At 40.0% G+C, this 121,896-nt stretch overlaps 3 protein-coding genes and 1 long non-coding RNA gene across 9 annotated transcripts; 2 read left to right on the top strand and 2 right to left on the bottom strand.

Moving 5' to 3' along the window:
- Positions 1 to 1,783: 1,783 nt before the first annotated feature.
- On the bottom strand, positions 1,784 to 45,445 carry NVL (nuclear VCP like). Its single transcript, XM_056357603.1, has 23 exons — positions 45,053 to 45,445; positions 43,418 to 43,491; positions 42,204 to 42,256; positions 42,019 to 42,115; positions 40,444 to 40,498; positions 39,652 to 39,918; positions 37,991 to 38,117; positions 37,623 to 37,699; positions 37,208 to 37,342; positions 35,487 to 35,588; positions 33,420 to 33,537; positions 32,817 to 32,961; positions 30,734 to 30,998; positions 28,210 to 28,428; positions 27,503 to 27,607; positions 26,650 to 26,712; positions 25,144 to 25,263; positions 23,244 to 23,343; positions 14,041 to 14,147; positions 9,779 to 9,855; positions 8,256 to 8,344; positions 3,733 to 3,803; positions 1,784 to 2,043 (listed from the first exon to the last, which is right to left on the bottom strand). The coding sequence occupies exons 1-23, from the start codon at positions 45,443 to 45,445 to the stop codon at positions 1,999 to 2,001; spliced, it is 2,904 nt and encodes a 967-aa protein (XP_056213578.1). The 3' UTR covers positions 1,784 to 1,998.
- LOC130157709 (uncharacterized) lies at positions 9,862 to 13,697 on the top strand. The gene is made up of 2 exons (XR_008824979.1): positions 9,862 to 12,802; positions 13,461 to 13,697. It is a non-coding gene; the product is annotated as an uncharacterized LOC130157709 (long non-coding RNA).
- CNIH4 (cornichon family AMPA receptor auxiliary protein 4) lies at positions 45,445 to 55,226 on the top strand. Of its 4 annotated transcripts, none has more exons than XR_008824978.1 (6): positions 45,445 to 45,579; positions 46,938 to 47,006; positions 48,039 to 48,151; positions 49,728 to 49,868; positions 51,216 to 51,547; positions 53,236 to 55,226. XR_008824978.1 is itself a non-coding variant. In XM_056357614.1 (6 exons), the coding sequence occupies exons 1-5, from the start codon at positions 45,511 to 45,513 to the stop codon at positions 51,256 to 51,258; spliced, it is 435 nt and encodes a 144-aa protein (XP_056213589.1). In that variant the 5' UTR covers positions 45,445 to 45,510; the 3' UTR covers positions 51,259 to 51,300; positions 51,408 to 55,226. The 4 variants fall into 4 exon arrangements, 3 of the variants coding, with proteins under 3 accessions (XP_056213589.1, XP_056213588.1, XP_056213590.1); XM_056357614.1 differs by having other exon boundaries at positions 51,216 to 51,300; positions 51,408 to 55,226; XM_056357613.1 differs by having other exon boundaries at positions 51,216 to 55,226.
- A 1,379-nt stretch (positions 55,227 to 56,605) lies between these two features.
- WDR26 (WD repeat domain 26) lies at positions 56,606 to 87,969 on the bottom strand. Of its 3 annotated transcripts, XM_056357607.1 has the most exons (15): positions 87,183 to 87,969; positions 85,518 to 85,617; positions 85,342 to 85,398; positions 78,612 to 78,748; positions 77,927 to 78,024; positions 76,979 to 77,135; positions 75,270 to 75,326; positions 72,181 to 72,319; positions 68,059 to 68,199; positions 66,582 to 66,701; positions 65,663 to 65,808; positions 65,071 to 65,149; positions 64,359 to 64,488; positions 61,399 to 61,584; positions 56,606 to 59,874 (listed from the first exon to the last, which is right to left on the bottom strand). In XM_056357607.1, the coding sequence occupies exons 1-15, from the start codon at positions 87,533 to 87,535 to the stop codon at positions 59,849 to 59,851; spliced, it is 1,926 nt and encodes a 641-aa protein (XP_056213582.1). In that variant the 5' UTR covers positions 87,536 to 87,969; the 3' UTR covers positions 56,606 to 59,848. The 3 variants fall into 3 exon arrangements, with proteins under 3 accessions (XP_056213582.1, XP_056213584.1, XP_056213583.1); XM_056357609.1 differs by lacking the exon at positions 75,270 to 75,326; XM_056357608.1 differs by lacking the exons at positions 56,606 to 59,874; positions 61,399 to 61,584 and adding an exon at positions 63,228 to 63,560 and having other exon boundaries at positions 87,183 to 87,668.
- Between the last annotated feature and the right edge of the window lie 33,927 nt (positions 87,970 to 121,896).

The following is a 121,896-nucleotide window of genomic DNA, read 5'->3' as shown; positions in this document are numbered from 1 at the left end:
TCAAGTGAATTGACTGTATTGCACTAAGTTCACAGCTTGCTTTCACATAGTTGCAGCTTCCTATAAAGAAAAAAGCTTTTTACTTAAGGTGGTAAAAAAACCCTGTGAAGGTGTAGACTTGGAGCTAAAACAGGATGAAGTTTGTGTAATGTAGGTAGTTCTTGTACAACTCCATACATAACATCTAGGCATGATTTTATGTTAAAATTAGTCACTTCACTGATATGTACTAACTGTACTGCCTTACAGTAACGAACATTCACAAGTGAAACTAAGATAAAATCATGATCCTTCATCTTGGATTTCTGGGAATCACGGTAATTGCTGAAGCTCCCAAGCATGATTTATAATTACAAGCAGACACATCATCTTCTGCTTCATGTGCAGGGACTTTGTTAGTCATATGGGCCACAACTTGAGTCACTCCAGTCTCGGACTTCCCTAGAAGAGGGAGGGAATATCATACCATGTTGTGCAAAAATCACAGTGGTAAGTAACGTGCTGCTACAAGTGTCAGTATTTTTAAAACAAGTCTGTGGTGATTAGTTATTTGTCTTAGCCTTCCCCATCCAGCTTTGGGAAAAATATGGATGATCTTTTGTCTGATTCTTCTCTGAATTGCCATCTAAGATGCAAGGCACTAATCCCTCTCAAGGTGAGGTCAGCCTTAAAGTTGGATCTGGCTGCTTGTGGTTACATCTAGCAAAGCATGGCCATTTGTTTAAATTAATTGGGATTTGAGCTGGAGACTAAATGATCTCTTCCCTCTTAAACAGTTATGTAGGGGGATGCCTACACAGTAAGTGTTGCTTACAAAAACTATTTTACTGTTTTGACATGGAAATTTCATTAATTTTTAAAGTTTAGTGTTATTAAACTTAAGACTTCAAAAGTTGCTAGCAGAATTAATCCATTTCCTTTTCTGATCTCCTTGAATGATGGTTGTAGTGCTTTTAGGAAGAACAAAACATGATCAAAGAGAAAAACTGACACTTATAATTTAGAAGTTTTGCAGAATGGTGGTGGTAAAATTAAAAAGCTATGAGGACTTGTAGGCTTCAGAAATTAGTTGCTTAGTATCTGTCACACTTCAGTGTTCTGTCTTACTTCCCAGTCTGCTGATACTGGAAGTTATCTGAGTTATGACCCTCTTTCTAAGATAAAATTTCTTGTAGTTAAGAAAACTACCAACCCTCTTGGCCTTAAAACAGTATTACTTTCCTTCCTCCAGAGGATGTCAAAACACTTGTTAAGAAATTCCAATCTGTAACAGAACTTCTTCTTGTTGCAGATTTGTCCATTAAAAAAACTAAGAGTTATGTAATAGGTGGCTTCCAGTGTTTCTTAGGTGGCTGTTAAATCATAGTATCACAGTACTTCTCAGATTTCCAAACTTTACTCTCTTGTAGATAACTTCGAGACAGCCTGCCATCTGTGGATAATTTCCTTTGATAAGGTGAAGGGAAGCTGTTAGAAGCTCTGAGAACCTGTGCTGGCACAATCATAATGTGTTACTATATTTGGAAAAGGCATGAGTAAGGGTATGGTAACATACAGTGCAGCACTTCCGCAGCCTGCTTTCACAGCTTTGTTCTCCCAGGGATTCTGTCAGTGTCCTCGTTCTTGAAAACATAGCTGTCTTCACCCATAAATGAAAATGGCTATTTCAGCAGTGTAGACACTCTGAAGGGTAAGCCTCTCTGCCTCCAAGGGTACCAAATATGTCAGAAAGGTATGGGCTCTTTAGCACTGAAAGCATTTATGTAAAAAATGTAAGTGGTGATAAGCAGGAAGTGTTGTATCTTTTATTTAGGAAATTGTTAACTTAAGGATGGTTTAGAGCAGTAGGTTATGATGACCTTTTTTTCAGGTACAGTTTAAAAAGTTGAAAGACTTTGGTATGGCTTCTTTCCAACCTGTCTCTTGAAATCAGGCACAGATATTACAAAACGTTCCACCAATGCAGAGTAAGTCTCTTTTGGGAATTGTCCAAGTGTATCACCTGCACAGTGACTGATGCAGTTCTTCATACATTATTTGATCCTAGCAGTGCCAAGAGGAAAAAATACTTCAGAATGGTTAAAATCATGCAAAGTATAAAAGTGACTTTATATGTATTATTAACAAAGTGAAACAAACCAGCTGTATCGGCCACTAGCTGTATTGTCAAACATTTACAAATAAGAACTTCAATATGGCAAAACCCCACTACCCTGGTTCGTAAATGAAGTTCTCCAGCACCAAGGATACCTAATCAACAGAAACCTTTGCCAGAGTTCTTACTATTGCCATGCTAGGTTTGGATTACAGCTTCACTAAGTAGTACTGCCCTCTTTACCAGGAGAGCTGCTGAACTGACACTTTACTCCCCCATCTAGTTCTGCCAAAATGAAAAGAGAATATCTTCTTTTGCTAGTCTAACTTAACTATTCCTTAATTCTTTTCACTAGTCATTCAGAAAGACAGTTTTGAGGAAGAGAATACTTATGAGATGTTAACTTCTGCTGAAGTAACTGGCTTCCAAAGGTGATACCTATCCACAGCCTTAACAGCAACTTACTTTGGTTTGTCTCAAGTCAACCAAATTAAATCAAAAACAAGTTAATGAAACAGCAGATGTGCATGGCAGGGAAAAGTTAGAAGGACAAACTCAAGTGAGATGCAGCTTTGTTTGTTTGTTTGTTTCTGGTATCCATAGGAAGGTGTATAGAGAATTTTTGTCAGATTTAATTTAGCAGATAGGAAGTAGCATCTGGAAATGGGAGATTATTATCTTGTACTCCAAAAGATAGTTCAAAATACCTAACTGCCAATTCTTCAGACTGATATAACTGAAAGAGGGCTCTGAGATGTGATATTTAAGCTGCCTCTCAGATGCAGAATGATATTTCTGGTTGATTTTTACCAGTGATTGCTATGTTAGAGGAGATGTTTTAAGTTTTTATTGCTGTTGCTTCTGAATACTTTGCTTAGTGATTAGCAAAAGGAGAAGGAAATGACAACCAGCACCACCTTTAAAGCATCTTGGAGCCAAAGATCACTCTTAAATTTCAGAAAAGGTCACTGACCATCAACATACAATAGTAATGAAAGGAAATAGTTAAACAGTTAACTTCTCAATTATGGTAATTAAGATTATTAAACAGTTTTCCTTTCAGTCATTAAAAAGAACAGGTCATAAGGAAACCTTTAAAACAAACTTCCTTGACAAATGCAAATAATAAGACTGATAAGCAACAGCCTAGATAAGTGTGTTTTATGTCCCATCTCAAAATCATGTCTCTGGCATATTAACAGAAATGGTTGAAGAGAAATCTCTGGTTGTCACATCCATCTCTGGGTGGGTGCACTCTAAAGGCCTTACTTCTAACTTAAAATTCCAAAGACCTAAGAGGCTGGGGCCAGCTCAATAACTAACCTGGGAATGTCAATGAGAAATCCAAGGTGCCATACTAAAAGATAACCTTGATAGCATGGTAATAAATCTACATGCAATGCATCATCTGCAGCTGAGAAGGGAGACTTTAATTTCTGAGCTAGTGGAAAAAAAAAACAAACCACCCACCAACAAACCAACCACACATCAGGCTTGTTTAATGCAGAGACAGGTACTGTCAATTTGAAATATGTGCAAGTACACTGCAAGCTTAACTATTCCCACCAGTCTCCAGCACAAAGATATTATCCTTTCCAGGGGAGTAATAAGCCTTACATACTTGAAGCTTGTCTTACCTTTTTGGATACTGAAGATTTCACTTTCCTAAAAGCATCTTCAAAGTGTTTACGGGAAATCTTGATTTCTCCTTAAAGGAAAAAGCAAAATAAATTGCTAAAATTGCAGGCAAGTAACAATCACGTAACTGTTGCACTTGAAGGCAGCGTTCATGAAGCCTAACTGCACATGCTAGTCAGCTGGATGACATCTAATTCAGTAGTTATGAACACCTGAACTCATATTTTATGTAGCTTCCTGTCTTTGATTTTAGACAAGATCTTAATCCCTCTATCTCTTGTACTTTACGCCAAAGAATACTCACTTGTTTCAGAAAGGTATTTTAGGTATTATTATTTCTATCTGCAGATTGAGAATGAAATTCTCAAAGATGCTGAATTAACTGGATTTGATGTAAGCCAAAGTTAGAATTAAAGTCCTTTAACCCTTCTGGAAGTGAATGCCTTGAATTCTGCTGCCTCCAGTTCTGGGCTTTTTTTTCTATATGTATTTAATATTAAGCATCCCTACAGGGTCTTATTTAGTAAGCACCTAGAAAACTTTTTGTTATCATTCTAATTCTACAGGATGCTCAACTCCTAAACCATTGACTTCATATCATTGCCTCATCTGGCGTTACCCAGAAGTGCTGAAAGCTTTTATTTTTACAGCCTCCTGTGTTTAAGTTTATGCAAATTGCCCTTGACCTCAATGCAGCTATCCACAGTAATTATTCCTAATCATAACCTTTTGAAGAGGGTTGGTTTTTTTTTTAGTTTGCTAAAATGTAAAAGAAATCATGGTTTCATCTGCTTTCACAAGCAAGTGCCTTATTTTATCTAGACTTAAGAATCCCAAGATACCACTACTATACAGATGCATTACAATGCTAACAGTATGCACAGGTATCAGATGACAGAGGTATGTAAAGTATGTCTTTAGAATCTGTTTGGTACATTGTTAATGTATTTCATTAAGACACTTTTTACTTCCACAGGTATGTACTGCTACCTTTGCAAACATTTTTGTGATGTGAAATGGGATGTGCCAACATGGAAAAAACTGTTAAAGATTCCTCATTAATATATCTGATGTCTCAGTTTAACAAAAATCTTCTGCTGATACAGCAAAAAACTATGCAGCAGATGGAAGGCACTAACTTAAAGCATTACAGCAAGTAGTCATAATTGTAGAATACTTGCTTTAAAAGTAAAGGTCAAGTTTTACTGAACTAAACAAAGAGCAGCAAGGTTCTATATGTCAGTTCTCTGAAGCTCTTATATAAGATTCTCATTAGCACATTAAGTTATACCAATATAAATGAAGATTTAAAACTAAAACATCAGCATTTTAACTTATTTCCCCAAGGAAACACTACTTATATTAAGAAATGTCTTTCACAGGAGCCAAATTACTTTGAGTCATCAAAACACCACAAAATGAAGCTATGAGAATTTTGCTTTCCCTTTTGTTTACTGTTAACTTTTAAATCAAATTCTGAAACAGTATATAGCCTCAGAGCTATAGGGAGAGAGGAAAGGGAAAGGAGAAACCAGCATTCATCAACTAGGAAGATCAGTATTATTGAGGACATGGTTATCAGAAAAAGTAAAGGTGAAAAAGTATGATGCTAATGCAAGAGTATTAGCTATGGCTAAGTATAAGTGCACTTCTACCTACTGTTAGTAGTTTAACTCTCATTGGAAGTCATAAATCTCATTGGAAGTCAAGGCTGCTTCACGCTTACTGCATGATAAAAGTGGGCACAATGCTTCCTCCTGTGGATAATTTAGCTGTCAATCTATACCGTGGCTACTTGTACTAACACAGTCTGCCTTGATTTCTGAAGACAAAACCATTTAGTCAGAATAAGTAGGAATGAATATTTTATTGTTTAAAACAATTAGTATTGATAGATTAATGATTAAGTATATCATCAGGTATAATCTTTTCAAAATAAGACTAAGTACTTAAAACACCAAATATGAGATTTTCTATTTACATAGATGAGTGAAGGATGGCTGGTTCTCTTTACTATTAATTTGAAAGTATCAAACAAGGACCAGATCTTGCTTTTCAAATTCAACAGCAGACATACAAAACTTTTAATTAAAATCTCACTTGTTAAACTACACTTGCTATAGGGAGTCTCAAACTCTTTGCTTAAGGTCAGCTTTATAGATGATGCAGGTGATATGGAGTCACTTTTTGTATATGTTTTTTTAAAAGACAACAAGGGACATCTGGGATAAGGCCATAGTTTAGAAGGTCAGGGAATTCTCTGTGTTTGTCTTTGCAGCTGAAAGTATCAAGAGATTCTCATGCCCTATACATCCTTTGTAACTAGATCTATTTGAAATAAATATAAAATATTAAATTACAATAGGTCAGTTAGGACGTTAACAGTAAGTCACCAGGACCAGATAGTGTTCACCCAAAGGTTTTAAAGGAACTTGTCTACAGAACTGCATCATGTAACTTGTTACAGCCACCAGAGGACTGGTAAACCCCAGAGAATTATAGGAAAGATTGTTCAGTGGACTGAAAGCTGATTAAAGTATATGAAATAAAGCTTAAGGCTTAATGGTCACTTTTCAGGATAGGGAACAGGCAGCAGTAGGGTCTTCCTCTGGCATTGATGCTGAAACCGGTTTTATGCAGCATCCTCATGGGTGGAGCCAAAAGTGGAAACTCCAAGTTTGCATGGGATATTGAACTCTACTGGGAAGTCAAATGCTGGGCCAATGATGGGGAACACCACAGAACTAAAACTCTGCCCTATCATTGTTAGAATTCCCCCCTTCTTCCCCCAGACAAGTTACAGTATCTAGCAACTCCCAGCCTACAGTGACTAACATTATCAGCTCTCCTAGGGCTGTTCAAGTTGAAAGTAGAGAAATATCACAAAAAGTATCCCTTTCCATTTCACTATAAAAAAGTCCCTTCAAGCAAACCACTGCCACGTGTTAAGAAAACCCCCTAGCCCTGAATTTACTCCAGAGGGGAAATATCAGGTATAATAAGGAAGTTGCAACAGTTTCCTATGGAATTAACTGCGCTGGTCTCAGCCCAGTGGCTCCAACCTACTGACTGATGAGGGGACACAGCACCCCTCTACAGTCACTTAAAGAGTATGGGAAGGGAGTCAGTCGTGCATGTCTTTGGTAACAACTAAAGGAAGATGCTCCCCAGCCTGCGTACACACAGAAGAACAAGGTCTCACATCAGAAGCCACCTCACACACTTTCATAGCAGCCAGGGCTGACGTCTTGGAAACCCAAACCCAGGGACATCTCAAACAAGTAGCTGCTATAAACAGGCAGATCAACCTATGCATGTATTATGGACCTGCTGGCTGCCAACCTGTCCATACATTAAGTGCTCAGGCTGCAATCCTAAATGCAAAGGCTGAATTAAAGTGATGAACATCTCTGAAATAAAGCCTGCTTTATTCTGGATGATTACAAAACCAAACAGGATAAATTCAGAAATTTCCATCTCAAATCAAGAGCTTTTTCCATCTACAGCAAGCAAAATGGGTAACTTGAGTCAAACTGAACATTTTTGTAGTTTGTTTCTGCCACGTTCCACCGTAAGTGAACATGCTAGTTCCCTCAACACAAGAAATACATTCTCCTCTGTTAACCTAGTATTAAAAACCAGGTAAGACTGGATGTGTACTAGATCAAAAAGAATGATTCAAAGCCATTAAAATTCCAGCGTGCTTCCAAGGTCATAATCTGAAAAGTCCCAATTCCATCTTAGCTTTGTGTTTTGACTTCAGGGTAAATAACAAAAAAATTACTGGAAAAAATCTAGATACACAGACGTTTTATATAAAAGAGTTTCAATTTCCAATTATATTTTCCTATCTGCACAGAAAAACTAATAACTAAAACCAGAAAAACACAACTGAAAACAAAAGTGCAGAAGAGATTGAAAGGTTAGGCATTGTACTTTAAATAATTTATAGCTCCCTGTTAAAAGTCCTGGCAAGAGCCATTGATGAGCTAAACACCAAAGATCAAAAAAGTGGTACTCACATTTTCGTAGCGCCGTTACTACTAGATGCATGTATTCAGTTACACAACACAATTGCGTGCTAAAGGTACGTGATCAGTATGTGTGCAGTTAATTGCAGGTTTGAGTACAGTTGTAAGTAGTACAATTAGTCCTCGACCGTGATGTGGAAATTTGGCAGAGACTTATTCAGTCTAGTATCTAAATTGTCAGTTTGTACTACCATTTAACATAAACTTTCCTTTAAGGTTACAAGGTTCAATTCTTTTAGAAAAAAATTCTATGCTGAACCTCTAGCATAATGTTTTCCTGTACTCTCCCCTACATCTACTTCAAAGATGCTTATGTGTTCTTGAAACAAATCTGACTTAAATTTTATTTGGCTCAGAAGTCAAACATTTATGTAAAGCATGCACACCTTTATGCTTGGCTTGAACTACCTTAAATACTTTATATTTCATTTATATGAACATAGAAATATATGGACATTCTCACTGTTAACATTTTTGTAAAGCTTTCTTACCTTTCTTGCTTTGAGTATTCTGCTGTGCCATTTCCTGTCTCAAGGCACAAATCGAAGCCTCTCGCACTAGAGCAGAAAGGTCTGCCCCTCTACGGATACAAACAGAATAGGTTATTTTAGGATAAATTTCTCTCATGTTTTGCTGATGGCATATAGAAAGGTAAGACACTACAAATCAAATGACACTAAGAGTAGTTGTGCTGTTGTAAAAAATCATCTTAAGAACATTGGAAAAAGGTCCAAGGACTACCCAGTGCTGCAACCTTCATTATGGAGTGACATCTTCCAGATCTTAGCCACAGATTAAGATGAAATAAATGAGAAGCAAGGGAAGAGGCAAAACCCATACCTAGCATCCTTAAAAATGCCAAAGGATTAATATTCTGCCACTTCATGAGAACATAGTAATTTTATTTTTTTTAAGTTGCATGAAAGATTAAAATCAAATCACCTGTTACTAGAAAAGGGAGTTGCCTTGCTCAAAGTTGCATCAACAGTCGACATGCTCTTAAAATAACAGTATCCACAAAAAATGGTCACATCTGTCTTTCTAAATACCTGTTTCCAGTTTCCAGCTCTTGAACTTTTCACAAGCCTTTAAACTGGTGCAAGTCATTGAACCAAAGAAAAATTTCACAATTAACTCCCCATGCTTCATTTCGGGCTGCTAAGGGTACTGCTGTATGTAAAAAAAAAAAAACCCAAACCAAACCAACAAACAAACCCCAAAATACAAATCCAAACACAACAAAAAACCAGAAACAAAACAAAACCCAAAAAACACATGCACCACAAAATCAAGACAGTGAGTGAAAGGGGCAAAGAAAAGTACCCATCTTTCCCAAGTATGAAAAAATGACAAACTAAAAATCACTACTGGGGACAGCCTCCATTTCTAAGATTCAAACGCAATATTGTGCCAAACAGCATGTCATAAACCTTATCTTTTATGAACTCCAGAAAATCATTTAACTATCATTTAATAGATTAAAGCTGTTTGAAGTTTTGTAGAATGCAACTGAAAATTATTCTGACAGACATGGCTATCAAGCTTTCCTAAAAAACCCCCACACCTTGTTATTCCCAAAGCACAAGTCAAACTAGGCTCTCATTACTTTGTCAAACACATTGCTTTCAACTGTGTGACAGAACAAGTTTGTTATGGTTGTTTAACCAATTTGCTTTCATCATCATTGTATATGGGTCCACAATTTAGAGGGCTCTTTTATCCTCAGATTATGCAAGAATTACAAAACAAAACCAAGGAAAACCAAGAGGTCTCTACTGATCTGTAATTACAACACGAAGAAGACTCTTCCAGATGAAAAAAAGACTAGCGTGCATACCTTCCTATCGACTCCTTGAAAAAAGCACACAAGACAAATAGTGTAAGTGAAAAGGCATATAAACCCTGAAAGTCAAGAGATCCTCTTAGTAACAACAATACAGCACACGTTATCATGCATCAGAAGACTGTTGGCACTGCACATTAAATACTAAGGTCAAAACCAGAAACCACTCACGTATAACAATCACAATGTTGACTGTAAGCAATTTCTTTGAGGTTTACATCAGTATCCAGTGGAGGCCGGGTACCATCCTAAAGGAGTTGAGAGAATATAAAGAAGAAGATAAGAAAACTTCTTTTAAACACATGCAATCCCCAAAGTTATTGTTTCATCAATCAGGAATCATATAGGGGTCTGACAAATTCCCTGAAATATCCACAAATACTAACAATTTTAATCTCAAACTGAGAAAAAGGACAATCAACCTTAGAAACATGTAGTTAGGAAATAAGTAATGCTAAATTTTAACTTAGGCACAAACAGATTAGATTGTCTCTAAGAAAATGACAGCCAGCCTGTCACAGGGCAATGCAACACTGAATGTTCCATACGTGGACATGCCTTAAGTAGCTGGTTATATCAACAGCATTGTTCAGCTGAACTTCCTTTAGTTTTACCCGTGTTGAAATCAAATAGCTAAGCAATAAGCATGTAGATTTATTCTTATCACCTTTAAGACTGAGTTAATTGTATACCTTTTAGGTTCTAGATGTACATTTTGAAACTTAAGTTTTCCATTCTAGATTTCATAAAAGTTTACACATACTGTAGAAATTCCTGTGGACTTTTTGATACTACTCTTCCATATTTTTGTTTCCTCCACAAAGGTCCCACCAGTGGGATTATTTTTGCATTTCCAACAGCAAAAAATATTCAACGACATTATAAATTATATTTGAAACTAGCCAACAGAATTTTCAAACACTGTAAACGTGGAAATCTCCCTATTACCCTTAGGCAACAATAAAGTAGCATCACAGTAGTACACAGATTCTAGATGTTTATAGTATGAAACAAAACCTGAGTTTAGACAGGAAAGGACACTTTTTGATACATTTTTGATGAGTTTCTGGCAGAAACTCAATGGACAGAAATGCAGAAATTCATACAATTCTTTTCCAACTTCTTCAGGTGAACTAATATACCACATATCTACAATATCTTCAAGAGAAATAAAATGTATAGTAACCAGCAAGTTAAAAACCTTGAATACTTAACAGACAGTAGAATAATCATGGACTAGGCGGAGTAAGGGTACAATCTTGAATGAATCATTGCTAGAATACCAGTTAGAAAAAGGAAACTAGACCCAAACCAAAACAACAAAATGCCAAAGGAACAGCCTGATTTTGAAACATCTTGAAAGGAGACTTTAACCTGGAAACAAGGAAGCCTCATACAATTTCATATGGGATACTTTAGTAACTGTTGTACCAGACTGTAAGCCAGAGAGATAGTTTCTCTGCTAAAACCAGATCTTTTGAGTAGCAACATAACGGTGGGTGTTTTGTCCGTCGTTTGATCTGCCTGCTCTGGAGACAAGCTCAGCAGTAAGTGCACCAGAGAAGCTTGATACAGCTTGCAAGAATGTAAGTACACTAGTAACTTAAACCTGTGAAGACATGTTTCTCTTGCATAATTAATATGCAATTTGAAAATGACTGATTTCTACAAGTTAACTGAAATAAAACTTTCACAACAAAGCTTCAACCTACATTAGGCTGTTTGTCTTCCTTTCAAACTATTCCTTGCCTTAACTTCCTTTTCAGCTCCTCATGCTGCCTTTGTAAGCATCCATGTTTTCCCTCAGCAATGATTCTCAGCTTCCACATCCCGTGCAGGGATTTCGGGGAATGCATACCATCACCCAGAAGATACTCACATCAGCACCAAACATTTTGCTTTATCTAGCCCTGAGCACATAAATTTAAGCAAGTGCTCCTGTACTCAGATTTTTCAAATTTCTCTACCTAGAATGCATGGATGAAATAAACAAAACCTAAGGTATTTCAATTAATTTTACACATTTTCTTCTCTCCATATTCCATGTTCTTCTTGCAGAGTACTCCTCTACATTTTTAAAGAAAATAACCACCTATTTCTTGTTCTTAATGCTAGAAATACAAGTATTTGCCTAGCTTTACAAGAACTCCGGTAACTGCAGTAGTAAAGTAAGAACAGCACCAGCCTCATGGAATGAACACGGAAGTGCTCAAGGAAAAGACTAATTCAGAGAGCGTTCATATCTCATTTCTGCTAGCCACTTAATTAATAGCTGAGAAAAAACCAACCTCCATTAAAGACTTAGCACCTCGTTCACTACGAAGATTTATATCAAAAATATCAAGACTAGTATGAAGTAAGTACACATGGAAGTACCTGGCATGCCAAAAATAACAGGGCCTGATAACGAAAGACAGGATCCACAGGAAGCAAGCTGGTAAACACTTTGCAACACACTGCTTGTATCACAAGGCGGCCCACAATCGAGTAAGGCCACAGCAAAGATGGTTTGTCAGCAGAAAACAAATATGCTCTGACAACAGGGTAATGACAAGGTGACCACATCTCATGTGCCACTCCTCTTGGTGTTATCCCAACAGGAAGACAGACTGTAGCCACAAAAATTCCCAGAAGGAGGGAGCAAAGACACTTTTCAGCAACCTCGCCCCAGACTGATGGCAGCTGAAGTAAGCACGATTTTGAACGGTCTGATTCTTAAAGGCAATCTAGAAAACACTTCTAACCACCAGTCTGTCATTGCCGATCAAGCAGAGGCCAAAAGATGAAGACTCAACACTGCGTTCCTTATCCTCGGTGTTGCACACAAGTGATCCTGGCCCTGCCACCTGGATACGTGCATCTTAGTGACTCATACATGGCTGTGACAGTGTGAGCAAGTGAAAACTGTGACCGAGTGAGAGAAATCAGTTTTAATACCACCTTCCCCTCCCATGAAGTCTTGCACTAAGCTCTGCTGCACTATTTTCCTAAACCACTAATTCCAGCAAGAGCACTTCAGACAGTTACAAATCTCCAGAGGTTCTCCAAGAAGAATTTGGGAGAGCAAGACTCAACACCTGTATGTTGAAAACCAGGCCAGATGGGAACCCTGTACCAGAATCCTTCTACTGTGTTTAGGCAGCCTAGTGACTGATCCTCACTACCCACTTCCTCCAGAAGAACAAGATTGCTTGTGTAAGTCAGCACAATCATATAAGCCCAATTTTTAAAGAACACTTTGAGTTATCTTAAAGTTGGTAAAATAAAAAACATAATTCCTTAAAGTACATTTGAAAAATGATTCACGGATGTTACACACAAATTCCCTCTAGGTCTTTTAGAAGGCAACCATCTTTAAGAACAGTGTTGTAAAAAGTTTTAACTGAAAAAATTTATAAAACTTAGCAATAGTAAACCGATATACTGCTAATAGCAGATGGAGGCATACTTATTTTCTTCCCTTCCATGAAGTAATGCACAGAACAAATGAAGGGAAGTCTAACATCCTGAATTAGTAATGAGAATCTGACTTTTGAACAATCGTTTTGGCAGGAACGAACATGCTTGAATGAGTTCTCACTTTCTGAATTCCCCTATGGGATTAACTATTGCCTACACCACGACTTTATGCTTACGCAAGTCAGAATTATCTTTTTTAACAAGTTTGCTAAGTAATTTTTACCACACTTTTCATAACACGGTGCTCTTTTCTCTACAGTGAAGAGGTTGTCTCCTTAGCAGCTCAAAAAAATATTCTGGTAGAACACTTGCTCTTAACAATCAACATTGATCTACTGGAAAAAGTAGGAAACATCTGAGTAATTCATAATGCCTTGTATGATCTTTTTTTAAGGCCTTGACTACTGCTGTACCATACTTGGAGAAATACTCAAGTGGATTTCTATAACCCAAATCTCTGAAGTGGCGGAGTGTGCCAATTAACCACATGGAGGACCCATGAAGGCCAGTATTTTACATTTTTACATTTACTTTGACCTACAGCCTATATCATCACAAGATTCCTTTAATCCTAAAGGCAATTAAGTGTCACAATTACTGTTGAGCAAATACAGCTGGAGCTTGCAAATCATTCTCATGAATGTGTGGATCACCCCCTCCCCCCAAAGGCTTACAAAACACTTCTAGACCCATTACTCACACAGATAGGAATCTTTCAATTAAATCTGTTCAAACTGTGACTATAAAGGCAGCAGCTTTTATGTTTAACAGGTTTGCTTTCCTCAGGATTTATCAAGCCCTTGCAGTCTCACAGAAAATTTAACAGCAGATGTGGCTGACGGTTTATTTTTATGACCTCATGTAATATCTGAAAGTGTTTAATGATTCAGGATCCTGCAATTCTCTTTAAAATTTAATTTGTCTTAAATCATTCCACCAAGCTTCAAGATACGGATTTATTTCCAAATACTCACTTTGGTGATGGTCTTTAAAATAGCAAGTCGATCTTCAGGTGGTGGCAAACCCACATAGAGTGTTTTATCCAGTCTACCAGGACGCAGGATAGCTGGGTCGATTATATCTTAGGAAGAGAAAAAAAAGTTATCCTTTTATGAGGTACACCCTTAGGAAAGTGTACACATGAGAAGGAATACATGCATACTTATACCAAGATTCAAAGAAGCATTTCTGCCACAATGTGAAGGTCTGAGCATTAAAATAGCTGACTGAAATTGTTTCATCTCGGTCAAGCAGCAGCCTCTATTACCCAGTACAGCTAAGCTGCCTCATCAATACCCGTCTCGCCTCTTCACAAATGAAGACAACTCGATCTTTGGCAATACAGTGCTAGACCATTTTTTCCTCTGTTACTGTGCTGGGTTGACCTTGGCTGGACACCAGGTGCCACCAGCCATTCTATCACTCCCCTTCTCAGCAGAACAGGGCAGGAGAAAATAAGATGGAAAAAACCCTTGTGAGTCAAGATAAAGGCAGTTTAATAAATAAACAGCAAAAGTCATGCACGCGGAAGCGAAGGAAAACAAAAGATATTATTCTCTACTTCCCATCAGCAGGCGACATTTGGCCGCTTCCTGGGAAGTGGGGCTTCAGTACATATAGTGGTTGCTCCGGAAGACAAATAACATAAATAACGAATGCCTCCCCTTCCTCCTCCTTCTCTTAGCTTTTTCATCTGAGCAGAGTCATATGGTATGGAATATCCCTTTGGTCAGTTTGGGTCAGCTGCCCTGGCTGCCCCCTTCCAAGGTCTTACCCACCCCCAGCCTACTGATGGGGGGGGAGAGGTCGGAGAGGCAGCCCTGATGCTGTGGGGCACTGCTCAGCAGTAGTTAAAACACTGGTGTGTCATCACCAGCTTTCTACTACCAATACAAGCACAACACTACGAGGGCTGCTGTGGGGCTCGGCCAGACCCAACACACGTACCTAGTAGCATGGTCAAGTGGAGGATTCCGCATGAACTCATAACAAGGGGAAAAAATGCTTCCAGTTTGTTCTGTTAGAAGGACCTCTACCCATATTAACCCTGCCAATCTGCCCGAAAGGCACAGTGATAATTTAAGAATAACAAGTACACAGGGTCAGTCATAAGCATCCATATGTAACCTTAATATTACTAGTCATTTGCATTTCTACTACATATTAATTCTCTAAATGGTGAAATAGGAAACGCATGAAAACACAAAATAGAGCTGCAAAGTACAGAATTTCTTCATCAGGAAGAACTACAGACTTCAAATGTCACTATGTGTGAAGAAGTAAAAAAAAACAAAAAATCATCACATTTCTAGAAAACCATTTAAAGCTTGAATGTAATAGAAATGTCTAGCAGCCTTTTAGCACCACAGGTTTCAATACTGACCTTCCACAAACAGTAAGTCGGGATATAAATATTAAGGACTATGGTACAACAAGATACACAAACCTGGGAAAGGCCTCAATTCCCATCTTGTATTGCAGCACAAACTGCTGGATGATGTTTCTAAATGCTTCTTGATGCCTCATTTCCCCATCTACCAAAACCGATGACAGTACTACTTGCTCTATTTCACTAAGCAATTCCTGAGTCACCATCCCTGGACATAGTGTAGATGTGGCACTTGCGGACATGGTTTAGTGATGGACTTGGCAGTGCCAGGTTGACGGTTGGACTTCATGATCTTAAAGGTCGTTGCTAACCTAAATGACTCTAAGATGTTCATATTACTGTAATATGCAGGATAACAAAGTCACAAAAGCACCCACAGAAGACACAAAGAAAACTGTACTTTTAGAATAACAGACTTTTAAAAAGTTTCTTAAGTTATTTAGATGTGGTAGGTAGCTATTGCAAGAACCTTATCCAAAAGTAACAGTTGAAAGGCACACCTAAGTCTTATGGTGGCAGTTATCAAGGACTCTAAATGAAGCTTCCAAGACCCATAACATCCTCTTGACAAAATGTAGCTAAAAAACTACATGCATTGATGTATATGAAAGGTGATGAACTGGGAAAAGTTAAGCTGCTAATATTTACTGTACCAACATTTTAAAAAAAGAAACACCACCCAAATCCCAAAACAGTAGCATGGAAGCACAGCTATTCCTTCTTTGCAAATGAAAAAAGTTTGCTTAACTCTGTCAAGACTCCAGCTACCTGACCCTACCAAAAAGTGAATCAAGATGACGTTGTGAAGATGCGCATGGTTTTGTTCAAGTTACTCTCTCGCCTACAAAAAGCAGAATGACATGCAGACATTAAAAATTGCTCCACTATCTTTTTCTTGGACAAAAGCAATTCTTTCCTCTGCAAGATACAGTGGTTGTGGACAGTGGTGCCTATGTAGGCAAAAATCTGCTGTTGCAAATGCAATGAGAAGATTGAGAAAAAAAGAACTTGATGCATTAATTTAATCCAGACCAGATGAAAGAAGTGTTAAACAGAATCCCTGCCATGGCAGGCCCAGACATCTTTCTTATATGTCTGTTCACACTGCTATATGATACTTTATCTTACTTTTGGCACAAGTGCACTTTCCTGTTTTTGGGTTTCTGTGGATGGAAGTCTTGCCACATTATTAAGCTTAGATGACAAAGTTTGCTCAATAGATCAGTTACAAGTATCAAAACAAACACACTCCATAGTGATTGTGTTACAGCGCCAAGTACTTGATACTTCCCCATCCTAAAGTTTCAAAGGCTCTTTAAAAATACTAAACCTGATATGGGAAATACTGTTTCCATTTTGCATGCTGAGAACAGGGCACTTCCCACGCTATTTCATCCAACGGTAAGAAGTTAGCAATATGGTCTAAAGATGCATTCATCCATTTGTATGCAAATGATCACACTGCCTGCATTCAGAGTTACCACAACTCATACTTAATCAACAGCAGTAATGGTGGTTTACAATGAGAGGACCACACCAAAGTATAAAACACAGGTCTATGCTCACTGTCTCCTTACGAGTCACTTCACTCTGCTGGTTTAAAGCTGGGCCCAAAGTTCTTGAAAATTCAAGTCACAACACAGAAAATGAGTATTTACTCATTGGTCAAACTCATTGCCCTGGTTTTGGCTGGAATACAGTTAATGTTCTTCCTAGTAGCTGGAACAGTGCTGTGTTTTGGATTTAGTATGAGAACGATACTGACAACACACTGTTTTTAATTGTTGCTAAACAGTGTTTATACTAAGTCAAGAACTTTTCAGTTCATGCCCTGCCAGTGATAAGGCTGGAGGGGCACAAGAAGCTGGGAGGGGACAGAGCAGGACAGTTGACCCAAAAACTGGGCAGAGGGATATTCCATACCATATGACATCATGCTCAGTGTATAAACTGGGGGGAGTTGGCCGGGGCAGGGGTGAGGAACAAATCACTGCTCGGGGACTGGCTGGGGCATCGATCAGCAAGTGGTGAGCAATTGCACTGTGCACCACCTGCTTTGTTTTCCCTGCCCCTCCCCCTTGAGTTTTATTTCTCTGTTGACTCCCTTTTCATTACTATTATTATTATTATCAGTAGTATTATATTTTACTTTATTTCAATTATTAAACTGTTCTTATCTCAGCCCCCAGGTTTTACCTTTTTCTCATTCTCCTACCCATCCCACTGGGGGCAGGCAGTGAGCAAGTGGCTGCGTGGTACTTAATTGCCAGCTGGGGTTGAACCACAACACTCACTCACTCGATACACTTCATAGCTCTTTAAAAGAATTAATAATGCTCCCCTTTTAGGAATTTCAAAATATTCCAATTTGATACATCAAATACAATGTTCTCTCCATATCCATTACCTCAAAACTCATCTAAACAGAGTCAAATAATTTTAGATACATTTAACATTTTAATGAAATTATGATAGTTACCATAGATATCTCTTTCAAAGCCTATTATTATCCCTCAAGTTTGAAAGTGAAACTTGGAAACATGGTAACACACAGCACTTCTTTTCCAAGCAGCTCTCTCACAGAGACAATATACTTCTATTAAGATAAATGTTTGGTTAAAATTCTTCTGCCTTGGTTTTCCGATGTAGTCAATGGTGTTGAGTGTGTTGTTAGAAGACAGCAGTACCGTTTTCCAAATAATATGGCAAAATTACATATGACAACAGAGCATATCCACTCCTTGTTTTGTTTTTAAAACAGACACTGGCCTCTAGACTATTATGGAATATTTCACTTTGCTACACTGCTCTCCAAACTACTGCAAAATTTTATCCTCTTCATTAAATTATATTGAAAGCTTCTTTGTACGAATTCCCGTAATGTGACATTCTATTATCCTATAATAAAATCTGTCAGCCTCACTCTCATTTCCAGTTAATCTTATCTCAACTGTACAAGAGTCGTCAATGTTTACAAAAGTTGAGTGCATCCAGCAACAACGCCTATTGTGCTTAGTCTACCAAACTTCTCCTATACTCACTACAGCTTTTTAAATTATATAAATATATACAAGATCCAGGTCCTCACATTTGTGACGTTCTGGAACATAGTCTCAGAAAACCTTTTAGGGCTTCTGAGCCTCCAGATGAACACCACAGTTAACAGCTCAGCTCCTACACAACAAACTAACTCTACTAAAGTTACTGTGAAAGATACGTAACATTCAAGGGCTGGTGAAATGCAGAAATACAGTCTGTGTGAATCAGAGTTATCACGAATGAAATTGTTCCGTGCCTTACATATTAGATGCTTTTCTTAGATTTTATCTTGCCTTTAATTCAGCAACATGTATAAACAGGTATAAATAAAACAAACAAAAAACCCAAACCAAAACTTTAACTATTGTCAGAGACTGAAGATTATTTTTTTACTGTGTTTCAAAACATGTGGTTCAGGTGAATAGCTCTAAAAAGCTAACAAACTTGCTAAAGAAAAACAGAACTCACTGAAACTAGGATCATGTTCCAAGATAACAGTAGAAGGGGAATTTTGCAAGAATTAATTCAAAAAGCAAAAGACCATGAATAAAAGCAAAGTCATCATCACCATTTATGTCAGGCTTAAATCACTATCAGTTTGTAGTGTTTCCCTCATTTCCTTAGATCCTGTGGTGAATGCTACTGCTGCCTTGGTCAGCATTTCTCTAAAGTTTATAAATGTTCAAAGCCTGGGGAGGTAAGGAAAGAGCAGAAAGCAGCAGTATGCAATACTGCAACTCACACTGGTAACTAAAAAACTGCAGGAAATTACAGACCTTAGTTAACAGTAGTGCTTGATGGTTTTGCAAGTATTTAATCTTGGATTTGGGGAAGGAAGTAAACTGAAAAAGAATATAATTATTCTGACCCATAAAGATTATAACAGGACATGACATTTCTGCCTCTTTTTTTGCTCTCTGTTTTTAATGACATTGTCTGAAGAACATTAAGCTTTTAAAACACTCAAAGTTTGACATTGGTTCTCCATTTAGGTGGAAAGTGATTGAGTTGGGAATACTGCATCCCTGCTAATTTAGCAGCAGTCAAGAAAAATCTACAGAGGACTTTCAAAGTCACTGATTAAGCACAAAAACCATTCAAACATTCTGCTTTTAAGGACAGATCAAAGGCTTATTTCAGCACTGCCATAAAAAGAATTACCACTTGCAGACCATATACAATAAATAAAGAAACCCATCTATTGTGCCTGCCCTCCTGACAAAAACGGGAATTAGAGTGTTCATTACAACAAATGAATTTGGCAGTCTTCAGCCACGGGGTATATAAAACACCACCATTTCACAATAATATCTTGTCACAGGTGCCAACATCTGATTGGACCAACCATGCAAGGAACATACACCTTGATGCCAAAACTGGTTGAATCAATGCTACCCTACTGCTGCTACTATTATCTTTTATAATAGTAGTATTTTTATGAGAGTAGACTCTTCCTTTGGCATGATGGTATCTGAGACTACAATACCCACAACATACATGTCATGAGTAATACCAGCAACCAACCACAAAAGCTACCATGCACGCAACCGCTCTAAAAAAGAAGCATCTTGAAAAATTTTTCCCTCCCATTAAATTATACTAATGTGGATTAAAAAAAGATGAGTTCTCACACTTCACAATACTAGCCCAGTGGAAGACTTCAGGAAGTTCTCCTGAGACACATATATTATTTAGATTTATATCACACAACCCCCCAGCACCTCTATTCAAACAAAACTATGACAGAAAAATCTTTCAGACAAATGTCAGACTTACAAGCAAAAGAGCTTTTCAGGTGCCACAACTTTTATTGTTTGCAGGGATCATTTAAATATACTAGCCAGTATAAAGTATGGCTCTCCTCCAGGTCTTTTCTTGGACATTTTGTTCCCAGGGCAGTAAGAGTGCTTTACTGGCATTGACTTGACTGTTCTCTACCTGCAGTGTGTTCCTCTAAAGTACCCAGACCACACTAGCAAAATCTAATTTGGTGAATGTTGCCTCTTCCTAAGGCCCACAAGCAGTGAATAAACTACACCAGAGGAAAAAAAAAAAAAAATCAGTTTCCCCAATTTAACCACAACTTCAGTAAAAGCTGTTCTGATAAAAGCCGCATCAATTGGAAACTATGTTTCTTCACACTGAAAAAGGCAGGTATCACAGCAAAAGTTTGTAGTCTAAACCTATTCAGGTCGCTATTCACACACAGAGCTAAAATCCTTCTGAAGCAAGAGATCCATCCTAGACCAAGTGCATAGGTAACTGCCTCATCTAGCAAAAGCTGGATGTGCCAAGCTTTGCCTGATATTTCAGAAAAAAAATATTTTATTGTGTTGGCAAAACAACTCCTTTATCAAGATACAATTAATTTCCACTTACAGAATTTGCAGATACATTCATACCATTCAATCTGATGATTACATTTGTTACCCCTGCCTTTGCATTTTCCTTACATTTGGCATTTTTACCTCAAATTCACTTTTTTCATTAATGTCACTGCCTAGTTGTCATCAATACACTGCTTGAATTCATGCCTTACAAATTTCCCAGCTTCCCTCAAGTATTAGTTCAACCCTCATTTGTAAGTAACGATTCCAGTATAGTAAAACAGAACCTCTACCACCACAGCTGAACAAGGCAACAGTGACAACAACAACAAAAAAACAACAAAAAAAGAATCTCCAAACCATTACAGAAGTACTTTATAGCAACATAACGGTAAAACTGCATCTAGTATAAGGCTTATAAGGGGATGGATTAACAATTGCACTGATGTCTATTTCATACATGCATGAAAACGAGATCCATAAGCAAGTGCTGAATCAGTGTAAACCTAAACCCAGCAAAGCTTGGAATTAGGACAAACCTGCTGCACACAAGTATTGATATCTCGATATTAACATGTGAGCAACGTTTACTCTAAGCTGGCCCTTGTAAAGCTACTGATCTGCTTGCACTCAGCTGCCTCTAGGAGAGGAGCCACTAGCTCAGAATAGTGCCCTGTACACACGCTGGCCCTAAAAGCATTCACCCCGTGTACCTGTGGTACGCCTGAGATGGCACTGCGGGAAGTCATGCTGCATCTTTCCTCAACTTCAAAGTGTTGGAATTTACAATGCAAGCTACCAGTCAGAGATCATGACAAGTTTACTGTCATCAGCAATTAGATACGAAGCCCTTGAGAAACACTAATAAGGCTGCTTCATATAAATACTTGCACTAGCATAACTAATTTAGCGGGAGATCTTTTTCCTAAGGCAACTTGATGACACCAGTAGTAACACCCTTGGTACATTCAACTGTATCTATATATAGATGTGCTACATTGTATAACCTTATTCTCTTTTCCACATTGGATTAGATAGGTCACAATCATCCAGCTCATACCAGGAAAGCTTCCCACTTTGATTCAAAGAATTTCTACAAGCAGATATAGATTTAAGCATCTACTGCTCATACTTCACCATGCAGAAAGCTTGATAGTCTGTCATGGTGCAAAAATTTCAAGAAACAGGAAAATTTTCCTCAAAATCTTTGAATTTTTTGACTGTTGGAAAAAACCAAAACCACTTCATAGTCACCTATTTTATGTGATTTCAGACCAAATTTTCCTTTATCTGTAGGACCCAAGCAATCTGTCAAATATCTTAACATGCTCATCTTCTAACTTAAATCCAAAGTAGCTATGCTACTACTTTTCCCTGTTAAGCCATTTCTCATCAAAATCCTACACTTAAAACAGGCAGGTATGAAACAACTAACTGTGTCTTGTCATTAGCAGTAATTTGCCAAATACGTGCTTTAGGCACAAAGGATCTTTCAAAAACCCTGGTACTTATACCAGCATGGTTTTACCAAGATAGACTAGTAACTCTGTATTTAATTTCACTTGCAATATTCAGAAAAATGCTCATAACCAAGGAAGTGCAACATTTCCATGCATATGTTTCTTTCTATGTTGACGACAAATTTCTTCACTTGTAACTCTCAGTATCTAGGTGGAGTTCAAATCCAGGAAGAGACAAGTTTCTTGCTGTGTATAAAACAAGATTTCTCCATAATACAAAAGAGGCAGAAAGTTGGTTGTAAAACATATGACGTTTGTAAAGTAGATGTCAGTGTTCAGCTTATTAATTAAGATGCTGTAGGCATTGCAAAATCTACTAAAAAAGGAAGAGCTAGCAAGGGAGCACTGACAGCTGTCAATATCAAAGCATGACAGAACAAGAGGGAACAGCAGAATAACTTCAAGCTGAGGGAATGAGTTTGGAACACGAAGCCCAGGAAGCAGAAGATTAGCAAATGGGAAAACATGATTTAATGTGAAACAGATGCCTCAAGGGGAAAAAAAAATTAAAAAGAACAGAAAACCGTCAGGCTGTTTTGGATAGAAAGTTAATTTAAGCATCAAAAAGTCTATATAAATTATGTTTTAGTTATCTTTCATTCTTTTGTGTTCCAAGGAGATAACCCAAAGTCCAATTCAGTCAAAGGTCTTTCAAAGCATTTTACAGCACGGTATCAGGTGCTAATTAAGACATATTTTAAAGAGGTTGCTTCACCTCACCCTGTCACAAGAATGTGGAACAGACTAATTGATCAGAAAAGATTTGGATTTGAGGAAACACTGTTGTTCTAAGTACAGAACAATGTTAGTCATAGAATTCAAATAGGTAAGAACACATGATTTCATTAGAAGACAACCAAAGGATGCCTGATTTCTCTTGTTTATGATTTTTGGGTCCTTACCTGGTCTGTTTGTGGCAGCCATAATGAAAACCTGCTGACGATTCTCCAGACCATCCATCTCTGTGAGTAACTGGTTAACTACTCGGACACTGGCTCCTGACTTTAAAAGGAAACATAGGTCAACAAAATTGAGGAAACAGTGGGAACGTGAATATTTCAAAGCAAAAGAAACCTAAGATCTACTAGCTCCCTGCCCTGAAATACTACCCAAAGGAAAACTTTCTTTTCACACTTGCAATGTAGCTGCATTCTGGATTTCTACTACCATATTCTTAGCATGTTTCTACCCCACATTCATGCTACCTATACACTTGCCAAACATTTTAAACATGCGGCAAACCTTTTCTTTCCCATTAAAACTGAAGGACTCCAAGAAGCACATACAGATATTTATACTAATCACTCTCACATCTACCTCAACAAGAGCACCCAAAACTTCTCAATATTCAGGCTTTGGAGGCGGGGAGGTATTCAAATTTTTAAACCTCTGAAACAACAGTTTCAGCAGGTGAGCTACTCAGAGTTAAATGTTAACTCCATAGTAGTGACATCTTATTACCAAAATCAGCAGCTTAATCTGAATTTCATTCTAGAGCTGGGGAGACAGACAGAGAGAAAGTACAGGAGCTTAAGAACAAGAGTTATGCAGTAAAACTACTTGACGATTTTGAACAATGTTGTTCTTACTGTTTTATATTAAACAGACAAAAATACTAATCCACCCATGGATAATTAGACTACGCTGTGAAAATGCACATAGGCCTCGAAGAGCCAACGGAAACGCCGAACACCCCTGAGTTTCAATTACGAATCCCAAGGATTGTCACCAGTATCACAGCCTGCTCCGTGCAGAGCAGGGGCAGGCACCTGGGCACCAAGTTGCTGCCTGCTGCTGCCGCCACAGAAGCGAAACAGCGAGGCCAAAGTACACTTCTTTCCCCTCCTGGGCTACTATCTCTGCCTGCTGTGGTGCCTAGGACTGGACACCTTCTTTTATGGCTCTGTGGGAACCGCCACCTCAGGACATTCAAAAAGTCAAGTTGGAACTTTTCAGATTGATCAACTGTTCCTGATTTATACCTTGTCTTCTGTATTTGCCTATTTTACTTCCTATGAAAGATAGGCAAACTGCCTCTCTCCTATGAACTGGAACTACAACGGTCCTTCTGTTAAAGTCAGTGATGGCAGTATCTGGACAGTACTGTACTCAACTTGTCTGTTAAAAAGGCATCTTTTCTTTCAGCCATCAACATACATGTACCAGTACAGTATCACAAAGCAGATACTTCCTCTGCATAAAAACCAGAGCAGCTTTCCCTTCAACACACTAACAATTTGTGCTAATACTGCCCCCCAAATGTAGAACTTAATCCTAGGTATAGGTAGTTCCTGTTCCAAAACAACAAGAACAACAAAAATCAAGACAGAGTAGAAAGATAGAAAACTTCACAGGTGGAACAGCTTTGAAGTCCAATGCATTCCACTTACGGGTCCTGCTTCAAATACTTTCATAACCCAGGTCACACTGTTCAAATAAATACATACTTCAGGCAAGCATTATACTTGTATACAGGTGTCAGTATTTGGCCATAAATTAAGCATAATATCAAATTGCACTTTATCTTTTCCTATGGCTTCACACAGCCAAGTTGGTAGTTGGTGGATAATGCACAATCTCTGGATATTTTTTCTATATATGCACTCTAAAAAAAAAAAAAAAAAAGTATTAAGCTTTACAAAATTTGACCAATATGTTTTTCCTCAAATATGAGAAAGCCTATCAGACAGTTTTTCTTGGGAGGTACTGAACATAGTACCTTTCAGGTACTTCTATTGCTAGCACAATTCCGCAAAATCTGCCACTGAAATTATTTATGGAAATATTTTAAGACAGACTCACTTCACGGTCAGACCTCCTAGGGCACAAAGCATCAACTTCATCAAAAAATATAACACAAGGGGCTGAATTCCTGGCACGCTGGAATACCTGACGTACAGCACGTTCACTTTCACCAACATACTAAAACAAATGACAAATCACAGTGAAATAATGTAAGACATGAAGAATTTGCTTGGAAAAAAAATAAAAATCACAGTTTCAAACGCTGTTTGAGGTGCTTTGCAAGGGAGAACTGCAATCTGCTAACTAGTTCACTTCTGGTAACAGTCTGTTATCTCTGTTTCCTTACTGATCAAGATTTACAAGACAACAAGTAGTTGTCATTAGCTCACTTTTGACAGTCTGCAGTACATTCAGTGTTTAATATTAATTCTTACTTTCTGGGGAGTAAATCTAACTTGCCGTCATTCCACTGATGAGAATTAACGAATACAATCTCCATTAAGGACCCTGTTGTTCTTCAACTGTTCATAAATTAACCTAGTGAGCAACCTGAACACAATGAACATCTGAAGTTCATGTAGTAGCTGCCTGAAGACAGGGGGGTTGGCAGTAGGGAACGGAAAAGTAAACCAGAATTTCACTTTGAATTGTGGGGGCAGGGGTTGCCAAGTTGTGAATACCAACACTTCATTTTTTCCAAACAAACATGTTTTGATATAATTTATGTCTTAAAACTGTCTTTGAATCCCAGCCAGACATTTTTCTTTTTACTCCACAAGGAAGTAGGGCACCGCATTAACTTAAGAGTTATATTGCCTGCCCGTATCAGTACTTGAAGTACACATTAAAAAATGTTCGGGAAAAGAATAATCAAATCCAGTATTTTGGTTTTAGCTTCTACTTTATTGATAAACAGGTAACTGCCACGGTCTTCCAAGACGTGAGCTGCAGCTGCCTGGCTCACTTCAACACATTCTCTTAACTCTGAAAGTTATATCACAACAGTACTAAGTTCAAAGCTTCAAAAACTCAGACTACAGCACTTTTATCTGTTAACATTTAAAATATTTAAAAATCACTGATTAACTAAAAAAGGAAAACAGAACACATTGCTTTCCAAGGTTTCAAACTTCCATTAAGAAGCTAAAATGATTGGCAAAACACATTTCTGAACTTTAAAATTGAAAATTTTACTTTGCTTAGTGAAAGTTGCTTATTTGCAGCTACTGATCACAAATTCTTCTCGCTGCAGATTTGGATTTTTGGGTTTTTTTCCTGTTCTACATAAAAGCAATGACCCATGTAGCTGCTCATTTAGAAATCCTACTTCAGTCAAGAAGGCTCCATCTGCCAGGTAATTTTAAACCAAGATACAGGCTTAAAAGTACCCAGATAGTTTTCCTTTTCACATGAAAAACTTCACTGCTAAACACTTTAAGCAGAGATTAAATGAGGCAACTTCAGTTGCACCAGTATCAGTTGCATAATTACCAGGAATTTTGCTTGCCCCATGCTTTGGACAAGAATTCCATAAATAACAAAAGCACAATGCTTACTGCATACCATATTTAGCAGTTCAGGACCCTTCACAGATATGAAGTTCAATCCAGACTCATTTGCCACGGCCTATCAAAAAGGCAAAGACAGATGTATATATAAAACACATTTTTCATCTTTTTTTTGGCTCCATCTATGGCACGTTAAACAAACTTAAGGGAAGGAACATAGTTATCAACTGTTTTTAAAATACAGAAAACAGTACACAAAGTATAATTACATGCCATTAAGAGTGGGAGGGGGCGGGAAAATTAAAAAGGTGTTCTATCTTTTTAATGAGGCACTGCTCCAGATTCACACCCCGCCCTCCTCCCCCATATTAGCTGAAGAATTCTCAATAATTAGTGGGAGTTAAAGAGATATTCAAGTACATAAGAGCATTCAAAGACAAAGATGAGTGACAATCTGGAAACTTGCATGATTATGTGCATTTGTATGGGACATGAGAACCGAAATGCTTGAGGAGAAGGAAGACAAAAATATTTTCAGTAAAATATAATAAATAAAAATGCATAAATATAATAGAGAGGAGTAGACTACTTCCAAATATATAATTTACACTAAAATATTCCATAGAAGTGATTATCTAATATATTTTCTTCCCATCTTTGCTATTTTCTACTTAATCAACTTCATTCTTTCAAGTCTGGCAGTAATTCCCTCTCAGTTCACACAAAACTGTAACTGTAACAAGAAAATTAAGCAATTTTAGCACAGAGGCCCAAATTTAATTTTCTGATGAGAAGCGGTGCAAAAGCCCAACTTCTGGCAGTATCATCCAGACTCAGTCACTCCTACAAAAACATCCACTTCAAGAAGATTCTTCAGTATTATTAAACATGTTTAGAAAATGTATTACCTTGGCTAACAGTGTTTTGCCACACCCAGGAGGCCCTGCAAGCAGCACACCAGCTGGAGTAGTCAGGCCCAGAGCTTTAAACTGCTCTGGGTTTCGCACAGGTGCCTATAAAAGAAATTGTCGTAGTTATCTGTCACAAAAAGCTAAAATGAAATTTTTCATTTCAGTTACAGCTGGACGAAAACAGCAGGTTCTTTATTCCAATTCTTTATAGCCAAAAAGAATAAACAGTCAGTCGGCATCTTATTATCTTGCGCTACTAAGTACCCCAACATGGGAGAAGTATCATTATTCACCCAAGTTCTCATCCTAAGGTGTTAGTGTCAAGCACCCCTCTGACTGGCAGTAAGGCTGCTAACCTTCCAGTCTCCAATTCTTTGTGTGGCAGTTGCCTAACTATTGGTTACAGAACTTTTAGAATACCTAACATTCAGCCATTACGAATAATCTGAAAACTGAAAGTGTGAATACAATAAATGAAATATTAAATACATGCACCAGACTTGTAACAAAGCTGAAAACAAATTATAGAAGTCTAACTATTTTAAATGAAGAGGTTGCAAAATCCCGAGTTTCTAGCACGTTAGAAGTCACGGGCAGCATATTATACCTTAAATAAATATTAAAAACCAAACAAGCATAGTTTTATTTCTGCCATAGAGGGAAGTGCAAAAAAAATATCTTTGAAAGTAAAAGTCAAGACATACCAATATTGCCATAGTCAGCTCCTCCCGAACATCCTCCAGGGCTCCGATATCTGCCCATGTCACATCAGGAATTGTGACAAAGCCTTCTCTCTTGGCAGAGGGTTGCACTGATGACAGTGCAACAATAAAATCATTCATCTCAATGCAGAGCTTCTGCAGCTGCTCCTCAGGCAAGGGGTCTTGCTTCTTCAGCAAATCCAAAAGTCTCTGCAATTCATCCTTAGGGTACATGGAAAGGGAGAGCAAAAGATTATACACTGGATTACATTGTAGGAACCATTTTTTAAAGGGCTTTTTCACAGCAATACTTTCTTCAACTGTAATATTAATTACCATAAAACAAATCATTACGTACAATACACATAAAATATGTAAAATAACATTAAAAATTAACATTAATGGTAAAATTGTTCCAGGAAAGCACTATGCGCATTTAACACTTGTGAAAGCACCGAGCTGACATACTACAGTCTTGATTTAGAAACTACAGAAACAGAGCTAGCAGCTAGCGCACAAGGATTGTGATCAAATTCTTCCTACTGCTTCTTCCACACTGATTACAAGAAAGTTCTTTCCACGCTGAAGTTTACAGAATACCTATTAATTATATGTATTGGTTCTGTTTAATAAGAAACTGCTCTCAAGAGAAATTGAACAATCCTGCTGAACAGCACAATTTCAACAATTTGTGCAATATTCAATTACATATAAACCTCAAGCTCTTAACACACACTTTAAGATTATACACTTTATGTAACATAACCTGATTTCAAGTCACTAATTCATTTCCTCGGGCTGATTAGACCCAGTTTTGTAACCAGACCCTGACAAAGTTCAGGCAAACAGAGCAGAGACACAGGGCAATGCTTTTCAACACTGTCCCATCTTGCAGATCTCAGCGCTCCAGGCAGGTACCTTCCAACCTCCCCAATCAACTCCTGACTGGGGGAACTATCTGAGAAAATACTTGATCAAAGAACTTTATGCCTTCACAAGATAAATACATCCCAGTTCTAATACAGAAAGGCAGTATCAAAGCAAATTGATACTGCACTACAAGTAAAACTATATCAGGATTTTCATTTAAAAAAAAAATAGAGGGAAGAAAAAAAAAATTTGTAAAAACTCACGTTAAGCTTTCACATTTTTCCTACTGCAGTATATGGGAAAAGTATCACTTCCTATTTGTTGCAACTGTGATAGCTCTACAACTGCCCACAAAGAAACAGAAGTGTTTGTAGTGCCTGATAATCCTTTTAAGCCCTCCCTCCTCTTCTTAACAGAACCATTAAGAGAAACTCTGAAATAGCCAGGACCACTGGGTTTGTTTACTTGAATTGTGTAAATGATTCTTAAAGGCTTTGTATGTTTATAATATAACGGTTTTCATGACAATACCCTGTATTAGACTATGTCAACCTCCTGCCAGCTATCAAAATACGGCTCTGTTAGGATTAGACTTCCTCATTCTCAATAACCCCTTTGATCAGGGTGATGTTGATAAAAGCGGCAACTACCTGCCCCTCCCCGAGTTCTTTTGGCTGCATCAGGCCCCAGGAAACACTGGGAGGTATGCAGTATGATTATTACTCTAATACAAAGTCTTACTACAGCTTTTTACACTGGATTTTGTTAATTACAGTACAAGTTTTCTTCTGACAGTCCTTCTAAAACTGGAAGCCGAGTACAACATGGATTTAAAACCACTTTGTTTTACTTCTCCAAACAAATCTTTAGCGAGCCTATAGGTAATGAAGGCACATACACACTCCGAATTTTGAGAAGCAGGGCCAAGAATTTCTACATAACATGTTTAATTCACTGATCACAGCATGTTACTTGGGCCACGGAGCAATTCTGGCACTGGAAATGCTGGTTTCTACAACAGAGTTCCAGCTGTACTGCACATTAACACATCCTTTCCCTGCAGCCCAAGTGACATTGCTAACCCAACTTTTCTACTGGATATATACCTCTTCCTCAAACTTGCTACAGGTACTAGACACCACAAGTGATTTACCCCAAGTAATCACACAGCTGGAGGGAAAATGTGGATTGCATAAATACTTTTAGACTTTGGCTAACTGTAAGCATACCAGGCCCAGGAAGAGCTCCAGGCATCATAATAGATATTTCATTGAGGGCACAGCAAACAGCTTGGTAAAAACTCAATGCAATAATACAATATCAAGTCTGATATTCTTAAAATTCTCTTACGGTCAATACACTTTTGAAGAAGATACAGCCACTATTTTAATCTCTGATCTGCCAGAGAAAGACCACAACACAAACAAGAATGACAAAAAACCCCAGACCTTGTATAAAATATTAACATGATTTTTAGAAGATGTGGATTTTGGGAGCTGCTTACTCAGACACATTATATGTATCATTAGGAGTTAAGCTTCTGGCTTAATTTAGTATTAAGTTGACCATCGAAAGGATTTATGAGCAATGACTTTCGCAACTGTAAAATGGCTCAGTTCTTAAGATCTCAGAGGCACATGCTTCAGGGAACAAATACCTTAGGAAGAAGTTCTAGTTGTCTGGTTTCCTCTTCCACCAGGATGTCTGTTCCCATGCCTTCTTCAGCTGTGTTTCCTCCAGCGTGTATGAGTTTTCTCTTCCGCTTCTCAGTTTTTATCAGGACCCTGTTCACTGTGCACATAGCTGCCTCGCGACAAAGTGCCATCAGATCAGCACCCACGTAACCCGGAGTCAGCCGTGCTAAATGATGAAATTCAAAGGACTCTGGGAGCTTAAGTTTTCGACACAAAGTCTTAAGAATTCTAATCAAGTAGGGAGGAAAAGAACAATAAAATAAAGATGAAGCTGTGGCTTTTTTCATTTTCACATGAAAAACAACAGATCACATAAGATCATTAACGTACTTTCTAGTTCCAATGAAAACTAGTTTAAATTATTTCCAGATCAAGTGATGTAACTACAGAAGAGTTATGAAAACAATGAGTTATTAACTACTAAAAACTCTGAAATTATAATACATTCATCTGTTTGCCTTCTCCACCAACAAATTCCATCATCTTTATTACCAGTATTAGCTTGGTTCTCAAGAATTTTTCAACCTGTCTGATAACAGCTGTAGCTAATCCGCTGACTTAAAGTGTAAAAAGTTAAGAACTGTAAATGGCTCATTCCAAACTTGTGTCCTACATATATTATCGTCCTTCATGTGCTTCATATACGCACAACAGAACACCTTAAGTAAAGCAAGGTCTCCAGGTACACCTCCTCATCTACTCCACCCCGCTAAAGTTGTACAACCACAACTAACAGTTCATGTCTTCAGCAAGACTGATTTACTACGTAATAAAACAACATGCTATTAGGACTACTGTTTCTACATGACCCTTCTATTAAAAAGGACACATCACCAGCGCCAAAAAAGAGAAGGAGGCAGGGGGGGATAATTTTAAAAAGAAAATAAAATCAACAGTCCCTGTAAGCCTACACCTCCAGGAACACAAACAACTGTACAGAACAGCAATATGAACAAATGTGACTACACTCTAACTTGTGAACAATCTCTACACACTACGATGGCTTTCCCTTTCACAACTCCTATCTTTTGAGGACAGTGCTATTTCTGGGAATATCCTATTTTATACATGAACCTAAGAAGTATCACAGAATGAGAACTCTCACCAGTCAACTCCATAGTTCTACCTTGCATCATTTCCCACAGCCAAGAGGAACATAATTACTACAGGGCTGTAGGTCTAGAGAGGAAGGAAGTTTTTGTTTTTTTTTTTTTTTAAAAAAAAAAAAAAAGAGCAAAGCGGGGGCATGGCCAGAAGAGGGGTTGGGGAAGAGGGCAGAATAATGGCAAGTAGTGCTGACAACACAAAGCGAGCAATACTGCAAGCAGAATAGTTCGCTTTTTCAATCTAGAAATAAGATCAGTTGAGCCAGAATGAACTTATCCTTTAACCTTTCTTTCCTTCCTGTAACAAGATAAGCCACAGCTGTTTTCACAATTCCCTTCCTGTGTTTTCTGCTGTTGTGGAAATGAGTAGCAGTTCCTCTTTAATTAAAAAAGCAAAAACATTTTTTTTTTTATTCTAGCCTGATCTTTGGACTAAAAAGGGCCAGTTACACAAAACAGGATGACCACAGCTCAGCTTAATGCCTGGACTGGTGTATTTCCACAAGGAATGGAATGGAAGAATCTAGGCCTGTTGCTTAAGCTATGTGCTTCAGAGGACTAACAAACAGGCTGCACTTAATTTATGTTCCTAATTTAATAGCCACATAGGGAGCACCAAAGACAGAATGTTAAGTTCCTGAAAAACAGGAAAAAATATATTTAATTCCACCATCCGTACTGCTCAGTCACTCATTAACGTAATGCTAAAAGCAGATCTGCACACAAGAAAGGAAACCACTCCAAAGGCAGACACTGCTACAAAGACAGAGAGTAGATGCACACTAAATGTTTTCTGCACTTTTCAGTGCTCATCCATAGGTGTGTACAGGCACAAATAGGACTAAACACAGTGAAGTACTTTTCCTTAATTTGTATGTTAAGTTGCACATTATTTCCTTATTTATTAATCAAACAGAAGCTTGAACTTTAGAACACCTACTTTTCTCTTGCTGCTTCATCTGGGATCCCTAGACAAATTTCTCGATCAAATCTCCCAGCTCGCCTCAGTGCAGGGTCCAGTGAGTCAGGTCTGTTAGTTGCCCCGATAACAAGGACCTGGGTAGTGGCAGCCACATTATTCAAGTCTAAAGGAAGGAAGGAAGTGAGTTAGTATTCATACTCACCACCTCAACTTTGTTCTGGTATCTATGGGACTGTCTCTGCAGCACACGGTAATAGAGCAGCAGAGAAACTAACCAACAGTCATACTAAACTGCTGTTCATTCTCATCTCTATTACGTAGAATTTGCACTTTGCACAATCAAGCAAAAATAAGCATTTCAGATTATGTTTGACAAGTTCTCCTGTCATATCTTTTATACAACATACAGGCTTATACACAGCTGTCCAGACCACTATGAAAATAACGTAGTAACATCCCCTCACATTTATTAGAATCTTCCCACCGCCCCCAGGTAAACTGTGCCAAAGTACGAAAAATTATTACCACTATATCCACTAAAGTAACCACTACTGAAGGAAAACAAACAGTGAGCCTGATAATTAGGAAGTTTAGCTTAGTACAGATGTTCCTGAAACTGACCATCCATACAAGCTAGGAACTGAGCAACAATTCTCCGCTCCATGTCCTTCGATGCAACTTCTCTTTTTGGGGTGATTGCATCAATTTCGTCAATGAAAAGGACACATGGTGCACTGGACTAGGAACAAGAAATATTAATAATTACAAAATTATACTGACAGAGTGTATTACGAGAGAGAAAGAAATTTTTCAGATTTTCTGTTATATAATTATCACTGTAAGTCTGCTGCACAATCAACCTGACCTGAACAATTCTGTTGTTCTTACTATCTGGAGAGCCACCAGACGATGAAACTGTGCTAAGCCGAGGCTATGATATAACTAAGGCATGAGATTCAAAATGTCTCTATGTATTGATAAAAATTTAAATGTACCTCTATGTTGCATTATGTTTTCCACAAATATTTTACTGTGACTGCCTAGTTGCTTAAGTCCAAAAAAAAAAAAACCAACCCCCAAAAAAAAAAACCAACCCAAACACACAAGAAATGTCTGGCTTGGGTTTTTTGTGGTTTTTTTTTTGTTGTTGTTTTTTGGGTGGTTTTTTTTTGTGACATTAGAGCTGTGGAATTTCAAGAGCTAGTATTACTGACACACATAATGAAACAAAAGGAGCAGTAAGTGGTCACGAAAAATGATCTGCCAACTTCAAGATTACTACAGAGCCTGACCATGTTCAAAGAGAAAAAACGAGCAATGAGCAACTCCTGCAACTGATCTGAAACTGTGTACCTCAGTTCATAAAAAGCAAATACTAATACAGGATAAAAATTACTGTAACTAATAGAATAGTTTACCGACATAAAATTATTAATATTCTCAAAAAGCACTAGCAGTGCAAAGGAATACTTCTGGAAAACACTAGAATAATCTTCAAAAAAGGTCCCATATTAAAAAAAATAAACGCTATTTTAAAACCCATGCACTGTGTTATCAGGTAGCAACTGCGCCATCTAGTGGTCGTTCACTTTTCTACTATCTGACAGGGAAAAAATGCAACTATAAAGGTTCTACAGCACATGCATAATGTGGAGCTACGTCTTTTTTTTTTTTTTTCCTGCACAAAAATTAGTACAAAAGCTACTGAAGTGAATGTGAGGGACTATACGAAAGGCAACAGATCTTTTTAAATATATTTTATGCAATACATTTAATTCCTTCAAAAACAACTTTTGTAGCAACCTCCTTTCAATCACTACACATACAAAAGATACACAGTTTCTACAGACTCTGTGCGACCACCTGCTTAATTTTATTCTAAAAAACATCTTAACAAGGCTTTCTAAAAATTCAAATGTAGCATGAACTGGAAACATAATAATTTAACAGCTTCACAATCAACCTTTTTGCCCTGTTTAGCATTCTTTTTTACAGCAACATACTCTAAACACCTATATGCAGTTGTGGGGGAGAGTAGAAAATAAGCTGGAAAACCAGATCATTCTCAGCAGTTAGGAACAGAATACTGTCCTCATGGAATAAAACATTAGCCACACACTAAAGAAAAAAAATATCTACATTTGTTAAATTAAAGTTATATCAACCTGTCTGGTTCTCTTTGCTTCTCACCAAGTCTGGAAGTTGCACTACAGCAGGACTTCAACTGTAACTTGACTACTGCTCTTAGAAAAGTTGTCTCAAATTTCTTACTTTACACCTAAACCCCCAAAGTCTTAAGTATCTCACACCGACTCAAACTTCATGCCATACAAGAACAGCAAAGAAACCTTGTAACAAAAAAATCACAGTGAACTGCTCTTACAGCTTTTTTATTTTTATATATCGAGCCAAGCAGCTCCACATGGGTAAATAATTTATGTTGCTCTCTTTACATGGATATGATGAACTATCTTTTGTCAAGATTTCAGAAGAGTAATCCTTGTGCTCTGTGACAACACTTAGTACAATGGAATTCTGGTCACAGAAGGGAAGACACTGGCTTGTGTGCAGCAGTATAAAGATTCACTCACTAATATTCGCTCAAATTCAAACCACAGCAACAAAGTATGAATTTTTACAAAGAAAAGGACAAATAATTCACAGTGTTATTTCCAATGGGAGTCTCACCACAGCCTGCTCAAACAACTCTCTCAGTTTCTGCTCAGATTCCCCTGATACTCCAGACACCATCTCTGTTGCTGCCACTTTCAGCATTGGGAGCTCAAGTTCCTGAGAGACAGAAAGAACATTGTATGATACATCCAGAGGTTAGAAATGTTAGCTGTCCTAGAAGGCAAGTTTTATCAATACAAATCTTCTACACTCAAAGATGATATAATCAAGACTAAATGTAAAGAGCTTTTAAAAAAAGATGACTAGCAACTTCAAATTTAAAATCAGTCTGAGCCATTTGGCCAAGTGAACAAACAGAAATGGATACACAAAAAACCTGAACAGGTTTCCCTAATTCAGTTAAAAAGCAACTGTACTGCTCCTTGGTCCCCAATCCAATCCCCCACAATGCATAGATGTCAGTTCATGCTTCTGCTCCCTCCTTGTGAAGATTGCTTATTTCCACCTGTAACAAAACATTGCTTAGAAGCGTGGAAGAGATCCCCACCAGGTTTGGTTCCTTTAGTCTTGCTCCAGAAACATCTGAGCAGAACTGTACAATAAGATACTTGCAAAGCTCACACTCAAGGTTTTCTGCTATTAAAAATAAATCAATAAAATTGTAACTTCGATAGACTGTAGCACAGGTAGTTGCAGACTACTTCAAGCTCTCTGAACTACATATTAAAAAAAATAATCCTAATTTATACAATTCAAGGCCACCAGAAGAAAGACTACCTGGGGCTCTGAGGAGGTAATTTGCCTTAAATAGCACTATTGAAAAATCTCTTCTTTAAGAAAAAATACTTAAGAAGTAGTCATTAAATTGATCTCATGCCTGAAAATTTTTCACTTGTGTCATGTTTATTGTGTCATGTATTTAGTAGCCTTCCAGGATACAAATACCCACTGAAGTATTAAATATCACAGATTCATTCAATGGGTACCTTTTTACAGTAAGGCATAAAAAAAGAAAAAACCCAAATTGTTTTAATTAAAACATTTGAAACAATGTCAGAAAAGTCTAACCAACGTTTTAGGAATCAGTATTTTCTTTCAAAGATAAAATATGCACTACATGTTCATAATTTACACGTATCTACATTTAAGGTTATAATCTGTGATGGTTAAGGAAAAACCGTATTAAAGAAAAATGTCCATCGTTATTATCACTGAATAGTCCTGAATAGCCTCTAGGTGTCTATCCAAAACAGACACGTAGCAGCACAGCAGCCTCACCACGCACCAAACTATCAACACCAATAGTGACACACATCCTCTGAAATAGGCAAGGCAATATCCAGTTTTCAAATTCAGAAATCACTGTTTAATGGACATCACTCAACAGGATCAATGTAATCCCTCAAAAGATGGTAAGGTTGAGTCCAGGCTTACAATAAAACACTATGGTAAAGTTAACCAAAAGTATCTTCCATTTATAGCCTTCTCAACATCCATGCCTACGCTGCTATCCTGGGAATACCTCAAAACAATTAATTCAAACACAAAACCCTGTCACTATGTCTCCGTCCCTTCTTCATATATGAGGTTCTATCAAGTACAGATTTAGATAGAATTTAAACAAAGGAAGTGAAGATGAATATATTTTCAACTAAAACAGGAAGGAGAGAAAAGAGATAACAGAAGAAAGATCTAATAAATCATGAAGGATTTCCCCCCCCCCCTCTAAATATAATTCAGAAAAGGAAGAAACTGTAAATTTAAAGCTATCTCACCCCAGCAATTGCCTGTGCAAGTAGTGTCTTTCCGCATCCTGGTGGTCCATGTAAAAGAAAACCGCGAGGTGGAACCACACCTAAGTGGTTATAGACTTCGGGATGACGGACATGAATGAGCATCTTGCATATTTCCTGTTAAGAACAACAGAGACCTCCATTTAAATTGCAGAAATTAGTATTACAGATTACTAACATTAGAGACAGAGCAAAATAAAGCAAGTTCTGGTTATTGATGTTAATTTCAGTCACTGCTTTCTAATCAAGGGGGGGCAAATAACACACCACCTTCGCTGCTGTTGGTATAAGAAGCTATTCTCAGAGCCATGCAGATAAATTCTGCCAGGCTTTGACATTTTTCATATGGTATTTTATTCAGTGCATTCTGTACCCCACAAATAAAATTTTAACTAACCTTTAAAGTTTCATCATTGCCTCCTACATCTTCAAACTTCACTGAAGGCTGGTAAAGATCTGGTCCCTTACTTCTAACTGTGAAGAAGGAAAAGTCATGCAAATTTAGACATGGCATAACAGTAGTTGCTAACACCAAACAAAAAAAGTACTCAGCATAAACAATTAGCTAAGTACATGAAGTAGTATTAGTTTTGGTAGTAGACAGGACTAGAATATTTTTTTAGTACAACATTAAGGGTCAGTTTCCAAAATGAAATTAATTCTCAAGGTCACTTCTCTGCACCACAGAAAACACTTCTCTGGTAATGGATTCCATGGTGAAATATCATCTCTGTTTGGAGCAGCACGCTGGAAGTAACATCTCACCTTTCTGTTTAAGTAAGATGGAATCAATTTCTCCATCTACATCTGGAAATTCTTCTTTTTTTCTTTTTGTTCTCTTACCCTTTGTCTTCTTTCTTTCACTCTCCAAGACAGAAAATTCAGTTGATTTCTAGGGCATAAACCCAAATTGTATACATAAAACTTAAGTCAGTAGTGAATTTCTGCAAATACTTAAAAGAACAAAGTGTGTTAAGTGTCTGTGATGCTTAAACTTAGACATATTATATGAATAAAGACAAGTAAGGCAGGAATTTAACCCCTTCTCTTTGTAGATTTTTATTTTTTTTTTTACTTAGGACCTGCCTTTTTTTTTTTTTTTAAAAAAGGTTTAATTACACCAGTCACTTTTTTTGCTAAGAATACCTATAAGCAAAAAAACCCCAAACAACACCACCCCTCAAAAATTCAAACCACTAACCAAAATCAGACATCAGTTATGTGTGTACCATACAGCTATCCACTTTGGGGTTGAATAAAAATATGAATGTATTTAGTTCAATGGAAACATTTTTTATTACTAGTAGATCATAAGTGGCTACAAGAAAATACTATTCAGTGCTGACAGAACTTGACTGCATGTAAGAAAAGGACTAATAAAGGAGAAAAGAAATAAAAGGAGGTTTAATGATGAAAGTTGGGGGTTTGGGGTTTTTTTTAGAATACAGTATTGCAAACATTTTACAATTTTAAGATCTCCCTTTTATTTAATTTCTTTATATAAGAGGATGCAGTACTACTAAGATAAAGAATGATTTGTCAAATCTGCCTATTCAGTAAGCATTTTGTGTAATTAGAAAAGCAGATGCAAATGTGCTTCTTCCTTCACATAAAAAAAGGAGCATCCGGCCAAAACACCTGGTCAGCCAAGCAACATGTTATCTCCCACACATAAACTGAAAGCTCTCAATAGCTAAACAAAATTTTTTTCCAAATAAAACCCAACAAAATTAGGGCAGGAGGAGGGGATCATAAAGTAGGCAATACGTCTGGACAGGGAGTGGGACCTATTTTTCCTGCTTTATAAATCAATGCAATTTCCTTTCAACTTCCCCAACTCTTGTCCATACAGAAAACTTCAGCCTTCCCCAGGCTCACTAAGACTTAACCACTGATTAAGGGAGACCACACGCTATGGCTACAGCAAGCCACACGCTTCCTGACTAGTTAGGCTGGTCACTGGCAAATGGAATAAGTAAGAGGTGAGCTCCACCTACCTTTCTCTCAGAATGGGCACTAATCTGGGTCTCCCTAATATGAAGCACTAAATTTTCCTCAGAAAACGTGGGAGAAATTAATAATTTTGTGACTTTTTACCTCCCGTACAACATGCTTGAAATGGGCCAGAAGGTTCAATCACTTCTGACACGGCAGAACAATGGGCTAAGCCCTGCCTCCTTCAGAAACCAAGCTAAAAACAAGTACTCCGCTGGGCTTAAGTCAATCTTTCCTTTCTACTTAACATTTGCTATCTTTAAATGAAGCATGCACATTTGTAATAAAAATTATAACATTTGAAAAATCCAGAGAGAAAGACAGACAACCCTTTTGGTCTTAGTATTACCCTTCAAAAGCCTGTCAAATTACACAGGAAATTATATTCACACTTGCTACTTAAATCACACTGGGTTTGTAAAACACAATACCTCAGAAATCAATCTCTTTTCATCTCCTACTCCATCTTCAGAAAGTTCAATGAAAAAGTCTTTTCCAGACGGAGTTTTATCAATGAACCAGCCACCTTCAGAGATGCAGGTTTCAGCTCTTGTTCCTGGTGAGAGGGTGCTTGTTTGAGGTGCTCTTCGCCCAGGAGGAGGGGGTTCCACTGCTTCATTTTTTGGAGTGGTTGGAACAGAATCAGGATTTCCCTTCTTGTATAAGCTCAGCAGGGAACTGTTCAAGTGATTTGTAGACTGCAGATTCATGTATTTTAAAAGAAAATATACAGGTAGTAACTTGGATTATTTATACTAAGAGGCCAATGAAAACTATTTCATAAAAATCATTTAGCATTATCCCTGCTGGAAAAAGCAGTCATACATTTTCCAACCCACTCCTCTGCACATCAAATGACTGCATATAAAACTAAATCTGCTGGTTGAAGGGGCAGCAGCCTTCGCATTTCACCCTGAAATGACCCCTGTTAATCCACAGGCACTTCTTGTAGTCAGAAATGTCAGTTCCTTCAATCGTTTCATTCATCTGATAGTCAAGTCCTTCAGGCTCCCCATGTGCTTTCCTCAAAAGTGATTCCCCACCACAGGTTCTTCCTTTTTTTCAGGAAATAGCCTCCTTCTAGCTCTAGAGTCTCCGTTGGTATTGCCAACTCTTGACTATACCTCAACTTCACCTCCACTTTTAAAGTCTCCAAGTGCATCGCAATTTGACAACACAGAATCACGTGTTACGCAAATACAAACAGTCAAAATACAACTTACTAGATCTTCTGGATAATCATCACAATCAGAGCCATCTGTGGAACTTCCTGTAGTCCTTTACATGGAAGGAAAATAAAAACCATTAATGTATCTGAGCAAAACTGCTCAGTGAGACACCCACAAGACAAAATAAATGCTATTTCCACAACATGGCTCCCCGCAACCATGATACGTAACCCAAGACTGAAGAAAAATTCCTGATGTGCATGCTCTGAATTTACTACTGTGAAGAGTTAAAAAATGCATCCTTTCTAAGTCTGGGGTAGGTTGGATCAACTTGGCAACCTGACTGAAAGGCAGTCCTAGAAAAATTATGTAGGATCAATCTGTTTCAGTTCACCAAGAGAACACACAATCACCAAGGCTGGCACAAGGGAAGTAGTAGCAAAACACTGCTGAACTAGACTAGCCCTTCTGACAACAATGTCCTAATTTCTAATGAGACCCTTAATATCTATCACAGGTTAGAAAAAACAGAATAGTCCATGAGACTGGACAGGGGTAGCCAGGAAATGAGCATGAGCCAGCAGCGTGCCCTGGTGGCCAAGGCGGCCAGTGGGATCCTGGGGTGCATTGGGAGCAGCGTGGCCAGCAGGGCGAGGGGGGTGACCCTCCCCCTCTACTCTGCCTGGCGAGGCCACACCTGCAGTGCTGTGCCCATTGCTGGGCTGCCCAGGTCAAGGGAGACGGGGAGCTACTGGAGAGGGTCCAGCGGGGGCTGTGAAGATGATGAGGGGGCTGGAGCATCTCCCTGCTGAGGAAAGGCTGAGAGCGCTGGGGCTGTTCGGCCTGGAGAAGGCTGAGGGGGATCTTATCACTGCATACAAATGTCTTCAGGGCGAGTGTCAAGGGGACGGGGCCAGGCTCTGTTCAGTGGTGCCCAGCGACAGGACAAGGGGCAACGGGCACAGACTGCAGCACAGGAGGTTCCTTCTGAATATTAGGAAGAACGTCTTTACCTTGAGGGTGGCAGAGCCCTGGGACAGGCTGCCCAGAGAGGCTGTGGGGTCTCCTTGTCTGGGGACATTCAAAACCCGCCTGGATGTGACTCTGTGCAACCTGCCTGAGGGGAACCTGCTTCAGCAGGGTTTGGACTCCAGATGATCTCCAGAGGTACCTTCCAACCCTGACCATTCTGGGATTCTGTGAAATCTTAATTCCAATCTCATACCCAGTATGATTTACTCTGAATATCCTGTCTTGTAGTCTTGTCTCTCAGATTTAGCTAGTACCTCTCGCGCCCAAGAACAAAACTCAGGAACTGAATCACATAAGGGCTGGGGCCTTAGGTGGAAAACTATCAAGAAAGCCTCAAAGATATCCACTAATTCAGGGCTGTATGTTCCCCATAACAGAGAAAACAAGATCGGCTCTCATATCTGCTTGCCTTCAGTGAAAAAAAGTGTTTCCTCTAACAACATGTAACCTCTGATGGAGATAAGCGTATGGGAAATCAAGGATCTATCTGTAACCTTAAAACTACCAAAACTAATAATATGAAGACAGAAAGCTTTAAAGAAATTATAATACTAATGGTATTATTAAAAGCAATCTAATGGTAAAAATTCTTCTTACTCATTTTCCTCTTGTTGTCTTGCTCTTTTTGCCACATGTTCAGCTTCTAAGACTGCTAAATCTTCACGTTCTTTTTCATTACTGATTATTCCAAACACTGAAAGAAAAAGTTCAAACATGTTAAGAAAACAGCCAAAGCATAATCAAAGAATTTGGCATTTTGGATCTAACACTATCAAAACTACCTTTTTCAACTTGTATTCTAAAAGCGTTTCTTTTTCTTCGTCCATATTCCGCACTGAAAAACACAAAATAAAGAAGTTACACCAACGGCTTTTTACCTCAACATATTGTCATTCTCAGTGAAAAAAATTACAGTGTAAGTTGATACCAAGATTCTACGTAAGTTCTTATTAAAAACCAACTATGTGAAAATGTGATTGCTTTTTTGAAGCCCAGAATAGCTCAATTACTGGGATAAAACAAAACCACTAAACAACTGTACTGGTCTCTAAGGAGATGTTTAGTAAAAATTATAAAGGTCCCCTTTAACTGTACGGAGAAGCAGCAATGTACAAACAAGCACACTGGATTTTATTTCACAAGACTAGTGATTTTTTAATTCAAACAAGAACATATGGATACAGGACTAAAGCCTAGGAAGGACAGTCCCATGAGGAATAATTGTGCCGATTAATAATATTCACTATGAGAAAAATTTGATTCAATGGGCATCCTTAAATGCATTAAAAAAAAAATTAGCAACATTTTACCTTCACTTACTAAGGGTATATTTTATTTATTTGCTTTGATACAGTAGCTGACAGAGGAAAAACAAAACAAAAAACCAAGACCTATAAGCACCCATGCAAGGGTTTTAGCTCCTTTTCTCTAACGAGGCACAAATAAATAGAACATGCAAACACATGTGAATATATTCCTCCACCTTCGTTAACTCCCACACCAATGATATACTGAAACACAACCTTGCTCCCCCACCCTGAAAAGCATAACAGCCTAAAAATAATTAGGCAAGACCGACTGTCCTGCTGAACAACCGAGCAAGCTTTAGTCTTACTGAATCCTGCATCTCCTCCATCTGCTTGCACTGATGTGTTATATTCTCTCATATTTTAAGCTCACTGGAGTAAGGACCAACATGCTGTAATGCATCTGCAGCTGTTTAATTAAAACAAAAAAAAGCAACCCACAAAAAACAAACCGCAAGTAGATCTTGCAATGCTAATGTATTAACGAAATGAGTTACTAGATACATCAGCAAAGCACTGTAGTGGAAATGATCTTATTGTTTCAACTAACCTCAACAACTGGTAATGAAGTTGAGAGAAGAAAAGTAAAGAAAATTAGAATTGTGATTAAAAATACACAAATGCAAAATAACAAAATAATATAGTCCATATTTTGAATGTAGAATTTAAGAATACTAATCTTTGCTCACCTGTAGGTTTTCTGCAAATCAGATGCTAGAATTGCGATGTCAACATACTGGCCACATTTACTACTTGCAAGATACTGAAACGAAGAAGTTTAAGCAGTGAATAAAATCTTTGTCAACCACTTCACCAGAACAGCTAGATCAAATATGCCTATTTCAAACTCTACTCTTCTGAAAAGTCAAAATGAAAATCAGGAACAGCTTAGAACACGCTACACTATATTTCCCAATGAAAGAGGAAGCACTTGTTGTTAAGACACAGGTAACTTGCTCGCTACGTTTCCAGCTGAAGAGCAGCACACTGTGTTCTGGTGCTTCAGTGACTTCTGCTGGTGTAACTCCATTGTTTTTACTTAGAAAGAAACACGACTCTGTAACCCACGCACCATCTTACTATCAGTCTAAAGTTCTTACTTTCTCTCAGTTAACCTCCTTTTGGTTTAGATCCCCCCCTTAAAAATGAAACAAGCTACATCAATCAGTATGGATACTGTCATAAGAACTTCAATCTTTACAAGATGTTTCAAAGAATACTATTGAGAAGTATATAAATGAAAGTGAATTCTATCAAGCCTTTTTCTTCTTTTTTCCTTTTTTTTTTTTTCTGACAGCAGCTGATCCAACCCGTTTTCAAACAAGTATGAAAGCGTGAGAAGACATACTAAATTTCAGGTACAACTGTCCTCCATTTGCTTTCCTCCCCCACTCTGCAAATTAGCAGTGGGGAGTTTCATTATACTGATGGTGAATTCCTTCTTAAGATACAGAAAAAAAAAAGAGCATCTCCCTAAAAGATATGGTAACGTAAATATCACAGCAAGGACAATTTCTACATCTCACTTAAATTAATAGCTCTATTTAAAACAATTAAATTGCCTAAAACTGGAAGCATACTTTTTTTTTTTTAAATGTTACATTTCATGTCACCCACGGGCTGCTACCGACCTGCAGAGACTATCAAGCTTTTCCACTTCAGAACAGTCAAGACACATTCACTGAGACCTTGTAAATTAAAATAAGCAAATTCCCTCAAGCTGCCACTCACGTTTTAAGGAATTAGAAGTGGTGTCGCATATACGGACTGAGAAAAACGGTGTGTAGCTTGTGAAGTCACCACGAATTTTCCTAAGATCTGACACTGCACTACGCTGCCTGAAGGAATCACCGCTTTCCCTGCTCCACACACGTGCGATGGAAGTGATCCCATTTCGCCGTTTTTTAATGGTTTTATATAATCGATGTACACGTTTCTAAACGTAAACGCTGCCAATTTGCTTATATGTGCTCCGAGTGCTATTTTCTTTGAACAATTCTTTTCACATTTGAAATAGCAGCCAGGATCAGAAATACTGGAGGATAGAAGAAAGAAACAAAACAATACGAAACAACAGAAACTGAAAAAGAAAGAAAGAAAGAAAGAAAAAAAAAAAAAAAGAAAAAAAGACGTTTCCAAAGACCTTCCTGAAGCCTTTTTAAAATCCTGAACGACAAGCGGGGTTTCGGCGCTGGCAGCCGGGCCCTCCGCGCCGCTCTCGGTGGGCCGGGCCGGGCCGGGGGGAAGGCCGGCCACAGGGAGCCCCCCACCCCGCGGGACCGGGTGCCCCCGGCCAGTCCCCACCGCCAGCCCCCGCCGGGTACCTGCTTAACGCGCTGCTTCAGCCGCAGGTCCACGAAGTGCCCCGGCCGGCTCCGCATCGCCGCCCGCCGCCCGCCCGGGCCGAGGGCCTCCCGCGGGGCCAGGGCTGCCCCAGCGCCCCGCCTGCGCGGCGCGGCCGGGCGGGAATTGCGCGCAGGCAGCGCCGGGCACCCCCGCGCAGGGCCCCGCCGAAGCGCCCGCCCCGCCGGCCCGGCGGCGGGGTGCCCCGCTGCAGGCGCGCTCCCTCCGCCCGCCTCCGCTCCCTCGGGCCGCTGCCTGAGTGTCACGGCAGCCCCCGCCCCGGTGCGGGCGGCGGGAGGCGGCCGGCCCTCACGACGAGCGGGAGGCCCCCCCGCCGCGGCCGCCCGCCTGCGGAGGACTCCGTTTCCCAGCATGCTGCGCGGCGGGGCGGCCGGGGGGCAGGGCGTACGGCGGCCGGCAGGGCGGCGGCCGCGGCGGGATGGAGTCGGTGGTCTTCATCTTCTCGCTGATCGACTGCTGCGCCCTCATCTTCCTCTCCGTCTACTTTGTATCCTTCTCCTCCGGGGCCGGGAGGCGCCCGCGGTGGGTGCGGGTGGGGCTGCGGCCGCGCCCGGCGGGACCGCGGGGGGCCGGGCCCGCTGAGGCACCGCTGAGGGCGGGCGGGTCCGCGGCCGCCGGGCTGGCGGTGGGGAGGGGGGCGGAGAGGTGTGAGGGCCTGGGCCGGGCCCGCTGGCCGGGGAAGCAGCGCCCGGGGGGGTTGGGGCGGCGGGGGAGGCAGGGCTGGGTGCGGGTGCGTTCCTCCGAGCCTCGGGGGCCGCGGGTCCGGCGGGCGGGTGCGGCCGGGGCCGCGGGTGTAAGTACCGTGGCCTGGTGCTGGTGTCGGGCACGGGGTGTTGAAGCCCTCGGAAAGTGCACAGGCCTAAAAACCAAACGTCCCTGCGACAGATTTATTTGTAAGGATACCCCCTTGTAGATACGAGCTCAGCAGGGAGACTGGGAGTTCCTCGACAAACAATTTCAGATTTCTTTATTACAGGCTTGCCTGTAGTCTTTGCTGTCTGGTATTGTTAAAATGTAAAAGCACTAATTTGGCTTCCTTTTCTCTTTTATTCAGAAAAATAAGAATTGGCTCACATACTCCTTCAAATCCTGGTGCTGTTTCAGAATCTACCCGGTTCTAACATTAAAAAAACTACTGGAGCATTTGAAAGAAATTAATCCTAGAAGGACGGGTTCTTGAAAAAGTATTGAAAAAGACTACCTCTCTTTCTAAGGATAGGAAAAAAAATTGTGCTTTTACATTTTCTTAGGGAAAAGGAGCATCAACTTAGCGGTTCATAGCATGATGATGTGCACATGTGCATCCTAAGCCTTTTTTAAGAGGGCTTTTCTGTCTGAACTCTTTCAATTGCTGAAGGTTAATTTGATAGTGATGTTACCCTCTCATTTCCTAGCAAAGTATGATTTAATCCATTGTTGCTCTAAGTGTAAAAAAAGGAGATCCACTTCTTAAAACTGCACTATTTAGCTTTATTGTGAGGCAAATTGTAAAAAGGTTTCTTCCTTTTAAGTTCTGTTTTCAAGTGTTGTAGTAATTCTGATGCTAAAAATACTGAGTTTGCCTTCCTGGTCTGTTTTAAGTGTTGGACTGAACTTTAGCACTTGTGCAACATTTGCTGTTTGAAAAACATCATAAAATCACTTGGCCTGATGATAAAATGTGGCCTAACTTCCTACCTGAAGTAGGAATGAGTTGTAACAAATTGAAACGTGTCTTTGGCAGATCAGCTGTAGAACAAGACAGTCTATGCTGAGAGCAGAGTGCTGTCCCCAAGTTACTGGGTAAAAATAGATGCTTTGTATATTCTGAGTTGCCACACAATTTTTCCTTATCTTGGACTTCAGATAATTACACTATCAGATTTGGAATGTGACTACATTAATGCTAGATCATGCTGCTCAAAGCTCAATAAAGTAAATTATTCTTCTTTGCATTTAACGTGGTTTAAGAAAACAGTCCTCCATCTTAACATCACAAATAACGGGGGTGTAATGTATATCTGAAGAGCCTTGTTTGGCAATATTTTGCTTGTCTTTTTTGGATGCCCATCTTAGAGCAGATTCAGTCATGAAAAGCTGTTCTTCTGCCCCTTGGTGCTCTGAGATGGGCTGCTACTCTGAATTCCTGGGATTGATTAACTCCTCACAGAGCTTTAGAGTTCTGTGCTGTTGTTCTTGTAGGTGGGCCACACCGAGGATGTCTACTCATGACTGAACTCTTGGATCTTTATAGCAGCTTTCTCTGATGCTTCTGTTTAATCTCTAATCTCTCTCATACAGCATAGAGTTTTACTGTGATAAGGAAAAGCACCATTTTAACAAAATCTGCTTGAACCTAATTTTGTTTAATCAATGTGGCCTACCCACACGGGTGCTTAGTGTAATTTAAAGGTATTTTCTTTCTTAATGTAAGAGAGAATGCTACAGGATACTATCAAGCCAAAAATGTGTTATTGCCGGGGACTGACCTAATTTAACTATGCCAGGTCGTCATATTGATCAACTTTCTTATCTGTTCCAAGCCTGGGGGTGTTTGTGTGCCCTGTGTCTGTGCAGATTTTAATTACCTGCTTCTTGTATTCTTAAATCCACTGTTCTCTGCAGTGGTTTCAAATGAGCACTGTATATACATTCTTAACTCATTTTCTTAAGTGCTTGTGTAATATAGTTGTGTTCAAACAGCTGCTGTGCTAATCTCTAAATTTGTGTAATACTTGGATGAAGTACCTCTGTTATAATAGCTTAGGGCCTGATTTCTGGTGTACTTGCGTGGACTCTGTCTGAAGGTGTTAATTTCCCCACATTGTGATGAAATCACATGCTTCTGCCATGAATTTTCTGTCTTGAGTTTTACCTGATTAGAATCAGATGATAACTGCATATAGATCTCTTTTTCAGCAAGAAATTTACATTTGTGCATGTAACTCTCTTCTTCCCTTTTTACAGTGGGTGGTCCCTGAGGTGATTGGCCATGCTGTCGTAACTGTATTAATGCTTATTTCATTGCACTGGTTCATCTTTCTCCTTAATTTGCCAGTAGCGACATGGAATATATATAGGTAAGTGCAAAGGGTTTTGAGTGCTTTTTTCCCCACTGTCACTAGTTTAAACGTAGTATGAAGATACGTCATAATGAGATGTTTCAGTTGTGGCCTTGAGCTGCTAACAGTCTTCATGGATCTAACATAAATTGCTCCTCTCCTTGCAATTAAAACTACAAGAAACCAAACAGTGTAAAGGATATGAAACTTCTGGCCTTTCTTTGCATTCTCTCTGGTGCCCAGGAATCTTGATCTCAGAGTGAAGCCCAAGTTCATAGGAAATAATAGCGTGTTAATCTGGATTATGAAGTGGTACTGCGAATGTAGTTGTTAATGTTTTTCATACTGTGCCTACATGCCTATAGGCTATCGGCATAAAAATAGTTAGGTCAGCATGGCTGATGGTTGTAAAACCATCGGGCTGTGGTGTTATCCTCCGCACCCTCCTCTGTTTATTGTCTTGTCTCTCCCCCCATTTTACAAATCGCAAGTATTTCATGTGAACTATTTTTAATGGGACATAATTGTCTTTGTTATTAGTCACATACGCTGCGGTGCTTTTTAATGCCTCTGTTCCCTTCCTTCCCCTCCTATTAATGAACGTTGTAAGAGGTGGGGGAGTGCCTTTTGGTGTACAAGTGGTGCTATTCTTGGAGTATATAAAGAAAATCAGAAAGTGTTCTGTTGTGAGCCCTTGCTTTTGCTTCAGGTGTGAGATAAGTTACTTGTGTAGAAAGAGTATTATTCCAGGAAGGTAGAGCCTGTATGACATTCAGGTGAAATAATAATAATGTTCTGGGCTGAGCTTTGCTGGAGTGAGAACTTCATGCACTTGCATTTGCTCCCTTGAGGAAAGCTTATGACAAAAGAACACACTGCCTGTTGAATTTTCACAGGGCATAAACATTTGTTTTGCTGGTTTTAGTCGTCTTTTTGCTTACATTTCTCTTTGTTTCACTGAACCTTTGTTCTTACATGGGTTTGGGTGGTAGGACTTAACTTCATCAGTTCTGCCCAATCCCTTGTCCTGTCAGCCTCAGTCTCTCTGCTGATGATAATGCAGGATGGATGTGGCAAAGATGGGAATAGTACACAGGTCTTTTGCAATGTCTTAATGTGATCTCATTTTGTCCACTGGAGTTTGTGATTATGTATGTGGTAAACAAATCACTAATTCTTAGCTAAATTAATTCCTTTCTAGTCTCTTCATCTTTTCACTGGCAGTGGTCATTTCCTTCATAATACCACATAACCCCCAACAGCAATTACAGTGAACTGGGATGGGTTATTACCTGGAAACTCTCCCATTTATGCATGGGAAGCTGGGCTGATGTTTTTAGTACCTCTTGTCATCTTAGTCTTTGTGGGTTGCAGCGGCAGAGATACATGCAAAATCCTGAAACTGAAATAGAATTAAAATTAAGAGCTCCCTTATGCTGAATTGTGAAACAGTTCTTTAGATGAAAGTCCATTCTGTGCAAGCTCTCCTCCTCTGCTTCCCTTGACACTCCCTAATGTTTTGATGACTGTGCTTCTGGTGGTTTGTTGTTTTGTTTTGGTTTTGTTTTTGTTTTTTTTTTTCTTAAACTTTCAGGTACATTATGGTTCCAAGTGGAAACATGGGGGTATTTGATCCCACAGAGATCCATAACCGAGGACAACTGAAATCACACATGAAGGAAGCCATGATTAAACTAGGCTTTCATCTGCTGTGTTTCTTCATGTACCTTTACAGGTTAGTTTCAAAAATTGCTCCCAATGAACAAAGGAATTGTCTGCCACCTAGTCTTATCTCCTGTATTCTGCTAGTGTAATTGCTGGTACCTGTGTCTTATCTTTTTGCATCCTGCTAAGCCTCAATAATACATTTTGACAGCTATCCACAGGCTCATTACGTGCCTTTATTCTTTCTGATCAGACATTGTTTGGAAACTCAGACTACTCCTTAATTTCAAAATCACAATGAGTACAACAATATAGAGAGCTGCATGATTCAGCACCTACAGTAAGTGGCTTGTTTAGAAAGGAGATAATCTTGAGGACCAAGTTTATTTCACATGTTCCATTTTAGAAAATTAAGTTGATCTGGCTAAGTTACAAACGGATGAGTTCTGTGATGGGGCCACTTCCTACCAGATGGAAGAACTACTGTTCTTCTGCAGCATTACTTCTGCAGCCCTTGTTTTATAAGCAAAGCACATAGCATAGTTGCCTTGACTTTCTATTTCATAATCAAGTGCAGTTCTCATGAAAGTGACAGTTGTTCCTACTTGCACATGCTTCAGTAATCCACTGGTGTCGTGTTTTCTGTTTTGTCACAGTATGATTCTGGCTTTGATAAATGATTGAGAAGTTGAAAAAGAGCCATTAGCTGCCAAATTGGGTCATCACTCCAGTGACTGGTTGTGGAGCCACAGACACCTTCCGAACATACCTAGATCAGTGTCGTCATGCAGTATATTTTTCCTCTTTGAACAAGAAATATTTTTCTGTATTTTTAACATAAAATATTTTCAAAAGACATTGGATTTGTGTAGCAGTTGTTTTTATTCCTTTACAACCCAAACTGCTGAAGTTGCTGCTTCTGATGATTAAACCCTTGCTTATGGAGCTGATCGTGTAGGAATTAAATGGTGAGAAGGGAAACTCATTTCAGCAGCATGGGCTGGTAGTAGTGGTATTTCCGGAACAAATTTAAGTGCAGCTGTGATGTCTGCTGCTTACTGAAAGGTGTCAGGATGGGCCTCTGGCTGTCAAGCTGTCCTATGAGAGCCTAGTTTGAAGCAGCACTTGGAACATAGATTTCGAAGCACAGCTTGTGTCTTTGTGTCAGTGTTTTTCCAGCTAAAAAGCAATGGAATAAAAGTTATGCTTTTTTCCATTGCCATGCCTTCCTCCAGCACCCTATATGAAGTCTTGTGTTTAGATGGATTAAGGTCCCTTTGGTGAAAGTGACACTTGTGTGTTAGAGTGAAAGCCACGTAAGAAATATGATTAATACTTGCTTTCTCCCTTCAACTCCTCTTTTGTCATTGAAATATGTCATAGAGCTCCATTCAAAGTAAACATCATATTGCACTAGGGTTGGAGTTGGTCACAGAGCAGAAGACTATCTGCAGTCATGACTGTGAACCTGCGCTTTCTACATGCAATGAGATGAATCAAGAGTATGTCCGGCTTGGGGAGGCGGTCTGGTAAACCATAACCCCAGTTATCCCACCTTTGGTGTGACTCCGCTTCAAAGACAGCAGCAAACTAAGTTCTTTTTGTGCAGTTCTTGCATCAGTGAGAAGGATATAAACCTGAGTTTGTGCCCTCACCGTCCAATAACTGTCTTTAAATTTTTATGTGTGCATGGAAACAGGTTTTTTGAAACAAACACATCAAGTGAAACACTTCAAAAAGTATAGTTCTGTAAGTATTAACATTTATAAGCTTTTCCTTCTTAAGTACTTGTTCTTTGGTGTATAGCTGCAGTAAGCAGATTGTTTTCATGGCCAGCAGTGAGAAGACAACACTGAAGCTTGATTTCTCTACATACCTCCTGTTCAGTGTTTGTTCTAGAAAGTTTGGCTTTAAATTTATGATGGATGGAGTCCAAGTTCAGCTGTTGCAAAGATAAAAAACTGCTGAAAATTACACTACTTGAAAAAATAACTAAGGAAAGAGCCACCAGGGCTGCATGCCGCTGACTACTTGACACCATAAAAATCAAACTATGGAAAGTACTGCCTTATAAAGCCAAAACCCAGTCAGAATGTAGGTCTGGAGGAAAAAAAAAAAGAGCAAATAAAACTTCAGAAGAGACGAAAGTCAGTAACTTTTGTAGCAACTTATACTGTAGGCAATTAATATCTTATTTGTGATAAGTGATTGTGATGTGAAAAAGACGTACTATACATATTTTGAGTGTTACTTATTGGAAGAAAGGGCAGTGTTAGTAAGCTGCTTGATTTAAGCACTTGCTGTAATGCTAACAATAAATGTCATTAATGACATTTCACACTGAGAAACATGATCATTAATCTTTAAGTCCACCACTTTAACTAGCAGCTTTGTATCTTTTTCTAAAGACATCGTTTTGAGAGAAGAGCTTTATTAGTAAAGAAAATGTTTATAAGATACACTCTTCAACGATTTCTAACTACTGGCACCTCAGAATTACAGTGATGACAGTAGATAGGGTAGACCCATTCCCTGATGGAATTGGTCAAATTTATCACTCACTATAAAAATCTTCTGTTCTCCTCTGAGAATTGTTTCTTCAGGTATAAGAGCAGGACAAGGAAGAATAAAGGAAAAGAACAACATACCTGAAAAAAAAACCCCAACAGGGGTAGCATGTATCTTAATTTATATTCATGACCTAGAGGAACGTTACTGTGGGTTCCTCTCCGCTCCCTTTCTCAAGAGTGAATTATTAATCATGACAGACCAACAAGTGGTGGTTATCAAATATTAAACAAGCTATATGAATGCAAACTTCCCACCCGTTTTTTATCCATATAAATTCTCTGTTCATTTGTATCTAACAACTTGTTGTTATAACAGTTGTAAAAAACCTCAGCACCAGGCTCTAGAGACTACAATTCTGCTGAGTAATTAAACTGGTAATTTTGAAGCCTGCTTTCCTATAGAGGGTCATTTTCTGCCTTAGAGATCTTCACAGAGCTCAGTGTCAGCAATAGGGAAAATGTATTTAATTGCTAAAAGTGTAGTTCATTAGCTGAAAATGGGGATCCTACAGTCATCTATCTCACAGGAGATCCACAGGGCACAGAAACTTCAGTAGTAAAAATCAAAACAAACTTCCTAGTTTCTGCGTCTCCATCAAGGGAGAACAGGGTTACAGTAAAATACAAGCTTACTATACAGACTTAAAGACAATTACAGACTTCATACCGGTTTTAAATAAAAAGTCAAAGAATATACTTACCACCTCATCCTAGTAAATTACTGGGGTTTTTCTAAACTAGTTCTGTATTATGGAACATAGTAAATCAGTGGGATTAACAGTATGGCCCAAAACCAGTTCTACATGCACATTAACAATCAACCTGAAACCCTGATAACCCCATAAAAGCAAGTCTTTCTCCTTTCAGTGTTGGCATAGCTTTATTCCAATGCTTTTTCTCACAAGAAGCTCTCGGGGATTTTGTACCAGCGCTGAGAGCAGACCATTTTTGCCTCTGAGGATGTGGTAAGGATGAGATTGGAGGGAGCAATGGGAAAGTTTGGGCTATAAGGACCACCATGCAGTTATCAGCACACTGACCACCTCTTTGGCAGAGAGAGAGGCATACAAACTTCAGCAGTTCCTCTTCGGAGCATTATAGGTCTTTTGAAGCAAGGGGACAGCTGGGACTGCCGTCTCTGCGCCGAGGTGACAGCCTAAGCGTGCGCAGCATGCAGAGGGCTGCGTCAGGCAGCGCAGGCTAAGCTGTGAGAGGGTGAAACAGAAACTGCCCTCTGGAGAAGGACCCTACCTCAGCAAATTATGAAATGCTCATCTACTACCAGGTTCCCTATGTAATTTTTTTTAAATAATCTGAAGGGTCTAAAAAAACCAGAAATAATTTTGAGTCTCATATATGCTGAAATTTCACAGTTGATAGAAACGATACACCTATTTCTCTCGCATTCTTGCCACCGGCTGAAGGCAGACATAGGACAGCAGATGAAGCACAGTAACAAACCCAGCCAAAAAACCTAAGCCTTCGTCACCGGGTGGACCCGCACATCCCACCTGCAGGGGGGCTGCAGCCCAACAGCCCTCCAGGGCAGCGGCACACAGCAGCACACAGCGAGGAACACGGCACGCCCCTTGTTTAGAGCTGCATTCAACCCATAATTATACACTGCTTAGACTGTAAGGGAGGGAATAAAGTAATATAAAGGTCATAACAAGGCAGTAAAGGCTTTTTCTAATCAATATAGAAGCTCAAAGAATTAAAAAATTGAATGCACCTCAGCAAAAGGTTTGAGTTAGGAAAAGACACGGGAAGGCAGGGTGAATTTAGACGCTGCTTTTGATTTAATAGAACATCAGCTAGAGCTGACTAAAAGTGCCTAAAACACAGGACAAAGCCAAGGTGGTGTTTTAAGGCACAGGGAAGGAGGACAGGAATGCAGAGTTAGTTGGAAGGAGCAAAGGCCACCGTTGAGAAGCAGCTTCAGGAGCTCTCAGCCACAAAAGCTGCTTAGGTCGACTTCACAGAGCAGCCTGGAGGTCCCCAATCTCCAGCTTTGGAGAAGTCTAAGCGGGAGACCCAAGTACTTTGGGAGCACCTTCTTAATACGAAGTATCAGAAACCCCCAGAAACCCCACCAATAACCTAAAGCAATACCTGTACCTGGTATTTAAGCAAGCTCCAGCATTAAGGAATCGAGGCTTTCGTGGAGCCTCAAGGGAGCCGACGTTCAACAAGGCAGGTTACACACCACAGTGGGACACAGGCAAGTTGCCTGCTAAGCATCCAGTGACAAAAGCGTGAGGTCAATTAGAGCCCAACGTCAAAACCTGGAAAGCCTGCACACAACACGGAGCGAATTCATCTTCAGCTAAACTGCCACAGATTAATTCTCCTAGCGAGGAAGTGAAATTCTACAAATACAGAAGAGATCTATCATTAACGATCGAGACATTAACATCTGAGGCAGTCATATCAGTGAAGGTAGGGAAACTAAGAACTATTCATTCCAGTTATTTATTCTGTTTATTGAATTGAAAGAAAGGGAATACAAACATTTCTGTTAAGTGCTGTGCACCAACATGGAAAAAGTGTATTTTTTTTTTAAAAATCCTAATAAAAACAAATCAGAAGTTAATGTAGTTCCAATTGAACAATTTTTAAAGATATGTTTAAAATACTACACATTTATAAAATAAAAAAGTTAAAACGGTGTTCTGTAAATAATTAGTAAAACAAGTGAAAATAAATACCGAGACCCAAAGTTCTTATGTTTTTAATGTAATATAGCAAAGAAATTTTTAACTACTTAATATAATCCGAGGAGAGTAACAAAAATCCAGAAAGTTTAAGAACGCAATCCTTTGAAACATTTAATATCAGTCCATAGCAAATAGTCATTACATACCAAAAGCTCTAAGTGTTAACTAGTTCCACCACAACTCCATATAAATCTTGACAATTTAGAAATCTTGAGATCAACAATAAAGTTCTTTTCTTGATCTCTACAGCTTGGTTTGTAAGTACATACATGCTTTGAGGATCCATTTTGTCCCATATGTTTTCAAGGAGCCAATAACTTTTTCCATCTGTGCCTAAAAATGTTAAGATTCAAATCTAGCACATATACCCTAACAATGAAAAATGTTTTAAGAAAGAAGATGGGGCACAATGAATTTCAAATTTATAAAAATATACTGATATTAACCAAAACCTTCTGGTCAAAGGACACTTCACATACACACGACTTAAAAGTATGCAATAAAACATGACAAGTACCTAGAACGTTTGGTTCTCTGTCTGTTCATGGAACACACGCACACGCACATTCATACCAGATGGGAGGAACACTCTCACAGATGTTTTCTTGAATCCAGATTATCTGGATTAATAGACAGAAAACTTGTCTACAGTTTATTTCAACAACTAGAGGCAGCTACTGCAGCAGTAGTTCAACACTGCACACTTCAATTAAGTCCACCCTGTTTAAAAAAGTGTCAGAGTTAACGATTTATTTTTTTTCTCTTTTCTTTCTAAACATCATTAGAAGTAGCAGTTTTCAAAATTAAGTATGGCAGCTGAAAATGGACTCGAGCCAATGTGGAAAAGACAGGAGGAGGTCAAAAGGAGGATTAGCCATTTATGGGATGAGTGTTCCTCTTAATAGTTGTCTCAAAAAAAATTGGATACAAGTGTGTTTCGTAGCTAAAAATATGGACAAACTATTGAAAGTGCATTTATCCTCCTCCCCTTTGAGTTACAGTAGTTTGTCTGTTGGGCAGTAAATCCTGCTTTTTATATCCATTCCTCTTCCCTCCCCGTTTGGGTCTACGGCATCTCCCCTCAAACTACAGCTCCTTGTACGAGTCCTGGTTTCCCACTAGGAAGCCTCCGAAACTGTTTTTGGGTGGGAGCATCACTTCGCAGTGCAAGAGTACACAACTAGCCACGAACTCCCAACAACATCTGGAGTTTTATTAAACATTACCTGTTTGAAACCAAGTTGAGAAGTAACTGGCAAGATCTGGACAGATTTCTAGCTTGCATCTTTGCTCTCATCATAAAAAGAGGTTAACTTTAAGGTTGGAGAACTTTAGAGAAGACAGTAGGGTATTTAAAAACAAAGGTGTCGTTTCCCCCCACTACCCTCCCCTCCAAAACAAGGACAGATCTAGCATTTTTCCCTTTTGTGCTCCTTTGTGCCTTGAAAATTACTTACCTGAACAGCTAAAGAACATTCAGATAATAAAATGCTTCAGCGTGGTTTTTTTTTTTTTAAAAAAAAAAAAAAGCTCTGCCTTAACAATAACCTGGGGCTACTGTGAGTATTTTAAGCAGACAGTTGACCAGAGAAAGTTACAAAAGGAGTAGACGCTTACAGTATTTTCCTCTCTAAAACCACAGGTCTGTTGACTAGAAATACAGTAATTTATTGCGGGTGCGTACTTGTTCCAGCCTTAAGACTCCAGCCTACGAACATTTTTAAGCACATGGAAATCAACGTGTTGCAAATAAGCAAACTTAATTGTTTCACCACCACCACCACAGAGTCTCATTTTACAGTCTGTGCACAAAAAGTATTGGTACTTTTCAATTCACATAGTGTGAATAAATACGTGATGTGTTAAGAGATAGTTTAGGTTCCTCTATAACCTACAGGCTGGAATGGCAGGCGTTACCGCTAGGTCTGTAAGGTCCGTTTGCTGCGGGACCAAGTTACATGGCAAAATGAAGGTTTCTCTCACCTTGCTCTCACCTCTGCCCATCACCTGCGAGCAGCAGAGCGCTACGCAACATGCTCTCACCGAGACGCTCTGGAAACTGTGCCACCTACACGGAGCTTTCCTCTCCATGGCATCGCTGCACCACAAAACTAAAGTGGAGATAGCAGAACGCGTGCTCCTCCCTAACTCCGCTTCTAAATACCTGAAATATATTTTAGAGGTACAGCCCAAGCCCAGAAGAGAAACCCCAGAACAGAGGGGCAGTATTTTGGCAGAAATACTAGGTTTAAATTCCTAATTACCAGGAATTGCAGTGGAAAGTAGGCCTCGGCCCACACCACACGCACACCCCCCACCCCGCAGCCTGTATCAGGTAAGGAATCTCACCTTATTTACTTATGGCCACCACATTAACACCACCTGTTGAAGTGCATACGAGATTTTAAATCTAAATTTGAGATTCAAGCCAGCCTTCACCACCCGCCTAAAGTTCCTGCTTTAGTCCTGTGAGTATGAGGCAAGTAGTGCCAGACCATTGCACAAGACATTCAGAGACATCACAACGAGGATTATTCTCCCAACACTCCCTACATAACGTTTTGTTTGAAAAAAATCTAAGTTCCCAAGTAAGACAATACTAGCGTCACTGCCACAGGTGTTCTGAACACATACAACACTGGTTTACAATTTAGGTGTTCAATTTTTATTTAAGACCCAAAGGTTTAGCTTACTCAAATTTGACCTTGGGAAGTTGTCTCCCTGCAACGCTGCCGCCGCAGGACCAAGACTGACTAATCTTACGCTGTCTGAACCGAGAAGAAACATCCAGCTTCCTCCAGAACTAGCTAATGGAAGAAGGAACTGATTTGTAGTCTTAAGTTCACACATGTATTCCTAGTAACGTGGAACAGTAACTGCTATGAAAGAAATTCACCTTCATTTTGAGGCAAATGTACTAGATTGCAGGTAAGAACGTCAAGTTCCTACTTAATTTCTGAGGTACTAAGGAAGGAGTATGTCAGATTCAGGGCTGGTCTCAACCAAAGCATCAGAACCTTCAATCATGTTTAAGTTTACACACAAGGCAAGAAAAAACCCCCACCACCTGACGGCTAGAGTCTAAAAAAACCCCCCAAACCAAACCTAACCTGCTGAGCTGCGCTTTGTTTTTCTGGGAAAGAAAAAAGGGACTGTTCCTGTTAACCGCCACGTTCCCATTCACCGAAGTGGCTACACTTCTCTTCCCAGGAACTCCGGCAAACCTTCCCCCACCCTTCTTCCACACATGACTAGCAAGGACACTAGATTATCTCATGAAGTCCACACTTTTGTTCGCATCGGTTCTTGGTGGCATGCCTTTCCCTGCTCCCTCTTTACTTCACAGTAGTACCAATGCTACCTGTCCACTCAAGGTGGTGCCATCCCATAATGAATTTGTGTGTAGTGCAGAAGCACAGCAATGCCAGGCCATCTGTTTATGTCAAAAAGAATAAATAGTTGAATTATTAACATCTTTCTCTTTTCTTAACATGGGATATTAGTGGAACTATTCCTAGATATGTCAAGATGTCCACAGCACCAGCTTGCAACAAGGTCTGGGAGAGGCATTTTAATCTGCAAACTTAGAAGTATATTCTCAAAAAAGAAAATTTATACACCTTTGCTTATCAAATAAAGGAAAAAATTCCATCATAATACAAGTATTTAATTATGACTTGATGTTAATCACTTTTACAAAATGTTGACTTTGTGAAGAAAGGACTCTTTCAACTCATTCTTCCCTTGAGGCGTAGTCTACCTTTTACACCAGCATTGTCGTGTGCATTTTTGTAATTTAAAAACCAGAAAGACCTTGTCTTGTTTAAACTCTTAGTCTGGTGGTGCACTCTGAACGCTTTTTTTCCACCCCCCCCCAAATAATACAGTTTCTGTTAAGATGGACAGTTAGTTCCTCCATCTAAAACCAAGCTTCACTGCCTACGTAAAGCTCCTTCCAGCCACTGCTTTTGATTGGGTCTCAAGACACTCCAGAAAAGCATCAGTGATACCTGTTTCATGACATTTCTTGCATCGTTTTAATTCCAAATGTATACAAATGAAGTCATTTTAATCCTATAAATAATTTATTTTTAAAAAATTGTGCTGTTAACCCCTTTGCAGGGCAACGAGCTATGTGAAAAGTACAAAACTTTTTGTCAAATGTGATACTGAGAGTGCTTTTGACATAGTTCATTGGTTTATCATCTCAATTTATATATACTGCGCAACGGGCAAGGCTAGAATCCATGAACCAAGCTGCAAAGATCTCAAGCTAAGTAAGGCGGAGAGAGACTTGAGAAACAAGAGAAGGAAATACTTTCCTATCCAATGTATACTCTTCAGACTAAAGCACTCTTTCTATCAAGCCTTCTAAACTGTTAAATAAAGTGTTCCAAACAAGCATTTAAACTTCATTACACAGAAGAGCAACAAGAACAGTAGCCTGCCAGACAAAAAGGCAGGAGGGAAAAATATATATACTGAGTTCAATGGTTAGCCTGAATGTAGCACAGTTCTTCACAACCGATGGGGGGGTAATTTCAACACGGTGTCCAACAACGTTCTAACGACGTGCTTCATCTCGACTGGTTACTATGAAGCAAGGTGGTAAATGTTTGGCCCCAACCGGGCTTCAGAAATGGTTCTTTTTCATGACGAGCATGTCTGTCCAGCTATCAATCATGTTTGTTTGCACCAAATCCCAAGCCATTTAAAATACGACTAATTAAGTTAAACTGAAGTCGTCTGCTCCGAATTCGCCATCAACTATCCATGCTACTGCATTCCTCTGAGCAAAAACAAAAACATAAGAGAAAGAAATCACATCTTGAAGATCTTATCCATAGTTCATATTTCTATTAGAGGGTTATTAATACAATGTATTTACTTAAGTTTTACTGAACATGCATTAGTTAATGGCTTTTATACTGTAGCTAAACCCCATGCTAAAAATGAATATGAATAATAAGTAGTCTAGAGATTAATTTAGCACGTTAGGTGTTGGTACACAAAAAGCATCTCTTCCAAGAACTAACACATTTGCATTCACGTTCCAGGGGAGTGTGCTAATAACAAAGCTGTCTCATCCATTTCAGATTCCTAAGTTGCCAGGTGTTATTCCGTGCACCTGCACCTCTTGTGGAAGCACTGCTGCGAGAAATCCATTTTCTACTGTTTTGACTTTTATGGCGTTTACTAGCTAATTTTCTGGAGGAGCTAGGAAAGGGTGAGCAAGCAGCTAATTGGAGAACACCAAACAAAACCACAGCTAAAACCAGCTGGAGGATAGGCTCTGACTCCTTATGGAAGCATTCAAGGTGTTACAAACAGGAGACTGGCCAGGCCCACCTAGTCCAAGACCAGAAGCAGGTGCATCAGAAAGCACAGGGAGCAGTGAGAGGAGGCAATTCTTCCTCCTAACACCCTTCCAACTTCCAGCCATTTTCATCTAAGGGACATCCTGAACTAGAGGTGTTATCTGACAGGACTTAATGGATTTCTCTTCGATTACTTTGACCACGTTCCCCTTGAACTCGTGCCCTCACCTAGTATCCACAAGGCCCTGTGGCAATGGAATATGATGTATTTTGTTTCAATATCTACTGTAAATTTTTACCACAAGGTTGAACATGTAATGACAGAAGTGTATCAACTGCAGAACAACACCCCCCCACCCCCCCCGTAATTATCTCGTTAAAACAATTCCAGCGGGAGGTAAGAAGGGCTGGGAACAAGCGTGCATTCTGGCAGCAAAAAAAGTTGCATTGTGTGTCTCCTGGACACAGATGATTGCTGATGGCTCGGAAGAATCAACTGTGCGCCGGTTTTACAGTGGGAAACTTCCTTCTCTCCAGACTTTGGAGATTCCTTTGTTAAGTATTTTAATAGCGTTATTCAATTTGCAGCATGGTCAGAATGCATTATTTAAATTTTAATAACACTGTATGTTATTAAACCTCAAGCATTGGAGGCAAGTTTTTTAAGAAGTCTACATAACTTAGTTTAGATAATCCTGAGGTCTTGGTAACACCACAGTTTTCTACAGAGACATGCCAGAAATCTGAGTATCATTTTTGAAGTACCAACTGTTTCTTTTTTATTCCACAAGCATAAGCAACTTAGATAAAAACCAACAGCCATACATAAAAAAAATTTAAAAAATCAGTAACTTTTTTAGTAAAACTAATGATTCTAACCCAAAAGTTAAAAGCACTTTTCTATCCTATTTATGGTAAAGAAAATCCATTGAACCAACTCGCTTTGATGTAAGCTTTTAGTGATTAGAAAACACACACACGCCGAGTTTTTTTACCTTCAATATCCTGGTTGTCTACGAAAGGCGCTGGTCCCCATATTCTAACAGTGCCATCGTCAGAGGCGCTGGCCATCATGGATGGAATCTGCGGGTTCCAGCTCACACAATTAACAGTACGTGTGTGCCCTGTCAGCTCCGCAATTGGCAGCTCACTACGCTTGTGCCAAATATATACTTTGTGATCTAAATAAAATAGGCATTTAAAAAACGACAGTGAGAAACATAGTTCCACGCAGACCAATCCGTCGTATCAAACCACTTCCACACAAGCTCTCAGCAGCTAAAAAAACCCCGTCAATGGTGTAAACCCCACGTCTGTTGGATGTGCAATAGCGCTAACAAAGTTCTTCTTCTAAATGTGACCAAAGGAATATGGGTAAAGCCCTTTCACTAAGAGGCACATTCCCTTTTAACACCTGCAAGCCTACTACGGTTAGTATTTGAAGAAAACCATTTGATAACAATGCAGATAAGGCAAGAGGTGACTAAAGAGAGAAACCACGCTACTCTTACAGGTATGGAGTTTGAATCTTATTCAAAAGGAGGTCTTGCACATTTTTTTCCCCTCAATCTATCATATTTACAGATTAGTACATGCATTATGAAGTCATGAGTACTAAGGCAAAATATTTACAACCACCACCTGTTGATAAGTACTAGATAAGACCACAGCTCTATAGTTTATGAAATACATCTTTATACTGAAGACCTAAAACATTCCAGTGAAAGTGCAAACAGAGCAAATGAGGGCGGGCAGCAAAGACTCATGTCTCGAGACGTGAGCTATTACTGCCCTTGACAACAGTTAATTCTTGTGTGGTATTTAAAAAGGTATGAATTTGTACATATTAAAGTCGATGCAATAAACAACGCTACAGATCTTTTCTAGCAACATGCTAGAAATAGAACAGGGAGCTGGTCACACACTCCACCGCAATTTTTAGAGAAGTGCTACTGCCTTATAACCAATCATATTTAGGAATAAGCAACCGGGGGTAGCTTTTCTTGGGGTTTTGCTCCCTTCCCCCCATCTCCCAACTGCAGACCAGCAGCCTTTAACAAGCCTGTGGGCTGACCTCTCTCGGAACATCTTTGGAATATTCCAGACAGAGCTATATGAACCGAACAAGTATGTATTACTAGTATTACACAAAAGCCTGGTACTTAGGTCTAGCACATCAAATGGAAGTATTTTAATCTATTTGAAAGGTTTTAACGTAGATGTCATTCTGAAGGCTTAACAAGCAAACCGACCTTCCTCCATTCCTCCTCCCAACCCCTTACAAAATAAACTTGCTCTCTGACCTACCTGCTAGAATAGCATCATGGAACCATGTGATATCTCAATTATCTTCTGCTGATTCAGCTCATTTGAGTGTAACACCTTTATATATACTTGTATTGATGCAAATGTTCTGGTTGTGTTTACTTTCCACTTAAGAGTTTCAAGAGACTACATATCCATGCTATTCAAACAATTATCAATTGTTTGAACATTATCAATTACTCTTTGCTTAAACACTGGCCACACAAGCCTCTGCTGTCTGGGAGAATCAAAGCCTAAGCACAAACCAGTATTTCGGTGCTTGTCAGAATGCCTGTATTTTGTTTTGGAAAATACAAGTTAGCTAGATTAAGGCAGCAGTCAATCGCCCTCTCAGAGACCTCATTTTTCTTCCTATTAATGCAAATGTTAGAAAAAAGCCTACCCAGCTGACAAGACATATTAAGTTTAAGAGGTTATGAAAGCGTAATCAAGCTATTCCTTTTTAAGAAGGCTATGACACTGTGATCTGTTATTTTCCTTCTGCTTGCTTGTTTTAAAAAATAAATAAGACTTCCTCAGTACGCACATTTGCAACAATTCAGTGCAAAGAGGGAACAGCTTCAGACAGTCCAAATCTAAATAGTGGGCCATCAGTTTCAGCTACCGCTCAGTAGTTTTTAGGCAATGAAGATAATAAAGAAAAAAAATAAATGGAGAGGGGGAAGGACTGGTGCACTGTAGTATCTACACGTGCACATCAGTATGGCTCGACACAATTTCTGAACTTTCAGGTACTCGGGTCTCAAACCAAGAACCTTGTTCAACCACGCAGAGATGTTCGCGCTGGATTGGACTGGAGGTGCTGTCCTTCAGTCATTATATTCCGCTGGGTCTGGTCAGAGGATGAAATTTGGTTTTATTGGAGACATACTTGGTACATTACAGAAAAGGATAGTAGTAAATGTCCTGGCCAAACTTATTTCCTAACAGCTGTGAATTACTTAGTATTAACAGTGATTGCTTACATACTCCAAGTGTAATTCTTTGCCCTGCCTAGGTCTGAATCTTAAGAGACCTCCATGGGAGGTGATGGCACTACACCAGCGACAGAACTGAACCAATTCAAGATATAAACTATTAACTAATTTCTATTCTTGCCACAGACAGTTGAATAAAGACATACCACAAAGCCTTTGATCACCACGAAACCCCACCAGACTATGTCAACAACTGCTTAATTTGAGACTACTCCATTTGTAATTAAGATGAGTCTATTCAAAATAAAATAACCTCACCACACCTGTATCTTCAACAGGCAAATGAAGCTGTTACCCTCCCCAGAAGTATATTTGATTCAAATCATAAGCCAAAGTATCATACCACAAAAAGAAAAAGCCTCAAGAACACCCCACCCACTTCTAATGAAAACTGTGCAGATGCTTTTGCTTCACAGGAACAACACAAAGGAGTCATTAATACTTTCTGCTACTACCATCCTCTCAAAAGATTCTTTCTGCTAGCACGCAATTATGTCTTGAAGTATCCCACAATCTCAGAGCTCCTCAAAGCTTACTTAATGGACCAGTTTTCTTGCTTTTATAGATGACAGACTCTAACAACAACATTGTAAGAGTAAGGTATAGGAAGGATACAGTGTTCCAGTTTTCTGCACAAAGGGGAATGATGTTACCTTCGCTGCCACTCGCGATGAAATCTTCATTATGACCTCCAAAACACGAGTGGATTGTGTAAAATCCTTGTGTAACACCTTGATACTTTCTCACTAAAACTCTGTCTTGTAAATCCCATAAGTGAACTCCCTGGAAATATGAAGTATAAAGAATGTTATTTTATCATTAAACATTATTCATTGCATTCTTTTGAAACACTAAAAAAAAAAAATTAAACATGGTGAAAGTACATTACTTCAGCCAACTTTAGTACTGTTACTAGATCAAGAGTGAAAATATACTCTAGTACTGGATTAAACTTCCAGTGAGTAGTCCCCTCCATTCAGGAGGCTCCTATTTTTACCCAAGGTTCCAGAAATAGAAATAAATTAAAAAATCTCATTCTCATGCCCCCAGACACATCAACCTTGCCACAATTCTTGCTGTACCAAGCTTCTCAATGCAACAGCCAGATATTAACATTTAATAGTACATATTTCATAGTATGAAACTCTTGACTATAAATAAGTCAAAAGAAAAAATCAGTCTCAAGAATAAGATTGCCTTCTGGTCAGAGAATACTATGCTAAATTTATTAATATTAAGGCCTTCATATTATGTGTAATACAACTGGTTAATAACAAACACTCCCAATTCACATCATAGTATTTACAAACAGGTAGTAGCTGCAAGCAGGTTTATTTGCATTTCCATTTATCATCACCAACTCACCTGAGTTGCTACATTTAACAAAGCTAAACGGCCATTTTTTGAAATAGTAAACGACATAATAGGGTGATCTTCTTGTACTCTGAAATGATAAGACACAGTAGTGTTAAGAGTACATTTAACCAAATAATGACGCAACACCAAGACAAAAGGCACATTCTGTCTTTGTAATATTATCAGGAAAAGACAATTATGAATTTTAAATTAGCTATGTCTATATGTCAGTACAAGCCAGGTCTGCAACAGTTTGCTTACACTTATGACAAATCCTAAGACCAAAAGGGACTTCAGACCTCAAATTCAACTCCTAACTTCAAGGCAGGATCTACTAAGATACACCAGTAGTTGAGAAGACAACAACTCCTGATGACAGAATTGTCAAAACATCCACCAGAAACTTACTCCAGTGCTCAGGAAGTTACTTCTAATGCTTCTTGCTGGAACTCACTAATTCTCATCCTATGTTAATTCTCCTCTTCTTTTAATACTGACAGCATTTTAATAACTTATTTCCCATCCTGCCCCACAAACCCTTCCTCAATCTTCTCCTGACAGCAAGAACTGGGAATTCAAAACCAAAGAAAGAGGTAGTTACATGTTCCTGTCTGTAAGATCCTCAAAGTTATAACCCCGAATTCGCTGGTGTGTGTCCGATGCTAGAACAGTTTTCCCATCACTCAAGCACCAAAGGCATTGTACTCTCACCCCTTCCCAGGAGTCAAGGAGATTACCATCTAAATCCTGGTCAGAAGAGAGAAAAAAAATAAAACATTGAACTGTTAAGTCTCAGATTTCTGAGGAGTTGTGACACAAGTATCTTTTTTACCTTCTGTTCAGACAAGTGCTACAGAAAACAATCCTAAACCTGTAAAAGAGAGGACTTACGAATTAGGACTTGGTTGTCTTAATCAAGGGCTTTTGTAGCTATCTGTCCTGGAGAGCTCAGAATCCCTTTCATTTTCTCGTACGTGACACGTGCAATCCATGTAATGTCACAGAGCTCACCTCTGCAGGGAGTGAGGTTTGCATACTGCGCTATTATTTTGGGCATCAATTCAGTTGACAGACAATCACGAGTAGGGCGAGACTGTGGACCACCACCTAAAATCAACACTAGCCAAGTAATGAGGGTTTCAAATTTCTGTTTACACTAAGCAAAGACAGCATGCAAAAACTAAGAAAGACGTAAGTCAAGATTCTGTGGAACAAACAGCATTTGTGGACAAAGGCACTACTTTATATTAGTGTATTTTCTAAAGCAGCTAAGAAAAAAAATACCCAGCCCACAAATCCTCCTTTAGACAGACAAAAGATGCTTGAACCCTTTTAACTGCTACATACAGATGTGCTGCTGAAATCCTTGCATTAATGTATTGCTTCTTTGAATTCAAAGGATCAGAAGTTTTAGCGTACAGACACATGAAAAAACAGGAAAACCATGAACCTCAGATTTGACTGTGACAAAACTTTAATTTCTTGTTTTGTTTCCAACGGGACAGATGCGGAGAACTTACACATTGATAGAACTGTCCACGCTGACCTCCTGTGACAAAACGCTTCCCATCAGGATTCCAGGCCACGCTTGTTAAACTATCTTCATGAGATTGGCTCATCTTTGTCCTCAGCTCCCCAGTCTGAAAAATAAACCAAGGCAGCAAGGCCTTATAACCAGAACTCCTTCCCCAAAAGGCATCAATAATTTTATCTGACATGCATAGCGTTTGGAAGTGTGTATTTCAACACATTTATTGGAACGCAATGCAAACCCATGAATAACGCAGTAAAAAGGCAGAATTACTTCAGCATCGCCAGTGACCCTAGACTTGATTTGGGACAATTTCTTTTGTCCCTCAAGTCACGAGGGATGGACTAGCTGGTGCATCAGAAAACTGGAAGATTACAAGTAAAGAGAACAATTAAGAGAAGCTAGAAGAACACATAAAAGAGAAAAGCAGTATGAAAATAAAAAAACAAACATGGAAAGCCAGGAGTCAAGAGGCGACTACAAGGAAATAGAGATGACAAAATCCATTTTACCAAAAAAAGTTGGTAGTGTCAGAGTATTTAGAACATTTTCCTCGCCGAGCTGGAGCTTTCCATGCCAAAATTGAGCTTTCATCCCTAGCTTATAATACTACTGTTTCACAAGACAGAGTGCCAATGAGTGGCTTACCATTGTCAAAACAGTAAGAGCTTCTCTTCTATTCCCTTGTGCCAGCTCTAGTGCTCTTTGCTGAGCCAATTTAGTCAATTAAACAGAAGAAAAGCATTCCAAGGGTGAAAAAAGGGAACATTTTTGTTTTAGGAAACTAAATTAGTTCAGAGTCCGAGGCAGCACAAGAAAGACTATGCAGCCCACAACTGAGGCAGGGGAAGCTTTTATAGCAACTCAAGTGCCCGTAAAATCAACGGCAGAAAAAGATCTTCAAATTCACGGAGGAAGTGGCAAAGTGCCCTGGCGTCTGACTGAAAGATGAAGCTCTAAAATCATAGATTTAAGCCTCTGTGGATCTTCCGCTAACATCACTGGGAGGGTTACACAGAGTAAAACCAGCTTGTATCTTTTACTTATGCTACTTGTTACAACCTTCAGTGAACAGAATTACTCCCCTTGGGTAATAATTCTGCCCTCTGTTTCTCTTTATTCATTACTGTTATTCTTTTCAGTAGCTCTCGAAGTCATACGGATTTACGCTACCCCCCTCAGAAATGATCAGTAACCAGCCACACCAGAATTGCTGCACAGTCCCAGGCACTTAGACTTGAGCTCTAATTTCAGTTCTGTACAGAGTACAGAAATTGTAGGCTGCCGTAGTAGGTTTTTTTTTTTTCAAATTGAGGGGGGCAGGGAGACAGCATCTCTTTACACTCACACCTTTGCACGACAATTTTGTGGAAATTACTTCTTTCATGCTTAAGCTATTTGGATATTGAAGCAAAAGCAGCAGGCTGACCACAAAGTTTCATTTCTTATTCTTAGTCACCACTTACTTGTACATTCCAGAGCCAAAGCTCAGAACAATCATCTGGGCCACAGGCAACAAGATAGTTGTCATCTGGACTCCAAGCAATATAAGAGACACCATACGCATGACCTTCTAATGTCTTAAGTAGTTTTAGCTGGTGAGTATCCTGAAACAAGAGAGATTCTGTTGAGACAATGCAAATGAACTCCTACTAGATTTCACACACACTGTGTGTTCAAGTACAGCATAGCAGGTTTGCTTTAAGCAATTTGGCATCTGCATTTTATAAGACATATGAATAGGTTCTTACTGGAAAAGCAGTTGCTAGTTTACAGAGCAGGATCATAAAATGAAAGCTTCTAAATTTCAACGTGCAGAACAAGAACATTTGTAGGTACTTTTGTTCTCGTAGTTTGTGATTCTGAATGTGGAACTCACAAAACACCACTGCATACAGAGCTGTACGTTACATTACACTTGCTTTAGTATAGAAGAATTCTGTAGTGTCGTCTCTCTACATTTACTGCAACAGAAAAGTACTATTACCCGTATTTTGTAGGATTAAGTTACTTTCTTAAAAGTAAAGACATGCTGGAAGCCTGTTATGGTTAAACAGAACCAAAACCTTCACGTATGCTGAGAAGGGAAAACCTCCAAGTGCCAACGTTTTTATAAACTCAAGTGTATCTCCTGTGTGTCGCTCAAGAACAAAGTTTTCCAGAAAGATATTTTTAAAAGCTTCCTTAAGAGGTGTCCTTATTTCAGAAGTGTTGCCTACAGAAGCTGTTGCATCTTGTCTGCCAGATTTAGTGAATGAAGCATACATACTTAGCTCACACAGACTATCTTGTATCACTGTTATGCTGCAACTGCTCCACTGCTGCCTTGTCAGAGGAACTTGACTTTCAAGCAGCTTATCAACAGAAATAGCACAGCCAGATACTGTGAAACAACCATACATTGGCCTCCTAAGTACACAAACATGCTTCAATACAGTATTAGTACTGACTCTTGACAACAACATGAATATATGGAATGTAGAACCAAGCTTGTTAAACTGTGACAATTTTTATGAAGCCTCTTAGAAAAGGGCAAGTGGACCCCCTCTCCCCACTTTTTTTCCCCCTGCACGGGGGATGTTTATACCTCCCACTTCCTCATTTGAAAATACAGCTTGACTTCTCAAATTGTCCCTTCTCCATCTTTTGTTTTATATTCATCAGCAGAGCACCTCTTGATTCTAAAGAGAAAGAACATGGTCAACAGAGGATGAGTGACACGAAGGACATTCTCCTGGGATCAGCTGCAAGGGATTTGGTGACTCTCAGCCAACCTGCAGCTTTGATGGTTCTGCCCAAATTCCTCAAAAAGAAGTAGGTGAAGAGTAATTTTCAAAGCACAGAGAAAGATGGGCAAACAAATGGACCTCCTCAAGGCCACTTTTCCCTTCCAATTATTATTCCTGATCCACATTAGACACTGCTGAATCTGTAAATAAACCCATCTGCAAGGAAACCGAATCATGCCTGACACCATTTCACATCCTGGAGCTTGCCTGCAACCGATACATTTCTTTTCACATCAGGATTAAAGTAGCCTGTCACTTCTGCGCCAATTTGAGACTCATAAGGAGCAAGAGAGATAGGATATTCCCCTTCTAATGATAGAACTTTGCAGCTGTTACTCCTTCTCATGCTGCTCTCATACTTCTCTCCAAATACAGCAAAACTGCTATATCACGCTTTGCTCTAAGGCAGCAGTCAAGGGTATTTCAGGAAAACATCCCTAAATTTAGTCAATCTGCTTCTCACCCACCACCAAAAGAAATCTCAGCACTTCTATCCCTTACATGTAGCTTCTCAGATTTTTGTTACGTAGAAGAAACAACTATTCAGGTATCAGTGTAACTCTGCCATAGTTGAGCTCCTTGGCTGAAAAGCCAAAAACCTGTGAACAGTTTTTAGAAAGTGCAAAAAAAAGAGAAGGTTTCCTTAAGGAACAAGTTAAAGGAGAGCTCTATCAAAGAACCAGATAAGGTGATGCATCTACTGTGCTTATCTTTTGTGCTCTAGAGCTTCTCCCACACTTAGTTAACAGTCAAATAATGCATTCCACACAAACCTAGATCTCTCAAGGTGTAATTAATGCTGCTGAGTAAGACCTTTGAAATGGACAAATGAAAATGAAAACAGAAGCATGGGTTAAGACAGCTTAGACATGTAGCTGGGTCTTCAAAAAAGAAATAAATTCATGGTGTGAAATGAAGAAAACACACAGAAGCAGTGTCATTACACTTCAAGAGGGGTGATGGAAGAAAAGAAAGGGAGAAATAGGTTATCACACATATGAAGCATGTGTGCAAAAAGAAAGTGTTCATTTAAAACAGTGGTCTCCTGTCAACTGCCCAGAGCTGGCTGGATGTTTCCCTGTAGTTTATAGATAGAGGTTAGAATAATTCTGAATACCTAAAGCCTTGAAAACCTGTTTAAACTTATGGTTCAAAAGACATTATCAACTGCTACAGAACATGTGAGAAGCATGCTCTGACAAATATGAAAGTGAACCATTTGAGTTACGTGCCCTAATCTTATTTAGGCATCCACCTCTTTGAAATGGTTTCATTTCTTTTAATTTATTTTTTTAAGTACTCAAATACAGAAGAAAACTATACGAGACTGCTTTCCCAGTATCTATCAGAGATCTTGTTCTTTTAGCAATCCTTGGACAACAAGGTTAGTCTGAAACACTCACAAAACATTTATTTGGTTTGATTAACGAGATAGTAGCTAACAATTCACTATAAAGTGTACTAATCAAGATGTTGGGTATTAAATCCCACCAGTATAACAGGAAGAAGTACCACTACAATGAACTGAGAAGTCAACAGCAAGAACATTTGATCCTTAATTTACTTAAGATTACTCTGTTAAAAAAATACAAATAATTTCTTAAGTAATGCAAGTCAGCTTAGGCTGCTCTGCATCTCTTGGGTCCAGTAACAAACAAACAAACCACAACAGTTCTATGCCTGAAAAATCCATAGCACTTGCCATTAATTCAGGGGCTATGGAACAGGGTTTTAAATTCTCCTATCTTCTTAATAGCAAAAAGGACTCAAATTATTGGCTTCCTATCCTGCAGTGGAAAAAAAAAAGGATTAAGCTCAGCTCAAATCCTACCCAAAGCCAGCAAGGAACTGCAAAAACCTTTCAGCTTCTACTCAGCATACCAGTTTGCAGTTGTGTGATTAAAAACCTGTTTGCTCCTGATAGTGTTTTACAAGCATTAACACCTTCAAATATTACGTGCATATGTTCAAGTTTGGTTTTCAATTGTTATGAAATTTATGGACATACTTTCATATCACTTCTGTGAGTCAATAAAACAGTCTTAGATTCACTGCTCAGCCTTTTTATTTACATAAGCATAGATACGGGTAGGAAAGATAGATCTTGTAACTGTAGGATCTCTCATAAGAGAAACTGTATCAACACCTAAAACCACAGTCCGTAAGAAAATGGATGGGTATACCTCCAGGTGTCAGTGGATTCTGACAAGCGTTTAAATCTTCATCTCAAGCTAAGGCAAATCTTACAACAGCCACTAGCATGAAGCGGTATACTGATTCAGTTTAGCACATACCATTTTATTACTCAGAAATCAAGTAATAAATGATGAAACAGGTAATTTAAATCCAGGTGTACTAGTAGTAACAAGGTAACAGAAAGGAGTTAGTCACATACATACATAGATCAGAAGTACTCTTGGCAAGATTTAGAAGAAAGGTTCCTCACTGCCATGCTCCTTCCACTCTCGCCCAATGCTTCAAGGCCTTCAAGCTGAGAAGCTCGCCCGGAGGGCGCCAGCCCGCTCTACCCCATGTACTGGTTAGGGGCACACAAAGCTCCTGCCCCAGAGAAGCCAACAGTTCAAGCCTCACTCTGGCATCAGGTTTTCAAGTGTCCTCCTTCACTAACTTACACTGACAGTGATCTTCAGTCTTTTAAATCCCAGAGAAGTACCCTAGTTGGTGGGCTGCAGTACATGTTAGCCTCTCCTACAAAAACCAAACCAGCCTAGCAAAAGAACAGCGGAGAGAGAAGGCAAAGACAAGTCATACACATTTTAATGCAAGTCGCACACTTACTGGATCAACCTGCCATATAATAACAGTTGTGTCCTTAGATCCTGTTGCTAGTTTAGTGCCATCATTGGAGAATTTACAGAACCACACTTCATTACAGTGCTCCGTTAGTATCTGCTGTGTATAGCATGGGAACTGTTTCCTGGGAAAAGAAAGGGATGTATTTGCAGATTAATAAGCCAGCAGCAAGAGATTTTTTTAAAATCAAGCTTGTAAAAACTAAAACAAAAAACTTACTTAAATGCAAGACCAGACAACTTAGAAAATTCCTCTATTAACAGCTGCTTCGAGTAAAGAATGAAGTGTCTTATCTGTAAAGAGCTCACACCACCAAGCAATGATAACTAATACTGAGAATGCAGAACTATTCTTATTCCACTCTCATAATCTGTTAGGCTTTCATACAACTTGGAATAAAACTGACCTCATCAGAACTGTAACAGCTTACTACTATACACTATAACATAAAGAAAACACTGGACTCCAAACCGCTTTGAACCCTACGTGCGATGTTTTATTTACATGTGAGGTTACTGTAAGTATCTAACTCAGTGGTATCTCGCTAAAGTCTTTAGAAGCGATTTTTACATAGAAGTTGAGTAAAAGAACATAGTCTTATCTCTTTTTTCTTGAATGTGATCTTGCAATATTAATTTCTTTGCCTTCATTTTGTGCCGTTTTTCACTTTCTTTGCAGAGTACTACATACAATATTTAAACAACTAACACGATACTGTCACCAGCTTTCAACTTCAACCGTTTGCCCTCAAAAAGTCTACATTAGTTTGTAAAACACTAAATGTTTATCAAAAAATATTTATATATAAACTGAAGAGGTCTCAAACATTCCTTTAGAGCTAATATTTAACATTCTGGTTACACCAAGGAAAAGCTAACAGTCAAAATATTAAGTTAGGGAAGAACTGGGGAAGAGTTTTATTTTGTTTACAGCTTGCCTAATGTTTAAGAATTTGAGAGCTACAATAAAATAAATGTAGGCTTCTACAGCAGATGGCTGCTTTTACAAGTAATACCGCAGTAACTACAAGTTGATTGTTCAGATGCACTAAAAGGTAGTCTCTAACCACATTTTTTTCTTGAACTGCAGGGATGCTGAAGTGGTTTAGTCGTCTGTGGAGTTTTTATGCTGCCCAGCGCAACAGGGCAACACACCTCTAATGTGACACAAGGACACTAATGTAACAACAATAATCTCCATGAATGTGCAGTTGTACTCATCACGAGATAAACTGGCCAAAAAAACCTCAACCAAACCACCCAAAAAAACCCCAAACCCCAAACTCACTTCCTTTTAAGTTTATGTTTAAAAATACAGTTGTGGTAGCCAGGCTGACAGACACCTGGAAAGCTACTTCTTACCAGCAGCTAGGAAGTGTTCTGCTTACTACAGTGTCTGTACCCTCTCAGTCCACTGTTGGTTTTTTTTTTTTACTAGAAGATGCTTCCTAGTTCATGTTTAAAGACTATCAAGCAGCACTACACAACCATGCAGTCCCTTATTTCCTGTCTTATGGTACAGGAAGATAAACAAAATGTACATATACATCTCTGTAGTTGGCTTCCTCGAGTATGTCTACTTTTTTATGTTTATAGAGAAACACAAAGTCTGTTCTGCTCCAGCTTTAGGCTGACAAGGAGCTATCTAGTTGCCACTGGAACAACACTGAGCCCAAGGTAAAAAGTCCCACCCATGAAAGACGACTGTTTTCCTTGAAATCGAAGTGCAGCTACGCAAGCCCTTACGCAGATATGTACACCTACACGAGAGAGTTTCATTATTACTTAGTTATATTGTAGTAAGTTAAGTGTTTTTCCTCAGAGAGCAACAATTTGCTCTTGAAAGTGATAGTCTTTATGGATAACTCTGAACGGGCACACCACGTCTCAGGAAAGCCTTTTCAGCCTATTTAATTTTTAAAAATACTTTATAGAACAATAACTTGTGTATTTTAAAACTTAAGAAAAGCAGCCAAGGTTCTGTAGACATGAAAAGCAAACAGCATAATGCTGGAGTACAGAATTTTCATAGTAAGGTGCCCTTTACGTTCCTAAAAAGGGTAACAGGCACTGTTGATACAGCTGCTCTGCACATATCCCAATACTGAATTATGCTATTCACAATCCAGCCTGATCAGAGTGCTCCCAAAGTTCTCTTCACTTCACTAGTGAAACATATAATCCAGGCAGTTCGACTTCACAGACAGCAAAGCATACCTCAAATCCTTCTGTAGGAGGAAATACAGCAGTCTCAAAACAAAAAAACAAAAAGCAGTTGTCTAACAGTTTCTGTGTTTTGGTAATTAGATATTATTGTAGCTCCAAAGTTTGGGTTTCTTCTTATTTTGAAGTGTTTCATTACAAATTGTTCTGTTCAGCACAACACACTTGTATCATGTTGTTCACATACTAAAGTATCTAATAATGTTATCTACTGTATTTACAGAAGTTCAGATTTCTTAATAAAACGCCAAACAGCTACTTCTTTGTTCCCTGTACCTACAACGGAAGATTTATTTCTCAACTGCCACAATGGTTCTGTCTCAGAAATGCTGCATTAAGCTAGTACCTTGAAAGCTGCAGCACTCACTTCTCATTTGGACTTCACTGTTTGTTTGTAAACTCAGACTGAAAGCTATTTATCTGAAAGCAAGACAAAAGAATTCTGGGGGGGGGGGGTGGGGGGGGGGGGTGGGAACCCAACAAACAAAACACCCAACTAAGCTGAAGGCTCTCAAACCCCAAAATGACCACCCCCAAAAGCATCAATTCTCTATTATCAAAGTCTCGGGCACAATAAAATGAAATCCTTCACTCCCAGTGGTTTCTCCCTCTTATCTCCTACTCTTACACAAAGTGATTAAGTTTTTGTTAAACATTTTACCTATTAGTGCAATTCAAGCATGCTTGATCAAAACATTGCCAGAAGTCCAAAACAGATTAGTTCCAACTAAGAGGGAAAGTTGTCAGTGTTCTACCATTTCAGTAGTATTGAACTTAAATTGTCTAAGCAATTAGGCAACTGTTACTTCTGTCAGTTTAATCAAAATTTGGCTTCCACTGTCTTTAACTCACCTCATTATGCCCAAGCATGGCAGCATGTACAGCGCACCACATACTGATCTCAGACCCCTGCAACAGGTAGGTACAATAGGTTGAGTTGAGGACAGAATGGAAGCCTTTATTTTGAAGTGGGTTGTTTTGGTTTTTTTTTTAATTAGTCACGAGTATCTATGTGTGTGTACATACCAAATATGCAAGCCTAGGAAGTATCACGTTAGGTTAAAAAACCCACCAAACTATGGCCAAACTTTTATGTCAGCAAACAGTCCAGATTTGCTGCATATAGGATCTTTTAGATCTGGTTCTACCTAGTCTGACTTCAGTAAACCATGCTCTCTGGGGTTTGATTAATCACATTAAACCCCCTACAGAACATCCAATGTTATTTATGGACTTGCATAGTGATTAAATTAAATCTCTTTCCGATTTTAAGACTCACTTCTGAAGTTGGGAAGCCCACAATTCCAGTATGTGGTAATTTTCAGTAGCTCAAAGTGGGGAACAGTCAAATATCCACACACAGACATCAAACTGCTGAAACAATGTGATGTAGCCAAGTTGCAAACCAGAAAGTAGTCTAAAACAGTTATTCAAATACATGAAGTGCCAAAAATACTAATTTTAAAACCTTAAGATGGCTACAGTGAAGTATTACGGAAGTCTGCATCTTTATAAAACAGACTCGAAGTAACCCAAAACCCTAAGCAGCTGCGTTCGGAAAGTTTCTATATGCAAGTTTATCAGTGTTTAATTAACTTCCTCAGATGAGCTAACCTTAGCATGGAAAGAATCCCCCCATAAGCCCAAGTGTTAGTCTGTTAGATGAACACACAAAGGCATCATATACAGCCCTCATTTTCTAGATGTCCTAGCCCTCATTCCTTTATTACACCACGCACAGCAGTTTTCCACAAATGCTACACTGAATTTTTAGGTCCTTAGCAGAGTTTTGCTGGATGAGGAAAAACCAGTCAAGTCAGCCATTTGTTAAAAACAAACATCTTCCTGCATCATGTCTACCAGAATATGGCATTTTGAAGATTCAGAAGCAGCATCAGTTTTGTTTAAAAAAAAAAAAACCAACCCACCATTATTCAGATAGTCTTAAGAGCTAATACATAGGTATGAAGATGTTCAGTTCTTACTGTCTTACAAATATGAGGAAAGTTCTTCATTCTTCGGATCATTCATATGTTAAACAAATACCTATTATGCATTTCTACTGCTTTAACCTTAGTGACTAAATGCACCTCGTTGTCCGCTATCAAAAGTTGAAGCTGAAAGTTGACTGCATAAAGTATGCTTTCTGCATTCCAGTAAGGTTGAAGACAGTCTGGAGAAGTAACATACTAGTGATTCTCCAGTGAAAAAACACAGCAATCACGTGTTAAATGAAAAAGCAGACTGGCTGTCCAAAGTTACAAGAAACAAGCAGCTAAGGATTAGCCTAGTAATATATTCTATTCATACCCATCTGATTAATTTTTTAAAGCTTCAGTCTGACCCCATTTCACCATATCCAGCTACCAAAGTGTCTTATACACACCCTCTCTACTTCCCCACTGCCACTCATTTAATGTGAATTGTCTTTTCCCAGTCAACTTCTGTTAAACCAACCCAGAATGATTTTCATGTTCCTTCTAACAGTAGGTACAATTAGATTATTTTCAAAGACAGAGAAAAGAGACTGTTGCCCATCTTAAATCGCAAGGGTTTCTTACCTACTACAAACGTGATCTATTAGCAGCGAGACAGAATCTAGATTACTATCTAGTTTCGTATTATGATATAGGCACCGGTCCCGTTGTAGTTCCACAGCCTGACGTAGCAGGTTCTGTAAACGCCTTGGAGGAAGCATCACTGATGGGGGTAGGTACGCTTTAAAAGAGTTATTAAGAAAAACAAACAAACAAACAAACGAATATAATCAAAACCAAGTTACAAGGAAAAGTGTATTTTGACTTGAGTGTTTCTGGAAGAGACCTTAGTAAATAAAGCTTAAAAGCTATAGGAAAGGAGGCACACAGCTTGTCAAATTTATAGCTATACCTCTGGAATTAGAAGCATGAACTTCTGGAAAGCAGAGCTATATGCAAGGTATTTGTAGTTATCTTTATAGTATATGTTGACCTGACACAAGGTAAGCACCACTTACACAAGATTCAGTATTTAACAAAATCTGTACAATTATAGACCAACATCAGCTGTGTTAATTTAAGGAACACTATCAAAATAAATATCATCATGGGGTTTATGACTGACACACAGTATTAGACCAGCCACAAAAGAGAAGAGAAACTGTAACTCATAGCAAAGTCTGAGACCACTGTCAGTCAGCACTACTACCACAGTGGTTACAGGCCATGCTGAATTTCAACCTCTCAGTACAGCTCTCCCCACCCCCTCTCCGAACCACACATTTAATCACCAAGCTATACTATTGCTGCACGCAGCACAGCTGAAACTATTTGTAATAGCAGCTCTTACCAGAGACAGAAAAGGTTAGATACAGAAGGGTAAAGGCACCTAAAGGCATCCCCATTAGCCCAAAAATACAACAACAAGCACCAGCAAATACAGTTGAAGTCAATTCCCTGGGATATGTCATTATGTAAGATGTACTAGATTTACAGAGGTGGAAACAAATTCTAAACACTAGACCATCTTACTCTGGAGTTTGTCCAAAAGTTTAGATCTGGAAGCTGTTCCTTTCCCTTCCCACTCTGCTTTTGCACGCAAGTCTTCTGCATGGCTACACATCAGATACCTGTTTAAAAAAAGCGTACACACACCAAGAGACCAAGTCTTTCTGGAGCCTTTCTTTTCACTTGTAAGCATGATATATCATCAAAACATTCTCAATGAACTAGACAGAAACAGGTGACTTTAGCTTGAGACTGACAGGGAAAAAGGCAGGGACCTATTCTACACAAACATGCATCTTCCTCAAAACCAATGTCTACAAATTGGCAATAAAAGAGGAAAAACAAAACCAACAGATTTTTAGGGAAGACAAAAGAGTCTTATTTTCATCTAAGAACAAATCAGACTATATTCACCTATTTATTGTTATAACAGGCTAACAATTCTCAAGATCAGATGACCATACATATGTATATATTAATTTGGGTTCCAGTACTACAAAAGTAAACCATATTCAGATTGTTTTCAAGCATCTGAAACAGAACACTGTCTACTGGACAGTCATCTTTACTCACCACTTTAGCACATCTCACTACAGCTTATCCATCAACCGGATAATAGCTTTAACTGAGCTTTTATGATGTCAGCTATCAAAAGCTATAGAATTCTTAAGAAAATTCCACTGAAAGTTCTCAAAGTCCAAACACTTACCCACTGAGGACATGAATGCGTTCTGTATTATATTTCAGAGGCGTCAGTTCACAGCGTAGAACCTGAAGTGCCTCCAGGACCTTGCCATCCTCCAGGTATTCCAGGTACTTCTGCTGCAGCAGCAAAAACTTCATCCTCTGACATGACAGAAAGCAGCAGTCAGGGGAAAAAGGTTGACTGAAGTTTCAGAAAACGTTTGAGCCTAAACAGAACAGTAGAAACCATTCTACTATGCCCTTCGGAAATACAGCTACATGTAATGTTTCATTACTTAATTTTTTTGCTGGGTTTTCAACAACATTGCATCAATTAAGTTATTCATGAATTTCCTTCCTGCCTTATGGGGCTCCAAGTATCCTCCTACCTCATTTCTCAGACCCCCCCCCCCCCCTTCAGTTTGTCTCATTTTCGTACTCACTCCCTTTTCAGTCACCAGTCTTCAAAACCTGAATTAGACAGGCTTTCCGATCTTACATTCTATCAAAAGGAAAGTGCCCAAAAGCAGCTGATCACATATTTAAGACTGCATGACAGCACAGAACACAAGAGGCCAACTCAACAAGTTCTCATACTGCTTACATAGAAGCTGACATGGATTGTTTGCATAGCTGCATAACGTATAGCAATAGTAAACTGACACTGCCTCCGGTTTTGTTTTGTAGGTCCATGTTAAGTTGTCAGGATTACAGGAAAAAAAAAAAAAAGTAGTTTCCTATATTTTAGGAATCATTTCTCAGAATCAATCACTGCTATTTGATAGTGTTCCTTTCATCTTGTACAGGTGTTTGGGGTTTTTTTGTTTTCTTTTAAAAAATAAAGCCTGTTATTCTAACAACCAGTGTCTGATAAAAAAAAAATCAGGCTTTTATTTACTATATTCAAAAACCTGAAGTCCAAGAAATTTCTAATACCAGTTTAGTAGAAACACAGTTTGGTTGTTTCTAGATCAACCCAACTGCCCTGTGTCTGGACATCACCTTTACTGCTAGCAGTTACCAGAGAGAAAAGACGTTTTTGGTCCACAAGACTCACAGGTTAAAGAGGAAAATGTACATCCTTAGACATTATCAGTGAGAAACTGAAGATTAAATGTAGCAAGTTACATTTGCTTCTCTAATGAATACACCACCAGTTTCCTCCTCTTTGTCAGACCTCAGGCACCTCACTATTTTCATGCTCATATTTGGTCAATGTTTACTTAGTTTCAAACACACTGCTAACCTCCTTAGGCAGAGGGCTAATTGGGAAGTTTAAGATACTCCTGTCCTATGAAAGCTTACGCAAAAGTTGAACACTTCCTACATGCAAAATCCAAAGTTAAAACTTAAAAGCAGTTTTAACTTCCAGAAACGTTCAATTCTTCCAAAAGAATAAAGTTTCCACATACAGCACTATTAATCTACCACACAGCTTTGTGAAGCATAAAACATTGCACAGTAAAAGTGATTTATGGTCAAACGTGTCTGTAGTACTCTATTGTCCTGTACGTGACAGGCAAAGCCATTTTACATTCCCTATCCAATTCTTCAGTTTGTATGAATTTGGAATTGTTAGGAGTATCACTGCACAGGTTTTCCAGGCAAGACAACATTTTTTGGTGTTGAGACACGTAGAAAACCAAAAGAAAGATATCCCAATTACTTACAACCTCAGTGGCTGGTTCCATGCTGTAGGCCAGCAGACCTCACGCTGTTTGCTTATATACTAGCAGCAGGAGGGATAAGAGCTTCCTCTCCCAGCTGTGCACGTGCTCACCAGGATGCATGGAGATCTCAGGTAGTAGTCACATACTGCATTTTGCTCCTCTTGGTCACCTCACACTAATGATCACCACCAGATCAAAAATAATCTGATATTTCCAGTTTGTAATAAGAACTATAACCCCTCCCACTCTTCCTTCTCCATTCACTGCATATAATATTTATTAAATTTATATAATCCTCCCCTTAAATTGTGATAACCATATCTGTATCCAATTGCTCTTTCTCCCTCCCCACTTCTAGGACTTGGCATGTTCATTTCATTACTTAAGGGGAAAAATTAAAAAGAGCAGAAAACCCTAAAAAAAAAAGTTGTGTTTTTTTTTTTTTTTTTAATGCCAGTCCCAGCAATTCCACAGAAGCATTACAGGAACTCTACCACGCAGAATGTCGTCATCAAGTTACCCAGAGGTATAACTTCAGTTTTTTGTTAGTCATCAGTACCACATGTGACTTTGGTGTATTAGGAATATAAAAGCCCCCAGAACAACACAGTACTGTACACTTCATGCAGGGGTCTACTGTTAAGGTAATTGAGAAATACAATAGAAGATAAGCAGTTTTAAATTGTAACTTATCTGCAGTAAAAGGCAGAGAATAGAGTAAATGTTAATAGGGAAATTAAATTGATTTCCTAAGCTATTTTCGTAACTGCTCCAAAATTTGTCCTACAGCATACTCAAACAATGGCATGAATACAGCCTCCTTAAGGCAAAAGTCACACTCCAGCGACATCATATTTCAAGTAATTTTTTTCTATCGGGACACTCACAGCTTCCTACTATTTTTGTGCAACTATTGACTTTGCTGACAAATATATTTCATTAAACAACTGAATTTTGTCTTCATTTTCTCTCAGCTACGTATATGCCCTACTAACAGTGCTGCTAATTACTTCCAATACCATCTTCTCATGGTAGACAAGACCATTTTGAGTATATCATCTCTTCTAGAGCCCCAAACAACCTCTTCTAGAAGGAAAGAGCTGTTCATAATATTGGCACCTGTAAAGCAAAAGCAAACACCCCACTGTTTAAGTAGAACAAGTATAAAACTAATCTGACACAACGTACCCACAAGAATAAGCTTACTCATTCTCCATATTCTTTAGCTGCCTTCCAAAGAAGGGAAATAAAAATTATCATAATCCATATTATGCCATGTACAACACAACAGAAGTGCCTGGGATTTGTTGTTAAAATCTCAGTGTCTGCAATGGAAATTCAACATCTTTACACCCTTTACTGTTGAATAATTTAAATTCAGACACCATCATCGCTCAGCTTATAGAAAAGATTCTTCACCCTGCAGGACCCATGGAAGAATCCAATTCACCAATTTCAGTACTGCACTCTGGCTGATTTTGTTCAGTTATCACTACTTCATTCCATCTTTCACCTCTATAGAGAAGATGAGGATAAAGTGCAGTACTTTGTTCTTTCTAGAAGCTATAATTTAAGTTGAAGCTGGGGGCAAAGCTAAGAGAGTTAATAGATTTACAGGGGGCTTTTGTTTGGTTTAATGCACGTACTATTAGCATTTTGCTTTCTTCAGACTACAGCCTGTGATTACCAACTTGAATGTATAGTACTTTACTCCTTCATTGTCTTAACTGTTAGTAGGAAAGCCTCTTTTAAATTTTACATTCTAGAAGTTTTGCATGCACCATGATTCACCAGCACTAAGTAACAGAGGGTAAGAGACTCAGCAACACAACTGTGAAAATAATAGGACAAGCACCATACCAGTGTCAAGAAATTGGGCCATTTTCATCACTGGTTACAGCAGCAAATCTTCACAAGTTTAAGGAGTTAAATGCAAAATTACCTCATTTTAGGATTAGTTTTTGGTATTATGTTTGACCTGCACATCTTAACAAGTTCCACAACAGTTTTATTACTGTACTAAGTTCAAAATAATTAAGTAAACACTGCTGAAACAGCTCTTCTTTGAAATGAGGAAGGTAACTAAAAGATAGTTTTAACATCAGCTGATGTTTCAAGACAAACTCGAAGCAGTAGCTATCTGCATATAGCCTGCAGAACTAAGACCCCAATTTTCATTACTTCATAGTCCTTATTACTTTGATAGTCTTGTAAAAGCGATAAAAGCACTTAAAAACCATCCAAAACTTAAACGTAAGATTTGATACGTAAAGGGCAGAAAAATATTCTGGCCTATAGAATTTAACAAGGCTTCAGCCTTGTTGAATGTATAAATCCTGTCACAAAGTAATTAATTCCAATAGGGAACTGCCCTTAATGCTTGTAGCAAGAGGGACACCATACAAGCAGGTGGAGCCCTTTGCTCAAACAACAAGATATAGATAACTTTTCATGCTGTATTGCTTGCTGCAGGCTGTAGACCTCCAGAACTGGGGAAAGCACCATTTAAGCAAACGAAAACGAAAAGCAAAGAGGACAATTTGAAAGTATATTCTAGATTACTATAGAGGAATAATCTCCAGATTTCTTCCTAGGTTCAATTAGTTAACCAAGACAGACACCATAATAAGCTCAAGTAGCCCTAAAGTAAGCAAAACATCAGGCTGGCTTGAAGCTGGTATTTACAAGTGTTACTCAAGGAAAAATAACATGCTTTAATCAACTATAAAGTTTTCCTACAGATTGTCTCAAGACAGCTGTACCTTATATGCTGTAAAAGTAAACATGACTAATCACACACTATATAGCACTCAGTTGTGTTGACACAACTGGAAATAGCAGTATGTCACCCCTCCCCAACATATCAACACATAGCATCAAAGGCTTACAAATTGAGATCAGCCCTTTCATGTTTAGTGTTTTCACCTGCAGAATTCACAGTTCTTTGCAGAAATACAAGAGCTGAATTTTCAAAATACATACTTATCTTCTTCACTGACCAGACATTCCAACCAGGACACATAGCTGCTTGTATTTTGTCCAGGTCATATTAACTCTTAAGGAAAAGAAACCCAACCAAACAAACCACAAACCAAAACCAAACCACCAAACACACACACCCTAGTTTGTTAAACACTCTCTGCCATCTAAACTTTTAGGTACCCATTCTTCTGGTATGCACACATTTTTTAATCATCTAGTCATACAGTATGAGTCAAGAGTCAGGAAATCCAATTTTCCGTTTTAAAGAGTTACCTGGAGCAGCATCTTGTTTGGACTTTCCCTAATCAAGACATTTATCATCTTTGTTAGCTCTGACTTTGTTGCAGTCAGGATTACCTACAAAGCATAAAGCATCCCTCCTTACCTGTCATGATCTTTCACTAGTTTTCCAGGTGCTGACTATACTAACACCCACCCAAAATCTCAACCACGTACAAAAAAGCCAGGTGGCGAGAGAGGTGGAGCTTGGGCATACTCAATGGAGCTCACATGGGCTCAACTTATCCTTGCAAATCAGCACTAACACACACGTAAGACATTTAATACTGTTATCTACTTTATATGAAGTTTATATAAAGGAGAACAACTTCAAGAAGAAAATAGTTAATATTCAGTTCAGGTGAAGTTCTGTCTAAATCAACTATTTTTATTGCACCAAGTTTCATTCAAGCAGTTAGACATCAACATTAAAGAAGAGCATGCTTTCAGAGCCCTCCCAAAGGAAAATGTCCCCTTTTTCCACAAATTAAGTCCTCCAAAAAGTACACTGCTAGTACTCAGTTAAACCTCTTGACTCCCTGACAGGTAAAACACTTCAACACTACAGGGAAACTTGATAACTTCAGCAGTTAGAAACATGAGAAAAAAAATCTCCTTCAACTGACCATTCATAGTCACATACAGTGGCTTCATACTTTGTCTCCACAAACTACTGAAAGCTGCATGCAATATTCTAAACTACTTGAACAGTAAATCTTACCTGTATTAAGTCTTTCAAAAAAGAGAAAGTGAACTACTAGTCTAACTAAGAGGTATAAGCTTTCACCAAATGAATAGAACAGAATGTAAACTTCTCTGAAGTACCCTCTGATGTTTTGTTAAACATCTGTTTTTCCCACTTCACTTCCTGTTCTCTCTTTCTCTCCCTCCTCCACCAGACAGGAAATTGTCTTGACAACAAATGAATCAGCTAGAAGTGGAGCTAAGCAGCCATCAGCTGATTCTTCATTGTTTACAGTCACAGACACCTCAAAAAGCCCGGCTACTGTTTTCTTTCTAAGTGACCATAGTTGCTCCAACTTCATTTCATTTAAATAAACATTTAAACACAATGGAACAAGCTGTTTGAAGAGCTAGGTACTGATTTTCATCAAGATAAAGAAAAAAAAATCAAACCAAGATATGCTTTCCTCAAAGTAACTGAAATCATAACAACACATGCTGCAATTGTAAAGTCACAGGATCTACTAACCTTTTATTTCTAGGTTCACCTTTTGACAAAAAGAAGCCAGCCAAAGAGAAAAAGCTCTAAATAAAATCCCAAACAGCAATACAAATGCATTTGCTCTTTAGAAGCCCTCTGGAAAAGCAACAGTATTGTTCATGGTGTATAGCAGCCTCTATATTCTTGTAATGTGCTATTAAAATGCCAACTCCACATTAGTATTACTGCATTTTAGTTCTAAACTTCTCTTCCCTCAAGAAAACCTAACTCCTATCAACACAGAGATTGTGAGAAGTATTTCAAGTTTGAAATTAGTATTCAACATAGGCAGCTTCTACAGAACCTGACCTATTTTATGACTGTTACAGGACTTATATTTTGTCAGTTAAGTATGTTTAACAAAGTTTAAGCATTCAGTACACCAAATATTAGCCTAAATACTTTTGGGCTTCCTATCTCATTCTAAAAAAGAATAAAGAAGTTCAGATTAGTATGACATTGGAGATAGCATGCAAGCTGCTTAAAGTAAACAAAAAAAGAAAACAAAAACTATAGACAACCAACTCCAAAGTGAAAGATTACACCACTACAATTAGTCCAACTATACAGCTCTGAAAGAGTTCAAGTGTGCCTCTTACCACAATTGCATGCGGAGAATGCACTAAGGCCTTAAGTTCATTCAGGTCGTTCTCAGCCTGCAGAAATTGGCATAAGGGGAAAAAAAAAAGTATATAAGGAGAATGGATTTTGAATTCTCTCACAGATACTATAAATTTAAACAGTGGTTAATACAGTCCTATAAGCCCTACGTTACCTTATCCCATTCTCCTTCCATGACATGATTGCGGAATTTGGTAGCAGAAGGATGTTCTAAACGACATCCTGACTCTTGCATGAGAAGATCAACAGTCTGGCTGCAGGAGAGATACAGTGTAAAAAAACCCGACCAGTTTTACCCTCACAAATATACCGCCTGCTACGATAACAGTTAACCATATTTAAGAGTAACTTTATTAAAGAATACTATGACCAGATTCAGCCGCTTGTCAAAAAAAAAAAAAAAAAGACTGTCTTGGTTGGCTGAGACAGGTAAACAGCTACCTGTATCTAAAGCAAGCTGTCAAGGAGCTTGAAAACTTTGCTGAAGTACCATGAAGTACGTGACTTACCAGCCACCACAAACAGCCATCTCTGCACAGAAGAAAAACTTTATGAAGATACAGACTAGAAAGCTGTTAGCTAGTGCCTACTGCCCCCTGCCCACCCCCCCCCACCCCCCAAAAGAACGCAGAGAGCTACTGCATCTGCAACAGGCCTAACTTTTTCTTCTTCATCACATATTAAAACACTGGCTCCTTAAAATAAAATAAACAAACTCGGGAACCTGTAGCCCTCCCCCTTTTACACTAAAAATAGCTTATTTACTGTGGTGTCGTCTATGAACAGTCACGAGTTGTCTGCTGCTGTAAACTTGCCTCTTGTGTCAGAGGCAATTTATTTTATGTGCTAAGTTCTTTATAATTGACCCACTCCACAACATTTTGAAGACTTCTTTTGTGGCAGCTGCGTGAAGACTTCACAGGACTTCTTCCAGCCTCCTTCCAAAATTTACGAGGTGTTGGCTTTAAGCTTTACTCACAGAGTCAGTGTTGTGATTGAATACTTAAGACTTCCCCCACTCAGCTGGGCGATTATTTTCCCTATTCTGATTTTTAGGAAAGGGCCAACATGCTCCTGTCTGCTCGACGGGTAAGATTACCATGGAGAACGGGTGTTCTGCAGAGGAGGCCTTCAGCGTGCGCGGGGAGGAGGGTTTGCGGAGCCAAACCAGAGGCCCCTTGCACTGCAGCCCGGCCTGCGCTCACTTCCTCCGAGCTGACAAACCCTATCTTGGAGCTCAGCTGCAAAAAGCCGCCCCCCCCCGCCCGGCTGCGGGCTCCATTATGTTTACCCGACAACTTCTCCCCCACTAACGCGTTGGTATTGATCTACCCTTATCGGTGTACGACTCGACTTCCATATTGCCATCGCTGGCGGAGAAGGCTCCCGGCCTGTCCCTTCCAGACACCCAGCCTGGCCGGCACAGGCTCGGAAAAACACATCGCCGGCTCCATGTTTTTTTGGCGAGCGGGCCTGCCCCACCGCTCCGCCCCGCTGCCCGGCGCCGGGCTCTCCCCGCGGGGGACAACCAGCCTGCGGCCGGACAGGTTCTGCCACAACCCCCCCACCCCCGCAGGTCCCTTCTTCGGAGCCCCCCGCCCCGGCTGCCCACCCTCCGCGGGGACCACCGGCCTCCCGCGACCCCGCGCCGGACGCTGCCGCCCCCTCCCCGCGGCAGGGCGTGTGTGCGGGGCCCCCCCCGGCCCCGGGGGGCCCCTGGGTGCGGGCGGCCCGGCCGGCGCGGGGAGGGAAGAAGCCCACCCCCGCGGCTGCGCTGCCCCTCGCCCACCGCGGCCTCCCGGCCTCGGCGGCCACTTACTTGAGGCCCAGGCCGTGGAGGTGCTGCCCGATCAGCCGGATCACGTCCTCGTCGGACTGCGAGAGCCGCTTCTTCTTCTTCAGGGCGCTGCCGCCGCCCCCCAGCTCCGCGGCGGCCGGGCCGGGGCCCCCGGCGGCGGGCACCCCGTTGTTGACGCTAAGGCCGCCGGGGCTGCCGCCGCCACTGTTGGCCGAGGGCAGCAGCCCGTTGGCGTGGGCCAGCTGGTCGCCGGCGGCCGTGCCCGTCGAGGCCTCGCCATTCTGGGCGCCCAGGCAGCCCAGCTCCGGGCCCGCCGGCCCCTGCGACGGCTGCTGCTGCTGCTGCTGGCCCCCTCCTGCCCCGTTGGCCTGCATGGCGCTGCTGACGCCGCTGCCGCTGCTGCCTCTGAGCGGGGCGGCGGCGGGGGCGAGCCCGGCGGGGAGCGAGGGGGACTGGGACGAGGTGAGGCCTGCTCTGCCCGCGGAAGCCCCGGGCTCTCCTGCTCCCTCCACCGCCGCCGCCGGGGAGGCCCGGGCTTTCTTCCGCGGGGGCGGGGAGGCTCCGCCGGTGTCCGAGTCGGAGGAGGAGGAAGCGGAGGCCAGAGTTTCCTCGCCGAGAGCGGCCGTGGTGGGAAGCCGGGGGGGCGAGGAGGGGGGAGGCGGGGGTGAGGGGAGGCGGAGCGGGGCCCTGTGCCCCCCGGGGGTCCCGGAGGCAGCGCCGCCGCCCGCTCGGGGCTCCCTCTGGCGATGGCGGCCGCCGCTGCCCTGAGCCCCCGCCCGGCAGCCCCAGGCGCCCGGCCCGCTCCGCTCGCTGCCCGCTGGGTTTGTCTCCTCTGAGCCCAGCTGCAGCCTAATGGAGTCCGGGCCGGGACGTCACAGGAAATTCCTATACTGCCCCCTACACACACTTCCGCCGCCCGGGGCGGGGGGTGGGGTGCGGGCCCCGGAGGTGCCGGGGGGCGGCGGCGGGGCAGGCCCCAGGGTCGCCGCCGGGGCCCCCCGGGTGGCCGCCGCCCGCCCCGCGCCGCGCCCGCCCGGCCCCCGGGCCAGGGGTCCCCGCCGCCGCCTGTGGGGGCCGGGGGGTCCTGCCCGGGGGGTCCCGGCCCCCTGTCAGCGCCGGGGCGATTGCTGGACGGCGGGGGCGTGCGAAGGTGCGGGGCGGGCAGCGCGGACGCGTGAGGCAGAGCGGGGTTCCTGTGGTTTCCTGAAGCAGTCTGGGGTTTGGGTGTTGTTTTTAAGAAAAAGGACAAATTCTTGGTGAGGTCGCGTCCTGGCGTTGCCCAGGTCGGTTACTGGAAGGTTGGGACCCGCTGCTGGCCTTGTCTTTCATAGTTGCCCTGTGTTCTGGCATGGAAGCGGGAGGAAAGTGGCGTGTTTGCCGTAGGTCCTCCCAGGAATGTCGGGAGTTGGGGCATGCTTGTCAGGACGGGCTGCAGGGAGACACTTGGGCGTTCTGGAGCTCCCGGTCGGTGCCCCGAGGTGTCTCCTTGCCAGCGCCGGCTGTGCCATGGGCAGCAGACTCCCGTCCTCGGCCAAGACTCGGGTCAAAAGCCATAAGATGGGTGAAATCCCAGTCTTTAAAGATAGTGTCTTGGAACAACACCTTGTGTGTTACTTGGTTTAGAGCCTAGAATTTTCATCTTTGGGATTCTCAAGCTTTTCTCCAAAACCCAAAGGGAAACAACAAAACTTTTTTTTTTCTTTCTTAATGAAACCTGAGATTAACAACACCTGATCATCTTCCCCTTGAGAAGCAGAGGTTTTAGGAGCACTTGCTGTTAACCGACTTCCATTACAATGGTAGGTTTGGGCAGTAGTGCTTGCTTTCAAAGGAACTTTGAAGAAGTCTGACTGAGGGAAACCGTGGGCCCAAGACCGGTGGAGAAGTCTGTGGAGAGACAAAATCCATGGAAGGAATGAAACCAGAGGAGATGAGTGCGCGGAGGCCGGGCCAGCTGCAGCAGATGCTGTACCTTGGCCCTGCTTAGAGGCCTCAAGGTATCTGACTGATACCAGCCAAAGCACTCGTACACCAGACGGAGAGGCTGGAAAGAGCTTTGTCACTCAGTGCTGCCCAGGTGTGGCTGTAGGGTTGAATTCAACATTGGTGTCATGGTGTCACCAAAACCAGGACAATTCATCTTCCAGAGAGAGGATTCTGTTGATTTTGGGTTCCTTAGCTCACCAGCCATTGCTGGAGAACACAGTGCTTGTGCTTAGCCACTTCCCCACTGCCATATCTCCTCTCGTCTCCGTTGCTGTCTTTTCAGCATTCTTGATTTCTTCTTCCTCAGTCCTCCCCTCCCCAGGTGCCATCACTGAATCTGTAATTCAAAGGTTTGGGTAAAGATGACAGGAACAGTACAGAGAGCAGCACAGACCCTGCAAAGGCACCTGAAAGTGAACTCTGAAGACCAAGACTGTGTTTTCAGGAAGGTGAAGTTGCCCATTGTTCTTTCCTGCCCTGTGCCTCAGTGTCCAGGGCGGGGGTAAAAACCCCTTCCCACCATACCAGTTTGTGCCACTGTCCCTCCAGCTTCTTGCCCTGCCGTGCTGCTCTCACACCGCCTGGAGAGCTGGGCCTTGCCTAGTCAGTCACTGCCTTTGTCGCCTGCATGTAGCCTGCTGCTCCTGTCCAGCTGGTACTCCACCAGCTCCTGTCTTGATAACTCCTTGAAGAGCGTATCTGCAATGAAAGAAACCCAGAATCCCTTTTCCTATAGCTGCATGGTATCATATGGGGAAGTGGCTCCATATACCCATCTGTGGCAGAAAAGGGTCTTACAGGATTGCAGTTTCCCCTGTTAATTTTAGTTAAATACTCTCGGGGAGTAAGAGTAGTTTGGAGCTGAAAAGGACCTAAAAGATAACCTTGAAGAAGTACCTATTGCTGCATAAATTGCAGTGAAAGTTCTTGCCCCCCTTTCCTTCCTTGGGGGAGGAAATATCCCAGCAGAAACACAAAGAACTGGAGGAAGAAGTTCATTACTGCTGGGATGGTGCAGGCCCCGGCTCCTGTGCCAGAGCAAACTGGGATGAGACATCTTAAAGTTTCTCAGGATCCCAGCTGACACGAAGGTGTGGAAGGGGAATGATTCAGAGTCCCAGGTGTAAAGAGTATGCCTCAGCCTGACTTTAGCCCACATGTAGAAAGTTCCTGGAGCAGTTCCTGCACCTTTCCTGTTTTGTCTCTTATGGCTTTCCTAGTCATAGGGAAGGTTTTTCCTTTAACTAGTCACCAGGAGGGGGGCTTGAGAGACAGCTCTGTGGCTAGCAGACCTTCCTCCCTATGCTGCAGCAAGCAATTCAGACAGCTTCCCTTTGTATAGACCAGGGGTCCTCAAACTTTTTAACCAGGGGGCCGGCGCGCGGATGAAGTGGCAGGCAGTCATGTGCGGCTGCTTGGTTTCCCCCCCCAAGCCCCGGCGTGTGTGTGTGTGTGTGTGTGTGTGTGTGTGTGTGTGTTTCTGTAAATACTGGGGGCCAGATTGAGGACCCTGGGGGGCCGTATCCAGCCCGCAGGCCGTAGTTTGAGGACCCCTGGTATAGACGCATATCGTTAATAGAAAAACATTGCAGAAATACTTCTTAGTTATTGTGGAAGTTTAGAAGACCAAAGAGACCAATCACACCATACCAAAACCAACCGATGAAATGACCAAGTGTAGAATATGTTGAACAAGTGGTATCTTTATATGTAAGAAAACTGTCTTGGGACATTTAAGACTAAATACAAATGCTTGAGAAGCAAGAAATCCATCCCTTTTCTAGGTCTGCAAAGTTAAAAAAAAGACACCCTTGAATTTGTCATTTATGGGCTGACTAGAACTGATAAAACTGGCTATTTTCTTTCTCTCTCTCTCCCTCTCTCTCTTTTTTTTTTTTTTTTTTAATTTTACTGTAGAGAAGAATGGGGCAGAAAGTCCAATCTGAATAACAGGAAGGAACTAATTCATTAATGGGATGGGTTTTTTGATAATAACCATATGAGGCTGCCTCTGCAGAGCTGAAATATTACAAAATATTAGAGAAAATCCTGCAGAGATGGATTAGCAGTTGAAGCTGCATGATGAAGGTAATGAATAGTTTGATTCCCTCCTATCAGGTGTATATATGTATACTTTTCCTTCTGCATCAAATTTGAGGTTACTGGAAACAGACCAACTAACAACAAAGAACAAAGGAAGAAATAATAATTTCGAACAATGGCATTTTCCGCAGTACCAGCTAAATAAATGCTTGAACAGGCACCTGCATATGCTTGCAACTTTCAAAAGATGAGCTACGGATGAAAAACAACCAGCTTCCTTAAACAGCGTTTCTAGAAAGTATTCAACAGCTAGAGGATTTGTAAGCAAATTACACTACTTCATGCAGAGGATGGTTGGTATTTTAGTAAAGGAATGGCATATGGAAAGCCAAAGCTTGGCTGGAGTTGCAACTGGAAGAGAATATGAAGGGCAACCAAAAAGGGCTTCTACAGGTACATAGGTAGCAAAAGGAAGACAAGGGAAAGCGTGGGTGGTTGACCTGGTGATAAAGATCAAGGAAAAGGCTGAGATGCTCAAGGTCTCCTTCACCTTGGCCTTTACCGGAAAAAAAATCTTCCACATCTCCCAAGCTTTGACGGCTATTAGCAGAGTTTGGGGTAGGAGAAAAAGACTACCTACAGTAGACTAGGATCAGGTTGAAGTCCACTGAATCAAGCTGGCCATATACAAGTCCAGTGGGCCAGGTGGTGTGCATTTGAGTGTTGAGGGGGCTGGCCAGTGTTAGAGTGTTCTCACTCCTTACGGCATTTGAAAGGCTGTGGCATTTAGAAGACTGTCGATGACTGAAAAAAAGGCAAATGTTAAGCCTTTTAAGTTCAGTTATGCCTGACCCAGCATCACTGACTTCAGGCTTGGTGAGCAAGAGCAAAGCAGAGTATGCCATTTGTAGCTGGTTTGTGTGGCAAGGGTTTGGTAGCAGGGGGGCTACACGGGTGGCTTCTGTGAGAGGATGCTAGAAGCTTCCCCCACATCCAACAGAGCCAGTGCTAGCCAGCTCTGAGATGGACCCACCACTGGCCAAGGCTGAGCTAATCACCGATGGTGGTAGCACCTCTGCGATAACATATTTAAGAAAGGAGAAAAAAATCTGGCAAAACAACTGCAGCTGCAGAGAGGAGTGAGAATACGTGAGAGCAACAACCCTGCAGACCTCAAGGTCAGTGCAGGAGGGGGAGGAGGTGCTCCAGGTGCCGGAGCAGAGATTCCCCGGCAGCCCGTGGTGAAGCCCACAGTGAGGCAGGCTATGCCCTCAGCCCGGGGAGGTTAGTGGTGGAGCAGATCCCCACCTGCAGCCCATGGAGGACCCCACGCTGGAGCAGGTGGGTGTCCAAAGGAGGCTGTGACCCGTGGGCAGCCCATGCTGGAGCAGGCTCCTGGCAGGACCTGTGGCCTCGTGGGAGACCCACGCTGGAGCTGTGCATTCCTGAAGGACTGTACACCACGGAAGAGCTCCATGCTGGAGCAGTGTGTGAAGAACTGCAGCCCTTGGGAAGGACTCACATTGGAGAAGTTCATGGAGAACTGCCTCCCATGGGGGGGACCCCACACCGGAGCAGGGGTGTGAGAAGGAAGGAGCGGCACAAACATGTGAGGAACTGACTGTAACCCCCGTTCCCTGTCCCCCTGCGCTGCTCGGGGGGAGGATGTAGAGAAATCAGGAATTAAGTTAAACCTGGGAAGAAGGGAGGGATGGGGGGAAGGTGTTTTTTCCTAATTTGAGTGGTAATAAATTAAGCTAATTTTCCCCAAGTTTACTCTGTTTTGCCCATGACAGTGATTGATGAGTGATCTTCCTGTCCTTATCTTGACTCACGAGCCTTTTGTTGCGTTTTCTCTCTCCTGTCTGGTTGAGGAGATAGATATCAACCTGTCTGGTTGATACAGTGGCTTTGGTGGGTACCTGGCACTCAGCCAGGGTCAAACCACCGCACCATTTAACCTTGACTTTATTAGGGCTTTTGGTAGAGTCTTCCTCAGTAACCTTAAAACTGGGGAATTGTGGACGGGGTGGGCAGACTAGGTGTGTGAAAAACTGCCTGTACCACCAGGCTGGAAGGGCAATGCCTCACTGGTTTGAAGTCTGGCTGATGCCCAGTTAGGGGGGAGCAGGGATCGATACTGGAGCAAGTCCTGTTTGATATGTTCATCCGTGACTCAGGAGGTGGGACAGAATACACCCTCAGCAAGTTTTCAGCTGATCTCCACGTCAGACTGGGGACATCAGTTGACATATTGGAGGCCACACCTGCCATTCAGAGTAGCCTTGGCAAGCTGCAGGAATGGGTCAATGACAACCTCGTGATGGTCAACAGAAACAAGTGCAAAGTCCTGAACACGGGACAAGCTATCCTCATACAATGCTACAGGCTGAGAGCCAACTAGCTTGGGAGTAGTCCAGGAGAAAAGGGCCTGGCTGTTCTGGTGAACAAAAGAAGTTCGTCATGGGAATTCAACACCTACACGGCTGCATTATTGATATACCTAGCAGGTATGTGCTCTTGTGCAGCATTGGATATCCACGGTCCAGTTTTGGGTCCTCCAGCATCAGCCAGTTCAGCAGAGGCTGCTACAATGGTAGGGGCTGGAGCACATGATGTACAAGAAGAAGCTGAGGAAGTGGGTTTGGCTACACCAGGATCAGATTAAAGCATTCACCCTCCTGGAGGGAATTATAAAGACAGCACAAGGCTTCCCTCTCAGATGTGCACCAACAGGACAAGAGACAACAGGACAAGAAGTCGCACCCAAAGAAATTCCAACTGGGCATAAGAAAACAAAAGTTCAAAGTGAGAATGGTCAAGTCCTGGAACACGTTCCAAGAGTGGCTGTGAACTTTCCGTCCATGGAGATACACCTAGACCAGTCAAGTCTTTGGGCAACCTAGTTCCCCTTTGAAGATAGCACTGTTCAAAGCAGGAGGTTGAACCTGCAAAGGATCTCACACAACTTTGGTTTTGCTCTGATTACAAATACAATACCTAGAAGAATCCCTGTGGTATGGGGGGAACAATATTGGTGACTCAATAATTGTCATGTCTCAGGGGTTACTGATACCGTGTCCCAAAACTTTAGCAAAACTTTAGCATGTTGCCTTGTAGATGAGCTCATGTAGCAAGGATAAGGGCACTAGTGTTATTGTTGTAACCTAATTAAATATTAGGTAATCACACTCTGTCTTCTGTCTGTCAAATTAATGTACATACACTGATGTTGACCTCTGCACTCTCCTAGGCAATCACAGCATGGCATGATAACAAAAATAAATGTCAGAAAGTGCTGAGGATCCCACGTGGTATGGAATGTCCTGTTTAATACGGGGTGTGTCCTCTTATTATATGGTCAATACAATTTCTCATAGGAAGAGCATACATGGCACAGCTTTCCCTGCATTTGTGTTGCCATAGTTGTCTTTCTGGATGTGCAGGACACCGTGTATTGGGAGCAGTCAGACCTCTCTGCATGGGCAGATAAAACATGCATGTACAAGAGGTCTGATTCCAGACCGGTACTTACTGTGCAACTGCTCCGAGCATGTACAGCAAGACAATATTGCATGTACTGTAATCTGTCATCACACTTGCTTTGCATGCATGATTTATCTGTCTGGGACTACCCTAGATATCAGCGTGCAAAATCTGGCTATGCATACTGTGGTATATCGGTCCTTTTCAGATATTTTAAGAAGTTACATGTAGCCAGGAATTGGAAAGATGATAGGCCACCATGTCAGTGCTTCAAAGAGATGCTTCCGCACTTGCAACAGACAGAATAACAGCATGCCTGTACTTTTTTTTTTCCTCTCCACATCTTGGTAGGCATAAATATTCACTCTAATACTTGCTAAACCCCCTTCTGACCATTGTGTGCAGCAGGAGCTGGCAGGTATTCCACAGACAAGCCTAGCACTGATTTTGTCCCGTGGGGCTTTCCAAGCCCCTCGTTTATAGTGTCTCCTGTAGTTTGTGTTCCTTAATATTAGTGTGTTGATTTCTGAGATGGGTTATCACTGTTTTTATGTGAGATTAGATTTATCCTTCAATTGTTGCAGTTATTTTACTTTTCCTGCTGGACCGCTCCCCTACCTTTTAGTTCTTGCTGGCTCTCAAGGCAATTGTTATTTCAAGCTTGTTAATTGTGTCTGCCAACTCCCACATAGCTCCTAGAACCTAACCCTGCGTGGGGTAACACACCACTTTCTATTGCCTATCCATTGAATTAGGACCTGCCTCTCCCAGGATGACAGGTACACTAGTTCTGTCTCTCTGTTTTTTCTGGTTTCTCTAGAGGGTTATATTGCAATGAGCTCTTACACCTGGAAGTAAACATTCAAGACTGGGCATGTAGACTGTAGTATCCCATATCCACTCTGGAATGGGCAGAGAGGGGAAATTATTACGTAATCACCAGCAGATTACTTCTTAATGTTAAGCTTGTGAATAGCTCCTTAGAGCCCTGGGATTATTTAGTAATTTTTTTCCCCTTCTTAATCAGGAATATATATTTTTTCCTAAGTCCATGTTTAAAAAAAAGCAAGTGTACTGCCAGACCTGCTTACTTGCTTTGGACAAGAGATTAAATGTTACTGTCACAAGAATGTCATTGCACTAGTATTTAAGTGCCCCTTATTTTATGGGAAATCATTAGTTTTTGTTGCAACTGTATCTTTGCTTGAAATACGACTTTCTGTACGAGCTTCTCCATCCTTGTTGGTGCACAGTATTTACATCAGAAATAAAGAGCCACAAAATTAGAGAAAAGATTCCTTCATGTGGCTCCATACCTTTACATAGCAAAAAGTCTTCACTACTTCATCTAGTTTGTAACTGTTTTTCTAGTACATCAGCTCTGGCACTTGCTCTCATACTTAAGACCTTATAAAGTTTCAAATAGCTACTGTAGTAAAGAACCCAAGACACCACCAATAACCCAGCACAGAAGTAATTCTTTTGCATGCTTTTTTTAAAGAGTGGCCTGAGATACAGGAGGGACAAACAGAGTTATGACACAACAGCATAGCGCAGTATTGAAGGCTGATCGCTCAAGCTCTCAGGACACTCAGGCAAGACAGAAGTTCCTTCTGTAGCTAACGGCAAGCGGTAAGATGTCAAACCCATGTGATCTGATGACCTTTAAATGTTACATTATGATTTCCCGAAAAGTTTATTCAGATCCTTTTCCAAAGGCTCCTAGTATCTTACAGTTTAATTTTTTTTTGGTCTTTGACTATTATATTTGGGTCTTCCGTATTAAACCAAACTAATTTCTTGAACAGAAAGTATAACATTCCCCACATTTTCTGAAATACTTGGTTTTTTTTGAAGGGGGTACAATCTGTGGAATATAGGCATAGATAGTTTTTACTGACGCTTGTCTGGGGCAACTAATACACTTTATTTGAATCTTTGCCTCACAAATAATATAGTAATTTCAAATACATGTGGATTAAACCTTTATGCTTTTGTGGCTTCTCTCTTAAAGGAGAGTGCCAAGAGGGTTTCTGAAGCATGTTGTGGTAGGTAGGCTTTACTGACATTGATTTGGCTGCATTACTCATTACCAGATTGACTAATGGGAAGGACACCCTATATATTGTCATTCCTATTTTTATCCATCAGCACAAGATGATACAACATGCTCAGTTACGTCTGTAGAATTTTTGAATTAATTCTTAGTTTTCTATAAATACTAACGCATTTGTTGTAAGCACCTCCTAGTTAATAGCACTTCTTCAGAAGGCCACATCTGAGAGAGGAGCGTGTCCTGCTGCATACACTCAGAGCTGGGAGGCACAGTGGGAAGTAGTTCCAGCTGGAAGGAGGAAAGGGAAGTTTTGTAAAATTAGGATCAAAGGCTTGGGGTTTTAAATATTTCAGTGCACATGTAGACATACTTCCGCAGGTAGTACTATTTGCTGCATTTTCACAGTTGGAAGCTGATATTATGAATTATAACAAATCTGTCACCTCGAAGTAGCTAACTATATTGCATGCCGTGGCCACTCAAAATGTCAGTGTGTGGATAACTGGCTAGCTGAAAAGGGTCACATAGACATAGTCCAGCTGGCTGGACAAAAATGCACATCGCTCTCAGCTTATCTGAAGTAAAGCAAAAATATAACAGGAAGATTGCAGTGGGAAAAGAATGTTGCAGGTGGGAACAGATAACTACAGAAGAGAAACTAGGGGCAGGCTTGGTATTTAGGCAACTAACCGATAATGAGCTTAACTTTTGTAATATGTATGAGCTAATTATAACAAGGCATAAAAGGTGACTGTAAGGGACAATAAACGAAGTCTGCTGATCACTCATATTGAGTGACTGTGTCTTCCCTCTGTCGCGACAAAAGTGCACCCTGAAATGAGCTCAGGATTTCTCTCCTAAAAACAAAGGGTGCTGTCCCTGAAGCTAAAAGAATCCTCATGTGTTGTTAGAAGTCTACTGCCAAAGACATGTAGTGCCAAAGACAGCTGAACAGAACAAATTTCATTTTGCCAGGAGCATTGACACAAATGCAAAGTAGGTAGCTTGATAAATCTGCTCTGCTGTTACTCTTGTAACAATGGTATTAGCAGGAAAACCTTGATGGAACTTCATTTTTAAAAAACATGGCTCATGATATTCACCCAGCCTGACTTTATACATCTCTAAGTTAAGCATTTAGCTCAAGCTATTTCTCTAGGCTTCCTCTGGAGAGATGGAGGCACCTACGAAGGTGATTCATCCCAGATACTTACTTTAGGATGAGATGAATCATTCCAGCATTTTTTTCCATTGACATTAGGGGGAGCCTAGCCCAGCTACATCAGGCTACATCACCAACTGGTAGGCGAGTAGAGTGAAAAGAGATGAGTTCTGTCCTAAATTCTACCACTGTAATGGTAGAGTTGAAAATACAAACAGTGTCACCATGGGTGACAGATGCCAACATGCCATCGACAGCCGCAGTAAGTTATGACAGTTAAACCCATATTACTGGGAGGCCAACCTGCGGCTCATCAATCGTGTGCAGCTCAGAAGCTGAGTTGAATCCATACTGTCACATCACTTCTTGGTGATCTGGCATCATCTGTCTTCAAGGTCATAATGGTCCCTAATACTCGGCTGTGGGAGAATACTGGCCAGGAAGGGATGCTGAGGGCAATACTGACAGATCACCTGAAGAAGAAAGCAGGTGTTTAAGGACATCCTCAGGAAAGATCCTAGGATGACCTTCAGGGATCTTTGAGGATCTAGACCTACTACCTTGAAGCTACTCCCAGGGCTTGCCATCCTCTTGACTCTTCAGGGTACGTGCCTTGAGACTCTTGGGCCTAGCTAGGCTCCAATATATGCAGTTCGTTAGACAGTAAAGAGTAGTCACTGCTGCTCAGTTAGTTTTGTTGCTTTGAAAATATGCACATTATTAAACTATATTAAATATATAAATATTATTATACTTGCACAAGAACAAAAAAGAAGATGAAAGCTTAATAACTTTTACTGATTAAATGCAGTAAGCATTCTGAATATACAAAACTGCCAGCAGTTTCTTATTATTCCCACCATCTCTTTTCCTTTGTAAGAACAAGAAAAATCAGCTTTCTCAACAAAACTTTGTAATATGCCCTTTTGTTCACTAAACCCATTGAATTTTCATATTAGTTCTTAAATTTTGTAAGGTCACTGACGCTGTAACATATATAACATATACTTGCAACATTTTCTTTGGCAATATTTGGTAGTATTATTTCAACATTGAGAAGAGACTTAGGATCATCCTACTTCATTGTTATAAAAGCTTGACCATGCAGATACCTTAAAATGTCTGGTACCAACACATTATGACTTTGTTGCAGTTCTATGAGATATTTGATGCTAAAACATCCTTAAGCTGTCTTCTACACAGAACTAATATATTACTGTACAACTTGGTTTTATCATTCATTAAATATTAATATTTTTGATCGATTTTTTAAACAAAATATATACCCACTTTTATGTGAAAATAAGATTATGCTACTTTACATATATTCTGAAGTTTGTCATAGGAATAACAATTTTAGCTATGCCTTTCAACACCTTTAGTTTTTTTTATAATTTTACCTACTAACCTGTATACATAGAAACAATCATTTAAATTATAAATAATTTAATGTATGTAAAAAATGCAATGGATAATTAATCTGAATTTTTTCAGCTACAGCTTTTCTGAAAACAATAAGTTGAGGCAGATTCAGATTGTCAACAGAACTGCTTCCATGATTTTGCTTTTGAAACAAGTCTTTTTGAATAATACTGCAATGTTATTGCACTATCAGGTATTTTCCAAACATAATTAAAATAATTCATTTTTTAGTGAAGCCTTCTAGAAGGCTCAACCTGCTGAATTTTATGTTGGGATTTTGTAATCCTTAGGGAACAGTGCTGCTCCATGTTTCAAAAGGGAGCATTTGCAGGGGCAAGGCAATATAAAGCCTCTGAATTGGGGAAGTTTTGCTGCTTGGATACACATAATCAAAATAAGATATAGAAATCCTGTCTTCAGTGGTATTCAACCCGTGCTGATTTATGCTTTTCTTTTCTTAATCAGTGGACATATATCAGTCTTCTCATTTCTAAAAAAATTTTCATCAAAGGTTGTCACATTGAACTATAATTTTTATTTGTCATTACATTGGATTTCTCTTTGTTCAGATCAGGCTGTAAATTTTTCTTTCCGTTTTTTTAGAGGTTTGCATAGGCAGGAAAGAGTATCGTATTGTTCTGAGTGACATTGACATGCAAATAAATAACACTGAAACTTGGAAGAGTGTTAATTAGAAATTATTATAACCTGACGGACCTGACTTGGCATTATGGTATCTTGACAAACTGGCTTTTTATTCTTACGCGTGTCTGATTTGTGTTTGCGGTGGGAAGCTAATGATTTCATGGAATTGTTTGGCTTAATCATGTTTTCTTTACACTGCAGAAGTTTTATGTGAGGAAGAATAAGTAATACCAGAGTGAGGTTCACAGGGTATGACCCGTAGTAATTACCCCAGATAATATTTGGTATAGATTTCTATTTTACTAAGTTCAGGTAGATGATGTATTGGGCTTGTTATTTGTTTACTTAAATGAGATGTATGTTGGTTTAAGACTGGCTTCTACCTGTGTAATTCTACTGGCTTCAGTGCAGGTTTTTTTTGTAATTCTTATTGGTGTGAGGTCACAGTAGGGTCCACTGAAACAAATTAGCATTTATTGAATGATGTAATTCATCAACAACAACGTAAGAGACTAGTTGTTGTAACTTCTGATCACAGTGCCACCATTGCAGCTCTGCAGAAGAGCAATTTAGGTGGCTGTGAACAAGAAGGGCCACTGTGTCTAGCTGGACTGGAATCTCACTGAAAGAGATCCCTCAGTTAAAAGAGAAGCAGATCTTATCTTTACATCCATATGTTCTACATAGACATCAAAAGGCTATTTCTTAAAGTCTTTGAAGTGAGATGGGTCTAACATTTGGCCTACTCCTCATTCCAGATGCCACAAGGACACTGGGCTGTGGGCTGGGGCTATGGAAGCCACAGCTCTCCCTCCTTAGCCTGCCTTGCCAGCTGCTGGCCGCACTAATTAGCTGGGGTGGAGCGCCCTGATGACACACCTATACAGCATCTTGTTTTGGAGTTAGCTGGCAGGAGTGCTGCGCTGAGCTGTGCAGTCATATCCTACATTTAGCCCTTGGTTTATATGAGTAATACGTCAGGTAGCTAAACCAGAGTTATTCAGAATGTGTAGCACAGATGATGCAAATACCAAACAAACACTGTAGGACCCTGCGCCGTGGCCGGGGCTGTGTTCAGTAATTGTTGGTATGGTGTGGTGTGTGGGGTTGTGAGCAGCACAGGAGCATTCTCGATATATCATACTGTCCTTTTTGCACCTCCTCTTCTTCATAATTTTTTATAATATTTCAGGAAGAATTCCTGGAGGTTATTTTTTCTGTTTCCCTAGAAAGGGATGTGGTAGTAGCCACAATTCAACATTACGTTACATTGCATTACTTACAGTACCTAAACACGATATTTTTAACATCCGTGTACTAGTAATCCTTAGAGGCCCAGGCAAAGTGAACCCTATTTTTGTGGATATTTAGTACAAGCATAAAATGAACGTGTGTCTAAGCTTACAGTTTAGAAAGAGGAGACAAAATGCGAAGGTAACATAAACAGAACAGTCTGAATAGGGGGTGTTCCACTGTAGGTTTTTTGTTCATGTTGGCATCAGCCTTTCAAACTATTGGAAGGGAAGTTACCATTGAGATGTAACTTGTGATGGGAAGGGGAAAGGGAAGAAAAATGGTGGCACAGTGGTGTGAAGGGAAAGGGCAGAAAGAATAAATCTGAATCAGAGAAGCTTTTGGTAACTGACTTCATAGAAAAAATACAATAGCAAGGGGAGAAAAAGTTCATGGTCAAGTCACATGAGGAGTCAGTCCAAAATTTCCAAATAGGTTGCTGGTGCTTGCTGGCAGCTTTTAACTTCAGCTGGAAGAAAAGAGCCTCTTTTCTCCACAAACCAGAATAATCTGTAACGCTTTTCTCTTCCAACTCAAGTGACTTGTGTTAAGGGAGCAGCTTTCAGACAAGGACCCTGGACTGAATCCTGTTTGGGTAGAGTGGAAGATTTCCAGCTGTATTTTAAAGCACCATTCACCTCTTGTGTCTGAACTGTTAATTTGCAGTGGGGTCACTCCCAACTTACACTACTGCTAGGACATTAATGGTCTAAATAACTGCACCTGCTATGTTAATGAAAGTATGCGTAATAGCCCCAGTAATTTAGAAAATTAGGTATTGTGTTGGGGTGGGGAGGAGGAGAGAAGGGTATAAGGGGTAAGAACTTGGTCAAAAGAAATATAGATTTCAGATCACTTGCTGTATTGTTGCCACAGTGTTATCAGTGCTACTTGTATAATGCTTTCAGTATTTTACTGGCTGTATTCAGCTTTGCAGTTGAATGTGTTGAAGAGTGGGAGGGCTTTTTGAGTAAGGAGAGAGGGAATTGGAATAACGTTAATAAAAGAAAAAACAACCCCCAATACTTTCTATTTATTTGCTGGCAGTGTTTTAAGATTGTGAGGTTCATTTAAGACCGATCCCTAGTAGAAGATAGGCCATTAGACATCCTTGAATCATAAAATCACAGGAAAACAAGACTGGAAAGGACTTTGAGCAATCCATTCCTTGCTCTGGTCTGTGAACAAGTATACCAGTATGATTCCTAATAAATGTTTGTCTAACCTGTTTTTGAAATCCTTCACAGCCTCCCCAAGCAATCTATTCAAGTCCTTAACTATGCCTACTGTTAAAAAGCCATTTCTAATGTCTAATCTAAACCTCCCACCTGCAGTTTACACCCATTACTTTTTATCGTGCCATGCTGGGCATGAAGAACAGCTTAATTCTCTTCTTTGTATCCATCTTTTATGTGTTAGATAATGCTTACATTCTTCTGAGTGTGCCTTTTGCATACATCTGGACTTGGACGAAAATAGGTTAAAGGCAAAAATGGGGAAAAAATACATTTCTGGCTGACAGTCATTTCAGTCATTCAGTCAGCAAGTGTCTGAAATGGAGGAGCTGGAAAACCCTGGGCAGGGCAGGGTGATTTGCTTAAGGCAAACTGGGGCCCTAAACATAGTGCACGAGAGAGAGGCTGGTGCCTGCCATGTGTTGCACATCTCTATGACAGTGCCTGTTTGGCATTTCTGTCTCACCTGCCCATGTCTCAGCCTGTATCTCTCACCCATCACCTGAACTGTGGCCAAGAACTGTAGGTGCTTCTGTCAAGCCTGATTTTCAGGGATTAAGTTAGTTCTCTGCTTCCATTTTTAGCTCTCTCCATTTCTGAAGTCAGAGGTGGGTAAGCAAAAGTAGGGAATGAGAAAACTTGAAATGTGGCAGCAGCTACAAGTTGCCCAGTTGGTAAGGATGGTCAGAATTAGGGTCACACTCCCTCATTTAGCCCTCAAATGTCAAACTCCAATATATGCCAGGAAATACCTTCCTTCTTCACATCTTACAGGTCCTGACAAAGATCCCCAAAACTCTATTGTCCAGAATGATCCCAAACATGAGTCCCGGACTGACCTCATCACCTGCTCCAGACCAGTATCCCTCAGTACGCATACTACAGAGGCTTCCCAAGCATCCTGCAGACATTGCGGTGGCCTCAGGCACCTAGAAGCACCAGCCTGCAGGTTGTGACACATTTTGGCTTTCCACTGTGTCCTCTCCCAAACAGCCTACAGCCATGCCAGCCCTTCCTGATGGTATTTGTTCAGAGTATATGGAGTCTAAATTGAGGCTTTATGGTTACAAGTTTTAAATTATATAGTATGGTGGCCTGTACAATTGCAAATTATTTACTTGGTGCTGCCTACACTTCAGATGCATGGAGCAGCTCTCCAGTACTCCAGGTATAGGGTATACACGTGGGTGGGTGGGTGAAACTAGCCAAGCAGATACACTGCTCATCTCCTGGGGTCCTTTGTGGGGTTAACATGGGCTTGTCCCTTCGGAGCTGACAACTGCACAAAGCCATGAAGCAGTAAACATGATTTAAAGCTGTTGTTTGCAACCTTGATTAGGCACTGATTATACTGGGGTCACATTTTCTCTTCTGTGATGAAGGCCACAAACTTATTTTTAAATTAAAACCCATGAAAACTCATGTTATTTTGCTAGTTGAGTGATTCTGAGAGCTAGGACCAGAAGCATAAGGCTGCAGTGCTATGTATACTGCCAAAATGTTTAGACTCTCTTTGAGTGAATGGGTTTCTTAAAAAATGGAGAGGAAATAATTGATTCTCTTGCTGCTTAAGTTTTGAAAGAGAATGCCCATGGAAATTATTCCTCAAGTCCATGAAGTCTAGAATTGCCTCATTCTACTCTAGCAGTGAAAATACCTCACAAATGGGCAGTGTGACAGAATCTTACCTGTAGACTAAATATGAAAGACAATTCTCCATTTTGCTATAGTTTCTAAAAGACCACAGTTTGTCTTAACTGTGACTGATTTTTATTTTTATTGAGGAAACTGTTTCCTCATCTTGGAATGGGTGTGGCTATTAATATTATGGGTATAGGAACTGGCATTATCTCTGTCGATATGAATCTATTTTGAAACAAACCTGGAAAATTCCTCCAAGCATAGAGTTTACTGTTGATAACTGTGACACCCAGTGGTCATTTAAAGAACCATAAAAATCATATAGAATGATTGCAGTGAACCTAAAGGCTACACAAAATTACACAATAAATACGTGCTTTTAAGAGTAGTACTCTTTTCCTTGGTAATGTTTACAGATGGCAAAATTAAGCTATTTTAGGAGTTGTAAGACTTTAATCCATTTAGTTTATGGTTTACCATATTTAACAAATATCTCTATATGTCTGTATTTACTTGTACAATGCATTTTAATATCTTGTGAGACTGAGGTTACAACTCCGATAAAACACACTGGATGACTGACAAAAAAGTTGCTTAATCACTATGAAGTATGAAATGGCTTTTAATTCTTGTTGGCAAGAAGCTGGCTCAGAAGAAGTCTGGGAGATAAAGGGACCTTGTTTCCCCTCCTTTGTTTGCCACTGACTCATTGTGCGGCTTACAGCAAAACTGCTTGTGTGCATGGCTGGTAAGTACTTCAGTCAGTATGTTCATAAAGGTGCAAGGTGTAATTAGTATTCGTCTAGGAGGTATTCACCTGCAACCATTTATGCCATAGTCAAGAATGATTAAATTATATGCTGTATTTAATGTGTCATATTTATATTCTGGAGCATAATATTACTTTATGAACTGTGTTCTATTGCAGAGCACCAGATAGAGATTTAGTCCCATATACCTGGTAAATTAAATTCTATTGCTTATGGATCACTGACCATAAAATATTTAATCTTGGTGGCATGTTTTAAAGAAAGGAATGCCATCAAAAATCATAATACCTAATTGCAGCAGGCCAAGCAGCACATGCCCGTTATATATATTGTTATATCTATTGTTTAGGAATGTCTCATGGAACTACCCAAGCATTTTCTGACAGGTAAGATTAAGAGTTACACAGCAAAAGGAGCAACGTCAGAAGGCATCCACTTACAGACCTGGAGATTAGACAGAGCTGCAAAGTCAGTTATTGCCTAAGGCCCTCTTCTGGGCTGCATTAGCTGCAGCTATACTGTGTGCCTCAGGAGAGCTCTTCAACTCCCTGAGCACATGCGCCCAGTGTACATCTAGAATTGGGATGACATCTGAATTCCCACCACTTATTCATTTCTACCCTACCTAGTTTCCACTCAGGGAAACTGTGGCCAGAAAGGGAGCAATAAGACTTTCTGGCAAGTCCACTCCTATCAGGGTGAGGAGAGAACCAAGACAGACAGACAGGCAGGCAAGCCGAAAGGCTGTGTTACAGCATTACTTTCCAAGAACATCAATATTAAATTTTTCACACTTCTTTTTTTTTATGACCATCAAAGTTTCATATTTAACAGGATCACATGTAATAATTGTCATAACCAAAATCCTTAAATGCTGAATTCAAGATAAAAACTACCTTAAAACAACTGCACAGGTTGGAGCTAAATTGGTTTATAATGAAAAATATAGAGGTTTTATATGTCATTACTTGGATTCCTGTAACATTCAGTAGTCCGGGTTCCACACCCTGCTGTCCAGATCTTTATAAGGACACAAAGAAAAGGTTAGTTTCTACTCTCAAAACTTACAGTCCAAAGATACCTCGGGTAACAATAGATGGAAACAGAAGAGCGCACCCAAAGCAATGAAGTAACGCTTCATAAGACACATTGTTTACTATGTAGACTAACAGATTGTCACCTGGTGTTCTTAACTGCAGGATGAGGAGTGTTTTTGTCATCCAGCTTCTGATAAGAACAAAAGTATGTGATACAATGTTGTTCTAACGTAAGAATGTATACTGGTGCTTACTGATATACTAATATATTTTTACACTTGTACAGTTCTAGTTTAGTCTGTGGAAGGAGACTGTAAATGGATCTTTTGCTCTTTAAACTATACATTTTAAACTAAACTTTAAACTGAAATATGGATATTTGCTACATAAATTTGTTTTTGTTTAGTGTCCCTCCACTGTTTATTCTGTGTTTGAATGACTTGAATTTTGGCCTGAGTCATAGATGCTTGCTCTTGCATATTTTTCTTTAATATTACATGTAGCTTATTTCAATCCTCCCACTAGGTTTCTTTGTTGTTGCTTTTTAGCCTTAAAAAGTTGGACTGTAGTCCTCACAGACTGGACAAATCATGTTAGAAACCAGTTTGTCTTCTACATTGTTCATAGCATTTTTGCTAGGCAGCATAAACAAAGCCTTAGGCAATTTGCCATCCAATTCTAGACAGGATGTCTAACAAGCCTAGTAAGTGCAAGAACTTTTGTTTACATTGTAAACTGAGTTTGCCACCCAGTTCTGTATTCTTTAGTCTAAAAGTGTTTTCTTATCCTGTAAGAACAAAGCTACAACTCACAATACGCAAATCTGCATGTTAAGGTAAAAGAAGATCCACATATACGCTAGCTGGAAGAAATGCGTTCCAGTACCTGAATTACAAGAGCATGCTGAGAGAAGAAAGAATTCTGACATGTATGTTGATATTTATCTTAGTTTCTGTGTTGGGAAAAGCATGCTTGGAAGAGCATGAGTAGTGATGTATTTTATCCCTTTGTGCACACTGGGGCCTGGCATGCACTGGAAAGGAATCTCCTCATATTTATTAATTGTTTTAAATGTTATTAATTGCTATGATGTAGCAGACCAGTGGCTCATGAAGTGTCTCTGATGTCTCACTGAAACCAAATGTTTCAGATACAGACATAAATATCACAAAATACACTTTTCCCAATAAAGCTACACCCTTACTGATTAGCCAGTGCCCTGAGGTCTAGTGATAATGACACCTTCCGACTTGAACCTCCACGCTCATCCTTACACCACCCTTCTGTGACAAACCAGCTCTTTGAGCACTCAAGTTCATTTCAGTAGTTAAAAATTAGCTCCTCACTCTCAAGAGCATTGAGGCATGACTCTTTACAAGTGGTGGCTCCTGGATACGCATATTAATTTATTCATTTCAGAGGAAAAAAATAAAGGAGAAAGAAGAGAGATTGGGACTCGAAAAAGAGCAAGAAGGTGGCTGCAGGAGCAGCCCCAGAGCCTGGGAGCAGGGTGAGCTGCAGTGCTCTGTTGGGAGGTCAAAACAAGTGGATCCACCCTCACAATCTTCTTCTTGCACAACCCCTGACATGGCTGTGTGTGGATGTGTTTCACCCTGACCCTCAAAAGAGGTGAAAAGAGGACAGATGGCCGATTTACACAATGGTCAGAGGAGACAGAAGTGACTTTTTAGACTCAGCCCTTGCAGCCAGAACACTGAGTAAAAGAACAGGTATAAAGGATGTAGTAAGCAAGTTCATTTTGTATCAGGGTGCAACATTTAATAACTAGCAGGCCAAACTTCTGCCTTCTGGTGTTTTGAATGCCAAGGTATAAAAATAAAACATGAGAAATACAAAATAGGATGTCTAAATGGTGAGAATGAGCAAGATTTTATAAAGGATGTTTGCTTAAATACTGCCACAACAGATGTAATACAGATGATACCATCTCATTAAGTCACAGGAGTTTGAGAGCTAAAAATGACCATTTAGGATTTGTGTGTATAAATAAGTGTCAGAGAAGCCAGATGAATTCTTTTCTCTTGAAGTTGAAAAGCCTTCTCACACCCTTCAAGTGACAGAAATTTCATCTTGTTCACCAGAAAGCCTTTCCAGAACAGTTGGTGACACGTAGTCTCAATGTCAGTCCTAAAAGCCTTCCAACACGAGGAGAATATGAAATGATGAAGCATCCTCTGCTGTGTGTCTCTTTGAAGCGCAGCACAGTGCCATCTCCGCAGGCAGGAATACAGGTGCCGGTCTCAGTCATGAAACACTCCTGTTGTGGAAAGACAGGACCGTCCCTTCTCTGTGGAGTCTGTATGGGTTTTTTTCATCTTCAAGCACAGACAGCCAGGGGAGGAAGTAACTGACTGACCGATTCATTGCTGTGACTACCGAACAAAAACATCTTTAAAGAAATGTCTTTGAGAATAAACAGACAAAATTATCAGTTGTTAGCCTGCTGTTGATTTACAGCAGAAAATCACTTCAGCATTCTTCCTCGAAAAGTCCTGTCTGCTGCCCTGCAGAGGCTCAGATGGGGCACTGTAGCTTTGCTTCGTCATCACTTACATTGTGCAATATGCCAGGAGAAGTACAGGGAAGGGACAAGAAACCAATGGCGAAATTAAAAAAGTTAGTGATATAAAATCTTGGCGATTGATTATAGCAGGATTTCAACGCAGCTGTGCTAGAAATGTGCTGTAGTACTTTGGACAAGCCACTGCACCTGTTGGCACCTCACACCCTTGTTTGATTTAGCCAGAAGTTTCATGATTAGCTTAAGCCACCTAAGACTGTGCTGCTGCCAAAAGGACATTCCTCCCCTTTCTAGCATCAGGCCATGCACCCACATGACCATAAAATAAACTGATCCAACTGAAAACTAGCTCGGGGCGGGGAAGGGAGGGGATTTGCTTCTAATTGAGTCTGGAAGTTAAGCAAGCCCTGTGTTCTGCCAGATGGTTGCTGGTGCTACTGAAATGGATGAACTGGGTAACAAGTGGCTAGACGGAGGGAGAAGTTACGAGAACGACCCTCAACAGCATCGACATTCAGCAGGTGTCATTTCATCCAGTCTCATTTTAAGTGGGTACATCTACTTTAGCACGTAGTGTGGCCCAGGAAGATTCGCTCTGTAGAGAGAAATGGGTTGTGCTGCCATCCCAAGAGCTGTGCTGTGTGCATTGGAGGGGTTTTACTTTGGGTTAGCCCTACGCTTGTCCCATGCAGGAGCTTGGTGTATCAGATATGCTCCTGGAGCATGTCTTCCAGTTTAGTTCATACGAAAGCTGATGTAGATGCACCCACTATGTACCTGGGGGTAGCACTGGTACTAATATTTTTTGAGAGCTCTAGACACCATTATAATACAAAAGTATTATATTACAGAGTCTGTTTAAACTCTCTTTGGGGGTGAGAGGCAGGAACGTAGCAGATCCAGTGCTGAGTGATGAAAAGAGACCACAAGGATTTCATGTGGGTTTATTCCCACAAAGGGCCCAGTCTGTTTTGGGGTCCTGCTTTCCAGCAATGGAGGTGTGCCAAGGCTGAAGCTCAGGTCTTTGTGCAGTTCTTGTGATGGCACATTCAATGCTTTTCCCCTGATTGTGATCATTACTCCACCAACATACAGCTCTGCTTTTCTCAGCTCCTGGATGCTTCACCAAAACAGTCTGTGGACTCACACTTGAGCTGAAACATGCCTTTTTGAGCAGCATCCGTAATTTGCCCTTTGGGGGTGTTTTGTGCTGTTCAGTGCATTTAATGTATTATTTTTCATCGGTCACTCTGGCAGTGAAAGAAAAGACAGCAGGGGGCACCAAATCTGCATAATTCTGCTAAAATGACAACATCCAGGGCCATGCTCATAAAATTGCAGTTATTATTGCATACTTTCGGTTTAACGTCTGGAATTTCTTTCCAGCACTGATACTTTCTAAGATAACTCTGCTTCTCAGGAGCTACAGTGGTTGGTGAACGTGGGGGTGGAGTTCCCACAAATGTAGAAATCTGGGCCAGCAGCAGACCTTTTTCCTGTCAGTTGTCATCTCACTCCCTTGGGATTGTGCTGTAGGCCCAGGAAGATGCTCTCTCTAATACCAAATTCGGGAAGCTGTTTGTATTGGCAGAATTGGATTAACTGAAGGCTTTGCCTTTCAGTTCCAAAGTATGCTGGTATCAGCGCTTTGACAAGATTTTGCACTGAAATCAGTGTTGGAATTCCTGAAGAACTTAACTTCTCAATGGCCATGCAAAATACTTTTAAGCCTGCAATAAGTGATGTAGCTTAACTCTGCCTCTGTTCTTTTGTAGAAGCTGAAGCCCAGCTTTCTTACAACTTTTTAATAAAAAAAATAATCTGCGAAATAAAAATGAAACACAAAATATAATTTCTCATGGTTATTTCAATATTGGTTTAAATGTAGTCTATGAGGTATGGATCTGATTCAAAAGCCTTCTTCATGTGAGTGGTTCACACTCACGGAACACCTGTGGGTACACTCAGAAAATTAAAACCCAATATTTGTATGTATAATACATATGTATTATTTGTATTTTGGAAGTGCTTCAGATCTTCATTTGATAACATACAAAGACAAGTAACATTGCAATTTAGCAGACACTTCGAGAAATCTATTAATTGGGAACTACTAGTAGTGTATTTCTATTACAGCTCAAGGACCAGGAAGATGAAAAAACACGCTCAAGCCTTGCTGAGATATTCACCACATGATTTCTTTCTGCCTTGCATGCCCAATTTTGGATTCCTATTCTTCTAAATCTACAGTCACTTTCCTTGGAAAAATAGAAAAGAAATAGAATAGAGAGAGAGCAAGGCAGAAAAGATAGTCATGCGACTAAGATGAGAGCCTAGGACTGGGACATGATGGCTCATTCTGTGGCTTTTGGTAAGTCATTTTAGGGTCAGATTCATGAAATCATTTAGTTATTTGAATTGTAAATTCAACTGGTTATGTGCACGCCTAAGTAAGCAGTGCTTCCAGGCTTATTTATCTACTTTAAATGTAATCTTTCATTGCATAAAAGAGTTAAACAACATACCTGCTAAGCCTTCCAGAACAGCATGTTCTTACAGGTACTTGCTATTGTTTCAGACAGCAGGAAGATAATGTCTTGTTAGATGACCAAAACTCAGATGATAGCAGCTGCACTGGGGTATATTAACAGCTCCGTAACGAACAACGCCTCTCTTGCTCTGTTAAACCCATGGTGCACGCTCAGCTGATCTGTGCAGGTACAGTCAATCCAGTAGATTTGATTCAGTGATATTGGCAGATCTGAAATGTTAAAAGCAGGACCAAGAAATCATGTATGCTTTCCTCCAAGGAGGTATCTCATCACTGGATTACTCTGCATGAGTGATCCACATCAGTGGTTTACTGAGTCTTATCATAGCATTTTCTGTTCAGGGTTCATAAATTTTTTAAATCCATGAATTTTTGACTGTGCAGTTTCACAGATTCACTGACATTACAGCATTACTGTGCAAAGTACATTAAATATTGGGAAGAGTACTGATACTGCTGTAATGGGGCTTGCATAAATATCTAGCATAAACAGAGTCTACATTCCCATCGATTTCACTTCACGTGAAAGGTTCTAGCTGGTAGTGGGGTTTAATCTTCTTTCTAAAATTTATCTACCCCATCCATCAGGTATAATATCAGGAGAAGCAGTCGGAATACTGGGACTTAAAAAAATGTAGGTTTTCTCTTTGTTTGAGGGACTAGATATAAATTTTTAAAATGGATTTCAGATATTGTGCTTCCCTAAATCTCAGGAAACCTTTTGAAGAGACTCGAATAAAAGATAGGAGATTTTTTGGTCAGAAAAATGATCACATGATGAGAGGGCTGGAGCACCTCTCCTATGAAGACAGACTGAGAGAGTTGGGGTTGTTCAGCCCAAAGAAGAGAAGGCTCAGGGAGACCTTGTAGCAGCCATTCAATATATAAAGGGGGGTTATAAGAAAGACAAAGAAAGACTTTTTACTAAGGCCTGTAGTGACAGGACAAGAGGCAATGGTTTTAAACTGGAAGAGGGTAGACTTAAATTGGATATAAGGAACACATTTTTTATGATGAGGATGATGGGGTTCTGGAACAGGTTGCCCAGAGAAGCTGTGGATGCCCCATCCCTGGGGGTGTTCAAGGCCAGGTTGGATGGGGCTGGGAGCAGCCTGATTAGGTGAAAGACGTCCCTGCCCATGCGGGAATGTTGGACTAGATGATCTTTAAAAGTCTCTTCCAACCCAAACCTTTCTATTAGTCTATGATTTAGAGTGTGTTAGGTAAGGTAATGAGTCTCTGGTTTGTAATTCATAACCAAATCTAGCTAACCATCCAGTCTTAGATGCACGACATTTTCAAATGTAGGTTGAGGCAGCATAGTTTGGTTGACATTTTTATGTGACTATTAACATTGTGTTGGGAACATACAAGTTCAGCAACATACTCTCACTTTCATGTCTTTACCAATAGAAAAGTCTTTCTAATTTATAATTTAAGTCACTTTTTGTAATTTAAGACCATTACATTTTATTCTATTTTTAGTGGGCAAAGAATATTATATTGTATTTCCACACTCACTATCCCTTTACATGTTTGAAGACTGTTTTCATGCGCATCTTCAGAATTTACTTCAGGTGAAATGAGCTCAATTATTTCTGCTGCGTCTCAGAGGCAGTGTGTTTTACATCTCTAATGTCTCCTGAATTATCTCCAACCAATGCACTTAGTTTTCACAAGCGTAATGTCCCAAAATGTTATTACTTCACACCTTCAGTGCTACATTTTGGCTTATATATCCCAGTACAATGTTTTCTGTTTTCATCTCAGATAGGTACTATTGACTCACGTTCAGTTTGTGGTAAAACATGTAGCTGCTTTTCTGAGGACTGCTGCATTGTGTTGGGAAAATGCAGCTGGTTTTGCTATTCATGATAAACTGTCAAAGTGGAAGGATTTTGCACATGGGATTGTGTAGGATCCTAGCTCAGGTCTAGCACTAGTCAAAACTTCCATTAATATTTTGGATAAAGCAGTAGAGAGGAATTAAATACTGTTCAGCCATCAGCTGCAGAGGATCCCTTAACTGCCTGTGAAAGGGTAGGATGCAAATTAAGAATCATCATGACAAGTTAAGAAATCAGAGTGAAAAGTGTATGCAACTCAACAAAGAAAGATGAGAAGTACTGCATTTAGGTAGGAATAATTAAATACACAATATTAAGAGTGGGAACAATTAGACAGCACTAGGAAACAGTGTCAAAATTGCAGAGCTAGGAATATATGGCTTTAACTGCTCATTGCTTTTCCCAAGACCTATTACTTCGTCATAGAAATAATTTTATTTTATTTCATACAGTTTTACCCTGATTAATTAGTAGTCCTTGATATTTTTTCCTTGCTCTCTTCTGGGTACTTGCTTAGTTTAAATTAAGAGAAAAATAATGGAATAAATAATTATACATGCCAAAATGTTTATCAGTCCCAGGCTATTCCCTTTTCTGAATATCTTTACCAGTCTTATGGAACCTCATCTGTCTTTCAGGACTTCTCAAATATGGAGTTGTTCTGAGATTATATCAACTTTTAAAATACAAACCACACTGGAACTGTGTGCCAGTCTTCTTAGTAAACTGGCTTTCCTGTAGCGACATCTCATGCATATCTCAAACTGTCTTATAATGCTCTATAGTATTTAATAAACATTTTTATTGTTGTCAAATATAGCAAAATATTAGTTACTGTGAAAAAGCACACTTTCACAATACATATAGGTACCATAAAACTTGCACATTGAAGCAGAATCTCATTTAAGGAGTTGTACAGACGGAAGGTGAATATCTGCTGTTAGCCCCTGTGAATTTGACATATTCCAATATGAAGTCATGTGGTGATCTATTTCCACAATATAATATGACAGTAAATTCAGATGCCTTGGTTTTGAGGCCCAAAATTGCAAGGTTTGGAATTCACCTCCAGTGTTCAGAGACAGAAGACACCAAATAAGTTAACAAAAGTGACTGTGCATAAAATAAGTTTGTACAGCTATGGTTGGTGCGGCTTTGGACCAAAGTGCAGTCAGACAATTGCTCTTAAGTTTATCTGGAGACTCCCTACAGTTTGGTTTCACACATTGCCTAGAAATTTGGACAAGCTGAATATATCTTGGCCTTGCAGCACAGTTAATGTTTCTATGACTCAAGTTTCTAAGCTAGAAGTTGTCTTCTTAAAGAAGACCGGCTGTGTAGTAGGAAAAAATGAAAAATGTCATGCAGTTTTCAAGCACTTTTGTAGCTAACAGAGGCAATATTTTTATTTTTGCCTCTTACCAGTCAACAAGTCAATTACATTCATTTTAACTCTCTCCCTCTGGTTTCTAAGAAATGAAAGTGAGAATATGTTGCTAAACATGTAAGTAAAGATACTTGACTTAAAGCAACTCACAGCTGTCCGTGCCTTTTGCAGAACACTGTTAAATTACATCTTAGAAAGCACAATACTATGCTTCAGAGAAACGGTCAGTGGTTTATGAGCATTTTTATTGAATTCAAAATAAGTCCTGCACATGTTACTAAAGAATATTGATAAATACAGTCAAAGAATTTGAAACAATATAATGTGTTTAATTCAGACCTGCAGCCATGCAGGACGAAATAATCCATGTAGGATAATTTTGGAATGTGTAAAAGTGTAAATGCTCCCCAGTGCTGTTTCTGGGTATTAGTGTGGAGGTACCACTGGTTGGAGCAGAAGAGTAATTAAGTCTTTGTTCCTCTTCACTTGTACCGAGACGATTAGCAGGGGAATCTCAAGGTGCTTGGTACACTTCTAAGTTTTGCAAGGCAGACACTTTTCGGTAAGAACTGGATTTGCTTATTTCAGACAGTACAGTGAACAACCATCAGAGGACAACTTTTCTCGGCTACCGTGTCAGCTCAATGCAGTGTGGGCACACTTTGCCACACTCGGCTATCTTAGATGCTCAGATGAGTAGTTAGTTGGTTGGCAGATTCGACTGTTTACTCAGCTACTTATTGCTTGTTTGCAATAATTCTGCCTTCTTCCTTGGGATGCACTAGTCCTTCTTCTTCAAGGTGAGTATGAACTGAGTAATACCATTTGTGGACATAGATCATCTTAATTAATCTTCCTAGTGGCTTTTGATACTTCTGTGATATACTATTTTTCTTTTCAGGCATCTATTACCCTGCTAGTCAACTCCAAGCCACCTCCCCTATTTATGGGCATTTTAACAAAAAGAAGCAAATAGGAATCTGCATCGGATGTGAATTTACAGTTTACTAATTCACACCATTCTTGCTGGAAACCCTTCCAGTGCTAAAGGCAAAATAGGTTACTGTGTTTTCAAAACAAGATTACTTTCTCCTAGCATGACAAAGTGGCCTTAGTGGGAACTAGTGCAGCTAAGCTGCACTGCTTAGAAATTTACACCCTAATTATCACCAATTAGCTTCTCCATCTGGGCCAGAACAAATATATGAAAAGTACTCATGAGGTTGTCCAGTATGTTACCTTTTCCTGCAGTATGATCTCCACTGAATTTATGTGTTTTGTCTGGCCATATTCAGATCATCACAGTGGAAAACTCTTACACAGTTCAAATCAGCAAAAACACTTTGACTTTCAGTTATCTCGATGGTCAAAGTACCTCTCAGAAGGCAGCATACATATATACCTGTTAGTTACAGCAGTAATTGTATAGCTAGATCATTAACATGAATTGGAAATGCCAGTACTGCTAAAATGTCATCTTTACTTCCATTCCAAGCCTGAGTCTGCCAACTTGACCAGCTTTGCTTAACTGAATAGTTTTGTTTATGTTAATTGTTTCAAAGGATAGGGAATTATTGACACTAAAATGAATGCTTCAGAAGTCAAAATTACCCCTCAACTAAATACTTGCTGAAAAAAATTTTTCTTTTAGAAAACCATGTCCACAAAGAAAACCTTTCTGGAGTCATTTTGATTTTGAGAGTTGCTTTACTTGCAATCCAAAGCAAACTCTTACAATATCTGTTAGGAAAAAAAAAATACTCATTCCTATTACATGCTGCTTCACATGAGTTTATAGGTCAACAATTTATGTAACCTGGTCAGCAAGAAACACATATATAGCATCTAGCCCTCTGAATCAGTTAGCTGGCTGATGGCAAGGCAATTACATTAACATAAGGCTGTTAGAGGTTCAAGGAGAAGAGAGCTTAGTTTCTCTATAGAAGAACTAAATGCCTTGAACTGAGAAGCAGATTTTGTGTGTGTGTGTGCACACGTGCAGTACTTGTGAGTCATGATAGTTTCTTAAAGGCTGTTTAACTTTCTGAAGTCGACATGAGTCATTGTTCTCTTCCCAGGTAATGACTAGTTAGGATCACATTTAGCTCTTCCATTTCTCTAGTAATGAGAAGGGCAGATTTTTTACTTAGAACATCACAATCTCAGTTTCTCCTAGCTGCTCCTACAGTTAAATTGAGTATTTCAGATGGCATTCCGAATATTTGCTAAAGATCTAGACCCAAACTCTCATTGTCTGACCCTAGTTTATTTAGGCAAGTTTATTTGGATGTTTCAAGATAACAGAAATAAAAAGAAGACAGAATACAAATTAAGATATTTGTGGTATAAAATGTACTAGAACCTCCAGCCAGGATTTCAAACCTTTCCTGTTCTCTTCATAAGAGATGAGTAAATCGCAAAGAATCACTTTGTCTTGCTGATTCTGCTTCAGACTGAAAATATTTCATACGATGTTAAAATCAGGATGGCTAATGTATTAGAGGCTTATGTTTAGAATAGGAATGATCTTCCAGCACAGCATTCTCATGAGACTTCTTGCTAAACATGTTCCCACTCCTCCATTGCCACCTCCAACCTTTTCTTCTGGTATTTTTTCAATTTACAATATGAATTCTTCAGTTCTTGTTGTCAAATGCTATAATAGTTTTTATAAGGGGCTTCAGCTGAACTAACTAGAAATTCTAAGTGATACATCCTGCTACAATTACTAGTTTAATTCCTACTGTTAAAAATACTGTATTTATGGGGTTTTTTTGTTTTCTCTCTAGTATAATATGAGGAATATGTTTCAAAGTTACAAAAGCTTAGGGGATCAGTTTGGACAATCTATGAATAAAGTCAGCATTGATAAAAACTTCTGTTATTGATATGCTAATAATACCACTTGTGGGTTTTGGGCAATTTATTTTTTCTGCTTTTCAAGAGAGGTCAGTAAAACCTGATACTAATTTAGCACAGGTAGAAGACAAGAAGGCAGGGTTCTCAGGGTCCTGAGCTGATGGCAGCTGGTCCATTTGTACGTCCAGTGCAGTGCACGCAGCTGTACGTCTGCATAGCCTCTGCTTCCTTTCACATCACAGATGTACCTACCTCTCATAAAACTGCATCAAAAATCAAAAAACTTTTTCTAAATAAATACAGTCATAATCTAATGTTTATGTATTCATTAGTCAACACTGTTATTTAGGCAGACCATATTGTAACTATTCATTTATGCATGCAAGTTAAAAATGACTAAGGCCATTAATTCAGTTAGAACCCATATGACAGTTTGGTGAAACCCTGATTTTTTTCTAAGCTATAGAAAAGTCATCAGGCCTCGGTTTACTGCACCAGATTGTTGTTCTCTGGACAGCAGGGATAAGCATTCAGTAGCAGTCTCAGTATAAAGAGATAAAGAGGAAGAGCATTTGATTTAATATGAGGGAATTGAATCTTCCTCTGAGAAGGACAACTGTGAGGTGTGATCTGATACAGGCTCCAATGGGTGGGAGCAACCAGCAGGGCTTGCAGATTAGCAGAGTATTTCAGGCTCTGGGGCAGGAAAAAAATGAAACACCATTTAAAATCAGAGGAATCTGGCCCAGAATGTTATTTCAGTGTTTGGACAAATGCATATCTTAAGCAAATTGTCATATTAGCATAGCAAGCTCTGCAGGATATTCAGTGACTGATGAAGGATTTCTCACAGGTTACTTATTCAGAAAATTTGTTATTCCACTTTCATTCCTTTGATGAAATTCAGTTATTCAGAATTGATAAAGTTGGAGCCCACTCTCTCTCCAGCACAGACACAAATTAAATTCCTTCTTAGAAGGATTAAGCAATGTTAGCAAAAATTACTTGTATAAAGTTTCCATGTGTTGATTTGAAGCAAAACAGGTAATGTCAAAGACAATTAAGACGGTTTCAGATATTCCATGTTAAGATCTTACTTTCTATTATTCCCTTCATGGGATGCAGTTTTTATGTTGGCCTTCCTCTCCAGACTAAAGGTCTTAGACAGTTCAGAAAAATGTTTATAGAGAAAAAGTAGACATGCTATTTTGCCAATGCTGAAAATCTTATTACTAATATATGGAAGGCTCCTGCCTTCTCACCTTCTCCATGTACTGGAAAGACTTCATACTGGGAAGGAGGTAACTTTTGTAAGATGAACATGACTTGTGCTGTTGCCATGAATAATTATAATCTTTGGCTAATTCCAATGCTTCTGAAAATTTCACATATAGTTATTAGAGATCTGTTGGAATTAAGCAAATTCTTTCCCCATTCCATTCCACTGGTTGTGCTTTCAAGCAGGACCTCCCCAGCACTTGCTATTTCCACTTGCTTTTGCTACTCTGTCCTGGAACCAAGAGCAGAGATCCTGTCTTTCTGGAGTGCTTAGTATCCTGCCAAGTAGCTCACCACTGGTGAGGAAGCAATCTTAATGAACTCCCAGGAGACAAAAGCTGAATCTGGAGGAGGTAAGGAAGCAGAAGGCAGTGGCTGGACTATGTCTCATAGCTGAGACTATGAACTAGCAAGACAATAAAGACAGGCTAATGGGAAAGAACTGTGTGGTAGAGGGGAGAAGAGGCTAGAGGAATAGGGCAGAAAAGCATAGCTGAGGAATTAAGAGGTGCAGTGAGATCTATGCTCACAAAATCGCTCCACTAACCTGGAAAAGGTCCCAGGTTCCCTGTTGTCAAAACACTCCTACTTGTTAGCAAATTATCAGTGACATGAAGAGTCAAAATGTGTATCATGCCTCTGAGGTTCTGGTTGTCAAAGCATGGGACAGAATAGTTACTGAGATCAATTAGGTCAGGTGAGTGATCTAAACTGCAAATCTGAAGCCCCCGTTTTGCCAGTGGCCATTATGAGCATGAGTGTGATAGTGTATAACTCTGATACTGACTGGCAAGCAAATAGCAGAAGCAAAGCAGTGTGGTATCATGCTCTGAGTAGTCTTATATTTTGCTATTTAGGAACATTTCTCTATTGCATATTAATCTATGCTTTCTTACAGTGGATTTCAATAACTAAACATGGAGCTCATAGCCTGACAGGAACCTTATGAAACTCAACAAGGACAAACGTAAAGTCATGTACCAGGGAAGAAATAAGCCCTGGCAATGGTACAGGCTGGAAACTGACAAGTCTGCTGAAGACGACCTGAGACAGGCAGAGGAACAGGTTGCTCATGGGCGTTGGGCCATCTCTGTCCTTGGAGGTTTTTAAGACTTGACCAGATGAAGCCCTGAGTAAGTAGTCTGACCTTGCACTTGGCCTTGCTTTGAGCAGAAGGTTGGACTAGAGACCTCCTGACATCCCTTCCAACATAAACCTTTCTATGATCCTGTGATAATGTAATTAAAATTTATTCAGCCGGGTCCTACAAAAGAAGGTGGGAATAGTATTCTTGCTAACAGCTGGCGAGATAGCATATTTATTCACCTGGCAGCAAAATGAGATTATTGTCAGTGGGTTTGTGAACTATCGTATTCCTGGTGTCTGAAAATAAGATTTCATTAACAAAATGTCACTTGCCTTTATTATTGCAAAGGTAACCTTTTGAAAATGAACTGACCATGAAGTAATATAGTCATTTCATCTGGAATCTGCAGATAACCTGAAATAATAATGCATAAAAGTATGTAATGCTTCTATTAATCTCTATGGGATATTATCAGTAAAGTCCAATGATGGCAATTTGCATATAAGCATTGTTAATAATTTAGTATTTTTTAAGGTTCACAAAAGAGAGTCAGATGTATTATTAAAATATACTCAATCTAATGAATGACAGTTCTCTACTATAATCAATATAACGGCTTTTACTCTAGCAAGCACTTGCTAATATGTTACACTTAAAGCTATACATTGTAACAATATATGAATCTCAAAACTACAAACCACCTTGGCTGAGGGTGGACCACCTTGCTGGTGGATATATGGGGATTTTAGCCTCTCACTTCAGGGACTACTGGTCTTATAAATATTTGTCCTTTAGGTTTATACAGTTGTGGTACTTATTTGGGAGTTGAAAGGACTCGTTAGCAGTCCCTTCTCATCTCTGATGACATTCTATAAATTAGCCACTGGAAATTTCTTTCAGTACCTTCAAATTCTTTCATTATCTAGCACAAAAGGTCATTTTGTATAAAATCAAGTGCTCCAAGACCTGCTAATGTAAGGGCATCCTGAACTCATAAATCTACTAAATCTATTTTCACAAAGTATATAGGAACATTGGATGTCATTTGGTTTTGAGGGCCGTCTGTTACTCACCAGATGTATTCCTTTGTCATTATATAGTGAATGAGTTTCTATAGTCCCTTCATAGAGGTCCTCACAAAGTAAAAAGCCATCCTTAAGTAAAAAATCCCAAATCCTCTTTGTTTGTGCCTTGACCTATGATATTATTTGCAGACTGATAGCTTTGAAAATAAGCATCTCGGTACCAGCTGTACAAAAGGAGCACCACAATCTATCCTCTTGTGATGACTCTGTATGAACTTGGGATCAGACTGTATTACAAAAAAAGTCTGCTTGATTCTCTAATTCTATCAGGAACTTGCAATCTTATTTTCCAATAAACATGCATGGTAAAGACAAACACTTTCTGTTTACAAACACCAAGTCTGAACCACAGAACATGCTTCAGTGATAATTGTAGCATTCCAAAATTGAATCTCCTCAGGTAAAGCAAGGACCCTTACAGTCTTTTGTAAAAACCCTTTCTCCAAAGGTTTTACAAACACACTGTCACAATCTGTTTGTGTGTATTGTGGGATACAGCCTACAAAACCAGTTCATTAAAAAACTTGTGCTAGGAAGTATTGTTATGCTTGAAGTACCTAGCGTGACCCACCAGCAAATACATTTAAAAGAAATAGTCCTGGTTAAAAAGGAGAGAATACAAACAATTTTTTAATCAATCTGAACAGTAATTTACTTTCCATTTCTTACTGACTTTCTACTTGGTCTGAAATTCATCTCTGTGCTTCAGTTTCCTGAATAATTTCTGCTGCTGCATTCCTGCGTTACAGGTGTGTGCCCCAGGGTGAGAGCAGCAGTCCCTTCTGGGAATAGTTTGGGAATACACTACCTGAAGGAAGCACAAGCATTTGTGAAATTTTGAAGACAGAAGAGTGAAAGATGGGGTGCTAAATCTGAGGCTGTGGCTGCTAAAATGGGCTGCTGAACACCAGAGAGCAAGGATTACTGCATTTTCCAACAAACTGCTGCAGAACTTCCGGGCCTTTTATTTCCATAACAGAAAAGAAACCCAGGTGTGTCTCAGCCTGTGGATGTAATTTTATTTTTTTTATTTTGGGAAAAGAAGTGCTAAAATAACAGTTTTGGAAGCAACAGTTTTTTTCTAAAGGTGGTTATACTCTGTATTTTTCTGGTTTGCCTGTTGCAGATCCCTTCAGCTGATAATGCTGCATCCTTAGCTCCCCCACCCTCTGTCCTGGCCTCTGTGATACGTATTATTTCAAAGAAGCACAGTTGGGTGCTAGACCATAATTTCTCATGCAGCTAGGATCAGATCCATCAGTTTACTTTAAAGTGGATGGGGAGCTAACAGACAGACTGATGCTCTTGCTGTGTTCACAGGGG

Source organism: Falco biarmicus, chromosome 12 (genome assembly GCF_023638135.1).
Source record: "Falco biarmicus isolate bFalBia1 chromosome 12, bFalBia1.pri, whole genome shotgun sequence".
Taxonomy (NCBI): domain Eukaryota; kingdom Metazoa; phylum Chordata; class Aves; order Falconiformes; family Falconidae; genus Falco; species Falco biarmicus.
Note: the sequence above shows the minus strand (reverse complement) of the source record. Positions and strands in the feature narration are given on the sequence as shown.

Excerpts from the sequence above, each read along its gene's own strand:
- NVL (XM_056357603.1), bottom strand. The coding sequence starts at position 45,445 with ATGCTGGGAAACGGAGTCCTCCGCAGGCGGGCGGCCGCGGCGGGGGGG. Across the intron at positions 40,499-42,018 it reads AGACAACAAGAGGAAAATGA|GACTACAGGAAGTTCCACAG; the intron begins GTAAGAAGAATT and ends TTCCATGTAAAG. Across the intron at positions 32,962-33,419 it reads GTTCCTAGCTTGTATGGATG|ACTTGAATAATGTGGCTGCC; the intron begins GTCAGTTTCAGG and ends TCCTTCCTTTAG.
- CNIH4 (XM_056357614.1), top strand. The coding sequence starts at position 45,511 with ATGGAGTCGGTGGTCTTCATCTTCTCGCTGATCGACTGCTGCGCCCTC. Across the intron at positions 47,007-48,038 it reads GCTGCTCAAAGCTCAATAAA|TGGGTGGTCCCTGAGGTGAT; the intron begins GTAAATTATTCT and ends CCCTTTTTACAG. Across the intron at positions 48,152-49,727 it reads GCGACATGGAATATATATAG|GTACATTATGGTTCCAAGTG; the intron begins GTAAGTGCAAAG and ends TTAAACTTTCAG.
- WDR26 (XM_056357607.1), bottom strand. The coding sequence starts at position 87,535 with ATGCAGGCCAACGGGGCAGGAGGGGGCCAGCAGCAGCAGCAGCAGCCG. Across the intron at positions 85,618-87,182 it reads CTCCACGGCCTGGGCCTCAA|CCAGACTGTTGATCTTCTCA; the intron begins GTAAGTGGCCGC and ends TCTCTCCTGCAG. Across the intron at positions 75,327-76,978 it reads ATAGATCACGTTTGTAGTAG|GGGTCTGAGATCAGTATGTG; the intron begins GTAAGAAACCCT and ends TACCTGTTGCAG.